Source organism: Leptodactylus fuscus, chromosome 2, assembly GCF_031893055.1.
Source record: "Leptodactylus fuscus isolate aLepFus1 chromosome 2, aLepFus1.hap2, whole genome shotgun sequence".
Lineage (NCBI taxonomy): Eukaryota > Metazoa > Chordata > Amphibia > Anura > Leptodactylidae > Leptodactylus > Leptodactylus fuscus.
This window is the reverse complement of record NC_134266.1, coordinates 237,819,830-237,954,420: the sequence shown is the minus strand read 5'-3', so window position 1 is coordinate 237,954,420 and position 134,591 is coordinate 237,819,830. Positions and strand designations below refer to the sequence as shown.

The 134,591-nt window shown below is 42.9% G+C and overlaps 5 protein-coding genes across 5 annotated transcripts in view; 1 reads left to right on the top strand and 4 right to left on the bottom strand.

The window, feature by feature from the left end:
• Positions 1 to 4,842: 4,842 nt before the first annotated feature.
• DAZAP2 (DAZ associated protein 2) lies at positions 4,843 to 23,365 on the top strand. The gene is made up of 4 exons (XM_075265869.1): positions 4,843 to 4,966; positions 11,689 to 11,813; positions 16,587 to 16,829; positions 19,467 to 23,365. The coding sequence occupies exons 1-4, from the start codon at positions 4,954 to 4,956 to the stop codon at positions 19,593 to 19,595; spliced, it is 510 nt and encodes a 169-aa protein (XP_075121970.1). The 5' UTR covers positions 4,843 to 4,953; the 3' UTR covers positions 19,596 to 23,365.
• Positions 23,366 to 31,931: 8,566 nt separating this feature from the next.
• On the bottom strand, positions 31,932 to 58,039 carry SMAGP (small cell adhesion glycoprotein). Its single transcript, XM_075262925.1, has 4 exons — positions 57,984 to 58,039; positions 37,752 to 37,841; positions 33,431 to 33,508; positions 31,932 to 32,270 (listed from the first exon to the last, which is right to left on the bottom strand). The coding sequence occupies exons 2-4, from the start codon at positions 37,783 to 37,785 to the stop codon at positions 32,086 to 32,088; spliced, it is 297 nt and encodes a 98-aa protein (XP_075119026.1). The 5' UTR covers positions 37,786 to 37,841; positions 57,984 to 58,039; the 3' UTR covers positions 31,932 to 32,085.
• Positions 58,040 to 63,525: 5,486 nt separating this feature from the next.
• On the bottom strand, positions 63,526 to 97,640 carry BIN2 (bridging integrator 2). Its single transcript, XM_075262924.1, has 11 exons — positions 97,562 to 97,640; positions 89,903 to 89,983; positions 89,567 to 89,621; positions 86,696 to 86,790; positions 85,355 to 85,450; positions 84,228 to 84,335; positions 81,945 to 82,030; positions 80,638 to 80,713; positions 77,394 to 77,476; positions 68,148 to 69,232; positions 63,526 to 63,703 (listed from the first exon to the last, which is right to left on the bottom strand). The coding sequence occupies exons 1-11, from the start codon at positions 97,637 to 97,639 to the stop codon at positions 63,672 to 63,674; spliced, it is 1,875 nt and encodes a 624-aa protein (XP_075119025.1). The 5' UTR covers position 97,640; the 3' UTR covers positions 63,526 to 63,671.
• A 7,130-nt stretch (positions 97,641 to 104,770) lies between these two features.
• LOC142193907 (chymotrypsin-like elastase family member 1) lies at positions 104,771 to 112,425 on the bottom strand. Its single transcript, XM_075262923.1, has 8 exons — positions 112,366 to 112,425; positions 110,289 to 110,371; positions 108,401 to 108,501; positions 108,189 to 108,314; positions 107,909 to 108,045; positions 107,576 to 107,721; positions 106,163 to 106,312; positions 104,771 to 104,839 (listed from the first exon to the last, which is right to left on the bottom strand). Exons 1-8 carry the CDS (start codon positions 112,403 to 112,405, stop codon positions 104,822 to 104,824), a joined length of 801 nt encoding a protein of 266 aa, XP_075119024.1. The 5' UTR covers positions 112,406 to 112,425; the 3' UTR covers positions 104,771 to 104,821.
• Positions 112,426 to 130,126: 17,701 nt separating this feature from the next.
• Positions 130,127 to 134,591, bottom strand: part of LOC142195842 (chymotrypsin-like elastase family member 1) — a 9,229-nt gene continuing 4,764 nt past the window's right edge. Inside the window, exons 5-8 of the mRNA XM_075265900.1 lie at positions 132,843 to 132,979; positions 132,025 to 132,170; positions 131,747 to 131,896; positions 130,127 to 130,224 (exon numbers count right to left, since the gene is read on the bottom strand). Of these exons, the coding sequence (XP_075122001.1) occupies positions 130,216 to 130,224; positions 131,747 to 131,896; positions 132,025 to 132,170; positions 132,843 to 132,979 (442 nt within the window). The 3' untranslated portion in view covers positions 130,127 to 130,215. The remainder of the gene's footprint in view (positions 130,225 to 131,746; positions 131,897 to 132,024; positions 132,171 to 132,842; positions 132,980 to 134,591) is intronic.

Here is a 134,591-nt window from a genome sequence, read left to right as displayed (position 1 = left end):
CTATTGCTGCACACAGATTTTTTAATGTAGCAACTACAACTCCATATCAGCGACCTTAGTAGACATTAGACATTGTGAGAGAGCAGAATGGGGCGCTCCGTGGAACTCACGGACTTCAAACGTGGTCAGGTGATTGGGTGCCACACATCACACAGGTCGATGTCTATCGACGCCTCGCTTGGTGTAAGGAGCGTAAACATTGGACAATTGAACAGTGGAAAAACGTTGTGTGGAGTGACGAATCATGGTACACAATGTGGCGATCTAATGGCAGGGTGTGGGTATGGCGAATGCCTGGTGAACGTCATCTACCAGCGTGTGTAGTGCCAACAGTAAAATTCAGAAGTGGTGGTGTTATGGTGTGGTGGTGTTTTCCATGGAGGGGGCTTGCACTCCTTGTTGTTTTGCGTGGCACTATCACAGCACAGGCCTACATTGATGTATTAAACACTTTCTTGCTTCCCACTGTTGAGGAGCAATTCGGGGATGGCGATTGCATCTTTCAGCACGATCGAGCACCTGTTCATACTGCATGGCCTGTGGTGGACTGGCCTGCACTGAGGCCTGACTTGAATCCTATAGAACACCTTTGGGATGTTTTGGAACGCCGACTTCGTGCCAGGCCTCACTGACCTACATCTATACCTCTCCTCAGTGCAGCACTCCGTGAAGAATGGGCTATGATTCCCCAAGAAACCTTCCAGCACCTGATTGAACGTCTGCCTGCGAGAGTGGAAGCTGTCATCAAGGCTAAGGGTGGGCCAACACCATATTGAATTCCAGCATTACCGATGGAGGGCGCCACCAACTTGTAAGTCATTTTCAGCCAGGTGTCCGGATACTTTTGATCACATAGTGTATATGGGCTGAGTGCATGGAGAAGTGACGAGTCAAAGATGTCTGTGTTTCAAACCTATACAGAGTCAAGTCACAGCTGGAAGAAGTGGTCATGGAGGTCCAAAGGGAAGAGACGGGAAATGTGGGAAGACCTCTCCTTTGAGTATTACTGCACAAAATATTACTGCATTGTATTTACTGTAATGTTACCGATAGCACCCCCCCCCCCTCGCTGTCTGAGGTGGTCGATCAAAAAAAGATGAACAACACCCCCCCTTCCCGGAATCAATACGGGGGGGGGGGGGGGCATCTTTTGATCGTTCGAGAGAGGCTAGGCTGCGCAGGAGAGATGAGTAACATTGTTTTTTAATTTTCATCACCTCTCCTGAGTCTCTCCTATTATACTCTAGGGTTGGCTGTGTTTGGTCTGGTGAAAAGGGCTGCTGTGCCAGGGAAATAAGACTAACAAAAACAAAGAACAGCACCAAGCTGTATATGGGTTCACACCAGTGCCTGAACTCCGTTTTCCCTCTTCTGCATGCAGAAGCTTCTTTTCTGAGAATTCCACCCACATGTTTAGCATGTTGAAAAATTGTATCCCAAACTAGATGCACCACATTTTCCCAAAGGTGCGCCAGTGTCTAGTCAAAACCACAATAGTAAATCTGGGCCAATTTACCTTGGATGCGGCTGTAACCATATCCAGTCCCCGGGTACTGGTGTTTCACTTCTGTGTAAGTGAAACACTGATTAATTTCACCTATATATCACTACAGGCCCATAAAGTTATGGGGATCTAAATCAAACAATGCTAAGATTTGCAATTCTTTTTGGAACAATTGGCTGTCTATGAACAAACAAGTCCTCATTTTCCCTACAGAATCCCCTGATATTCTAAAGTAGAATATGCACTGGAACGTGTAGCGTACATTCGTACCTGGCAAAAATATATATGTGGCCCCCAAAAAGTAAGTAGCTGCTTCTGAACTGATGCAATTGGTCAGGTTCAGCCACTTGTGCTTGATGTGTGTAAATAAAAGTTCAACAATTGTTTTGCCAAATCATTGTCATTGTGTAGCTAATAGGATGAGAAAATCTGATAAAATGTATTTATTTCTTTATTACGTATTTATCCATTTGTTCATTCCACAGCAGTGAGGTTCACACACCAGCCAGGAGTTTTCTAAGTCTATTACAGTATTACATTCAGGCTCTCATACACTTATATAAAAAGTAGCTGATGTGTGAACTGGCAGATTAGTCGGACGATCACATGACCAGACAAGAAACCCATTTGGCAGCAGTATAACGTGAAGGATGCACCAGCTGAGTGACTGCACCGTTTGGTGCACATGAGTATGCCCTACACTATAGGGTTAAAAGATAAAAAAAAATGTCTAAAGTGGAGCTTTAAGTCTTGTAAGGTGAGACCTTTTATCAGCACATCACACAGATGAGATCTGCAGAATTTGCAGGCCTACTCACTGCTTTTGCTAGCTTCTTCCCATAATACATCCTGGTGCCATCTCCTCCTCAGATAAGCCATGCATACACAACCAGCCATCAACATGATGTTACAAAAAAAAAAAAGTGCTTCCTCAGACCAGGCCACCTTATTCTATTACTTCATGATCCAGACCCGATGTTCACATGTCCATTATAGGAGCTTTTTGCAGTGGACATGAGTCAGCATCAGTATTTTGACTGATCTTTGGCTTTGCAGCTCAATATACAGAAAGCTACAGTGTAGTGTGAATTCTGACCTCTTAATATCGTAGCATTACCTCGTTCAGCAATTTGTGCTACAGCAACCTTCTGTGGAATCAGACCTAGAAGGCTAGCCTTTGCTTCCTGCAAATACTTATAAGTCTTGGGCATCCATGCCTCTATCTCTTTTTCACCATCTGTTCACCAATAGACCACTTTTGGTAAGTTACTAACCCTTGTTGACACCCTACAAGACCTGCTGTCTTGAAGATGCTCTGACCCATTCTTTTACCTATCAAAATCTGATCCTTGTCAAAGCCACTCAGATCGGGATAGGCGGGGGGCGTCTGGGTGGCCACAGCCTTACTATCCCCTGGGAAGAGGGAAAGAAGACAGAAACCTGAGAACGGAGATCGGACGCTGGTGTGAACCCAGCGTAATAAATCCCACAACTTATCATTAATGGTATTCATCTCACCAGGCTGGTGTATGAGATATGGATGCAGGGGCGTAACTAGCAAAGACTGGGCCCCATAGCAAACTTTTGACTCCCCCCCGCTCATGTCATAGTACCCCCCTTTCCTGGTTCCCAAACAGTATACTCATTTACATACACTATAATGAACCAAAGTGGCCTTCACATTGTACTGTATAATGTCCTATAGTGGCCCCTGGACACAGTGTAATGTCACAAAGTGGCACAATAGTGCTAAAGGGACATTGGTTGGAAAATCAGTCTGTCTTCTAATCACTGTCAATGTCATTAAGTAGGGGCAAGGAGGTGGTCTCCTGTGGGCCCCCTACACCTCCAGTGGGGACACTATGGGGAATTAATTTTGTGTGTGTGCAATAAGTCGCATTATACTATGTGAGTGGCACAAATGTGTTATTATAAAGTGTGTGGGGAACCAACAGGATATTTATACCATATAGAGGCTACAAAGGGAGCATGATTCTGTGTAGGGGTACTAACAGAACATTATACCATGTGGAGGCCACTAAAGGTACTTTACAATGTGAGGGGCCAGTAAGGGGCATTATACTGTATGGGGGAACTAAGGGGACAGTGGCGTAACTACCGCCATAGCAGCGGAGGCAGCTGCCACAGGGCCTGGGACATTAGGGGCCCAGTGACAGCCACTACCGCTGCTATCATTATACTCAGGGGTCTTTTCGGACTCCCAAGTATAATGATTGGTGGACAGGGAGAGGTAAGAAACATAAAAAACATGTTACTTACCTCTCCACGATCCTGCCAGGCCTCCTTCCAGACGTCTCTGACGTCACATGAACCCGGCCTGCATCCATGGTCATGTGACGTCCGACGTCATTGAACAAAGACAGCAGCGCAGAAGGCAGCGGAGAGGACCACGCAGGAGCAGGGGGACAGGTAAGTAACAGTAGTTTTTATGTTTTTATTCTAAAAAGACCCCAGAGTATAATAATTGTTTATGGGTGTCCACAGTGGGACATAATACTGTGTGCAGGGGCCACAATGGGACATAATACTGTATGCAGGGGCACTATTGGGGATAATACTGTGTGCAGGGGCCACTATGGGACATAATACTGTGTGCAGGGGCCACTATTGGGTATAATACTGTGTGCAGGGGACACTATGGGGGATAATACTGTGTTCAGGGGCCAGTAAGGGACATAATACTGTGTGCAGGGGCCACTATGGGGCATAATACTGTGTGCAGAGGCCACTAAGGGACACAATACTGTATGGAGGGGCCACTATTGGGGATAATACTGTGTGTAGGGGCCACTATAGGGCATAATTGAATGCGCAGAAATGCGTAGGAGGGGGCCGTTTGAGGTCTTCGGTGTCGATTGGGGTGGGGGGGCTCATGTCAAAAGTTTGCCACGGGGCCCCGCCATTCCTAGTTACGCCACTGGGACATTATACTGTGTGGGGGAACTGAGGGGGTTAAAGAGACTTCATGACTATGTTACATAGATTAGTGTACTATTACCGTATATAAATGGAGTTTGTGGGGACAGAGGGGCATGGCTGGGCCTGGGTGTAGTTAGAGCTATGTCTTATACTGGACACGTTCAGCTCCAGTGCAGTTTGGCCCTTCACCTGATGGCAGAGGCAGCACAGTGGCTCCTTACTAGAGATAACTGAGCACCCCCTGATACAGGCATAGGCAGATATATAAATTGCTATCAGATCTATAGCTTGATAGATGACATAGAACAGCCTGATGTAATAGAGCGCTGCACTGTGAAGCAGGAAGGCCACAAAGTGAAAGTGCCGCTAGGGGTCGCTGCTCCTCGGCGCTCCTTGTTGTCAGCTACGTGTAGAGAGCACAAAACACAATAAGGAAGTGGAGAGAAGCGGAAGTGGAATCATCCCCAACAACAACACGGAAAATACAGACTGCACACGGCGCCGGCGACATGAACAACAAGGGTGAGTAGCGGGGCCCTGCCGGGGTGGACGTGACGGCCTGAGGGGGCTCTGTACAGGACGCCCGGCCAGTGGCGCTGTCATGTGACTGGGGGCTGCGGGGGGCGCACCTTGTCCCCGTCGCTTGCGCAGAGTCTGGGGAGCGGAGTTGGTGGAGCCCATCCCAGCAGCAGGTACCATCATGCTTTGCGATTAACCCTTTGCTGATTTGCTGCGTATTAGTCTAGGTCTGGTAGTGAGGGGGACTACAAGTCACATAGTAGTCGGGCTACCTGCACAGATCAGGAGGCTCCTAAGGTCTATGGAGAGAAGATGGCGCATATAGGATGCATCTATCAGATGTGTGTATACGTATATATATATCTATATCTCTGTATATGAGCCAAGATCAAAACATTACATTCTGTCTCCAGTGCATATTTGGCATAGCATTACATATATCCAGTGATGGAACAAGCACAGCACCCCCACCTGTGCAAAATAAATATTGCATTTCTTGGCCCCAGCACTTCTGATGATTTTCCATTTGGTCGGGACCAGGTTGGATTTTGTGCTAATATTGCAATTTATTAAAGTGACCTGCCTCTTTATCTGCCAGTATACCCAGCACAGAGGCAGGACCTGCTGCAGTCGCCTTCTCCTGTATACCAGTGTGTGCTGTATTCTGCGTCATGCTGAGGAATACTCAGAGCATCATAACTTGTCATTTTCCTTCATTTAGGTGCAGGCCTCTCTGCATAGACTGTGCATAGCTTGGTTGCAGCTCCAAGTAAAGGGTTGCCTACATGTAAATGATATATTGTGTCTATATGAGCACTTTGTGTAGGTGAGATCTCAGGTGCGCTGTGTTTCAGGCCGGTACAGACGTGTCAGGTGATTCATAGTTCTACTCTGTGACCTGACTACAAGGTGATAGGCATTGCTTGTCAGTGATTTATTACCTGCTGTCCCATGACATTACTTTACAATGCCTTTATTACATAGATTGTTGTGTAATCGGATAAACATTTGTTTGCCATTCTTGTATCCTGCGGTTATTATAAAGTCCACGCCTATCATATGATTGTCATTCGTCATCAGGTCAGGGAACTATCTTCTTCTCACTAACCTACAATCTCCATAAGGAGCTGACAGCCATGTGTATGCTGAGACCTGTAGTATTCCCACAGCTGGAGAGCGACATGTTGTGTAACCAGTAATCTACCTAGACCTTATAGTGTTGGTTTATGGAAAGTAGGGACTAGGCAGGACAATGTATATATCTCTGTACGGGTTGATATTATATTCTGTGTGCTGCATTACAGGAAAAAACACCCTTCAAGTGTATTCAAGTTATGATGCCTAGTTGGTTAGGGGACAGCCCTACTATAATGGTGTTACCTAATGGTTCCTGTAGATAACATTTATCATGAGGAGTGGGGTACTGTAATGACCATGCTATGGCGAAATTATAGTTTGGAGAGCAAGTGACCGCCTGACTCAACAAATATGCCAAATGGTCAGATGACCTCTGTATTTATTACAGGTAACAGGAATAATCTTTTTATTACATATTCACTATGTCAATCTATCTGCGACATTAATGTTTCTAAGACTCTGTTCACACTAGCTGCTTTTCTTTTAGCTTTACAAAATGTATCCGTTGTCAAAAGTAATTTTAAATTCCTTTTCTTTTGACTGTCAGAATAGTCTAGCCGATCTAATCCCATATTAGTCGGCGATGATTTATTAGAATCTGCCTTGACACCAGTTTGTGTAGAGAGTAACAGCGAAACGGAGGCCATCACTGGTTCCAGGTTGCTGTATGTGAGCCTGAGTTTTAAGTTAGGGTGCATTCACACTAAGTATACGCTGAGCTGATTCTGAATGTAAAACACGATCAGAATCAGCGCGTACAAAGCAGATCCCATTCATTTCAATGGGGAACGCACGTATGCCATCTCCCATTGAAATGAGTGGGATCTGCTTTGTTTGCGCTGATTCTGAACATGTTTTACGTTCAGAATCAGTCAGCGTATACTTAGTGTGAATGCACCCTTATTTTTGACACATGACCTGTTAAAGGTGTAACGTTGTCACCTGATGTCTGTCATGTTTGTGTTTCTTTTCTAGTCAGAACTAGATAGAGCGAGTAGTATTACTACGGTATTCGAAATACTCGTACTTGGTCGAATACCACGCGGTAAACGCAGTCAAAATTCGATTCCCCTCCCACCTTCCCTGGCGCTTTTTTTTTTTTTACACCAATAACTGCGCAGGGGAGGTGGGACAGGAACTACGACAATGAAGGCTTTATAAAAACCGTATACAGTAGAGATGAGCGAGTAGTGAAATATTTGAAAATTCTAAATTCGATTCGAGTAGACCCTCAATATTCGACCAAATATCTGCTCGATCAAATATTACTCACTCATCTCTAGTCGGAACATATTTTGGGTGGAATCGGAGCCTGAAAAAAAGTTACCAACTCCAGCCTTAAGAAGGAGTCAGATCGGGAGTCGAAGTTGAGGTGTGAGGAAAAGTAGAGAAGCCGCTGTTTTAGTTACAGACTCCATAGCTTGTAATATTCTGTAAGGAGATATTGGTTTAGTAATCATGGCAGATATTTGTTCTTCATTGCAGGTGTTTGGTTTAGTTCTTCATTGCAGGCTATGTAATGGAGGAAGGTTTCTGCTGCAACAAGCTGCCTCCTAGCCTGGGAAGTAGCAACCTGAGCTCTTCCTTTCCCCAAACTAATTGCTTTCCCTGGACAAAATCTAGAGGGATGTACTACTGGATTTGGTCTCCTGAGATACTTGTAAGGGGCCCTCTATTTTGTGGGATTAGCCGGACTAGACTGGGCCTTTCTTGTTGAGAATGTTATAAATTGAAAATCCATAGGATGCCACCTGTTGTCAGGAATTGCTTTAATGTGCTCCTTTTTCAGACAGGGACCATGACAACTGTGAGATAACTAGTTTAATATAAAATGTCATGTAGTGGTTGTCAGTGATTTATTGGAGAGCTGCCATTACTGTTCATATGACTTGTTATAGGGTCCTATTCACATTACTATATGTAAATGCTCCCTATGTATAGTGCTGCAGAAATCTGAGTATTCAGTACCCCAAGATATCAGGAATGAAGGTAGCATCCTGTGAGCGTATTCAATATGGAGCCATTCCGAATACCTATTACACAGTTACACGAGTCTGCCATTGCATTAGCAGCAGCCTATATCCATGCGGGCCAATGTATAGCCAGCCAATAGTTAATACATACAGATATCTAGGCTCCTGTGGAGATCCGGATGTATCGAGTGCATTCGTTGAGGGGGAGGAAAGGGTTTTAACAGGGGACTTTATCTTTTCTGCCAAAGCTTTTGCATGTGTTTGTGACTGATAAATGGCATTTAGATTAGTTTTTTTTTTCGCACCGATGCATATATGGCATTCTTCGTGTATATGTGACATAAGTGATATTAACTGTTGTGTTGCTGTGATTTCTTTCAAGTAAAGGAATACATTTGTACAAACAAAAAGCTACGTTACATAGGCTGCCAATGTTCTTGTCCTCATTTAACACAAGCAGAGGATGGTGGCGGAGTGCCAGTGAACCATATGCCACTTTCAGCCATTTCCTGCCCTCTCACTCCTACACGTATACGGCATCCATGTCTACAGTAGTAGGTTCTTATTAGTGCTGGTATATCAGAAGACGGCCGGCTTATGTCATACTGCGGCCACATCTAACGTGCCTGTATCTTTTCCCTTACGGGGATTGTACATTGGGAAACAAAGCTGCTACATCCAGTGTGTATTTCATTCCTGTCCCCTGACAGAAGAGCTGACTGTGCTGTTCCTGACAATTATTTTTCTGCTGCGTTGCTAACGTAAGATAGGGAATCCATGCTGATTGCCGTCGTGCCAAGCAGTACGTGGCCCATAGGGATCTGCACGAAGAGAAGCCCTCAGGGGTTTCTATGCACACAGCAATCTAAGAACAACCTATTGTGTTAATATTCTGAATACTGCGGCGACCAGGGCTGACAAGATAAAGTGCTGTAAAATTCTGATTGTCGGCACAGCCCTCTGTCTGCCTGTCTATGTATCTAAGTAAATGTGTAGTTTAAAGGGAGTCTGTCAGCAGGAAAATCAGTATCGGACTAATGACAGCACCTTGTAGGGCTCCTTCTGCACTTACCAAATCTGTTTTTCTTATTCTGCATTGCAGATCTATTTTCATGAAGATCAGCGTTTTATTCTTATGCAAACTAGCTGAAAATGGATTTAGGGGCGTGTCCTCTCCCGCCAGGACTTCACTTTCCACTATTGCCCCTAAATGCCGCCAAGTTATTCCCACATTGCTTGAGTGACATCTTTCACTTTGTCACACTTAAAGGGGTTTTCCAAGCAAAAAATGTTTTTGTTTTTTTTAAGTCTATTAGAGCATGTGGAAGCTGCGCAGTAGGGGTGAATTATCAGTAGCAATGCGCAGAGCAGCGCTTGGAGAAGAGCGCGCACCCTGCAGAATCAGAAAAGAAGGAGGAGCCATCTCACAGGAAGAAGCGTGGGGATTAAAAGGATCCTATCATTAAAATCACATTTTTTGTCGCTCACACGTAGGAATAGCCATAAGGAAGGCTATTCTTCTCCTACCTTTAGATGTCTTCTCCACACCGCCGTTCGGTATAAATCCCGGCTTTCGTCTGTATGCAAACGAGTTCTCTCGCAGCACTGGGGGCGTCCCCAATGCTGCGAGAGAAATCTCCAGCGCCGCCTCCATCTTCTACAGGAACAGCCTCTCTGCGCGTCTTCTTCTGGAGCTGGGTTCAAACTTCTACACATGCTCAGTCGGCTCTGCCGTCGGGCCTTGGGCTGTGGCGAATGTGCATGCTCGCCTGGTGTAAACAGCCATTTTCATGTGGCCACTTACACAGTAAGCTGGGGTAAGCGGCCACAAAAAAAAAATGGCCGTGAAGGGGCCACACGGTGGCTCAGTGGTTAGCACTGCAGCCTTGCAGCGCTGGAGTCCTGGTGTTCAAATCCCGCCATGGGCAAAAAAACATCTGCAAGGAGTTTGTATGTTCTCCCCGTGTTTGCATGGATTTCCATCCCATATTCCAAAAAAAGACATACTGATAGGGAAAAATGTACATTGTGAGCTCTATGTGTGGCTCACAATCTACATTAAAAAAAAAAAAAAAAAAATGGCCGTGCGCATGTACAGTCCGCTTTGCCCGAGTCTCGATGGCAGAGCCAACTGCACATGGGTAGAAGTTTGAACCCAGTCCTGGAAGAAGACACGCAGAGAGTCCGTTCCTGAAGAAGATGGAGGTGGCGCTGAGATTTCTCTCGCAGCATTGGGGACGCCCCCAGTGCTGTTTGAGCTCTGGGGACCACCCCCAGTGCTGTGAGAGAACTCATTTGCATACAGACAAAAACCTGGACTTCTACCAAATGGCGGCACGAAAAAGACTTCTACAAGTAGGAGATGAATAGGCTTTCTTAAGGCTATTCCTACGTGTAATTGAGAAAAAAATGTGATTTTAATGATAGAATCCCTTTAATTCTAATGGGGTGGGAGCATAGTAGTGACGATCAGGTTTCCATAAATGAGGAAACGGATCATCACCGGATAATCAGAAAATGTTCTCTTGGTTGGTCACATGACCGACAGGGATTTGGGGAACTATAGATTTTTTCATTAATTATGTTATTTAGAAAGTAGGAGGATGTTTAGATTAGTGTAGGGATTTCCCAGATCACCCCTTTAACCTCTCCTAACTGTAGATAATCTGGAGTAGAGAACAAAGCCCTGGCAGGAGAGGACCCTTCCTTAAAGCCCTATTCAGCTAATTTGTATAAGAGTAACACTGATCTTCATGAAGATGGAGCTGCAATGCAGAGTAAGAAAGACATCTTTAGAAAGTGTAGAAGGTAATGTCATTAGTTTGATACCGATTCTTCTTCTGACAGACTCCCTTTAATAGTTTACATTTAAAGGGGTTGCCCAGTATCATTTTTTTTGTTTTATATATATATTAGGTCAAGGAAGGTGGAGGGGGGGGAGCCTAACCTCAGCTGTCCACGGACGCGGGACCTCAAGTTGTTGTTTTTATTTATACTCTTTTGCGGAACGCCCAATGTTTTGAGCACTCATATTTAATTTTTTGGGAGGCAAAATGGCAAAAAAAGGGCAATGATGATTTTAATCTTTTTTTACATTATTGGCCATATGAGCTAAATATTTTTATCACTTGGGCATTTTCATACATGGGGATGCCTAATTTGTTTTGTTTTTTTTAATTTGTGATCAAGAGGGGGGGGGATTTAATTTTTAGGTTTGTTTTCCATCTTTTTTTCTTCAGTTCCCAGTATATGGAGCAGTCTGCCTTCTGCTCCATAGACAGTGCAGAGAACAACTCATCGGTGGGGTCCTGGGAGTTGGACTGATCTCTAATAACCTGATTAATTTGGGGTCTTGGATAACCCTTTTAATGCATGTGGTCACTATAGAGGAGATTTCACTGTACGTGCCCCAGCAGAAGGGCAGTTCCCACTGATGCGGATACAACACATCAATGTACCACATAGTCATCCATTTATAAGAATGGTGTCATGTGATCTTATATTTACATTGAATTGATGAAAGTATTGGTCTGAAATGCTTAGGTCATGTAATTTTTGGATTGTATATGTACTGACACCTTAATTTGTACCCTTCCCTGTGTCCTTCCTCTACAGGACAGTACCCTACTCCTCCAGCCTACCCAACCCAGACTCCTAATCCTCAGTCTGTCTACCCACCAGCAGCCATGCATCTCCCTCAAGCGCCTCCATACACCGATGCTCCTCCTGCTTATTCTGAGGTAAAGTATAACAACCTTCCATGTTGTGTTGCCTTAATAAGCGTAGAAAACGTGATTATATTAGCGCAATTCTTTTACATTTCCAAACCACTGAACTGGTTTTTTTTTTTCCTGGCATCTGACAACCTCTTCCATTGGATTATCATTGGTGATGTGTGTAATGTGTATGAGTAATCCCTTGTTTGGCAGATGGTAGATATTGGGTAAAATAACAGACCAGCATGTTGAAAAGTGTTTGGTAGATGACTGTTTCCTTCTCCCATATCAAATAAATATGCATGTTAAGGCCTGGTTCACATCTGCGATCGGTAATCTGTTCAGGGAGTCCGCATGGGGTCCCCTCTGAACGGAATACTGAACACATTGGCAGGCATTGAGCAGTGAAAGCACATGGACCTCATAGACTATAATGGGGTCCATGTGCTTTCCGCGCGGTGTCATGTGGACAGGAAAGTAGATCACAAAGTACTTTTCTGTCCGCATGTTCCATGCGGGCACTGCGCAGAAAGCACACGGACACACGGATAGTCTATGGGGTCTGTGTGCTTTCATAAGGCCACCGCTTGCCACTGCGTTCTGTATCCTGTTCAGAGGGGTCCCCATGTGGACTCCTCCACCTGTGATGTCCTGGGGTCTCTTCCTGAGGCCGCTGATTGGCGTCAGTGGTCACAGGACCACTGAGGGAAATGAGCGGCTTTAGTGAGAGGGATCTGGGAGTTTCACTTTGAGAAAACAGACCAGCAGAAGTACTGGACCACATTGGGAGGACACCGGAGCATCGGGGAAAGGTGAGTATGATATGATATATACAGTGGGGCAAAAAAGTATTTAGTCAGTCACCAATAGTGCAAGTTCCACCACTTAAAAAGATGAGAGGCGTCTGTAAGTTACATCATAGGTAGTCCTCAACTATGAGAGACAAAATGAGAAAACAAATCCAGAAAATCACATTGTCTGATTTTGTAAGAATTTATTTGAAAATTATGGTGGAAAATAAGTATTTGGTCAGTAACAAGCAATCATTTTCTGTAAGTCTTCACAAGGTTGGCACACACTGTTGTTGGTATGTTGGCCCATTCCTCCATGCAGATCTCCTCTAGAGCAGTGATGTTTTGGGGCTGTCGCTTGGCAACACGGACTTTCAACTCCCTCCAAAGGTTTTCTATAGGGTTGAGATCTGGAGACTGGCTAGGCCACTCCAGGACCTTGAAATGCTTCTTACAAAGCCACTCCTTCGTTGCCCTGGCGGTGTGCTTTGGATCATTGTCATGTTGAAAGACCCAGCCACGTTTCATCTTCAATGCCCTTGCTGATGGAAGGAGGTTTGCACTCAAAATCTCACGATACATGGCCCCATTCATTCTTTCATGTACCCGGATCAGTCGTCCTGGCCCCTTTGCAGAGAAACAGCCCCAAAACATGATGTTTCCACCCCCATTCTTTACAGTAGGTATGGTGTTTGATGGATGCAACTCAGTATTCTTTTTCCTCCAAACACGTAAAGTGGTGTTTCTACTAAACAGTTCCAGTTTGGTTTCATCAGACCATAGGACATTCTCCCAATACTCTTCTGGATCATCCAAATGCTCTCTAGCAAACTTCAGATGGGCCCGGACATGTACTGGCTTAAAGGGGTTGTCCCATCACAAGGATCCTATCTATACTGCTTGTTAATGTGAATGTAAGACTTTTCCTAAATACATTGCTTCAGCAAAACTGCTTTGTTTGTCCACTATCTTACTTTATTCAATTCTTTGTGGCCACAGCCCTGACTTAGCTGCTCCTGAGTCAAATGATGTATCTGCTGCTCTCAGGGGGGAGGGAGGAGGGGCTAAGTGCAGGGAGCCAGCCTGTGTATCGAGCTAATCCTGTGTCTACACCATGTGACCTAGCTTCCTGCTCTCAGATAGAGGAGAGGAGCTGCTTTCATTTCTTCTGTTCTCCCAGTTATCAGGCTAGCTAATTCAGTTGTGTTCATTATGGCAGAGACAGGCAGTGTCTGTATGTAACACAGAATGGAGTTGCTGCTGCCTGTACTTCATAGTCCAATGTGGGTGGGCGGAGCTACACACGAATTTGGGGGTGGAGCTAAACGCCAGGTTGCCTGTGAAACCCCGCCCACCAAATGATGCAAGAAACCAGGAAGAAAGAAGATTTTACAAGAGTGAAGACTGCTGAGTATGTGAGGTGGGAATACCCCTTTAAGCAGTGGGACACGTCTGGCACTGCAGGATCTGAGTCCCTGGCGGCGTAGTGTGTTACTGATGGTAGGCTTTGTTACATTGGTCCCAGCTTTCTGCAGTTCATTCACTAGGTCCCCCCACGTGGGATTTTTGCTCACCGTTCTTGTGATCATTTTGACCCCACGGGGTGAGCTCTTGCGTGGAGCCCCAGATCGAGGGAGGTTATCAGTGGTCTTGTATGTCTTCCATTTTCTAATTATTGCTCCCACAGTTGATTTTTTTAAATCCAAGCTGGTTGCCTATTGCAGATTCAGTCTTCCCAGCCTGGTGCAGGGCTACAATTTTGTTTCTGGTGTCCTTTGACAGCTCTTTGGTCTTCACCATAGTGGAGTTTGGAGTCTGACTGTTTGAGGGTGTGCACAGGTGTCTTTTTATACTGATAACAAGTTTAAACAGGTGCCATTACTACAGGTAAGGAGTGGAGGAAAGAGGAGACTCTTAAAGAAGAAGTTACAGGTCTGTGAGAGCCAGAAATCTTGATTGCTTGTAGGTGACCAAATACTTATTTTCCACCATAATTTGCAAATAAATTCTTACAAAATCAGACAATGTGATTTTCTGGATTTGTTTTCTCATTTTGTCTCTCATAGTTGAGGTCTACCTATGATGTAAATTACAGACGCCTCTCATCTTTTTAAGTGGTGGAACTTGCACTATTGGTGACTGACTAAATACTTTTTTGCCCCACTGTGTATATATTTTTATTTTTTCACCTAGCCCTAGACAACCTCTTTAAGTTAATGAACAAAAGATAAATTTAAATCCTATCAATATTTGGTGTGACCGCTCTTTGCCTTCGCACAATTCTTCTAGATACACTTGCAGACAGTTTGTGAAGGAACTTGGCAGGGAGGTTGTTCCAAACATCTTGAAGGACTAAGCACAGATCTTCTGTGGATGTAGGCTTTGCTCCAATCCTTCTGTCTCTTCATGTAATCCCAGACAGACTGGATGATGTTGAGACCAGGGCTCTGTGGGGCCATATCATCATTTCCAGGACTTTTCCTTCAATAGTGGTCACACTAAATATTGATGTGATTTAGATGTCTCTTCATTCACTTAAAGAGGATGACTCACCGAGGACACTTATTCCGATATCTGTGCAATCTCCGATAGCCCCATAGCTGTGAATGGAGTGCCAGTCATTCTAGTGCACAGTCGCTCCATTCACATGGAGAAGGGGGGACTTTCCCTATTGCTGGGAGACCCAGTGGCCAGACTCACGACTATCTTCTGTTTTCTGGATAAGGGAATTTTTGTCCTTAATGAGACAACCCCCTTCATTTTATTGACAAAAATAAATACATTTTTTTTAATGACGTTTTATTTGTTCAAATACATAGAGTATGCATTCGTGGTCTGGTACAGATGGATCACAATGTCAAAGTAAAGGCGTAGGCATAGAAGTTCATAATGCAAAGTTGCAACACAAACAAAGGGAGCGTGAACGTTTTCATTCAACGAAAAACATGGACAAACAAAAACACTTCTTTCTCTCCTCTATACTTCCCCCTCCCTTTTCCCCAGATGGCTGATGGGTAGGACTCTCTGTAAGATGTGCCCATTGGTAGACATTTATGGGAGCTGTATTAATGGGTTATAAGTTTTCTCAGGGTGCCGCACAAATCTTCAAGTACGTGCCACAATGTATATCTGAAGAAGTACATCAGGGATTTAATTTCCATAGGATAAAGATGTATTTGTAAGATTTCCATCTTCTAAAGAGAGACTTATTCTAACTGTGTTTTGAACCCTTGGTCCATATTCTGTCCATGTGCATGAAGTGGTGCATTTGGGTATTTACTTCCAGCATTTGGGAATAACCACGTGACCAGTAGGCAGCGTAAAGCCACCAGTAGAGCTCCATCTATTGTTTGGAGTGTGTGTAATCCCAAGGGATTAGAGTGGAAGAGCACGGGCTTGGGTTATTTTGGACTGGTTATGTGCCAGGTAATTCATATCCAGTGCAGTATTGGACCTGTGGACAACCCCAAATACAGTGCCACAGGTCTGCTTTATGTAAGGCACTTGGAACAATGAGTTAGTCAGTTTGGCATATTTGGGGGTGGGGGGGGTATCAAATGCATAGATGGCTCTTTGTAATATTGTGAGTCTTGTGTCTCTTTTCAAGACTCGCAAGTCAGTGTCCTCTTAACCCTCACCCAGCCCTTGAGCAGTCGGTCGGTGGGGACTTCACTAGGGAGGACTCTGGCCCAGGCATGAAATACTGTAGTGTGGCCAGTGCGCCCCTTGATAGTCCTTAATGTGTTGATATGGATCAGGATCAGAACACTTTTACTCTTTCTAAAAATTCTATGTAGAGACTGCACTATAACTACCGTATGTGAACAAGCTTCATGAGAGTTAGGCTGGAGCCACACGTACGTTTTGTAGTGTTAAAAAATTCCCTTGTAAACTGGGAAGCAAATAGTTTTCTATGTAACGTGATATTACTTTCATGTTGACAGTCTTGCAAATAATTTAAAATATTATATACTAAATCCTATTTGTTTTTTCCCACTCAATACAGCTTTATCGCCAAGGGTATGTTCACCCACCTACTGCTAATATGGCTCATATGTCTGCAGCTTATCCGGGAACCTCCATGTATTTGCCAATGGCCCAAACAATGCCAGTTGCACCAATGGCTTCCTCTGTTCCCTTGGCCTACTATCCCATTGGACCTGTGTATCCACCGGGTTCCACCGTCCTAGTTGAAGGAGGATTTGATGCTGGTGCAAGGTTTGGCGCTGGAAATTCAGCAAATGTGCCAGTAAGTTTTGCATATATCGTCTGTCATAACTTATTAACTTCACCAGTGTTTTATAGTAATTCTGTGAAATATTTTTTTATTTTTAAATCTACATAAGTAATGTGTTCTTTTAACTATTTTCTGAATAATATAAATTTTAATATTGAAAATCCTAATTATATCACAGGATACTATAAGGCTGATGCTGGACGCTGTGGACACTACCACACCAGAAAGTAATGATGGCAAAACAACAAACGCTTGTATTTCTTGTCCCTCTAGTGACATATTTTTATGTCCATTGAATTAAGTGTAGGGAAGGAATTAATAAAACACAGGTTCTGTCAGAATAGGACCCATACGTGGTAACTGCTCGGCGTGGTGCCAGATCTGAGGGTGCCACAGTGAATGTAAGGAGTGGTCCATATGAAGCAAGCAAATCTAGTGTTAAATCTTAAGGGTGAGTTCACACGGAAGAAAGTGGAGCGCAATCTGGCACGTATACACGTGTCGGCAGATTGCGCTCCGCAAAAGCTCCCATTCATTTCAATGGGAGTGAGGATTTTGCGGCCGCAAAATAGCGCCGCGTATACGATCCACGCTTCCATTGAAATCAATGGGAGCGTATACGGCCCGCAAAAGCTCACACGGTGTATACGTGCCACATCACGCGGCACTTTACTTCGTGTGAACTCACCCTAAGGGTCTCTTAGGGGGGATTCACACAGTGTAAAGTGGCACGCAATCTGGCACGTATACGCGTGTCAGCAATTTGCGCGCTCAAAAAGATCCCATTGATTTCAATGGGAGTTACCATTGTATACGGCGTGTAATTTTGCGAGCGCAAAATTACGCGCTGTATATGATCGTAACTCTCATTGAAATCGATGGGATCTTTTTGAGCGTGCAAATTGCTGACACGCATATACGTGGCAGATTGCGTGCCATTTTACACCGTGTGAATTCCCCCTTAGGCTGAATTCACACAGAGTTTTTTGGTCAGGATTTTGAGGTGAAATCTGCCTCCAAAAAACACCTCACTATACAGTCCTATGTAATCCGCTTTAAAAAAAATTCCGCTAGCGGTATTTTCTGCTAGCGGGAAAAAAAGAGACATGTCCATTCTTCAGGTGGATTCTGCCTGAAAAAAAATCAATGCAAGTCAATGGGAGGCGGAAAATCCGCCTCGTGGTTTTTGGACGTGGAATTTGACACGGTTTTTGATGTGGAGTTGATAAAAACCGTGAGGCGTTTTTAACAAGATCATTTATGGCCAAATTCCAAAATCGCCTCAAAAAATGCCACACAAATTTTTACTGAGCAAATTTTTCCTGACCAAAAAATTCAGTGTGAACTTACCCTTACACAGCACAATAATCAAGGCGGTGTACTGCATTGGTCAGGCAATATGCAGTATAAAAGACACAGACTATAGACAGGGGTGTACAGCCGATAATGCAGCTGATTGGGGGAGGATTGATTTGTAGTAGTGACTGCAACTCCCCCATGCACTTTACATTAATTAGGCCAATGCATACGAATGACGATCCGTGTGTTAATCATTGATCGACGCTCATTCTATGTCTATATTAGCAGGTGTAAATACATCTTTGGTAAATGGTCAGGTCCCCCCTCCAGTATCTTATGGGTTTATATAGGCAAGTCTGTATCTGTATTGTCTCGTACTGAAGGCTTTGTTAGTGATAAACGGACAATGATGTGACCCAGGGAAACCATTCTCCACTAATAAAAGGCACTATACAGCAGAACTAACAGGGATTTTTGGGTTTATCAATTGATGACCTATCCTTAGTTGACGACTGCTGAGGATCCGATTCCAGTCACTCTCGCCAACCATTTGTTTGAAGAGACCGCCAGCTTTGGTTGCATGTTGCAACCTCTACACAGAAAAATGGTAGGTTGAGCTTGGTATCGCAACTCAGCCCTGTTTACTTGAATGGGACTAAAAATTGAATGGTTAAACGGAAATGGCATTCAGGGAGACTACTTTGGTTTCAAATAGCTGATTTTCAGAATTCCTGAGTATAGGACCCCTGCAGTACTAGATCTGGCTATTACACAGAGAACACCGCTGTCTTCTTCCTGCACCATCCTCTGGGTATCAGCTGCTGAGAACAGCTGAGCAGTGGTGGTGTTGGGTGTCAGACCCCTGCTGATCCGGATCTGATTAGTGCCAGTATACCAAAAATGATACATGTGACAATACCATAAAGCAGATAAAAGACTGAGTATTGATTAGTCACATCTAATATAGTAATATCCATTTTGTATAAAAAAAAATCTATCTTTGTACTGCATTAGCCAGTAGGGAGCATATAGCTCAGAGGGCCATCCTGTGAACTAATAATTTGTTTTTTAACTTATGTATTTGTGTGTACTGCTTTCCATCACCTGTCACTTGATTCCTGTGCCCTTTTTGTGTATAAGTATGCCTGCCTTCAGAATTTGTCACACCATGCCTGATGAAGAGACCTAGTAGTCTCGAAAGCTTGCAATCTGTCATCATTTTTGTTAGCCATTAAAAAGGTATCAACTACTGAAGACTCAATCTTTATATTTCATAGTAATACCCTTTATTCTCTAAAGTGAGACGTAGGCCTATTAACCCATCACTGTCTTTCATTTCTTCTCTTTCAGCCTCCACCTCCTGGCTGCCCTCCCAATGCAGCTCAGTTGGCCGCCATGCAAGGTGCCAACGTCATTGTCACACAGAGAAAAGGCAACTACTTTATGGGTGGCTCAGACGGAGGTTATACCATGTGGTGAGGAGGATCTACAGGCACGGATGGGGGGCATAAAGTAACAAAACGAAAATAAAAACGGGCTAATAATTTTTGTACAAGGAATGACATCTCACTGCGTGAGCACTCCCCACAATGCTCTGCTTTAGAATATTAACCCAGGATTGAAGTTTAGAAACAAGGCTGTGGGATGTCTGCTTGGTGCTTCGTACTCCTGCTGGAGATCCTATATAAAGAGGAAATAAAAAATGTAAAAAAATAATAATAAATGAAAAAAAATTATTAAAAAAAAAAAAAGCTTTACATCCCTTTATACCACTTCCTACCTCCCACTCACACCTCTCTTCACCCTTTTATTATAACTAAACATGCTGATAGGATCTTCGTATTAGGAAGGGGTACAAAAGAATTCTACCTTGAAGGTAACTTGGAGCCTCGGCAGATTGCTGGCTTTGTTGCTAATGACAATTTACGTTCTGCATAATCTATAGAAAAGGGCAGGTATGTTTTGGAGGGTCAGTAAATATTAATTCCAGTCTGCAAATTCATGAAGAGTTTATCTTGTCTATGAACTCTTCATGTCTTTTCTCCTCAAATCCTACAGTACTGTCAAGTGCCTGTACGGAACCACAAAATGGCGCCTTGTAGACACAGACTAGTTCTCTCTGCTGCAACGTCTTATAAAGCCATAACATTTGGGTCATGTACAGAGGTCGGTTTCCCCATGTTATGGACACATCACTGTCAGAAACGCACACAGTCCGCAATTCTCTCTTTTGGCCAGTAGTAGGTGGAATCGTACCACTAAATGTTTTATTGTGGTAAGACCAAACCCTTTGAGTTTTCGTGTTTTATAGCGCTACAATCTACTATTTCAGTGTCCAGTTGTGGTCCCTGGTTGTCATTGTCTCAATTTCATCTTTTTATGTAATGTTTTATACGCTGGTATCATCATTTTCAGGCAAAAAAAAAATCTGCCAAAAGTTCCATGTGTGTTTTAGCAAGTACTTGCATTTCCCATATAGAGCATCTTCTCTTGTATCTGCACTGTGTTGTTCCCCTGTTAATTCTAATGAATCATTGACAACGACTATTCTCCTTGTTGTAGGCGTGTCACTACATAGTCGGTCACTGTAAGCACTGATTGGACAATGTTGAGGTGTTTAGGGACACGCCCCCAACTGGTATTACCCCGTTGTCCATTTATTCATCGATTTCCAGGAGGAATAACAGAGGAGCGGCCCAAAAAATAACAAATGATGCTCCAGAGTTGTCGATCCCCTTTAAATACCTTTAATCCTGCACTATCTCACTGCTGTTTGGATAGTGTTGGTTTTACAAAATTTCAGATTACTGTGCAGTTCAGCATCAGATTTTATTCCATTGAATTACCCTAGGTTTCAGTAGAGATGATTGACCGCCGTCCCTATTGATTTCTATTGAAGTATGACTTTAGTTGCAGCCGACTCCATCTTTGGTGTTGTGGTCACATTACAGACTGCATTCCTGTGGGCACAAGTGTCACAAAACTTTAATAGTCTTGTCACAGCACAATTCTCCACGTGGCATCTACTCAGATCTAGACCTCATAGATGGTGGTATTGATATTTGGCGTGTGTATAGAATAGATAGGCTGCAAAGTGTTGTGACAAACGATATAGAGGTAGTATAATATTTGACGAGGAGATCTACTAGGAAATACAGAGTTCTTGTTTTAATCACTAGGGGGCTGCCACACTGTTTGCAGCATACCCCGAAGGGGTAATTTCCAAAGGGGAGAATTTCCTGACATATAGGAGACCTAAGAGATGAGCATACACTGGTATCTGTCACCAGTAGGCTTCCATGTTAAAAAGAAAAAATGTATACCAAGCAGTATATGTTTTTTACCGTGTGCCTCCATATGGAATAGTGCAGGAGAAAAAAAGAGAATATCAATGGCAGAGGCCGAAAGGACGGACAATCTTTTGACCTCACTGAAAATGGGATACATTTGGCGTACTGTTAAGAGCAAATGGACACTACTAAATGCAGTAGGCTATGGCCTGGTTCACATCTCCGTTCGGTATTCCCAGAAAGGAATACCGAACGCATTAAAAAGCGGTGAGCAATGAAAGCACACGGACCCCATAGACTATAATGGGATCCGTGTGTTTTCCGTGCAGAGTCTGCACGAGTCATGCGGAGAGAAAAGTACTTCAAGCACTACTTTTCTCTCCGCATGATTCGTGCGGAAAACAGACGGACCCCGAACGCAAATGTGAACCAGGCCTTAGCTGTCCAACATTGTTGCCTTGTGCCAACACAATAATGTATTGTCAGACAACGCAACATACTTTATGGATGGCATGTCAACTCAATTCACACTTTTCTCCTGGAGTGTCTCCAATTGCATCTCTTGTCAGGGTCCATTCACACGGAGGATAATGGTGAGGAATTTGGTGTGGAATTTCAGCGCTGGAAAAAAAAAAAGCCTCCCATTGACTTTAATGGGATTTTTTTTTTTTTTGTCAGCGCTGAAATTCCACATCCAATTCCTCACCATTTTCCTGCGTGTGAATGGACTCTCATAGGAATTGGAGATCTGACGTATAGCAGTGTCACAAGGCTCTGTGTAGGAGGAACAATCTAGAAGGTCGCACTGTAATAAACTGCCCCAATGTCCCTAAAACCATTTTCTACTGTAGCCCACTTTTTTTTTTGATCATCATCAATCGGGGTCACAAAGTATATGTGAAAAGGAATGAGCAACCACCAACAATAACGAATATCACAAAGCGTGTCTGTAATACATTTCTGTAGCCGCCCCCAATTTAATACAAATTTCTGGAAATCTCTATTCCTCCAGTATTACTACTTGTCCTTTTCTATACATACATGCTCACCTCTCTGCAGAGAGGCTTTTGTTCTTCCAAATGGAGCTGCAGAAAGAGTGATGATACCTTCTGAATGCAATAAGAGTTAAATGTTTATAATGTCAGTGAATGGCTTTTCATATATGGAGGTATTTTCGCAGTAGACTGAATACTCACTGTGTGAAAACCCATTGACCTGCTAAGCACCTCAAATGATGTTATAAATGATTATTCTTTATTTTAGAGGGACACTATCCTAAAGATGGGCAATAGCTATGTGGCAAGCCATTGAAACTGAGCAAAGGCGTCATCATTTTGGTAGTAAAAAGGAACACAAATACTTGCCCATGTTGCTTGTATTCTCATCGTAGAAGCAAGGTTGCTTGCAATTTTGGTTTGTACCCATTGATGTAACCCTGTAAATCTAGCTACACATCTTTCATGCTAGTGTCCCTTTAAATGACTATCCGATGAGAGATTTCAGGGATCCAGTTCAGTTACAGTGTTGAGTTTGTGATCAGTTTTAGCTGCTTGTTGAAGTCACTTTATTGTTCTGCAAGTCCCTGCTGTTCCAAAGATCTTACGTTTGGTTTCAAGTTTTTTGTTGCTCAAAGCAATAGACAGAGTCTCTGCTCTTCAAGGTTCACCAGACATATAAAGAACGAATGTGGCCTAAGTGTTGTACGGCAATAGGCTGCACATATCTCGAGCAAGGTCCAGTCACTCCATACTGTGCGTGTTGGCTGTTATTATGACTGATATGCTAAAGGGCATTTAACAGTCCATATGTTTAATACACTGTGGTGCACTTGTGGAATTTTTTATATATATATATATAAATATATATCTATATACTAAAAAACAAATGTAGAATAAAGAAAATTATTTTGAAGATTTGAATAAACTGATGAAGTTGAAATAAACATCGTAAATGAAAATCTCCAAATGGTCTCTTGTCGTTTTTGTATACTATGTCTGTAGCCAAAAGGCCTCAGTACACTTGAACTGTTTGAGGGGGTTATCCGGCGTCTCAAAATGAATGTTTTATCCTTAGGATAAAACATTCGGTTTGAGGGGGCATTCGCACAGAGTAACGCGGCGCTGATTTTGGCACGATAACTTGCATAAGAATCAGTGCTGCAAAACAGAATCCCAATGTTTTACGCACGTTAAACGAAACCCATTGAAGTCAATGGGATTCTGTTTTGCAGCGCTAATTCTTACACGAGTTATCTTGCCAGAATCAGCGCCGCGTTACTCCGTGTGAATGCCTCCTGAGAGTGGTGGAGGTCTGACTGCTGAGACCCCCGCACATCATTTTCCTTGTGCATACTTGCCATAGACTAATTAGTGATTGTCCCATTCAGTAGACTTGCATGGGGCATCCACAGCAGTACTCACAATGGCTGCTATTAAGAAGACGGTGAGTAAGCAGCTTGTAACAGCTGATCTGCAGCGGTCCCGATCTAAAATCAATTTTGAAAAGGTGGATAATTGCTTTAAAGGGAACCTGTCACAATGAAAGTGCTGTCCAATCTGCAGGAAGAGCTGAGATTGAAATCTACTGAATTGTTCTAGAAAACTATAAATTGTATTTTATTGGTTTAAGGCTAAGGCCTCGTTCACATCTGCATTGGTATTCTGTCCACGGGAGTCTGCATGAGCACCCCCTCACATGGAATACCAGATGCAAATGCAAGTGGTGTACCAGTAAAAGCACATGGACCCCATAGAGTATAATGGGTCCGTATGCTTGCCGCCAAATGTCCACAGGGATCATGCGGACAGGAAAGTAGTTCACAATCTACTTTCCTGCCCGCATGATTTGTGTGGGCAGTGCGCGACAAGCCTATGGACCCCATTATAATCTATTGGGTCCGTGTGCTTTTACTGCACACCACTTGCAGTTGCGTTCGGTATTCCATTCGAGGGGTTGTGGACTCCCTGAATGGAATACCGAACTCAGAAGTGAATGAAGGCTATTCACGCATATGTGGGGCTCTATCAGCATGATTTTGCTGATAGAGCCCCTTTAAGCAATAGGAGTGGTACTATCATTCCCTGGAGCCTGTCTGCTGCATAGCAGTGGATTGAGGGAATTGCAGCACCGTTCCTATTGCAGCCTGTACACACTCCCCGCCCCACTTCAAGTTCTAGCACCTGGAGGCTGCTGGAACAGCTGATCTATGGGGGATTCAGGTGTTAGACACCCTCCCCACTAATCGCATAGTGATTGTCTGTTCTGTGGACAGTTCATCAGTAATATAATCCATTTGGGGCTGGAAAACTCGCTTACACTTGTGAGTCCTATTCAATGATTGATAGCTATGTCTGCATACACACTAATGCAGAAAAAGCAGTTGGTCAGTCCTACTGAATACAAAGTCTAGAGTGAGTCCTGGGGCAATGAACAATTCTTATGGCCATGTCCCTTTTTTTTTTTTGACCAGCATATCCTTTTGTTTTATGTAATATTACGGTTGCATGGCAGATGTACGGGTATTCTTGCTTGAGGCTGGAGATGTACCTTCACTTCCAGGAAGTTATCCCTTATTGTGGGACCTCCTGGGCAAGTATGACTCAGATGAATGAAATGCAAGTTATACTGAATCTTTTCCCACAAAACTTTATATACCAACCTGCACTTTCTTCATTATAATATGTGTGGATGGTCATTACAACGTTGACTTTGTTCACTTTCTCAAGGTCCCATTCACTGCATTGTGTTTTGTCATGGCAGTTGGAGGCCTGAGGTTATGCCCTTATGGGACGATATGCAGCGCTAAAGTGCTGCGGGAAAAACCACGGTGGGAATGCATTGCGGTTCTTCCCGCAGCTCTTTGAACAGAAAGTTCACGGAGTTTTCCTCCTCAGACTTTGTTACAATTATAACAATTAGTCTGGGTTTTTCTTTAAACAAAAGAAACACATATATAGAAGCGCTTGGCAGATGCTCGCTGGCTTACATCAAGTATCGGCGTCCACCATCAGGGCGCCGAGAACTGTGGTTGTTACCGCAACTATTAGGTTTTCTATTCATCTCCTAGGCATAGGATATTCTCCTGATGAACTTGGTAGATAGGGAAATGCCAAAGGAAACGCGTAGAGAAGCTTATTGCTAATTATCGGGGTTGGGCTTCAGTGAGGGCTATAACATTAATAGCACATGCCTGACATTATACCCCGTTAAACTAATGGGAGTAGTTTTCAGACAGGGATATATTTATTAATTTCTGCCTTATCCAAATGTGAATCGATGTGGCTTATTAATGCATCCACATTTACTTTGGATAATAGGAGATCAGAATTATCAATATGCAATGAGCCTTATATAGGTGCAACTTGTAACTTGCTGTGATAGACTATAAACAGGTTATGTCTACACGGTAGCAAATTGTTTCAGTTATAACAAGGGAGAAATAGTTGTGAACATACAGCTCTTTATTGAGTGCAACTTAAACGACATCAATTTCCCTTGTTAATATCCCATAGAATCGCACGCTCCTCATATATCCCACAGAAATATATGTCCTCCACTGTTTCTGGAAATGTGAATGAGGGCTATAGGGTATACTGTGAGGGTGTGGTTGGGCTGTTACTCCTAGAAGTCCTGTTCATCATATGTGGATGCTAGGTACACATGCGTTCTTTTATCAGAAGCGTCTTTATCTTTATCCTACACTGAATGGGTGTGAGTGTAGGAGACCTTAGCGTGTAGTCCACATAGTTCTTGTTTACATTAATACAAGGACCACATCAAATATAGGACTATACGCTAATAAAAATATAACATCACTATATATGTGTAGTTTTAAAAAAAATTCTAATAAAGTTTTAGTTTTAAATCACGTATTTTTGCCATACATTTTTGTTACAATTATACCTATGGGAAAGTCACTGGCATTTCCTTAGATATAATTGACATGCTGCGATTTCCAAAACCGCACCAGTTGGAAATTGCAGCATTTCTGTAAAGTGGGCCTGGGATTCACATGAATCTCATCCACTTTGCAGTTACTGTAAAACGCCGCAATTTTTCCCGCGGTGTTGCCAAGCCGTGGGGCCCCGGCCTTACAGTGGCCTCCAATCCAGCCATGTATATAAGTCTATTGGCTTCAGCCATACTGAAGTCCAGTCCAGTTGACTGAATGCAGTGTAAAGCCTGGTTCACATGTATTCCGTCTGGAAGGAGTCCGCATGGAGACACCCCCCCCCCCCCCCCCAACGGAATACAAGTGCAATTGCAAGTGCTGTGCTGTAAAAGCACACGGACCCCATAGACTATAATGGAGGCAGTGTGCTTGACGCGCACTGCCCGCACGAATCATTCGTGCGTGGCAAGCACATGGACCCCATTATAGTCTATGGGGTCTGTGTGCTTTTACAGCACAGCGCTTGTATTCCGTTCGGGGGGGGAGGGGGTCTCCATGCGGACTCCTTCTGGACAGAATACATACACAGATGTGAACCAGAGGTAAGACTGATATGTATTTATGTACTACAAGTGATAATGGGAGTAACAAAAAACCACAGCTCAGTCAAAAGTTAGGGCTTTTATGGAGATAAAAATATTTTTTAAAAAAGTTGTGCAAAAGAAGCAAAACATAAAGAAAATTTTTTTGTGTGTATCTTTATTCTGTGGATAAGTATTATAACGTTAAAGGGGCTCTATCAGCAAAATCATGCTAATAGAGCCCCACATATGCGTGAATAGCCTTTAAAAAGGTTATTCAGGCACCGTAAATGTTATATTAACCCCCGGGCCCGTTTTTAACTAAAAGCATTAAACATATATGCTAATCGTACCTGAACGTGCACCATGGGCGGGGATAAATGATGTGATGTCAGCTTCGGGCACGCCTGCCTCTTCTGTCTTCTTGTAGTTACGCCCTCTGGTTCCGTGTCTTCTTACGGCTTCTTCTCTTCAAATCCCGCGCCTGCGTAGTAGCGCTTCCCTCCGGAGTGCTACTGCGCAGGCTCACTCGCCATTTTACTTAATGGCAGTTCGCGAGTGAGCCTGTACAGTAGCGCTTCGGAGGGAGGCGCGACTACGCAGGCGCGGGATTTGAAGAGAAGAAGACACGGAACCAGAGAGCGTCACTACAAGAAGACAGAAGAGGCGGGCGTGCCTGAAGCTGACGTCACATCGTTTATCCCCGCCCATGGTGTACGATAGGTAAGATTTACATATATGTAAATATATATGTAAATATATATGCAAGTGCTGTGCTGTAAAAGCACACGGACCCCATAGACTATAATGGAGGCAGTGTGCTTGACGCGCATAGGTAATAGGTGACGCTTTTATTTAAAAACAGGACCGGGATTTAATACAACATTTACGGTGCCTGAATGACCTTTTTAAAGGCTATTCACGCATATGTGGGGCTCTATTAGCATGATTTTGCTGATAGAGCCCCTTTAAACTGTCACAAATAGAAGTTTGGGGGGGTTGTTTTTTTTTTTTTTTTTTTTAGCTTGTGTAGGTAGGCACAATGGCTGTATCAATGGGAAAGTAAAGTAATCACAGAGATGGGAATGAAAAGGCATTAAAAAAGTATGCCTTGTCATGAAGGCCAAAACAGACTGCCACTAAGGGGTTAAAAAAAGAATGTCATTCATACCGAGGGCCATAGTAAGTTATTTATATGAGTATCTAAATGCAGTTGATTTCTGATTTGTTACGCTGAGCGGACAATGTCCCAGACTGTAGAAGATGGCAGTCAGCAGCATGGCGTGTACTACAGATATGTCAGAGCAACACACAGGTGTAATTGGTTGTCACAGGAGGGATCTGTAAACACAATTGTGTCACCAGGAAGCAGATCCATTAAGCAAAAAGGCAGGTTTGCCTTGTTCTCTATGCTAGCAGATTGATGGCTGAAACAGACGACTTCATCCTTGTAGCTTCTCGTTCTAGATTTAGGCTAAGGGTTGGTTCACATCTGCGTTGGTATTCTGTCCGGGGGAGTCCACATGGGGATCCCCCCAAATTGAATACCAAACGCAATTGCAGGCACTGTGCTGTAAAAGCACACGGATCCCCATAGACTATAATTGGGTCCATGTGCTTGCCGCCAGATCTCTGCAGGGATCATGTGGACAGGAAAGTAGTTCACAATCTACATTCCTGTTTGCATGTTTCGTGCGGGCAGCACGCGGCAAGCACACGGACTCCATTATAGTCTATGTGGATCCGTGTGCTTTTACTGCACAGCACCTGCAATTGCGTTTGGTATTCTGTTCGGTGGGGGTGTCTCCATGCGGACTCCCCTGGACGGAATACCAAATGCAGATGTGAATGAAGGGTAAGGCCCCATGTTGCAGAAATGCAACTTTTTTTTTTTTTGTTACAGATTTTGCTGCGTTTTTTTGAGCCAGAGCCAAAGCCAAGAATGGCTACAGCCTTAACAGGTTTTTATTCTCCACTTTGCACAGTAAAAACCATTAAAAAACAAGTTTGTCATTGAGAGACCTTTTTCCCCATTGGTGTAATAAGTTTTGTTTTTTTCTTTTTTGCAGGACAATCATTTCATTGCTACCATTTTAGAGTACATAAAACTATATATACACATACACGTGGACAAAATTGATAGTACCTATTGTTTAATTAAAGAAAACCCCACAATGGTCACAGAATACCTTGAATCTGTCTAAAGTAATAAATAAAATTTCTATGAATAAATGAAAGTCAGACATTGCTTTTTGCTTCAACAGAATTAAAAAAACAAAAATAAAACCCATGAAACAGGCCTGGACAGAAATGATGGTTCAGTAACTTAATATTTTGTTGCACAACCCTTTGATGCAATCGCTGCAATCACACGATTCCTGTAACTGTCAGTGAGACTTCTGCACCTCTCAGCAGGTATTTTGGCCTCCTCCTCATGAGCAAACTGTTGCAGGTGTCTCGGGTTTGATGGGGGCCTTTTCCAGACGGCATGTTTCATCTCCTTCCAAAGATGCTCAATAGGATTTAGGTCAGGGCTCATAGAAGGCCACTTCAGAATAGTCCAATGTTTTCCTCTTAGCCATTCTTGGGTGTTTTTAGCTGAGTGTTTTGGGTCATTATCCTGTTGCAAGACCCATAACCTGCGACTGAGACCAAGCTTTCTGACACTGGGCAGCACATTTCACTCTAGAATCCCTTGATAGTCTTGAGATTTCATTGTACCCTGCACAGATTCAAGACACCCTGTGCCAGATACAGCAAGGCAGCCCCAGAACATAACAGAGCCTCCGCCATGTTTCACTGTAGGGACAGTGTTCTTTTCAAGGTTTGATTTTTTTTCCCCCCCATCTGTGAACATAAAGCTGATGTTCCTTGCCAAAAAGTTAAATTTTTGTCTCCTCTGTCCATAGGACATTCCCCAGAAGCTTTGTGGCTTGTCAACATGTAGTTTTACTACTGTTACTTTTGTCAGATTCAAGTAATTTGTGACCATTGTAGGTTCCCCCTCCCCCTTTTATTAAATGAAGAGAAAAATTTTGTCCACAGGTGGATAGATACCATATATACTCAAGTGTAAGCCGACGACCCCCCCCCTAATTTTACCACAAAAAAAAAAAAACTGGAAAAACTTGACTTGTGAATAAACCTGGGGGGGGGGGGGGGGGATTTTCAAAAATTAAAATGGTTTTTGGATGCAGTAGTTGCTGGGAAAGGGGAGGGGGTGTTTTGGTTGTCTCTCTGCCCCTTCCCTGAGCTTGAGGACTGGGTCCCCCCCCCACGTGGCATTCAGCCTGGCTGAATATAGGGCATCAGCAGTGCTCCTATTAACCCCTTCCTGACGGAACAGGAGCACTGTAGATCCCCTATATTCAGTAGACCGGGCACTGTCAGACACAGGGATACCTAATGTGTATGTCTTTCACAGTCATTTTCTACTTTTATATGTATTCTAGGGAAAGGAGTGATTTAGAAATTATATTTTTTAAAGTTTTTTTTTCTTCAATATTTTATGGGAGATTCTATACATTACTATTGCAGCTGGTCATAGACCTGCAAAAAAAAAAAAAAAAAATTTATATTTTTTTTTTCTTTGCTTGACTCGAGTATAAGCTGAGGGGGGCTTTTTCAGCACAAAAACTGTGCTCAAAAATTCGGCTTATATTCTAGTATATACATATTATATAGCCATCTATATCCTGGAGCGTCCAGTATCTGATGCCCAATCCTTTGGCAGATCAGTACAATGGCTGTGCTTGAAGCCCTGTCCACAAGTCTTCATTTCATGACCTATCCTAAGGATCCCTCACCTTCTGTCAGATTGTAAGCTCTTGTGGGCAGGCTCTTCTATCTCACTGTACTAGTTGTCAGTGATGGTATTGTCCTTATGTATTGTATGTAAACCTGCAAGTGTACAGCACCATTAGTTACATGGTTCTCTAAAAATATAATCGTGCCTCTAGAACTAGCTCATCTATAGGGTCCCAGGTGTCAGCAACCTCCTCCAACAGATTTTAAACCAATAACCTATTGTGTCATCAGTTGGCGTCCTGGAAAAATCCCTTTAGGGCTAGTTCACACGTGGGCAAAGGGGAGTTTTTTTGACAGCGGATTTCGCTTCAAAATCAGCCCCTTTACAATGGAGCCCTATGTGAACAGCTAGCTTTTTTTTCTGCTAGTTATTTTTCAGCTAGCAAAAAAATGAAGCGACATGACCTTTCAGGTGTTTTCCGCCTGAAGAAATAGAAGTGAATGGGAGGCAAAAACTGCGTTTTTTCTGCGCTTTTTTTGCAAAAATAAGTGACGCTGTTTTTTTGCAAAAAAACGCATGGCAAAAAACCGCTAGCGGTTTTTTCAGCCCATTCACTTTATGGGAGGGGAGAACAGCCTGGCTTCTTTTGGAAGCGGTTTTTACAAAAAAAAAAAAAAAAAAAAAAGCTTCCCAATTAGGAAGCGGTTTTTTCCAGACCAAAATAAGCCAGGAGGTTTTTACGTGTGAACTAGCCCTTAGGTCTCATGTTGCAGAAACCGCTTTTTATGTTGCAGATTTTGTTGCGTTTTTCTGAACCAAAGTCAGGAGTGGATTGAGCAGAAGGGAGAAGTTTAAGAACTTCATAGCGTTCCCATTCCTTTTGTAGCCATTCTTGGCTTTGGCTCATAAAAAAAAAAAAAAAAAAAAAACCAACCAAAAACCCTACAACAAAATCTGCCACAAAAATAAACAAAACACTGCGTTTCTGCAACATGGGGCCTTTGCCTCAAGTAACCTAATTTTAGTGAAGCTCAGGCAAGAGGCAGTTTAATAAAAAGTGTAAGAAATTTTTATTTAGTAAAATTGGATCTGGCATAGATGCATTGTTACACTGTTCAGAAACTGCTAAGATTCTTCTATAGCAAAACGTTATACTTACAAGAAATGAGTCAAACTGCAGAACACATTGTGGTATTATACATCCATAACCTCATATGGTACAAACATGTGCAAAAAAATAAAATAAAAACCAGGCTGGTGTGAAAAAAATATAAAAAAAAATTAAGTGTAGTACACAACAAAATTCCTTGAGTTTCCATTCAGGCAGGTTGGTGTTGCAGAGCCAAGTGTCCAATCCAGAGTGCTCTCTACTCCACCATGTTTATTTTGTATGGTTCAGATACATTACACCAGATAAATAGGGAGTTTATTTAGTCCATTACTCAACACCGGGTGCAAATCACATTAAATATTCTTGCTTTTCTTCGCCAGAGTCCATGTTTGTCTGTAGTGCTTTGCGTGCCTCTTCCTCCTCTGCTTCCTCCTCAGGCTCATTGGTACGGTAGCTGCCCTTGTGTCTGTACATGTAGCATGTGATCAGTGCCAGCACAAGCAACAATGTCAAGAAGACCGCAGCTATTACACCTAGAGGGAAAATGAGGGAAGATTAGAGCAAATAGAGGTAGTAGACATTTACTTTCTGGTGCACATGACTGTGCAGCTGGCTATGAATTAAAGGCATGGGCAGCGACACACAGTAATCACCCATGTGCCACCCATGCTTCCACAGCCCCTTTCGTTACATGAATAGGGGCCACAGAAGCAAGGGCTGCAAGATAGGACCTGTTCCATATTTCACGGCCATGGCCAATTCATGGTCACATGTACAGGCCCATAGAAGTGAATGGGTCAGTGTACTATCTGAAATACATGGATAGCACACTGAGCATGGCCATGGTTGACTGTAATGGGCCCAAGTCTCACTTGGAAGGGCATAGGGCTTCAGCACATCAGACTTCAGGTCCTGGTTTTGTGCCCCACTGATTATTTTATTGAGGACCTGGAAAACTTTTTAGTTAGGAAACAAAGTGCATTATTAATAAGGGCACTATTCAAACAGGTTATACAGACATTAATTTAAAGATGCACTTGGGAGTATTATTCTAGAGGGTTATATTTTATAATTGGGGATTGGTGTAGATGAGGTCACTACGGGACAGGTGCCTGGACAAGTGGGAAGCCAAACATGTCTGAGACAAGTCACGGCTGGAAGTAGTGGTCATGGTGGGCCAAAGGGAAGCAAAGGTAAATGTGACCAATTAGTCAGAGATGTCTACTGTTAGTCACAAAGTGTTACTGCACTGTATTCACCCAAATGGTCTGCAGAGTCCTGCACAAAGCAGATATCTACCACTATACAATGTATAGTGACAATATTAGTATATCCAAGTAGGGCGCCCACTTGGGTGTGTGAGAAGCGAGTAATCTATGATGCTGCAGGAAAGTGTCTGCTATACAGGGTTGGCTCTGCAAATGTATACAAAGGCTTCAAACATGTTTTTTCAGCCTAGGAAGCCATAAATCCTCATGCTAGCTTTTTTTTTCAGGCAATTTTAACCTTAGTTGTGCGTTACAGCATTTAAGATCCAAGTCATTGCAGATTCCAGCTATTGTAAGTAGTTTACAGCCAACAACTACTAACCATTACAGCTAAGGGGGTTACATGGAGTGACTTGTGTTACCCAAGGTCCAGCATCTCTGCCATGTTATAAAAGTGGGAAACTTCTGGGGTTAGAGTCAGTTACCTGAAACAACTCCTTTGTCAAGGCTGTCCACATCAGATGAAGGGCTTGTGGTTTCTGTCACATTTGGTGGGATTTGTGCTAAAAAAAAAAAAAAAAAAAAAAAAAAAGTTAGGTTGCATACATGGAGAAACAGGAATGCAGTTAGGTTACATGAGGGAAGACATACAGCATCATGGCCATTTTCTGAACTAATAAATATTTCAGGTAGTGCAAAATCCAGTATTTAGGTTATTGTAAGTCACAGGCAGGAGTGGGACAAAACTGCAGAAGACGCATAATGAGAAGATTCACACCACATTTCTGACCGCTCAAGCAAAGATACTCCTGTGTGACAGTAACCCGACAGCCAATACGCAGTGGCTACGGCTTTCTGAAAATAAAAGCAAGAAAACAAATTCAGAATTGCCATTCTGACATTATAGAGCTTAAATAGCAAGTCAGGCATCAAAACCAACTGCAGTCTGAAGGGTGGAGAAGATTTCAACTGCGCTGGAATTAGAGTAGCAACTTAACAGATACCAAGAACTTGACTAGGTGGTGAAGAGTCCTCTAACAGTGACCCATGTCAGCCATGATTGCCGAGCAGACTTATCAATGGCAGAAGCAAGAGGAAATTGGTTTAGCCCTTTTCATGTTTTTTTCAAAGGGCTGTGAAGTAAGTAAGCCTGACCAATGACTGACTCCCGCTCTGACACCTTCATAAATGGCTTACTAGCAAGGTCACAGATACAGTAAAGATTCTCTAGTTTATTAAAAGCCTAGCAAATGTATTCTATGAGTGTAAACATGCAACAAGCTATGCATTCACCCAAAATGTGTCCAGGTCATTCCATGTTAAGTGAACCAATGATTTCCCCCCCCCCCCTCCCTATATTTTTAATTCTTTTGAGATTTTGTTATTTAGTAATAGTGTGTCAGAATGCAAAATGTGAAGAAAAAAATTCTAGAAGTTTTTTTGGATTTTTAATTGATTTTCAAAGTTCAGAAAAAGTGCGAATTTCTGTGTTGCCTGCCTTTACATTTCTCATAACTTAGGCTACAAAAAAGATAGAGAAACAAAATAAACGCCATTCTACTCAGAACTATACAGGCTTTCACCAAATATGTCACAAGAGTATCTTTGTTAATATTTTACCCATGTGAACGCAAACGCAAACTTTTAAAACGCATTTCCGAAAAAAACGTTTTATTTAAAAAAATTTCAAAAAAATGTACATGGGCCTGCTATGCCCTTAGCCACATCTGTACCAAAATTCAAGTTGGGATCGCGATGGGATAATATTTTAAAATATAACTATTTGTGTCATTCCGAAAATCTTGAATTCAGATCTGTTCAGCCTGTGGTCTAAAAGTGTGGGGTCTATATGTGAGATATGTACAGAGAATGATCCACCTCACAAAATTTTAATGTTAACTAGTGTCAGACTAGTGTCATATTACAGGACCTGTATACTGCTAGAGTGGGACCATCTCTCTCAGGTGTGTTTCTGGTAGGACACTTATAAAATATATATATATTTTATATTAGTTATTATAACACAAATTGATAAAAGGCCAGTAGTTTAAAAATGTCCTATTGTTTGATTAGTTCATATTTTATAGAATGAGGATTTATCTACTGGACTATTTTTCTTAATAAATTACATGTTTAGTGATATAATAAAAAACAATTGTTACATGTAGAAATAGGTGTTATAAATATTGGTTCTTGTACTCTTGTTAACATATAATTAGGATGAGACTATTTAGAAAATCCCACTTGAGGATATGAGCAGCTTTTTTCTTTCGGTTTGTTCAATGCATTCAGGTTGAAAATGCTGAACAAGCTGTGTTCTGATAAGATGTATTTGTTCTGGCACTTACAGTATTTGTTTTTTATGTTTTTTTATTGTTGCATATAAATTTTGAATTCAGCAAGTTGTAATTTGAAAAGAAAAAAGGAAGAAGCTCACAAACATAAAATCAGATGATTCAAGGCTTAAAAAAATAAATAAAATAGATCCCAATTTGGTCCCAAGTTGAAAACCTGTACAAATATAACCAAGAACACAAATGCATTTTTTCACAATTTTAAAACATAAGTTTTCACAATTGCGCATCAAAATTTTGAATTTGATTTCTCCAAAACAAAATATAAAGAAACATTGTCTTGTGACATATCAAATGAAAGCCGGTACCGCTCTGAGAAAAATGATGCCTCTCCCACCTATTTATCTTAATTCTAGCCCAAGATATGTTAAAAAATGTAAAGCCATACCAGGCCAAAATTCACACTTTCAAAACTTTAGAAGTCTATAAAAAAAAAATTAACTGATGAAGAAAAAGTCAAAACTTTTTATTTGTAATTAACTTAAGTTGTACTTCATAAAAAAAAAAAATCTAAAGACGTCAGGTAAAAAAAAAAATATTCCTATTTGGATCACTTGATATTGAATGACCCGTCCTGACTTCCTCTACAGCCCTCGTTTTTCACCTATCCTGAGCTACTGATCAAGTTATCCTTGTTGGACAAGGACACAAGTTTATAGCAGCATGCTAACACTACTAGCCAACTGTATTGCGTTTCAGTGATGTATTCTCAATTTAATGTGCCAACATGCACTTTTGGGTTTCTTCCACGCTTAATGGAATCCTATCATTGGATACCCTTCCCCCCCCCCCACTCAACATGTAGGAATAGCCTTAAGAAAGGCCATTCTTCACTTGTCTTTAGAGGTCTTCTCTGCACCGCTATTTGCTTGAAATCCTGGTTTTTGTCGGTATGCAAATGAGTTCTCTTGCAGCTCTGGGGGCGGTCCTCAGCACTCAAACAGTACTGGGGGTGTCCCCAATGCTGCAAGAGAACTCTCCAGCACCACCTCCATCTTCTTCTGGAACACCCTCTCCCTGTGTCTTCTTCCATCCTGGGTTTCAATCTTCTAGGCCTCAGGAAGAGCCAACTGCACATGCCCGGGCCACAAGAAAATGGCCGCTTACACCAGCTTATGTGCAAGCGACCATTTTCTTGTGGCCCGGGCATGCGCAGTCTGCTCTGCCTGAGGCCTAGAAGATTAAAATCCAGGATGGAAAAAAGACAGAGGGTGTCCCAGGCGAAGATAGAGTTCTCTGGCAGCATTGGGGACACCCCAGTGCTGCAAGAGAACTCATTTGCATATTGAAGAAAACCAGGATTATTACCAAATGGCAGTGCGGAGAAGACATCTAAAGGTAGGAGAAGGATAGCCTTTCTTAAGACTATTCCTACATGTTAGAGAGGGGGAAAAAAAAAATCCAATAGAAGACAGATGAGAGCATTTAAGATTTCCCTATACACATATGACCACATAAAAATGCCACTTTTTTAAAAAAAAGGGGTGCATTTAAGGCCTCCTGCACACAGTCTAATTGTTACTGTACAATATGACAGCTTTGTCAGTCTAATACATTAGTGATCAGGACATTCTGGAGTTTACTGCAGATCATCTCTCACTATGATGCAGAGAGTGCCGTGCACATGGCCATGTTCAGTCCGGGAAATGTGGCCCTCATACAGGTTTGCAGGATGGAATATGCTTGTGTGCAGGTAAGGTCTAAAGGGAGAGTCACCAGGGTGCAGCATAGTAAGCCAGTTAGACAGGTCAGGCTCACCTGAATTTAATGCCCATATGTGATACTGGTTTAATATGTCAACCAGGTGACATACTCCCTTTAAGTCATGCCTTACATTTCTAGCAGGTCAAAAATATTTTAGCTAGAACTAGGAGTTTGTTGTTTTTTTTTTTAGATTGTGAGCCCCATATAGGGATCACAATGTACATTTTTTTCCCCCTATTAGTATGTCTTTGTAGAATGGGAGGAAATCCACACAAACACGGGGAGAACATACAAACTCCTTGCAGATAAGAGTGACACTAGCAAATGTGGGCCACAGTGTGAAAGCCACGCTAGATGTAGAACAAGTATAACATAAGTGACTATTTAACGCCTAGGAATCTAGACTGTCAGAGGATTTCCAGACACGTGTTGAATGTGCAATCTTTGAGTAAAGTTATCCTGCAAGGAAACGGTTGTATTTTACGGTGAGATAAGATTTCCCTGACACGAGGAGGAGTGACAGTCATATTGTACAGGCTGGAGTCTGGTGGAACTGGTAATGGCATTGTACTGCTATGAATGCAAGAGGAACTGTATAGCAGTAAAATAATAAAAAGTATTCAAGTAGAAAGAGCTGCTCTATAGCAACATTGGCCTAACAGCTACCATATTTATTAGGATTTACAATCCTCTTTACATAAGGTAATAAAGTTGGATAGTAATGGTTATAATAGAAAGCTGTCCATACCTGTAGCAGAAGTCACAGTGGTTAAAAGCACCATAATTATCTTGTATTAGCTGCCTCCAGTAGTCAGCCTGAAGTATATGGCAGAGGATCCTGCAAACAGAGAGACACTTTACAAAAATGCTGTCGAAGAAACCAATATTTATAGCCCCTAGAAGCAAATAGAGGTGAAATTTAAGCTGTGACAATAGATGAAGAGCAGAAAATAGAGGGAAAATCTTTAGGGCTTGTTCACACGGGCACAGAGGGGGTGGCTTATGGTGTGGAATCCACCCCCTCACAATGGTGGTTCATTTGGGCCTAATCCGGAGCGGAAAGCCGTGACGGGATGCCGTGCACTGCACCAGCATCCCATTACGGCTGCTACGATGGAGTATGCACACGCACATTTGCGTGTGAAATAAGCCTTAAGGCTAACGCCCAAAATTGCAGAAGCACAGCTTAGGGTGCATTCACACTAAGTATACGCTGAGCTGATTCTGAACGTAAAGCAGGTTCAGAATCAGCGCATACAAAGCAGATCCAATTCATTTCAATGGGAGTCTGCATACAAGCACTCCCCATTGAAATGAATGGGCTGTTTGAAACCAATAGGGAAAAAACAGCAGATTCATTTCAATGGGGAGCGCTCGTATGCCGGCTCCCATTGAAATGAATGGGATCTGCTTTGTACGCGCAGATTCTGAATCTGCTTTACGTTCAGAATCAGCTCAGCGTATACTTAGTGTGAATGCACCCTTATGTTGAGTTTTGAGTCAAAGCCAAGAATGGCTACAAGAGAAGTGGTAAATATATAGGAAGTGCTTCTATATCTTGTTCAACCCTCAGGCTGAGGCCCCACATTGCGAAAATGCAGCTTTTTTGTTGCAGTTTTTTGAGCCAAAGTCAAGAATGGCTGCAAATGGAATTTTAAATATATAGGAAGTGTTTATGCTTCTAACTGCTGCTTAATCTAGTCCTGGTTTTGGCTCAAACACTGCAACAAAATAGCTGCGTTTCCACAAGGTGAGGCCCTGGCCTTACTTGGCTTTATCTAAAAAAAAACCCCAAAAACCTGCAAATAAAGAGGTTGTGTTTTTTCAACGTGGGGCCTCAGCCTGAAGGAGTTTTCCTGGACTTCGATATTGACAATTAGCCTATACCTGTGTGTTGGCCTCCCAAGAGGCTGCAGTGTTTGGGTGAGCGCTATGGCCTTTTCACTGAATACTAAGGACAGTGCTGTACATGGCAACTAGTGGCTGTGCTTGGTATGGCAGCTCAGCCCCAGTCACATGAATGGTACTTAGCTGCCGTACCATGTGACAGCAGCACAGGAAGAGGCCACAGTGGTCAAGAGCGCTGCAGCTTCTTCAAACTGCGAATCAGCAAGGATCCCAAGGGTCAGACCCCTCTGATTACATAGGTAGGCCATCAAGATGCAAATCCCAGAAAACTGCTTTAAGTCTCAGCTGCATGGTCACTATTGATACGGGGATCCATCACCATCTTCTGCAAACTGATCCTACTTGGACGCTTCAGGCCTGGGCATAGCCAGCTTTGTGTTGTCAAACTACTAAATGTCAAGAAAGTTACTGAAATCCAAGATTTATTGGTCAGGCGGTAGTTCTTTTATAACTAGGAATCACGATGCTAGTGTGAATAAAGCCAAAGACCACCAGCACTGAATGTCAGCGATAAAGTACAGTTTGACAGCACACAATACAGGTACTAGGATGCAGCTTCCTAAAAAACATAACTACAGCATTTCCTAGCAATGGTAACAAGCCTGGAAAAGGAGAAACCCAGATACCCCTCAGTCAATGGGGGTTCCTCAGGCTTTGTTTTCACCATTTTTGTAATCTGTTTTTCTGGTCCTCTAATGTGCCAGAAGAACGGATTACCCAGCACAGATGTGAATATTGCTTTAATGCTTCGGAACAGCCATCAGTCATTTATGAAAGGGCAAGACTGAAAAAACAAAACAAAAACCTGATCAGTGGTCTGGCTAAGGGCAGGTTCACACCAGCGCCCCATCTCCGTTTTGCAGGTTTCCATTTCCTGCCCGAGAGACTGGACAGGAGGTAGAAACCAGGAGGCAGTTGTCAAACCCATTTCATTTGCAAAGTGTCCGCCTGTGAGTGTCTTCTGCTCTACGTGGCAAAACTGTTTTGTTTTTTTAACCAGACACCAAGGTGGACATGCAGGACTTTGTTTCGTAAAAAAAAAAAAAAAAAAAAAACGTGGAGAGCAGAAGATGCTCAAAGGCGCTCAGCAGCAGAGAATGAATACCGGGTTTCTGCCGACAAAACGGAGATCGGATGCTGGTGTGAACCCGCCCTTACTGACTCCACAGCCTTGCATGTCACCCTGCGACTCCTTCACCAGTCTAAGTAAATTAAGTCAACCTAAGGGTGCAGCGCCTTACACTAAATATTACTGAACTTTTTCTGAAGCCCCCTCATGCTGCCATGTGACTCCATTCACTTACACTGGTGAAGGCAACAGCAATCATGTAATAGTTATAGAGCGCCAACATATTGCAGCAGAGTTGTGGCAAAAGTCGCTATGTACCCCTGACCTCAGTAAGGCTGGGTTCACACCAGTGCCTGATTTCTGTTCGGGGGATTTTGTTCCCCATTCCACTTGAAAAATGCAGAGAGAAGATTCTTATGAGCAGCTCTTTACTTTTTTTTTTGGTGTAAACCAAGCAGACCCCCCATTATAGTCTATGCAGTCCACAGGTAACTGATTTTTAAACATTTAAAAAAAATTTCAGATCCACAAGTGGACTCAGAGCAGAAACCCCAAACACAGGTGTGAACCCAGCATCAGCAATATGTCACTTACTGACAAGGAGGCAGCAGCAGCTTCTTGTGGTAGCCATGGCAGAGCCGTCAGATGGACAAGCTTTTGTTATACATCACACAGCCCTTGTGAGGGGAGACAGGAGTCACAGCGGTCAGAGCCAGTGAGGCATCGCTAGATAGCCAAACTAACCAATCAGAAAACAGCTCTCATCTGCACGACTAAAAGCAGTCACATGATTGGCTGCTGTGTGCAGTACTAACGCTAGTTATTGTAGACATTGGCCACGTACTTGCTGGGACTTCTAGTCCTGAAGGCAGAGCTAATTACTACTACAAACACTCAGCCCCGGACACTTCGCGCCTCTCACAATACGGACAATCCCGGACACGGAGCTGCCTGCCCCGCTATGTATTACCTCATCCCAGAGAGACCGGCGCTTCCCGCCACCACTCACCTGCTAATGTCCGCACACAAACAGGCTGCAGTCACCAGATACAAGGGGACAGGTGCGGGGCGGCCATATAATAAGCTAGTGCGGCCACACCCAGCACCGCCCGTGTAACCCTTCATTATCCCCAACCTGACACACATGCTATATACACCGGTGTATTACATCATGCTGTGTACACCAGGAGCGCACATCATACACATCAGTGTGTCTACTCTGAAAGTGAGAGGTCATACAGCTATATACAGAGGATACAGCTATAGCCAGTATATATATATATATATATATATATATACACACACGTGTATATATATATATATATATATATATATATATATATATATATATATATATACTGATACAGTAGTCCCAGCTAGGTAGATGCACTTGTATAAAGGACCATTCACACAGTCTTATATTCCTCTCCCAGTACCGGCCTCAGGTCCGCCCTCTGACTAGCCTGAGATACAGTTTGGCTCGCACATTCCAATTTCTGATGTACCAACAACGCTATCATTTTCCCAGTGACATCCCCTTTAATAACGCTCCCTTTCTGCCCCCAAAACAGTAACAACCACCCCCATCATGCCCACACACAATTCAAACAACCACCTTTGTACCGCCTAAGGGCTAGTTCACACATAGTTATTTGGTCCGGATTTTGATGCGGGAAGCCGCATCAGAATCCGGACCCAAATGCGCCTGCCGCAGCTAGCCGCGATGGTCGCGGCTTTCCGCTCCGAATTAGGCCCAAATGAATGGGCCTAGTCCGGACAGATTGTCTTGATGCGAACGCTGCAGAATCCATGTCAACATAGGGCTGGTCGCTTCTTTTTTTGGAAAAGACTGGCTCCCATTGAATTCAATGGGAGACGGTTTTTTTTACCCAGATTTTGATTCCGTGGATTCTGTGTCAAAATCCAGACCAAGTAACTACGTGTGAACTAGCCCTAAGGCCCCAAGTGACCGCAAAGTGGGTTGGGATTCGCAAGATCCCTTACCAAAAAACAATAAATTTTTTTCTCACCTTACTGCGCTCCCACGATGACTAGAGCAGCCAAAGTTTCTTCAGCAGTACCAACACAGGTGGTGCGATGCAGTGACATCATCACACCACCTGCGCCACGACGTCCCCTGCGTAGGTCTACTATGACAGAGCTGGGACGTTTCAGCTCCCTGCTCCGACACATTATTACATTGTATATAGCACACCATTACCCCTCTAGAGCTCCTGGGATTCAAGCCGTCAGGCTAAAAGACTGACGCTCCAGGGGCCCCTTTGAGGACGGGGGCCCTGGGCAATTGCCCAGTTTGCCCCCCTTAATGCCAGCCCTGTTCACAACATGAGGCTCTGGCCTAAGGGTGCATTCACACTACTTATACGGCAGCTTATTCTGAACGTAAAACACATTCAGAATAAGCGGCGTATAAAGCAGCTCCATTCATTTCTATGGGAGCCGGCATACGAGCGCTCCCCATAGAAATGAATGGGCTGCTTTTTTCACTACGACCGCTCCCATTGAAGTGAATGGGAAGTGCCCGCGTGTACAGCTCGGCATGAGCAGAGCCTATTCGTCTCCTACCATTAGATGTGGTCTGCGTTGCGCCGTTCCTTAGAAATACCGGTACTTACCGGTATGCTAATGAGGTCTCGGCAGCAATGGGGGCGTCCTTCTTCTTCATCTGCCTCCTCCCCTTGTCTGTCGTCTTTTTTCTTCGTCATGTCTGACGCCTGCGCAGTCGGCTTTGACAGCAGAGACCCTGTTAGAGCCGACTGCGCATGCTCAGTAAGGTCTGTACTTAGTGAACTCATCCAGGCGTCGGAGGGCTGTACGGACCTTGCTGAGCATGCGCAGTCGGCTCTAACAGGGTCTCTGCTAGAGATGAGCGAACACTGTTTGGATCAGCCGATCCGAACAGCACGCACCCATAGAAATGAATGGAAGCACCTGTGACGCTGACGGCCGGCCGCCAGCAAAGTCAGCGTCACAGGTGCTTCCATTCATTTCTATGGGTGCGTTCTGTTCGCTCATTTCTAGTCTCTGCTGTCAGAGCCGACTGCGCAGGCATCAGACATGACGAAGAAAGAAGATGACAGACAAGTGGAGGCAGATGAAGAAGAAGGACGCCCCCATTGCTGCCGAGACTTCATTAGCATACCGGTAAGTACCGGTATTTCTAAGGAACGGCGCGAGACCACACTGGAGACCACACCTAAAGGTAGGAGACGAATAGCCTTTCTTAAGTCTATTCCGACGTGGTAATTAGAAAAAAGTTGTTTTAATGGTAGAATCCCTTTAAGGTTAAGTCCCCACAGACCGTAATCGCAGCGCTTAAGCGCTGCGGAAAGAACTGCGTCGGGAACGCATTGCGGTTCTTTCCACAGCGCTTTTAAGAGAAAGTTTAGAGTTTTCCTCTGCGGACTTTCTCTTAACATTATATCTATGGGAAAGCCACCGGCATTTCCGCAACGGCTTTGCAAAACACAGCGTGTCCGCACTGCGATTTCTTCTGCAAAGTGGGCATGGGATTCGCATGAATCCCATCCCCTTTGTTTGCACTGTAAAATGCAGCGATCGCGGCATGTACGTCCTGTGGGGCCCCGGCCTTACTAGGTATGGCCTCTCCTAAAACCTCCTTGCAAGGTTAGGCGGCTGCACGAAATGATGCAGCTATGAAATGGAGATGATGGCTGTTACTACAACTGGACAATTTTATAATAAAAAAATTGCTAAGGGCTCGTTCACATCTGCGCCCAGGTGTCCATTCTGCAGGTTTCCGTTTCCTGCATAAAACAGAGCAGGAGACGGAAACCTGCAGGAGTCTTTCTCACCCATTCATTTGAATGGGTGAGAAAGCTGTCCGGCCGTGAGCGTTTTGTGCTCTCTGCCGCGAAACCGGGTTTTTTAATCCGGACAAGCAGTACTCTGTGTCCGGATTAAAAAATCCGGTTTCGCGGCGGAGAGCATAAAACGCTCACCGCCGCTCACGGCCGGACACGGTCTGTGCTTTCCGTCTTCTGGCATGCAGAAGACGGAAAGCACAGAACGGAGACCAGAACGCAGGTGTGAACCTAGTGTTAGACCTCATTTTAATAATTTTTTTGTATGTACTGTCATATAGAGATAGCTGTACATGCCAATACACTACAATACTATTGCAGCTTGGTATAAGGCTGGTGAACGAATAGCACGGAGCCATTGATGTAAGGCCAAAGGTCTATGATGACCTTATGGGGGCACAAGGTATAAAAAAAATGGTACTATTCCGTTATCGGGCCAGCAGCAGCGCAGTTCAGCAGCAGCTTTCGGGACAGCAGTTCAGCAGCGGGAATTACAATGACATCCGAGGACTGCTGGCCCGATGCTTGTGCCCAGTAACCAGTACATCGATGACCCCCCTCCCCCATCCTTCTCCTCCTGCCAGTGCTGCCCCCCAGCTCTCCTTACATCTTCCCCGTACCCTCTCCCCGCCACACGACTAGGCCTCACCTCAGCGCTAGTACCGAGACCGAAAGGAAAGACACCGGGGCTCAATCCAGGCCCTGACAAGAAACACGCCGACTATAGGAACGGTGAGCTACAGCGAGCCGGAGGGACAAACTTTCTGCAGCGTCCGGCGGCTATCTAGTAGCATTCATTGCTCAAGATTTACGGTGAGGCCTATTACAGGGAGAGGGTACGGGGCAGATGTAAGAAGAGCTGGGGGGCAGCACTGGAAGGAAGAGGAGGATGAGGGCATCGATCGATGTACTGCCTACTACACACAAGCACGGCCTCTATCATCGGGCCAGCATCGGCTTAGTCATGTGGCGGGGAGAGGGTACGGGGTAGATGTAAGGAGAGCTGGGGGGCAGCACTGGAAGGAGGAGGAGATGGAGGGGGGGTCATTGATGTACTGGCTACTGGGCACAAGCATCGGGCCAGCAGTCCTCGGATGTCATTGTAATTCCCGCTGCTGAACTGAACTGCTGTCCCGAAAGCTGGTGCTGAAATGCGCTGCTGCTGGCCCGATAACGGAATAGTACCAAAAAAATAATAAATAAATATAAAATAAAGTAAAAAAAAAATGCATCACAGTTTATAGTCCCACTGTCAGAAAGAGATAACTTGTGCTGTACTGCTATTATAAAAAAAAAAGTGAATCAGGCCAAAAATGGTCCGACATATCTGTTTTTCATTAAAATTAGGTTTGTGAAAAAGAATAGTTGTGTGAATAAGGCCTCTTGCAAATGACCATGACATAGTTCAGTGTGCTATCAGAGTTTTTCCTAGTTGGCATACTAACCCATTCATTTCTGTTGGCCCACGCACACAACCATGTGTTACAAGGTCCAGTGTGCAGGCCGATAGTCATGGCGCAAAACTCAAGACAAGTCCTATTACTGTCCGGTTTTACGGCCATGCTTCCACAGCTACTTTTCATTGAATATGATATTTGTGTGCCGACCATTTAGACGACCAAGGTGCAAATCAGCCATCTTGCATCCAGTGCTGCGAGAGAACTCATTTGCATACCGACAAAAAACGGGATTTGAAGCAAAGAAGACATCGAAAGGTAGGAGAATAATAGCCTTTCTTAGGGTGCATTCACACTAAGTATACGCTGAGCTGATTCTGAACTTAAAACACGTTCAGAATGAGCGCGTACAAAGCAGATCCCATTCATTTCAATAGGAGCCGGCATACGAGCGCTCCCCATTGAAATGAATGGGCTGCCTTTTTCCCTACTGGTTTACGCACGTATCACATTGAAACCAATAGGGAAAAAAGCAGCCCATTCCCAAAAGTTGTGACTCTCAAAATATGGCTACACAAAAACAAATTATGTTTTTTGCAAAAGTATTGAAAATTTTGTATTAACATATTCTTATAAATGTGCAGAATAACGTGAATGTGCCATTTGTCCCAAAATGGTGCCATTGAAAAATACAACTTTTCTAAGAAAGAAAAAGCCAGAATATGGCTACTTTGATAGAAAAATCTAAAAGCTGTTCTTAGGCCTTATGCACACCACTGTAGTTTTTATCCGCGATTGCAGATAAAATTCATTTCTATGGGCCCAGACAGATGACTGTAATTATTGTTTCCTTGTGTCTGTGCTGTATTCAAGGATCACAAGTTATGAAACTTATCCTAATTTTGGTAGCCAGTGGCAGATCCAGGGTTTGCGGGGCCCTGGGCAATTGACTTTGGCGGGGCCCTACGCGCAGCGCGCGCGCCGCAGCAGATTAGGCCCCGCCCACTTTTATGTTGACTCCGCCCATTCTCATTAATTTATCATGTGATTCCACACAGTATAATCCTCCTACAGTCACCCGTAAATTATATGTCCCCCCTCCATCTCTCCCCATTTTCATATACACCCTTCATCTACCCCTAGTTTCATGTCCCCCCCTCTATCTCTGTCCCCAGTTTCATGCCATTCTCCCCCTTTATCTGCCCACAGTTTCATGTCCCCCCCCCCCCGTCTCTGCCCCAGGGTCATGCCGTTCTCCCCCCTTCATCTGCCCCAGTGTCATGCTGTTCTCCCCCCCTCTATCTGCCCCAGTGTCATGCTGTTCTCCCCCCCTCCATCTGCCCCAGTGTCATGCTGTTCTCCCCCCCTCTATCTGCCCCAGTGTCATGCTGTTCTCCCCCCCTCCATCTGCCCCAGTGTCATGCTGTTCTCCCCGCTTCATCTGCCCCAGTGTCATGCTGTTCTCCCCCCCTCTATCTGCCCCAGTGTCATGCTGTTCTCCCCCCCTCCATCTGCCCCAGTGTCATGCTGTTCTCCCCCCTTCATCTGCCCAGTGTCATGCTGTTCTCCCCCCTTCATCTGCCCCAGTGTCATGCTGTTCTCCCCCCTTCATCTGCCCCAGTGTCATACTGTTCTCTCCCCCTCCATCTGCCCCAGCGTCATACTGTTCTCACACACACTCACCTTCCCTCGCTCCCCCGCAGCTCTCTCCCTCATACACATATTGTAGGCGCGATGTGATGTCATCACATTGGGACTACAAATGCTGGAGCTCAGCGTTAAAACAGGAGCTGAGCTGTGACAGCTCCTGCTTTAAACGCCTATGTATTCAGCTCATCGGCGTCCGTAGGGACATGCTGACCCAGGACCGGCTTCAGTTTTTTATGGGCCCTTGGGCGACAGAGCCTCAGTAAAGGAGGCGGGGGGAGTCGAGACACTGTGCGTCGCAGATGAAGCGAGTGACGTCATGCAGGAGTGTGGCGTCACCAACGCCATACCTCCCAATTTTCAAAGAGTAGAAAGAGGGGCCGCAGCAAGTCTGGCTCCACCCACTTTTATGTTGATTCCACCCATTCTCATTCATTTATCATGTGCTCCCACACAGAATAATCCTCCTACAGTCACCCGTAAATTATATGCCCCCCCTCCATCTCTCCCCCAGTTTCATATACACCCTTCCTCTGCCCCCAGTTTCATGTCCCCCCTCCATCTCTGTCCCCAGTTTCATCACGTTCTCCCCCTTCATCTGCCCACAGTTTAATGTCCCCCGTCTCTGCCCCAGTGTCATGCTGTTTCCCCCTCCCCTTCATTTGCCCCCCAGTTTCTTTGGGCCCCCTCCATCTCTGTCCCCAGTTTCATGCCGTTCTCTCCCCACCACCTTCATCTTCCCCAGTGTCATGCCGTTCCCCCCCTCCCCTTCATTTGCCCCCCAGTTTCATTGGGCCCCCTCCATCTCTGTCCCCAGTTTCATGCCATTCTCTCCCCACCCCCTTCATCTTCCCCAGTGTCATGCCGTTCCCCCCCTCCCCTTCATTTGCCCCCCAGTTTCATGGGCCCCCTTCATTATGTTCCACCTTAATATTTAATACAAAACAAACACTTACACTCACCTTCTATCACTCACCTTCCATCGCTCCCCCGACGCTCCTCTCTCTCACTCCAGTCACATACGCGATGCAGGAGCTGTGACCTCAGCTCCTGCTTAGCTGCGGCCCGGCTTGCGTGTGTAAGCGTGATGTGATGACGTCATCGCGCCTACACACGCAAGCCGGGCCGGAGCTTTAAAGCAGGAGCTGAGCTCACAGCTACTGCTTTAATCGCGATTCAGCTCATCGGCGGACGGACGCCGATGAGCTGAAATCGTGACAGGCAAGTGCCGGGGGGCCCCCAGAGGCTCTGAGGGCCCCGGCACTTGCCCGACTATGCCGAGCTGACCGGGACCATTTTGTTAGGGCCAGGCCGCGGGGCCCCGCTAAGCACTGGGCCCCGGGCGGTTGCCCGGCTCGCCCGGCCCTGGATCCGCCCCTGTTGGTAGCATTTGCAGCACAGACAAGTGTAGGGAATCATACAAGAACTGTGATTGCGGATGACATACTGATAAAATACGGACATGGTTTTTGCAGGTTGCGGATCAGTATTTGTGGACAGTAAATCAACTACGGGTGTGTGCAGGAGACTTCAGCTTGAGTTTTTACAGTGCACACATTCTTAATTGCATTAATAAGTAGCAAATATAAGGGTAAGGTCAGACGGAGTATTTTGGACCGGAACCTGAGGCGGAGGCCGCCTCAGGTTCCGTTCCAAAATTCGGGTAGCCGCAACTGGATGCCGGCATCCACTGCTTTGGCATCCAGTTGCGCACTCCGCTCCGGATTAGGCCCAATGAATGGGCTTAGTCCAGAGGAGGGAGTGTCTTTAGTCCAAATCGCGAGGCGAAATGGCCTGAGGAATGAGCATCTTGCTTCTAAGGGTAAGTTCACACGGGGTTTTATGGTCCGACACCTGAACTGGAGGCCACCTCAGGTTCCAGACTAAAATATGGGTAGCTGTGACTGAATGCCGGTGCACTGCACCAGCATCCAGTCGCGCACTCTGCTCCGGATTAGGCCCAAATGAATGGTCTTAGTCAGGAGGAGGGAGTGTCTTTAGGCAGATGTTGCGAGGCGAACCAGCCTGAAAGAATGAGCATGTCACTTCTTTTTTCCGGCACTTCAATGGGAGCCATCTTCTTGGTTAGGATTTTGAGGCGGATATGGCCTCAAAATCATGAACAAAAAACTCTGTCTGAACTTACTCTTACTCTGCATCGCACCTGTATGCAGTGGTGTAACAACCGCCATAGCAGCAGAGGCAGCTGCCACAGGGCCCGGGACATTAGTTGCCCGGTGACAGCTGCTACCGCTGCTATCATTATACTCGGGGGTCTTTTCGGAAGATGCTAGTCCATGCCCTCATAATCTCCCGCCTAGATTACTGCAACACCCTTCTCCATGTCCTCACATCGAATACTCCCACTCCCACTCCAGTCCACCTTAAACTGTGCCGCTCGCTTAATACACCTCACCCCCTGATCCTCATCGGCTGCTCCCCTCTGCCAGTCCCTCCACTGGTTACCCATAGCCCAGCGAATTGAGTTCAAGTTACTAACACTAAAATACAAAGCCATCCACAACCTGTCCCCTCCATATATCTCTGACCTAATCTCCCGCTACCTGCCCACACGTAACCTCAGATCCTCCAATGACCTCCTACTCCGCTCTGCCCTCATCCACTCCTCACACAACCGTCTCCAAGATTTCTCCTGTGTATCCCCTATACTTTGGAACTCATTACCAAGACACATAAGACTGACCCCACAATCACAGGCTTCAAGAAGGCCCCGAAGACTCACCTATTCAGGAAGCCTCCAATAGCACTATCACCGCACCGCCATCTGTACAGTCTCCCCCTCTCCTTCTGTCTCTATTCCTCTTCCCTCATAGACTGTAAGCCCTCGCAGGCAGGGCCCTCTACCCCACTGTGCCAGTCAGTCATTGTTAGTCTTATATTTGTTTGTATATTTTGTTCGTATGTAAACCCTCAAATGTAAAGCACTGTGGAATTAATATGATAATGTACCATGGGATTATTATTATTATTATTATTATTATTATTATTAATATTATTATTAATAATAATAATAATAACCTGTGCTATTCATTACTGAAAATAAAAAAACATGTGCAGTTCTTCAGCATAGTGCATACATCATAAAGGCCAACCCTGACTGCAGCAGTAAGGGGTTAATTTCTGCAGCTATTAGGATAGCATAATGTGTAGGGATCACACACAACATAAACAGGGAAGACATGTATAACATAACAAAGAAGCCAAGGACTATGCTTGCTGGGTGAGTTCCAGTATGTAGTGTGACTGCATTCTACAGTATATACTTGGTCTATGCTGTTTGGGCTGCTGTTATGCTTTACAAGCACTGAAATGCTGTTATCATGAGCCAGTTAACAACACAACTAGTAAAGACATAGGGGGTAATTTCTCATCTGCCATTTTTAGGCCATATACTTCACAGGTGTGGCTTTTTTTTTACACTAGTTTTACTTTGGTGCTTATTTATGTTGTAGGCACACCTCCGTATTAAATGTGGTACATGTGTGTGTTATTTTATATCCTTTATAAACCGTGTGCCCGCTGTCTGTTTTTTGTTTAAAGAGTCGCAATTGCCCTTATTTGGCTAAAAAGTTGCTCAATTGCCCCTTTTTAATGCTTTCTGATCTCTTTAAGGCTCTTTTACGCTGCCCATGTACTGGAGTGCATTTGCGCCTTTTTTGGCTCCTTTTTAATCCTTTCCCGCTGGAGAAATTTTTGGATTTTCATTTTTGACTCCCTGTCTTCCAAGCCTCATAACTTTTTTATTTTTCAATTCACAGAGTCATATCGGGACTTAACATTTGCGGGGCAAATTGTTCTTCATAAAGGTACCATTTATTATTAGGTACAATATACTGGGAAGCTGGAAAAAAATTAGAGAATGGGGTGGACTTGAAGAAAAAGTGCATTTGTTGACTTTCTTCCAGTGTTCGTTTTTATGGTGTTCACTCTGCAGCCAAAATGACATGTAACCTGTATTCTAGTTTAGGTACTATTCTGGGGATACCACATTTGTATAGTTTTAATTACATTTAAACCAAAAATCTAAAACTTTGCAAAAAAGATTTTTCTAAAAATCGCCAGATTCTGACACCTGCAACTTTTATATTTCCATGTACGTGGAATATAAAAAATAAAAAACTTGAGAGTCTTCAGTAGTTGATACCTTTTTTAATGTCTAAGGGCTCGTTCACATCTGCGTTGTCCTCTCCGTAATGCAGGTTTCCGTTTCCTGCATAAAACAGAGCAGGAGACGGAAACCTGCTGGAGTCTTTCTCACCCATTCATTTGAATGGGTGAGAAAGCTGTCCGGCCGTGAGCGGCAGTGAGTGTTTTATGCTCTCCACCGCGAAACTGGTTTTTTTAATCCGGACACAGAGTCGGACATGCAGTACTCTGTGTCCGGATTAAAAAATCCGGTTTCGCGGCGGAGAGCGCAAAATGCTCACGCCCGTACCCGGTCTGTGCTTTCCGTCTTCTGGCATGCAGAAGACGGAAACCACAGAACGGAGACCCTGAATGCAGGTGTGAACCTAGCATAACTAATAATGATGACAGATTACAAGCTTTCGAAGCTCTTGGCTTCTTCCTCAGGTAAATTTAAAAACAATTTCTTAAGGATGCAAATTTATGTGCAAAAGGATACTTAGGAATAGAATCCACGTCAAAATGGAGGCACCAAGGCTTGTACCCAGGCACCGGGGACCTTAATGCCGCACTGTTCATGGGCATTAACACCGGGTCTCTGCTGAATAATACAGCAGAAACCCGGCGGCTATGGCAACCGCTCAGCTCCTGAGCTGCCGCCATAATCAAATACCCAACATTCATACTATTATGACGGATATCGGGAAGGGGTCGAAATGGTGCAAGTCATAAATACAGCGTGAATAGGTGTGAATCTTCAATTAGGCCACAACCTTTTTCTCGACAATACGTAAAAGTAGCGAGGGCAGCAAAACATCTAAAAAAAAGGCACAAATGATTCATAAATTAAGCGTAGGGCAGAAAAAGACCTAAAAAAGGCGCAATTTACACCATGTGGTGGGAAATAGCATTATTGACATTATTTTGGTGTTCATGATCTACTGACAATAACAGGACTAAACAAATTTAGTGTTCAAATAATAGTATTAAGTCCACAAATAGTGCAGCATAGAGTGCAAACAACTCTGGTATCCATTGTATACAGGTCATACAGGTCACAGATAGATATGTTCATGCCCTGAAGGTATGAGCTCAGCGGCTTACAGGTCTAAGTTACTATTCATCTTATAGGGAGTCTGTCACCAGAACCCAGCCCTGCAGATGGATGGAGAAGAGTCATCTAAATAAAATGGTATTTTCCCCTAAATTGGTGCCGCTGTTGCCGAGTGAGGCCAGGGCCCCATGTGGAGTTTTACAGTCCCTTCAAAGTGGATGGGATTCTAGTCAATCCAATCCACACATTGCTCAAAAATATAAGCAGCGGAAATGTTGCAATTTCCAAAACCATTGCGGTTTTGGAAATTGAAGCATGTCAGTTATACCTATAGGAAATGCCCTATAGGTATAACTGAAGAAGAAAGTCAGCAGAGGAAACCTGTGGGAAAAACTACAATGCATTTCCGTCCTGGTTTTCCCACAGTGCTTTTCCGCTGTGGCTTTAGCCTTATACTGTTTGTTATCAATATGCAAACTAGCTCTTTGGAGCAACTAAAGTGTGAGAAACGAAGTAAACGTCAACGTCCTTTTTGCTCCAAAGAGCTAACTTGTCTATTAACAAAAGCAGTGATATCTCTGCACGGAGGCAGCGATTCTCAGACAGCGGTTCTCGCCATTCGATTCAGGTGACCATAAGGCTTAAGCTATTTATATATTTTCCTTTCTTATATGGCCACTTGTTTGCCCATATGCTGCGCTATTTGTGGACTTAATATTTGAACATTACATTTGTTTATTCCTGTTATTTACACGGTGTATAGCTCTTAGGTAAGATGAGTACTTAGTGGCACTGGTACTTGGAGCTATATGGCAGTATGGAAAAGTAAAATATTGCATCTTTATTACTCCTCCTTGCCACCATATTACATTTCGGGATGTGGCACTGAATGCTAACAGATTTTATTATGGCTGCTTGGTTGGGGTTGAGAGTCAGTAGATCATGAACACCAAAATAATGTCGTATGCCTGACCCTGCTGTTTTTGAAACTGCAGCTTTACCCACAGGTTTTTTTTTCCTTCAGTGTGTGGATAGGATTAGAAGAATCTCATTCACTATTCTGATACTGTAAAACACAGTGGGATTTTTTGAGCTGTTTTTGCAGCAGGAAAAACACTGCATTTTTGCAATGTGGGGCCTAAGGATAAGGTACCACCTTGCGGAAAAACAGCAGAAAAAAAGCTGCATTTTTTTCTGCAGTGTTTTTTAGCTGCATTACGCAACGTGGGGCCTTATCCTAAAAGGGGTTTTCCTATCTGATATTGGTAAAAAATGTCAACACTATGATCAATGGCACAACTACCTCTGAGACACTCAAAGTTCCTGAGAATTAGGGTATGCTGTTTTAGTGCTGCATCTACTTCACAGTTCTTTCTGCATGGGGTTGGCAATCTTTATTCTCAGGATTGCTCAGGGTATGTGAAGTCAGACTCCAACCATTAAAGTGATTTATTTATCCATGTGCTCTCATTCAAGAGATGGAAATACCTCTTTAAGGCCAGGGCCCCATGGGCTGGAAACACTATGGGAAAAATCGCGGCGTTTTACAGTACTTGCAAAGTGGATGGGATTCATGCGAATCCCATGCCCACTTTGCAGAAAAAAATCGCAGCATGGAAACTGTCGCAGTTTTGAAAATCGCAGCATGTCAATTATATCTATGGAAACGCCGGCGGCTTTACTGTAGATATAATTGTAACAGAAATTCTGCGGAGGAAAGTTCTGTGAACTTTCTGTTCAAAGTGCTGCGGGAAGAACCGCAATGCGTTCACACCGTGGTTGTTCCTGCAGCGCTTTAGCGTGGCGTTTCCAGTCCGTAGAGCCTTAGCCTAAGGGTCCATTCACAGCTAGGAAAATGGTGAGGAATTTGGTGTGGAATTTCAGTTCAGAGCTGAAATTCCACACCAAATTCCTCACCATTTTCCTCCCTGTGAATGGACCCTAAATAATGTGAGAAACAAACTGAAGTATGTGCCAATACGGACAATCACTATCACTTCAAGAAACCACAATTCCAAATATTATATGGGACAACAAAGGTTTGTAGGGTGTGTCTCCTATACCTGGCTATGAACTGGCTCTGTACACATGGCCGTGCCTTCAATCAACAATTTTTTATAAGGAAAATGAATTTACAGTCTTGAATCACACATTATAACACTGGGCACATTGATGGTGTTCTAGTTCTCTCAATTCAATAGCTGCAAAATTAATCATTTCTAAATTGGAAAAGACAAATGTAGCAAAGAATACTGATCTCATACTTCATATCTATGGCTACAGTCACATCCACATCGTAGTCTCTGCATGGCTTTGTTGTCCGCCACTTTCAGTATAAAAACAACAGAGACCCGAAGGATTCCCTTATAGTAAATGGCATTTGATGTGTCCTGTATGTAACCGCTATATTAGTGCTCCGCCTGTTCGTAGTTCTGGACTTCTGATAGCCTAGAACAATACAGCGCAGATGTGAACTTAGCCTAAAGCCTACATTCATACTACAGTGAAAATGGGCAACATGACAATTTATTTATTTATTTTTTTAACAGCCATCACACAAAGTTGTATTAGATTACCTGTAAGTGAACTAGGACTATTCACATTTTTATGCCCATTTTGTGCCATGTTCGTGTGAATCTAATATAAGGGCTAGTTCACACGGGGCAAAATGGTCAGGATTTTGATGCGGAATCCACGTCAAAATCCTGTCGCCTCCCATTGAAATCAATGAGAGACGGTAATTTCCTTTTCTCGTGAGCGGTTTGTTCCTGCTCGCGGAAAAAAGAAGCGAGCTGCCCTTTCTTCAGGCTGATTCAGCCGCGGCGTCCACCTTGCGACACCACCCTCCGGACTAGGCTCATTCATTTGGGCCTAATCCGGAGTGGAAAGCCGCGACGGGACGCCAGTGCATTGTACCGGCATCCCGTTGCAGCAGCCATGATGGAATGTGTTCACGCAGAGCCCCGTGTGAACTAGCCCTTACTGTATCTGGAACAGAATTCTTTAGTTGAGATCTAGACTAGACTCTGTAACAAATGTTACCAGGAGCAGTCTAGACCAGACTCCCATAGTGATGGCTCAGAGGATAATATAGACTTGACTCCCTTTCTGCTTGTATAAAAGGGTAGTCTAGACTAGACATCCATACTTTTGTTATAGAGAGCAGTCTATACTCCACTCTCACACTAATGATAGAGGGGACAGTCTAGACTAGACTTCACTGCCAGTGTTATAGGCAGCAGTCTAGTCTACACTCCCATGATGGTGTTATAGAGAGCAGTTTAGACTAAACTCTCATAGTGATGTTATAGAGAGCAGTCTAGAATAGACTCCCATAGAGTCCCATAGTAGTTGTTAGACTACAGGTGTTACGGTAATAAAATATATTATGAAAGTTATGTAAGGTGAAAGTTATATAAGTTGTCATTATACAGTTATTACACATAATTGACATGACTGGATAAGTTCTAATTAATGTGACCTAATTATGTGACCTGACAGATAAAAATAAATGCTTATTCACACAAATGAATTACTCAGCCGTATGGTTTTTATGATCTGTGAAGAACAGAATATGCGCTACCATTGGACTAGCTGGTCTCTTTTTATTGTACAGCTGAAAATCAGCTTGATCATTTTAAGGGCCCCTTCACATGGAGTTTACGCTTGGTGTATTCTGTACATTTTACACGTGTAAAAATACACGTGTAAAATGTAATTAGCCATTGAGTTCAATGGCATGCTCGTATAACACGCGTCTTTTTGCACGCGTCTATTTACGCGCGCAAAAAGACGAACGTTATATGAACATGTCATTGAACTCAATGGCTAACTACATTTTTCACGTGTATTTTTACACATGTAAAATGTACAGAATACACTGAGTGTAGACAGAATACACGGAGCGTAAACTCTGTGTGAAGAGGGCCAAATATAGCATAAGGGGGAGTGACTGCTTTCCTGACATTAGGGGCGGCGATCTTTTGCCTACACAGCTGGGGGACTATCGGGTAATGTTATGGGCAGCCTGTAACAGGACTATAGGAATTTTACAATACATTACACTTTGGGGTCAAAAAATTAAAAAAGGCAAAAAAATATAATTTTTTTTACAAAACTTAAAAAATTAAATCATTAAAAAAATGCACCAAAATCTAAAACAAAAAACTAAATAAATGCTGCAGAAAAAAATGCATCATTTCTTTTCTCATTGCTTTTTTGCTGTATCTTTCTTAGCCGTTTTTCCTCCCCTATTAAATCTATAGGGAAAACGCAAGCTTTTCTGCAGGTAAAATGGACATGTCGCGTTTTTCAATAATGCATACGTTTTTGAAAACGCAGCTTTTTTGCTGTGGATTTTTTCAACATGTCCATTTTGCAGGTACTGTAATACACAGTTAAAATGCTGCGCATTTGCAACATGGCACCCCAGCCTAAGTTTGGTGTTGACACAATTATACCGACTCACAGAATACAGGTAACTTGTTATTTTGGCTGCAGAGTGAACACCATAAGGGCCCGTGCACACGATGCTACGCGGCGTTGATTGTCACACGCAATCTCGTGTAAGAATCAGCGCTTCAAAACAGAATCCCTTTGACTTCAATGGGTTCCGTCTTATGCGCGCTACACATTGAAATCAAGGAGAGGCTTTTTAACCCTTTGATTTCAATGTGTTACGTGTGTTAAAAGGAACCCATTGAAGTCAATGGGTTTCTGTTTTGAAGTGCTGATTCTGACACAAGTTTACATTGTCAGAATCAACGCCACATAACATCGTGTGCACGGACCCTGAAAAGGACACCCATAAGAAAATTGCACAAATACAGTTTTTCTAATTCCACACCTTTCTGAATTTTTTTCCAGCTTTCCAATACTTCGTATGGAATATGATATGGTACCATGATGAAGTACAATTTGTCTTGCAAAACTAAGTAAGCCCTTATACTGATCTGTGAGTGGAAACTTTATAAAGTTATAGCTTTTGGAAGGTGAAGAGAAAAAAATCGAAAATTTTAAAGTGGCGGTGACAGAGAGGGGTTAAAGGGGTTATCCACTTTCTAATATTCCAGTAATATTTACATGCTGCTCACTTGCTTTATAACAGGGGTAGGGAACCTTTGACTCTCCAGATGCTGTGAAACTACAACTCCCAACATGCTCCATTCACTTCCATGGGAGTTCCAAGAACAGCACAGCAAGTATGCATGCTGGGAGTTGTAGTTTTGCAACAGCTGGAGAGCCGAAGGTTCCCTACCCCTACTATATAATGTGTAGCAACAACTTTGGACATCAATGGGGCAGCACCTGAAACTGCTGTTACATTGTGTACAATGAGTGAGCAGCGCAGGTCCCAATGCAAACATTACTAAGAGCCGCACTGTCCCGGGTGACAATGTTATGTGGACATGTGTGGCTGACACACTGTTTTTAAGACATTTGAGGTTATTATGCTATGGCAGCCTCTACTACTAATGACTTTCCAAGTATGGATATTATTCCAAAAGGCAGGTTAGGGTTTTCCTGTAAAGTCTTTAGCTGTATGGTGTCCTAAGTCCTACTGTGAAATTGCTGGGAAGTGCAGTGTAAGGGAAGCCCTGATTCTTGTGCAGGGACTGACAGATGCATATATTCTGGTGCATGGGTGTCTACCTTACACATATTATTCAGTAAACATTTTTAGACATTACAAAGTTTGCTTTCTGTCCTCCTTCACCACACAATGAAGCCTGCCATTGTGTAATATCAACCATGTTAAGTATGAGAATCTTGTTTGGCACATTTGTTTCAGGAAGTGACCAGTAAATATTACTTGTTTCCTTATAATTGCTCCCATTATTACAATCACTTCTTCTTTCTGTAACAAAGACCAGACTCAGGTAATCGGTGTTAAAGATTTTAGTATAGTACGTACCTTAGAAGCTGTTCAAGGGCAGAGAGTGAGTCTTGCCTGACTGTTCCGGGGTTTCTGTCAATTTTGAATAGTGAGGTTAATGCTTACATAGCTTAAGGCGTTTCCTTGCTCTTGACTTTCCAGTTTAACTACAAGTGCAATATGGAATACGCTATGACTAAGGCTTGTCATTTAATACTTTAGAATAGTAATCTGACACAAGCAGTTTAATATAGTGAAATGAAGCTAAAAGTAAAATTTGCATCAGTGTAAGACTATGGATGAATTACACTAATATAATTAAAGTATAGGCTACTTTAAAGAAGACCTTTCATGACAAACTTTGCATCTTTCAATAGGCACTACTCAGCTAATTCTGGTTCAGTTGGAATTTTTTCTATAGCCTATAGAGCAATTGGTTCTATTAGACTCAACACTCAATATGCTGATTAGGCTCTGTACTGTCATGTGGGCAGTCTCAGACAGAAGCAAATAGTCAGGGACTGCCCATCTGACAGTAGAAAGCCTAATTAGCATAGTTGGTACTGAAGCTAACAGAAGTTATTTTTCAGGGATGGTGGGGACTACATAAAACCTGTTTATGTAATAAACATGTAATAAATGTGTAATAAACATGTAATAAATAATAAATAATAACTAAAGAATAAAAAATAATAAATAATAACATGTAATAATAAACATGTAATTTATGTAATAAACATGTAATAATAAATAATGGCCAGCACAGTGGCTCAGTGGTTAGCACTGCAGCGCTGGAGTCCTGGGTTTGAATACTGCCATGAACAACATCTGCAAAGAGTTTGTATGTTCTCCCTATGATTGTGTGGATTTCCTCCCATACTCCAAAGACATACTGATAGGGGAAAATGTACATTGTGAGACCTATATGGGGCTCACAATCTAAATAATAAACATAAGTAATAAATAATATGAACAAGAAATGCAAGTGCACGTTGCAGTGGGTGTAAGGCAATTGCAAAAACAAAAAGTTGCAATAGCCCTATGCTAATACCAAGAACATTACTGCAAATTACTACTGCTTATAAGGATAGATGCAACTGAGGTCCTTGGTACTTTATATTTTGATCAAAATGCAATTGTAAGCCCATCTGCTACATCACTGCGACACATAACGCTCCAACTTCACCAGAATCAATGGAGTGGCCCCTATAGAAGGATGCAAAGAGTAGGACTTGGTGGAGGAAGTGAAGGGTTCTCTCAAAGTATAAGTATAATATCACCTTAGTCCTAAGTAGCAGTCCTCTAAAATGTGTTTTTGAGAAAGCTGCCAGCAAAGTGCCTGGAGGATCTGAGGTGGTGGTCAGCAATATTTAGCTTTTGATTGCAAGATCACAACTGGTAATGTATTCTATTTATTTAATCTGTACGTATTTGCAGGCTTTGCTCAATGTCAATGCTCTTTTGGGTGTTTATTCATCTTGATGTCACACACCTACTGGAGATGATGTGAATATGTCTGGTTGCTATTTTTTTGGCTTTGGGTCAAAGTCTGGAGCACAGTCTAAGGGGTTCCTCGGTACTCACTCTGCAGATGGCTACCCCAGTAGTCTCTGTTAGCAATGGCCGATGTGAATTAGGCAGCTGCCAAAAGGACATAGCACTGCCTCAACTTTGCCCACATCAGATGGGCCATGTTGAGGCACATGAATATGTTCCTGGAATGGAGGCTGGCAAAGTTCTGCATCATGGTAGAGACGCAAAAGGTCAGGTATGACCGAGACATTAGCTGTAGTGAATAACAAAAAGAATCACCATAAGGATTGAAGAACACCTTAGTGCACTACTAGAACCTGAAAGCACCTTATTATAAGGCACAGGAAGATGGGGAATTGTGCTTTACGGTTTCAGCAAATGTTTTTCTTTAGTGAATGACAATTCTAATTTTCCAATATATATATATATATATATATATATATTTTTTTTTTTTTATTTATATCTAGAGATGAGCGCCCTGCCCCCCTCTCCCCCCACTAGTATTATAGAGAAGGCAGGGCTTAGGAGTGTGTGGGCGGGTACTGGGTGGGGAGACGTCGGGGGAGAGGGCGGGAGGGGGGCAGGGCGCTCTGAAGACCGGACAGAGGACTGGACTGGACCAAGAAGAACAGGGACCTGCAGGTAAGCAGACACCAGTTTGAATTGAAACAATTTTTGGACTACATGCTGTGTAGTGAATAGGATCGTCTTTAAAATCCCAGCTCTGCTTCATCTCCCACATAGTAATGTCCAATACTGCACACTCAGCTCAACTACTCCGGAGTAGTTGAGCTGAGTGCACAGCCCGATGTAGGAGAGCTGGCAGATGTAGAGAGTGTGGGTGGGCAGTGTGCACACTGTCCGATACTGCACACTCAGCTCAACTACACTCTGCAGACGATACTGCACACTCAGCTCAACTACTCCGGAGTAGTTGAGCTGAGCGCACGGCCCGTTGTAGCAGAGCTGGCAGATGCAGCCAAGCAGAGTGCATGCCCAGCTCTGCTTCATCTCCGATGTACAGTACTGTCAGCACTGCTACATCTGAGATCGGACCACAATGGAAACTGCTGTGGATGGATCTTAGACTCCGCCTCCTCCAGTAGAACCAGCGTTGATTGGCTGAATGCTGTACACTGGCCAATCAACACTGGACAATGCATTCCTATGGGAAAAAGTCAGCTCTCGCATATCGCAAGCTGACCGGGATCCCGACCAGATGGAGCCCCAAAGAGCTGTGTGAGTAACATTCCCCCCTAAATAAAGGTAACCCTGCCTGTAGATCTGTCCCTGTCTCACAGTCACATTCTTCACAGTCCCAAATTAATTGAATGTTAAATCCACCATTGGTCTAAATTGGAGGTCACCTGATTTCGGCAGCCAATGGGTTTTTTCAATTTTTTTAACTGCCTCCATTGTCGTAGTTCCTGTCCCACCTCCCCTGCGCAGTTATTGGTGCAAAAAACGCGCCAGGGAAGCTGGGAGGGGATACGAATTTTTACTGCGTTTGCCTCGTGGTGTTCGATTGGAACTGAACACCTCGAACGGCCTGATATTCGATTGAATATGTATTCGATCGAACGGTGCTCGCTCATCTCTATTTATATCATATGAAACAAAAATAACAAACCATACCAAAAAGGCCTCCATCCAGGTAGGAGCTGGTTAAACAACCTGTGTCAAATACAGAAACAAGCAGTACAACAAGGTAGGAGACATCCAGGGTGATAACCTCAGTGAGAAGTATATGCATAAACAGAGAGTAGGGCAAAAAAAGGAGAGGGAGAAGGCCAGAAGGTAGAGAAAAGAGAGAAGGAAGGCAAGGAGAGAGAAGGGGAAGAGGAAAAAAAACCCAAAAACAGTGAGATGGGAAAGTTGGGACAAGGAGTTCTAACAAGCGTGCTAGCGGAGACAAAGCACACAGAATATAGTCTACATTTTCCAATATATTTCATATGTATCAATATGTTGTAGTGTTTCTGCTTGTTGTTTTTTACGGTTAAAATCTTCATTAATTACGTCCTGCGGATAAAAATCTGTTTTGGTCATGTGATGATGACACAGAAACGTTGGATCTTTTAGGTGACTGCAACCTAAAAGGGGCACAGCCTCTTAGGGTTCATTCACACATGGCAGATCTGTTGCAGAAGTTTCAGTTCCATTCATTTGAATAGGGTTGTTTTGAAGACCTGCACATGGCAAAATTCAAGTTTATACTGTATGTACTAAATAGAAAGCATGTTGGTCTTGAACAGTAATACATACCCAACTAACTGCTCTTGTATTTCTTTTGAATGCCGACATATTTGTCTGGGTCTGGTGGACTGTAAATTATTAGTGCCGCCCCTCTTTATACCAGTCACCTAGACTTAGAAGTATGCGTCTGCACCCTGTAATTGATTCTAACCGGACCCTGTATACATGGATTTATACTGAAAAGACTGCCTGTTTTGTATAATGCCGCCATCTGCTTTCCTGTTATACGCTTCCTTTGTTGTACACTCTGTAATTCTAGTTTATTCTTGTTCAACCCACAAAACAAGTAAAGAAGGGAAGTAATGAGAGAACTCCAATATGTTGGGCACACATGTTTATTCTCCATTTCTTTTGTTGTATCTGAAGACTGGATCCTTCCTACTTTATTCCTCTGCTCTTTATGTTCCCCCTTATTATAACTATTGGTCATACATTGCACATTTGAACTATGTTGAACTCAAATCTCTTTATTGCTTCATATGAAAAATATCAAATTAAAATCCATTTTTTTTAATTAAAGGGGTGTTGCTTAGGCACTACTTTATTTCTTATCCACAGTGTAGGTGATTAGTGTCTAATCGCTGGTTCCTTCATAATTAAGAGACTCCTGAGTCCATTAGAATAGAGTGATGGCCATACATGAAAACTGACTCTCTATTCAATTTCTATGGGGCTGCTCTCGGCAACCTTCATTAGTTGCATAGGCTTTGAAAACAGCAGCAGTTGCTCCATTCAAACATAATGAGGGAATATGAGACCCCCATTTTCATGATCAGTAGGGGACCAGGTGGTCCACATATCAACTACACAGTCCAGTCATATTAATGTGACCACCACCTACTTTTGATGTCAACATTAAGTAACCAATCGCAGAAGGCATGTGTCATCAGCCATCTGGGTGCACTCATCATTGTGGAAGGCACGATGGATCCACACAAGTATGCATCTATCCTTGCGGACCATGTTCCCCCCTACATGCGAATTGTTTTTCCTCAGGATGATGGCATCTACCAGCAGGACAATGCGACGTGTCATAAAGCTCGCAGTGTACGTGCGTGGTTTGAGGAGCACCAGGATGAGTTTACCATACTCCCTTGGCCAGCAAATTCCCCGGACTTGAACCCAATTGAGAATCTGCAGGACCACCTCGATCGGGTTGTTCATGCCATAGATGCTCAACCGCGTAACCTAGCGCAGCTGGCCACGGCACTGGAGTCGGCATGGCTCAACATCCCTGTGACATCATCACAACATCCCCTCTCTTCCTGCACATCTCGCAGTGGTCCGCTCTGCCAAAGGTGGTTATTCTGGATTTTGACAGGTGGTTAATGTGACTGGACTGTGTATAATAGTAAAAGCACATATCAGCTATAACAGTAAAAGCAGGGTTTCCCTATAAAACTACATACAAAACTTGCAACACACTCTAAACACTGCCATCATGGCTTCATGTGGAAGCAATAATGTGTATGACGGAGCCTATGAGCTACCATGGACTTACATTGGGTCTCCAAGTGTTCCGATTTCTTAAAGGAAATAATAGAACCGCTGACTTTGTTCTTCTGACTGCCAAACAGAATGTAGACATGTGAAAAAGGGCAACGTTTCTACAATACTTGTAGGTGTAAAGGATGGAATGAATTCAGAATTTGTCTTCATGCAGGTATACAAATTTATAATTCTCAGAGGAATTTACATATACACCTGATACCTTTTATTAAAAGTTCATATTACAAGGTGCAACATAGTTATATTACATTAGCAATAGTAGAAACTAGAGAATGGATCCATATAAAAAGCTTTTATTAATCTCCCAAAAAGCAATGTAGCAGATAGATTGTAAGCATAATATTGTCCACTGTATAATCCAAAGTGTTTGACCAATTGTCAGGTCACTGCTCCCGGTATTAGCTGCAGTTCAGTATTTGGTGTCTGAATTTACAGTTGTGTCATCATTTCATCTTTGTTACCTGCATAACACAAAACATATAGAAATGGTTTATAAATAGTATGTGATACAAAGTTTTTAGGATACAAAGCTTGAACATCCATGTCTATGTCTAAAGTTAAACTAAAGTGTTCAATATTGCCCCCCATGTCCGCCTCTCTTACAGACTTCTCCCTATGTTCCCTCAGACTGCTCTCCATACCTCCTACATCAGACTGCTTCTTATGGTTCCCCCCTTCCCACAGATTGCTTCTCATGCTTCCTCTTTAACACAGATGGCCCCCTCGGGTGACCCTCTCTCAAAGACTATTTTTCATTCCCCGTTTATAATAGAGACTGCCCCACATGCTATCCTCTCTCATAGACTGCTCCAATGGTCCCTATTAGAGATGAGCGAACAGTGTTCTATCGAACACATGTTCGATCGGATATCAGGGTGTTCGCCATGTTCGAATCGAATCGAACACCACGTGGTAAAGTGCGCCAAAATTCGATTCCCCTCCCACCTTCCCTGGCGCCTTTTTTGCACCAATAACAGCGCAGGGGAGGTGGGACAGGAACTACGACACCGGGGGCATTGAAAAAAATTGGAAAAAGTCATTGGCTGCCGAAATCAGGTGACCTCCATTTTAGACGAATAGTGGATTTCAAATCCGGGTCATATGAGAATGTGAACTTTGTGACTATGAGACAGGGATAGCTGTACAGGCAGGGATAGCTAGGGATAACCTTTATTTAGGGGGGAATGTTATTAAAAATAACTTTTTGGGGCTCTATCGGGTGTGTAATTGTGATTTTTGTGAGATAAACTTTTTCCCATAGGGATGCATTGGCCAGCGCTGATTGGCCGAATTCCGTACTCTGGCCAATCAGTGCTGGCCAATGCATTCTATTAGCTTGATGAAGCAGAGTGTGCACAAGGGTTAAAGCGCACCCTCGGCTCTGATGTAGCAGAGCCGAGGCTGCACAAGGGTTCAAGCGCACCCTCGGCTCTGATGTAGGAGAGCCGAGGGTGCACTTGAACCCTTGTGCACCCTCAGCTCTGCTACATCAGAGCCGAGGGTGCGCTTGAACCCTTGTGCACACTCTGCTTCATCAAGCTAATAGAATGCATTGGCCAGCGCTGATTGGCCAATGTATTCTATTAGCCTGATGAAGTAGAGCTGAATGTGTGTGCTAAGCACACACATTCAGCTCTACTTCATCGGGCTAATAGAATGCATTGGCCAGCGCTGATTGGCCAGAGTACGGAACTCGACCAATCAGCGCTGGCTCTGCTGGAGGAGGCGGAGTCTAAGATCGCTCCACACCAGTCTCCATTCAGGTCCGACCTTAGACTCCGCCTCCTCCGGCAGAGCCAGCGCTGATTGGCCGAAGGCTGGCCAATGCATTCCTATGCGAATGCAGAGACTTAGCAGTGCTGAGTCAGTTTTGCTCAACTACACATCTGATGCACACTCGGCACTGCTACATCAGATGTAGCAATCTGATGTAGCAGAGCCGAGGGTGCACTAGAACCCCTGTGCAAACTCAGTTCACGCTAATAGAATGCATTGGCCAGCGCTGATTGGCCAATGCATTCTATTAGCCCGATGAAGTAGAGCTGAATGTGTGTGCTAAGCACACACATTCAGCACTGCTTCATCACGCCAATACAATGCATTAGCCAGTGCTGATTGGCCAGAGTACGGAATTCGGCCAATCAGCGCTGGCTCTGCTGGAGGAGGCGGAGTCTAAGATCGCTCCACACCAGTCTCCATTCAGGTCCGACCTTAGACTCCGCCTCCTCCAGCAGAGCCAGCGCTGATTGGCCGAATTCCGTACTCTGGCCAATCAGCACTGGCTAATGCATTGTATTGGCGTGATGAAGCAGTGCTGAATGTGTGTGCTTAGCACACACATTCAGCTCTACTTCATCGGGCTAATAGAATGCATTGGCCAGCGCTGATTGGCCAGAGTACGGAATTCGGCCAATCAGCGCTGGCTCTGCTGGAGGAGGCGGAGTCTAAGGTCGGACCTGAATGGAGACTGGTGTGGAGCGATCTTAGACTCCGCCTCCTCCAGCAGAGCCAGCGCTGATTGGTCGAGTTCCGTACTCTGGCCAATCAGCACTGGCCAATGCATTTCTATGGGGAAAAGTTAGCTTGCGAAAATCGCAAACTGACAGGGATTTCCATGAAATAAAGTGACTTTTATGCCCCCAGACATGCTTCCCCTGCTGTCCCAGTGTCATTCCAGGGTGTTGGTATCATTTCCTGGGGTGTCATAGTGGACTTGGTGACCCTCCAGACACGAATTTGGGTTTCCCCCTTAACGAGTTTATGTTCCCCATAGACTATAATGGGGTTCGAAACCCATTTGAACACTCGAACAGTGAGCGGCTGTTCGAATCGAATTTCGAACCTCGAACATTTTAGTGTTCGCTCATCTCTAGTCCCTATCTCTTACAAAGACTGCTCCCCATGCCTCCATCTATTACACAGGCTGCTTCCCATGGCCTCTCTCGTCCACACAGACTGCTCTACATGACTCCTCTCATACGGAGGGATCCTTATGCTCCTTCTTATGCTTGTCACTTCACAAAGTCTACTCTGCTTTTTGATGTTATTCATGTTTGCTGTCTACACTTATCATAGAGATGACTACAGGGATGGGTTGGAGACAACTGTCTCCAACCCATGATCCTTATGATCAGGCAGAGAGGCTCAACTATTTTTTTTTTTTTTGTAGATTGTGAGCCCAATATAGGGCTCACAATGTACATTTTTTTTCCAATCAGTATGTCTTTGGAGTATGGGAGGAAATCCACGCAATCAAGATGTTGTCCTTGGCAGGATTCGGGCCCAGCACTCCAGCACTGCAAGGCTGCAATGCTAACCACTGAGCTCAACCATGTTCTATCCAATCATTAAGTGGACAGCTCAGGGTCTCTGTACAGGAGTACACTTTCTTTGAGCAGGGGGTTTCTAAGTAGCTTCTGCACTACTTAGACTATGTTCACATCTGTGATGGGTGTCCATCCGTTGAAAATCCACCAGAAATTGTCAGACAAAAAACTGCTGCAATCCAGACTTTAAAGGGATCCTATCTTTTAAACACATTTTTTTCTCCCTGACATGTTGGAATAGCCTTAAGAAAGGCTATTTGTCTCCTACCTTTCCTTTTCTTCTCCGCGCCGCCATTCTCCTGCAATCCCGGTTTTTCTCGGTATGTAAATGAACTCTCTCGCAGCACTGGGAGTGTGCCCCAGCGCTCAAACAACACTGGGGGCGTCCCCAATACTGCTAGAGAGTTCTCCAGCGCCGCCTCCATCTTTTTCTGCAACATCCTCTTCAGCGCGTGTTCTTCTGGCGGCGTCTTCTTACTTCTAGGCCTCAGACCTAGGGCAAGCTGACTGCGCATGCCCGCCGGCCACGAGAAAATGGCCGATTCCACAGTATTGTAAGGGGCCATTTTCTTGTGGCCGGTGGGCATGCGCAGGCAGCTCACCCGAGGCCTAAAAGTAAGAAGATGGAGGCGGCACTGGAGAGCTCTCTGGCAGCATCGGGGATACCCCCAGTGCTGTTTGAGTGCTGAGGCCCACCCCCAGTGCTGCAAGAGAGCTTATCTACATACCGAGAAAAACCAGGATTGCAGGCAAATGGCAGCGCGGAGAAGAAAAGGAAAGGTAGGAGACGAATAGCCTTTCTTAAGGCTATTCCGACATGTTAGGAAGAAAAATTTGTGTTTAAAAGATAGGATCCCTTTAAAAGAACAAAAACTCGATAGACCCCATTTTAGTCAAAGGGGTCACTCTGGATCCATTTATTTCCATAATTTTTTCTGGACGGACCAGAAGAACAGACATCCCGATGTAAATGTGAATGTAGTCGTGTACCTGAATGTTGAAGTCTGCTTAACAGTATGAGAAGCACTACTCTAGACTCTAGACAATGCTGCTAGAGGTGTTACTGCTTATCATTTTATACATTGCTGTAGGGGGGAGATCATCAGTAGTCCACAGCAGAGAGAATGTGCTAGTATTTTCATGTAACATATTTTAGCTAAATACAGGATAACTTGTTGTGATTGGGTGAAATACATGTTATGACAAGCTGTGGACACCTTCCAATATAATTCACATTTATTGCAGAATGTGGTAGATAACAGATCTGATATCTTTCACTAAGGCTACATTTACATCTGTGCTGGATGTCTGTCTTGCGCAGATTCTTCAGGAATCACTGGATGAAAAAGTGCTGCAAGCCAAACTTTTTCCTCCGAAGATTTCAGTTTAAAAAAAAATAGGTCACCCGTTGGACCCCATTATAGTCAATAGGACCCCCTGGCACCATTCATTTCTGCTACTTTGCTGGTCAGTTATTGTCCATTTTTCCATTCTTCTGGTCTTCTGATGAGCCAGAACAATGGACTACCCAGCACAGATGTGAATGTGGCGTAATTCACAGTGTAATAGTGCAGCATACCTGGTTCTCTTTCGGGTGTTCCAGTTATTTTGTCAGATGTTTCATTATTTGAAATTTGTTGTGTTTCATCTGTTGGGCAAACTTGGCAAGGATGTGACGCAGGATGTGCGTCACTTGGATTCTGCTTAGGTTCATCTGTTGGAAATGGTTGGCAGGAATTTTGAACTGAAGAAGGGTCATCACTTGGATTCTCCAAGTCATCAGATGGACAAGGTTGGCAGGGATTTGGCACAGAAGAAGACAGTTCATCACTTGGATTCTTTACTTCATCAGTTGGACACAATTGGCAGGAACTTGGCACAGAAGAAGGTGGATTTGTCTGCATTTCAGAATTGTTGCCTTCGGACACATTTTCACATTCTGTAGGTGTTTCTGTTCTAATGTTATCCATTGTAACCTGGTGTTGATCATTCCTTATTTTGCCTTCAGCATCCTCTTTGCTTACTTCTCTGAAAGTAATATTTTTCTTTTCATTCTCTGACTCTCCCGAGGCCTTCTTGGGGCGTTCACAACTCTCTTCTGTGCTGTGTGTACCTTTCTGATGATTGCCAGCTTTTATTTCTTCAGTGCCAAGTTGCTTGGTATCAATAGAGCTTTCATTGTCTTCTTCTCTAACTATTTTACTAGTATAACTTGAAGTGTCAAAGATAATCTTATCTTCAGTTCCACAACATGTAATGTCAGTACTTTCCTGTGTTACATTCTCTGACATTTTTTCATCTTTTGCCACTTGATGTTTTTGAGATATATCCTTAGGATCACGCTTGGGGTCACTTTCTGTTTTGGCCTCCATGTCTACAGTTTCTTTAGGTGTTGTATAATTCTGTACAGTTTCTTCTATGTTTTCCTCCAATTTGTTAATGTCTAGAATAATGTGAACTTGCTCATGAGTCTCTCCCTCGGTTGAAGTAGAAGTGTTTTCATCTGTGTTGGAGTCTGGAGTTTCATTTGAAGGATTGACCTCAGTTTTCCCATCTAAGGATTTTCTTTTATTAACTGAAATATTTGTCCCTGGGTCTATCGAAGCCATGAAGAAAGAATTGGAAGAACTTATGGGTGATGAGATCAGCAGTGAACTTCTTTTACTGGAAAAGAGAATTGTGTACATTAATATGTGATACTAGATAGAAAAAAGACAAATACAGATTTTATATGCTTAAATGTATAATAAAATATAATAAATAATCTTTATTCATCATAACTAATGTAGAATGCAAATGTAATATTGTACAAGTTTTAGGCAAGTGTGGGAAAAAAAATCCACAAAGTAAGAATACTGTCAAAAATGGAAGATTAATTTAATAGTTTATTTCTGTCAGTTAACAAATTTGCTGTGACCGCTCTTTGCCTTAAAACAGCATCAATTCTTCTAGATACACTTGTAGACAGTTTTTAAAGGAACTCAGTAGTGAGATTGTTACGAACATCTTGGAGTACTAAGTACAGGTCTTCTTCAGATCTAGGCTTGCTCAAATCCTTCTGTCTATTCATCTAATCTCATACAGACTGGATGATGTTAATATCAGGGTGGTCAGACCAAATATTGATGTAATATAGATTAATTTTGTATAGACTGTTAACACTTCTATTTTCGAAAGCATTGACTGACACTTGCCAATTCTGTAGGGTTTTCTTTGCAGCAGTGACCTCATTTACATCACAAATATGACAGATAGAATTACAATAGAAGATAACACCTGTATTGTTAACATGCCATAACACTCATCATTACAATAATTACTGACAATAGATGATGTCACAGAAAAGACCAAGAAAAAGTCTCCCATACACTCCAGTCTTTTGCTGCCTATGACCATGACTATGTTGTAAAGCATATCACTAAAATTAAGTTACAGACATTTCAACTCACTAAAGGTCCATTCACATGGAGGAAAATGGTGAGGAATTTGGTGTGGAATTTCAGCGCTGAAAAAAGCCTCCCTTTTTCTGCTAGCAATGGGCCGCTTTTTTTCAGCACTGAAATTATACACCAAATTCCTCACCATTTTCCTCCGCAGGAAAATGTACAGCCTAACCGCAGCGGGGAGGTAAGACTTCCGATAGCGCTCCTTATAGTTTTGTGGGAAAAGATTCAGTATAGCTTGTCATTTATTCATTTATTTCTCTATTCTATCTTTGCTTAAAAGGTATAATTGAGTCCAGTGGTTGGTCCTAACAATGATCACAAGCTATCAATCACTGTTAGGACCAGTCCTGGGGGCCATTTTAAGACTTTGGGGGTGGGCTGAGCCATACAATTCTTGTGATCACAGTAGACCAGGGTCTCCACTGTACTCCAGCACCAGTACCAGTACATTACAGCAGAGACCCAGTAGCTATGGCGGCCGCCATCTTTAAAGACCCACCATCTTTAAAGACTAGAGATGAGCGAACACTATTCGAAACAGCTGTTTCGAATAGCACGCTCCCATACAAATGAATGGAAGCAGCCATTCATTTCTATGGGAGCGTGCTATTCGAAACGGCTGTTTTGAATAGTGTTCGCTCATCTCTATTAAAGACCCTTTGGATGTCGGGAAGGGGTTAATGATCTATCCTGCCTGCCTCTAACCGCGGTTAAGTGATTTTAAATTATTTACTGTATACGTAAATATAGTCATCACTAAATGGCGTAAATAAGAATAGCACAATCTGGGGTCTAATATGGTTATATGGAGTCTGGGTATACGTAACGATGCCACTTTATAAAGAACACACCACTTAAAGGGCCACTCCTACTTTTGCTGCACTTAATATTTGCAAATCACCCTGTGAAGAGCCCTCCCTTCTGTTGACTGCTGTTCTAGAGGCCCGGCTCTCCGTTTTTCAGATCCCAAGGCAGACTCAAACGATGGCGAGCCAGTGCAGATGTGAACCTAACCTAAGCTAAGGGCACATGTGCTTTTTTTGTTTTGTTTTCTTTTTTTTCAATTAATTACTTATTTATAGCAAACAAAACAAGTAGACAAACAACAAAAAAATTCAAAAGTGGTCCCCAAACAGCAAGGGCCAATAAACATCTCAAACAAATGAGATCATTAGCAATGCAATGTAATACAGCATATAAGTAAAAACAATGCATGGTGACACTGGCATGGGAGATGACAACATAAGAAAGAGGAGGGGGAAGCAATGAAGAGAGAAATGGGCAGGGGGCAAAGAAGGAGAGAGGGAAAAGAAAAGGGGAGGGTTTTGGGGGGAGAGAAAAGAAAAGAGAAAGGGGAAACCAGCAGGCCCAGCAACCACTCCAGGTCTCTATAACAGGATCCATGGCGTCCAGGCATCTATGAAAGACTCATGCGTGTCTCGAAGAGACATGGTGAGCTCTGCCATGCTCTGGATATCTTCCACCTTGTGGATCCAGTGACGGAGGGAAGAAGAATTTGGCAACTTCCAGAGGGCAGGAGCAGGAATTCACAATAAGAAAAAGGATCCAGCACCGAAAAAATGACTGAATTAAAACATGGCTTTTATTCTAGATTGCTAAAAACACATAGCGTAAACACCAAAGTGCATAGAGAATATATATATGTAAAAAAATCTCTTTTTTTGTATATGTCATACCAGTCCACGAAGACAAAACATCAGACGAGACCTACATGAAACATGGCTGCCGCTGACGCGTTTCGAGGTAGTGTAACCTCTTAGTCATAGCGATAGCAAACTAAACATGGTCATTCCTTATATACTCAAAAACATCTGAACGTAATTAAACACAAATACATAACACATGAGACATATCACGTGAAGACACACAATAAACATTTGAATGCAAAAAAGAAAAATGGGACTGGAATGCTAAATCCACATAAATGTATATAAATACATCTGAACATGTATGTGTGAATTGTACCATAGAAAATTCATAGAAAAAAGAGTTAGCATATTCTGAAGATAAATAAATAAATGACTAGCTTACCCTACATTGGAGAGTTGTTAATGTGTCCGTGGAACAGGTTGTCAATGTCATGATGGCATATATAAAGATGGAAGACTTAAGGTAAGTGTATGAAAAGATCCCGCTGGATTATGTCCTAGTTCACATTATGAGAAATCTTCAGCCTAAAGGGACATACGACCGCATTGTATGGATGAAGGCTCCTAACCCGGAAATGGGAATGCAATTCCGGGGAGCCGATCATGTGACTTAACACATGATTGGAAAAACTGGTATGTATGTTGTTGCCTAGACTGCAGATGTAACAAACAGATTGAGGATGGCTCCTCAAGACACGTGATATGTCACATGATGAGGAATACTGCGTGACATGGAGCCATATTTATAAAAAGGTGTATCAGATGTCTGCGGTGTAGACAAGAAGTATAAAATGTGAAAGTCGGACATAGAATTAATTGCATATATTAAATGGAGTTGTTATCCAAAGAGAAAAAACCTGAGATTGGTGTGGAAAAAGAAACGATTATATATATCAATTCTAAACGTGAGCATATGAATTAATAAAAGTATATAAGATCGGTCTTAAAATTAAGACCATCCGGATACCTAGTAGATAGTTCAAATATCCAAAATGCCTCACGTTTGTGTAGTTTTCTGCCCCAATCACCCCCTCTAATTGGCTTAACCACTTTTTCTATGGCAAAAAATTGGAAAGATACTGTACTGCCACTGTGTACCTGAACAAAATGTCGGGACGCTCCCGACATGTTGACTGATAAATCTTTAGTACAGTCCCTCAGATGTTCTGAAATGCGTGTTCTGAGACATCTAGTGGTGCAACCCACATAATATATATCACATAGTGAACATCGAATTAAATAAATTACATATCTAGAACTACAGTTCAGGTGACATTTAATACGATATTGTTTATCCTTTTTTTTGTTGCAAAAACTGGATGTTTTGTATGCATATTTGCAAACCGAACATCTGGTGGTGCCACATTTATGAAAACCTTGGTATGTCAACCATGATTCATTGACGCTATTGTAATTGTCCCTAAGCATGCTGGGGGACAGCATATTACCGAGCGTTTTCCCTCTTCGGGAAACAAACCGGCATCCAGAGTCAAGAACTCTGGATGTTGCATCATCTTGTAATAATATAGGGATATGTTTTTTGATGATATTAATAATTTGATTATAGTCAGAACTGTAGTTCGTACAAAAATAAACATTTTTATTGGACTGAGTGTTTCTTCCTGCTTTTCTTCCGAAATAATCTTGAAAAAATTCTTAATGATTGATTAGAATTGGGTTGATTTGGGTTGGATTGATTAGAATTCTAAATACCAGAGATTTGGAATATTTGCTCGTGGATAAACCAATAACAGCCATATTCCACGGATTACCTAAATTACACAAGAATTCCGTCTCGCCTCCTTTACGTCCAATCATATCGGGCATTGGTTCCCTTAACGAGCGTACATGTGATTGGTTAGACGGAATTCTTCAACCGTTGGTTTTACGTACACCCGGACATCTCCGGGACACAAAACAGGTGCTCCAGACTTTTGAGGAATTTAATTGGCAGGACGCATTTTCTTGGGTATCTTGCGATGTTAAATCACTTTATTCATGTATTCCGCATGATAAAGCTTTGACTGCCCTCTCCCACCATCTGTACAGTTACTCCAACTATACAGAAGAATTCTGTGAATTCATCATTATGATTACGGAATATCTACTTAAACATAACTTTTTTGTTTTCAACAACACTTATTATTTGCAGATATGCGGAGCCCCAATGGGGGCCCGCTTTTCACCGTCTTTAGCAAATCTTTATATGTGCTGGTGGGAGGAGAGGTATATATATTCCATTTATAATCCATATGCAATTAGCATCCATTGGTACGGTCGATATATCGACGACCTCCTGCTTGTGTGGTCGGGCGATATATCGGCCGTGCCATCATTTTTGGAGTATCTCAACAATAATGACATGAATTTGGCATTCACTCATGTTGTTAATAAGAGCTCTATTCAATTTTTAGATCTCACACTTGAGGGGGACATACTTTTGAATAGAGTAATTTCAACACCATATCGCAAGGAAACCGCAGGAAACACCATTCTCCATGCATCTAGTTGTCATCCAGCACATACCATTAAGGCAATACCTTTGGGAGAAATCACAAGAACAAAAAGATCTTGCTCTAAAGAAGGAGATTTTAAGGCTCAAAAAACACAGGTGTTAAATAGATTAAGGGCAAGAGGATACCCACATTGGTCTCTTCATAGGGCGGACAAATTAATTGCACAAAAGGACAGAACAGTATTATTATCAGATTCTGCAAAAGCAGGAAGAAACACTCAGTCCAATAAAAATGTTTATTTTTGTACGAACTACAGTTCTGACTATAATCAAATTATTAATATCATCAAAAAACATATCCCTATATTATTACAAGATGATGCAACATCCAGAGTTCTTGACTCTGGATGCCGGTTTGTTTCCCGAAGAGGGAAAACGCTCGGTAATATGCTGTCCCCCAGCATGCTTAGGGACAATTACAATAGCGTCAATGAATCATGGTTGACATACCAAGGTTTTCATAAATGTGGCACCACCAGATGTTCGGTTTGCAAATATGCATACAAAACATCCAGTTTTTGCAACAAAAAAAAGGATAAACAATATCGTATTAAATGTCACCTGAACTGTAGTTCTAGATATGTAATTTATTTAATTCGATGTTCACTATGTGATATATATTATGTGGGTTGCACCACTAGATGTCTCAGAACACGCATTTCAGAACATCTGAGGGACTGTACTAAAGATTTATCAGTCAACATGTCGGGAGCGTCCCGACATTTTGTTCAGGTACACAGTGGCAGTACAGTATCTTTCCAATTTTTTGCCATAGAAAAAGTGGTTAAGCCAATTAGAGGGGGTGATTGGGGCAGAAAACTACACAAACGTGAGGCATTTTGGATATTTGAACTATCTACTAGGTATCCGGATGGTCTTAATTTTAAGACCGATCTTATATACTTTTATTAATTCATATGCTCACGTTTAGAATTGATATATATAATCGTTTCTTTTTCCACACCAATCTCAGGTTTTTTCTCTTTGGATAACAACTCCATTTAATATATGCAATTAATTCTATGTCCGACTTTCACATTTTATACTTCTTGTCTACACCGCAGACATCTGATACACCTTTTTATAAATATGGCTCCATGTCACGCAGTATTCCTCATCATGTGACATATCACGTGTCTTGAGGAGCCATCCTCAATCTGTTTGTTACATCTGCAGTCTAGGCAACAACATACATACCAGTTTTTCCAATCATGTGTTAAGTCACATGATCGGCTCCCCGGAATTGCATTCCCATTTCCGGGTTAGGAGCCTTCATCCATACAATGCGGTCGTATGTCCCTTTAGGCTGAAGATTTCTCATAATGTGAACTAGGACATAATCCAGCGGGATCTTTTCATACACTTACCTTAAGTCTTCCATCTTTATATATGCCATCATGACATTGACAACCTGTTCCACGGACACATTAACAACTCTCCAATGTAGGGTAAGCTAGTCATTTATTTATTTATCTTCAGAATATGCTAACTCTTTTTTCTATGAATTTTCTATGGTACAATTCACACATACATGTTCAGATGTATTTATATACATTTATGTGGATTTAGCATTCCAGTCCCATTTTTCTTTTTTGCATTCAAATGTTTATTGTGTGTCTTCACGTGATATGTCTCATGTGTTATGTATTTGTGTTTAATTACGTTCAGATGTTTTTGAGTATATAAGGAATGACCATGTTTAGTTTGCTATCGCTATGACTAAGAGGTTACACTACCTCGAAACGCGTCAGCGGCAGCCATGTTTCATGTAGGTCTCGTCTGATGTTTTGTCTTCGTGGACTGGTATGACATATACAAACAAAGAGATTTTTTTACATATATATATTCTCTATGCACTTTGGTGTTTACGCTATGTGTTTTTAGCAATCTAGAATAAAAGCCATGTTTTAATTCAGTCATTTTTTCGGTGCTGGATCCTTTTTCTTATTGTGAATACTGTCTTAATGCCCTGTCCGGAGGGCGGATTCTTGCATCGATACACACATAAATAATTGATTGCAGTGGCTGTGGACAAACTACTCTTTACAGGAGCAGGAATGCATGCTCTTGCAGCTTTAACCATATGTCATAAAGAGAATATGCGATAAGTGCGGAGGGAGTAGTCTGAGAGGTGGATCAGAAAGAAAGCGGCGTGCAAGGAGGGGTGACCTGGAATACTTTACAAATCACCCAATGACCCCCCCATCCAAAAATCTATTAGCACATCACACTCCTAGAAGATATGCAGTTGCGTCACCTTTTCCGTGACACAGCGCCAACACCTCTAAGAGGCAGATGGAAAGAATTTGTGCAATTCGTTCGGAATATGGTACCATCTGGTCAGGAGTATGTACCCCGCTTCCTGGTACTTACTTGCTATTGAACTCTTGTGGGCAAATTTAAAAATCCTAGAGCACTGTGACTCGGAGAAGGGTATGTTCAGGTCTGTGGCTTGGGAAAGGGGAGAGCAGAAGCAAATAAAATTCAGAAAGGGAGTGTCTGACCAGGCTGGACCTGGAACAGGCCCTTTCAAACTGTGAGAGTGGTCTATTGTAGCCCAGGGAGTTGGAGAACGAAGCGAGAAAGTGAGTGAGCTGGAGAACTCGCTACTGGCCCAGCGAAGGGAGATTGGGGCAATGGGTCCAAGGCAGAGTGCATGGCTCTCTGCCTACCTGCCTCACACCACTGCCTAAATAGCCCAGGAGATAGACCCGCCAGGAAGGCAGGATTATCCAATACAGGGGTTAAGGGGCTCTTGTGGAAAAGCTGTGTATTTTGTTGCAGATTTTGCTACAATTTTTTGAGCTAAAGCTTGAATGGCTTCAAAACAAATATGAAATATGAAAGAAGCATTTATACTGGCTTTGGTTAAAAAAAAAATGCAGCAAAATTGGCAACAAAACCTAAACCGCAATGGGTGTCCTCAGTCTTATTTATTTAGCTTGCTTGTATAGCGTATAGCATGATATTCCGCAGCACTTTACAGACATTGTCAGTCACTGTCCCATATAGAGCTCACAATCTACATTCCCTATTGTATGTCTTTGGAGTGTGGGAGTAAACCTATGAAAACACAGGAAGAACATATAAACTCCTTGCAGATGTTGTTTTTGGCAGGATTTGAACCCAGGACTCCAGCGCTGCAAGGCTTTATAGTCCTATTATATATATATTTTATTAAGTACAAGACATACCTTTTGACTCCTTTCACAACAAAGACTTTGTTGGAATGTTGTCTCTCGAGTTTACTCATAACTTCATATAGGTTGTGGTTCAGCTGCAGGGAGGATGAGAGAGACTCAGTAAATTAATTGCTATGACCTGATTGTTACTGGCAGGCGAAGGACCTCATGTACGAAAACTAGTACAAATAAAGTGGGGCATTGCTGACTAACTGTTATGGACACCTGCTCTACTCTTTCCTACTGATGGATTTATACATCATTATAGGGTACAATTTAGAAAGAACTAGAAATAGTTCTAGTTTATAGAAAGCAAATTGGAGTATTTCATTCTCTGCTCTAAGGGTTTTTCACATCTGCTTTTGTATTATGTCCGGGGAGAGTCCGCATGGAGACCCCCCGTATGGAATACAAACATAGACTATAATGGGGTCCGTGTGCTTGCCGCACGCTGCCTGCACGAATCATGCGGACAGGAAAGTAGATTGGGAACTAATTTCCTGTCTGCACGATTTCTGCGGAGATCTGGTGGTAAGTACACGGACCCCATTATAGTCTATGGGGCCTGTGCGCTTTTACAGCACAGCACTTTGCATTTGATATTCCGTTTGGGGGATCCCCATGCGGACTCCCCCGGACAGAATCCAAACGCTGATGTGAACGAGGGTTTAGTCCACAGTATGCTGCATTAAAATGAACCCAATATATTAGGAGGCTTAGCCTCTGTATAAATGGCGCATCTTTTTCCTGTTCATGCACCAGAAATTCACATCTATGCCAACTATGAGCTTTTGTAGATTGATGCTTTGTTTTATGCCGCTTTTGTCAAGCCCACTTCAGTTTCTCGAAATGGGGCAAGCATAGTATGAAATTAAAAAAAAAAAAAAATTATGCAAATTTTTATGTAGAAATTATCTGTGACAAAATTTAACATTTTTTTTTTTGCGCCAGTAAACTGGTATAAATTTACTAGTAAAATCCTTTCACTATTTCCCTCCCTCTAAAAAGGTGTGCATTGTTTTTAATAGGAGGCAAGGTTTTAAGGCAAGGGCCCTTTAGCACTAGCGAGTCCTATTTGTGGTACCTGGACTTACCATGACTATGTGCATAGGATTCATTGCATCATGGTCACTTATGGGGCAGTGAGCTCACAGCCAGATCACTACAGTAGTGTAGCGTAACTACCGGGGTAGCGGCGGTAGCAGCTGCCAAAGGCCCTGGGACATTAGGGGGCCCAGCGACCAACGCTACCGTTGCGTTTTATTTTAATAGGTCGTTACCGGCTTACCCTACTTACTTACCGATCCTGGCCCATGCCAGAATTGGTAAGTGACGCCGCGGACCCCACAAGCACTATTATACTTGGGGGTCTTTTCGGACCCCCGAGTATAATGATTGGAGGCCCAGGAGAGGTAACGGAACATAAAAAATAGTGTTACTTATCTCTCCGGGAAGGTTTTGGGCCTACTAGTGTGACGTCCTTCACATCACATGCTGACAATAATACAGTGGCCCCAATTTACATGGCCGGGTTCAGTCTGGAAAATACAGCCCACACATGGACTGTTTTCCATGGACGGAACTTGGTTGTGTGAAAGGGCCCTGCAGCTGCATCCGTCAGTGGGGATGAAGCTAGATTTGGTGCAATAACTCTATTGCCTGGTTTGAAGTTCTTAAGTATGTGATCAGTATTAGAGATGAGCGAACAGTGAAATATTCGATATTTGTTTCGAATAGCCCCTCAATATTCAACTATTCGAACGAATATCGAACCCTATGGGAAAAAGTCAGCTCCCGCACAGTGGCATAACTAGGAATGGCGGGGCCCCGTGGCAAACTTTTGACATGGGGCCCCCCCCATCCCAACTGACGCCGAAGACCTCGACCGACCCCCTCCTCCGCACTCTATTATGTCCCTTACTGGCCCCTGCACACAGTATTAACCCCAATAGTGGCCCCTGCACACAGTATTAACCCCAATAGTGGCCCCTGCACACAGTATTAACCACAATAGTGGCCCCTGCACACAGTATTAACCCCAATAGTGTCCCTCTGTGGACACCCATAAACAATTATTATACTCTGGGGTCTTTTCAGACCCCAGAGTATAATAATCGGAGACCCGGGGAATAAAAACATTTTTAAAAAAACCCACTGTTGCTTCTTACCTGTTCCACGGCTCCTGTGCTGTGCTGTCCTCCTGTGCTGACCACCGCTCGCATCCTTCGTTAATGACGTCGGACATCACATGACCCGGGAAGCATGCGGGTTTCATGTGACGTCAGAGACGTCAGACAACAGTAGGACGGAGGCCTGGCAGGATCGCGGAGAGGTAAGTAACAGTTTTTTATGTTTATTACCTCTCCCGATCCGCCGGTCATTATACTCGGGGGTCTGCAAAGACCCCCGAGTATAATGATAGCCCCTGTGGGGCCCGCGGTGTCACTTGCCGATCCCGGCCCAGCCAGGATCGGCAAGTGAATAGGGCCCGTAACAGCCTATTTAAAAAAAACCCGCAGCGGTAGGGGCTGTCACTGGGCCCCCTAATGGCCCAGGGCCCTGTGGCAGCTGCTACTGCTGCTACCACGGTAGTTACGCCACTGCTCCCGCATATCGCAAGCTGACAGGGAGCCCGATGAGATAGAGCCCCAAAGAGTTGTTTGAGTAACATTCCCCCCTAAATAAAGGTAATCCCTAGCTAACCCTGCCTGTACATCTGTCCCTGTCTCACAGTCACATAGTTCACAGTCTCATATGACCCGGATCTTAAATCCACCATTCGTATAAATTGGAGGTCACCTGATTTAGCCAGCCAATTACTTTTTCCGATTTTTTTTCGGTGCCTCTGTTGTCGTAGTTCCTGTCTCACCTCCCCTGCACAGTTATTGGTGCAAAAAAAGCGCCAGGGAAGGTGGGAGGGAGTAAACATTTTTAGTACGTTTTCCTTGTGGTATTCGATTGTAATCGAAAACCTCAAACGGCCTGATATTTGATTGAATATCAATTCAATCGAATGCCGTTCGCTCATCTCTAATCCGGATTTTTATCAGATTTTAATGGGAGAACTTAGTATAGTATATTAGTAAATTCAGCTCCAAAAATCCAACTAACCACAATGCAGTAAATTCCTATTTTTCCCATTGACATATCTAGCAATGGTTATGTATTTCCTGTTATACAATTCAGTATGTTTTATTATCCATATAAATAAGATCAAATTTTCTTTACGTATTTAATGTAGAGTCCATATACCAACCTTACTCATCTCCTTGTAGAAAACATCTTTAAGATTGGAAATATTCTGGAAAATGGTCACATAACATGCAATTCGGCTGTGACATAGAAAACATGAGTTATAGAATCATATAACATATAACATATAAAGCATGCACAAACATTTTACATGGGAAAACTCAGATATTGAATGACCTTGTGGTCAAGTAACGTTTAAAGTGAACACCACTAGATGGCAGCAGTGTTATTATTATGAGATTACTGATCAGAAGGCTTTTCTTAAAAGAGGAAATCAGAAATTGAATCTGAATTTAGGCTCTATTCATCTCATCCATGCACTTTGTATATGTCAAAAGAATGTCCTCAGCATTGCCATACATTTTTTTGTATAGCCATTTCTCTAGCCCCCAGTAATCCAGTAATCAGTGCTGTTAGTTCTGGTGCCTGATATGTTAATTAGGGTTTCTACTCAAATGGGTGGTCTCAAGTCGGAGCAGGCAAGGGGAGGCAGACAGTATCGGGACTCCGAATTGCATCCCTTGTCCACTGTGACCTAAGACGTGACAGAAGAGATTAAATTATTATATCAAGGAACTGCGCTGATAGCTCATGAACTGTGGGGGCTACACAAAAAATTCCAACTGTACCAGAATCAATGGAGTGGCAACTCTTAAAGGATGGAAAGAACTGTGTATGTGGCCATTTTGCTTGTGGCCGTGGGCATGTGCAGTCTGCTCTGCCTGAAGCCCAAGGCCTAGAGAGTTGAAACCCAGCTCCGGAAGAAGACGTGCAGAGAGGCGGCATCCAGTCATAGCTACCTCATGTGAATCTAAAGGAGTTTTGCTGCATTTTGATATCAATGACATGGGCATCAATATCAAATCAGCAGAGGGTGGGGATAGCTGTTGGGCAGTGACACCTGGCACCCTCACCGATCAGCTATTTGAAGAGGCTGTAATACATTATGTCATACAACGTACAGTGACCGCATGTGGTATTGCTGCTCAATCCAAATCGTGAGAAATCAGCTGCAAACAGTCAATATAACATCAAAGATAAATGTGAAATCAAAACCTATAAAGAGGAAGCAGTGATCGCCCTAGCTCTGCATTCTCTGCAAACAGCTGATCGTTGGGGGTTCTGGATGTCAGATCTCTGCCTATCCTATAATAGTCTGCTACAATAGATGTGAGCTCAGCTCTGGCGCACCAAGATCTAGAAGTATAATAGAATTAGACAGATATTAGATAGATGAATAATTAGATATAGTTCATACAAGTTATAACATATTTGCGGAGCTTTATGTAAGTTATACTCTGCCCCTTGTACCTGTTGTACAGAACTGGAAGATCTTCTCTTAATTCTTTGTTCAGTTCTTCAAATATCATCTGCGCTTTATTAAACTCTTCTTCCGCCTATGAAAAATATTGATCTATTTTCATAACAGATCGAAAAAATTGAAAGGGCCACATAAAAATCACCAGCATTTTATTATATTCTGCCATGTTCTTTATTTGGATAGTTCCATGTGCAAAATGGGACTTTGATCCTCAAACAGTATTGATTCACATCATCTTTCTTTACAGTTCTAGGTGACTACCGGATCAGTGAGATAGTCCCTTAACCCTCGCTGCCTCCTTAAAACCTTCGGAACAGTGTGAAGCAATGAGAAAAATAAAGGAAGATGTAAGCGTTGCTTAGAAACATGAATGTAAGTGTATCTGTACTGGGAATTTTAGGAGCATCTGAGGAGGCGGAAAGCTTTTAATGGGACTGTGTGTCAGTGCAATAACACTAGCTGGCCCTACACTGCGGCTAAAAGTCAGAAATCTGTACCTGTACTTTTACAAAACTGACTGTATAAAAGTGCACGTCTTCTGCTAGGTTCACACTAGTGTTTGGGCTTCCACCCTTTGGGGATTCTTGAAAACGGAAACCATATCTGCTTAAAAAGTGGTTACACGCGGTAACCCGTGGACCCCATAGATTATAATGGGTTCTGCTGGGTTTTTCCTGGTTTTCAATGAAAACGGTGGAGAGACAGTAAGTGGAATAGGGGATGGAGTCTCACACTGAGACTCAAATACTTGTATGAACTTAGTGTTATACAATGATGTCTCTAAGGGTTGGTTCACACTAGCACTTGTATTCCGTCCGCAAGGAGTCCGCATGGAGACCCCCCCGGACGGAATGCAATCGCAATTGCAAGCGATGTGCTTGCAAAGCACACGGAGCCCATAGACTATAATGGGCTCCGTGTGCTTGCCGCGCACTGCCCGCAAGAATGAATTGTGCGGGCAGTGCGCGGTAAGCACACGGAGCCCATTATAGTCTATGGGCTCCATGTGCTTAACTGCACAACGCTTGCATTAGTGTTGGTATTCCGTTCGGTGGGGTCTCCATGTGGACTCCTTGTGGACGGAATACAAGCGCTAGTGTGAACCAACCCTAAGCAGAAAAGGACCATGCACATAGCTTCAATTATGCTCTTCCAGTGCACCTCCAGCTTTGTAAGTTATAAATGTTGCTATTTATTGACATGGTGGTATATCAGCAATGCAGCAGTGTCATGTCAAGTATCTCCTATATCTTTACTGTCTGTATATGCAGAGGAAAATGTTATTTTTGTACCGTATTAGCCAGTGGATATGAAATGTAAAGATTGAGAGTCCTCAGTAGTTGATACTTTTTTTAATGACTAACAAAAAATGGAAAATGTTCGTTGTTGTACCGTGTTAGCCAGTGGGTTGGAAATATAAAAACACACGAAAACTTGGTAATCTTCAGTAGTTGATACCTTTTTAATGGCTAACTCATAATGATGACAAATGGCTAACGCTTCGGAACGCAAAAAGGCTCCTTTCTCAAAGCAAATTTAAAAACATTTTTGAAGGATGTATATATATATATATATATATATATATATATATATATATATATATATATATACAGAGCAGGCACAAAGGGTGTTAGATTTCAGGAGGAGGGGGGGGTTGGTTGTTAGTAATTGGTGAGACAATGTAAGCACTTGGTAGAGACATTTGGTAGAGACAGTGTGGTAATTGGTAGAGACAATGTAAACACTTACAGTTCACACTGTAAAAAGACATGAAACCCTGTGATGCATTAAGTCCACACTCTAGTGTCTGAAGCAGTGTCATGAATTTATACTCATGTATACGCCGTTCTCTCTTTGATCTGAAATTCCCTCTCAAAACCAGAATTTTCATGTCATTGGTGATGTTGTGATCCCCCCTGCAAAAATGTTTTGACACAGGAAGGTCCATTCTCTGTTCTTTAATTGTATGGCGATGTGAGTTCATACGCAGTCTAAGCTGCTGTCCGGTCATGATACCTGATGAAGGGACCTTAGCAGTCCTGAAAGCTTGCAATCTGTCATCATTTTTTTGTTAGCCATTAAAAAAAGGTATCAACTACTGAGGACTCTCAGTCTTTACATTATATATGCAAAGGTGGAGTTCATACACACAACATGGTTACCATCACTTGGTGCTCAGGCTTTGTGTGTGTGTGTGTGGGGGGGGGGGGGGCTTATGACCACACTGGAGGTATTACTTAGATCAAAAGGTTTCTGATCATTGTTCTTCTTACCTTTGTAATTTTCGCGTCATCTTTCTTCTTAGCACTTTGCAGTGCCTCCAAGTGGTGTCTTGCACTGTCATAGTCTACCAGTTTTCTCCCCCGCTTAGCTATTCTTTCCTGTAACGTTTACAATACATTGTGATATTGCCAAACTGCTGACATCCATATTGTCCTATATATCTGGCTAAGGGCCCTTTCACAATAACTACTTTTTTGTGTGTGTGTCTATGGAACATTATACTATGTGGACGGGCCACTATGGAACATTATATTGTGAGGAGGGACCACTGTGGGACATTATAGTGTCTGGAGGCCACATTGGAACATTATAGTGTGTAAATGAGGTGTTAGGGTCAGTGCACACAGAGCTTTTTGGCGCTGATTTTGACAATGAATCCGCCTCAAAATCAGCTTCCAGAAAAAGCCTATTGGGAGGCTTTTTTTGGAGGCTGATTTTGAGTCGGATTCAGTGTCAAAATCAACGCCAAAAAACTCGGTGTGCACTGACCCTTATACTGTGGTGGTCAGGAAAGGTGGCGCTATGCTGTGGGAGAAGGGAGGGCAAGTCAAAAGTTTGCTACAGGGCCCAATGTTTGCTAGCTACGCCCTTGTCTACAAAAATGCTAGCTTATATAAACACTTTCCCCTCCCCCTTGTTAGTAAACTCGTACACACTGCTGGAATCAGTGTAGAGGCTGCTGGAATCACAGGACTTTATTAACTAGCCAGTTCCCTCTATACAAACATCAGTATATAAGCAGGATATACAGAGGTACATGGAGTCCGTGCAATGCCAGACTCATAAACAACCCTTGTGCAGCTGTATGGTGTGTTTAGAGGACATTTTTTTATCCATTAGAAGCAAGGCCTGTAAGGCAGAATATCTCCATAATAAGGTATCACAGGGGGCAATAAAACCTCAATATGAAATCAGAAGCATAAGAACTCTTGTGGTGTATAACTTCATCCAGGTGGATTTGAGTATGTTATATACAACACTACTGCAGATTTGTATTTTGTTATACAGTTACAATATAAAGTCAACATATTATTATTTGTAAGGAAACATTTTATACATATTCAGAACAGCTCAGTGACCAACAGTAGTGTTTTTGTTAAATGTTCTTTCATATCACCTTCATTTCTGAAAACTGAGATATGTAATTCTCCATGGTATGGACGGACTGGTCAGCTAATTTTTCCTCATAGTCACTCCAGAGAAGGTCATTGTTCTAGAGACAAATCACAAAAATAGTTTAGCTTACATGAAAAGAAAACAATTCACAAACACCAAAGTGATGTATTACTGGTCCAGTCAGTACAGAATAGGAGTACAGGCCCCTTTAGATGTTACGTAATTGATGCTACCGTGTGGTGAGCATGTACTTGAGTGCATTCAGGGGTAGTCCCATCTTCATGCCTATATCCTGGTAGATGGTCCCATTCTATTTTGATAATCTCATTCTATTTTGATAATCTGTCTATGTACTGTAGTTCCCCCATGCCATGCGAATCCCATGCCCACTTTGCACTGCAATTTGTTCCGCAAAGTGGGCATGGGATTCGCATGAATTCCATCCCCTTTGCTTTGCACTTTAAAACGCCTCAATTTTTCCCGCAGCGTCTCCGCTGCAGGCAAATTGCGGCGTTTACGTACTGTGGGGCCTCGGTCTTAGGCTAAGGTCCTACAGGCCGTAATCGTAGCGCTAAAGCGCTGTGGAAAGAACCGCGGTGTGATCGCATTGCGGTTCTTTCTGCAGCGCTTTGAAGAGAAAGTTCACAGAGTTTTCCTCTGCAGACTTTCTCTTAACACTATATCTACGGGAAAGCCACTGACGTTTCCGTAGATATAATTAACATGCTGCGATTTGCAAAGACGCAACAGCTTTGCAAATCGTAGCGTGTCCGCACTGCGATTTGTTCCGCAAAGTGGGCATAGGATTCACATGAATTTCATCCCCTTTGCTTGCACTGTAAAATGCCACGATTCTTCCTGCTGCGTCTCCGCTGCAGGCAAATCGTGGCGTTTACATCTCGTGGGGCCCCGGCCTTACAGCGTTTTTTTGAGCCGAACTTAGTGTAGCTACGGAAGGAAAGGAAAATATAAAGGATGCACTTATATGTCTACCTCCAGCTTCATTCTCTCTTGGCTTCGGCTAAGGTCCCACATAACAAATCACAGCTAAAAAATGTTGCTTTTTTTTTCATAGGCTTTTTGCTGAGTTTTTCTTTGCAGATTTTCTTTGCTTATTGAGGCTCCGTTCTCACGGAGTAACGCGCCGCTTATTTGGACATGTAAACACGTGTCAGAGAGCGGCGCCTCAAAACAGATCACATTGACTTCAATGGATGCTGGCTTATGCGTGCTACACATCTAAATCAATGGGAGGCTTTATAACCTGATTTCGTCTCTTAAAAGAAAAGAAATTCTAATAGCACAGGGAATGTATCGTTATATGATTCATCTGCATATTTACCTCTACAATTGCTTTCAGGTCATTGAATCCATCCCAGTCTGGCTGGTAAATGACTTGAAGTGTTTCGGATAATCTCTTAGAACTTTCATGCATTGCTAAAAGTAAGAAGGTTATGGCATGTACAGGTTAATAATCTAAGCCAATTTATGAAATATTTTATAAATTGAATAAAGTCATGTAAATATAACCATAAATATTTACTTTAACCCCTTCCTGCCACAGGTATTTTTTGATTTTCAGTTTTTGTTTTTGACTTCCCCCTTCTATTATTCCATACGATATACTGGGAAGCTCAAAACATTCCAGAATGGGGTGGAATTGGAGAAAAAACGTGCGACTGTCTTACGTGCTTTGTTTTGACGGTGTTTACTCTACAGCTAAAATAATATGTCACCTAATTTCAGAGATTTATATAGTTTTATTGAAGTTTTAATTTTAATTTTCTTGGAGTCTCCATGCACTTTTTAGTTATACCATTTTGAAGATTGTCTATTAATTTTATTTATTACATTTTTATGAGAGGCGAAACAGGTAAAAAAACCCTGCAGTTTGGTTCTTTTGATTTTTTTCCCCAATATGACGTTCACCGCATGGGCAAAAATATTTCTAGAAGTATGTAGACAAGGCGTTTTTGGACACAGGAATACTTCATGTGTATGTGTTTCACAGTAGTTTTTTTTTATTTTTTAACTTTTATATGTGTTCTAGGGAAAGGGGGTGATTCTTATTTTTCATTTCCTATGTTTTTTTTTTTTTTTAAATATCTTTTTATTTTTTTTTTTTACTGTATCTATTAAACCCCCTAGAGCAGACCTGGGCAATGTATGGCCCGCGGGCCACATGCGGCCCTCTGACTACTTCTGTCCGGCCGCATAGCTTTTGGAAGTTTTTTAAGGACCTGTGATGACGTCATCACAGCCTATCACCAGGATAGGCTATGACTCGTTAGTGGGCGGAGCCACACAGGACTGTGTGCTTCCTGCAAGCTGCTGGCAATGGAGGCTGCTGGATAATAGAGTGAAGAGACAGCATGTGTGAGTAAGAGGGGGAACTAGGGGCAGATGTAGGGGGGCAGTTACACTGAATGTACATGGAGGGGGGACATTAAACTAGGGCGCAGATGAAGGATGACATTAAACTGGGGGTCAGATGGATGAGGATATTAAATCGTGGGGGGTAGCTGGAGGGGGACATGTCTGTCTCTTGTTGCCCCCAGTTTAATGTCTCCTTCCAACTATCCCCACTGTTTAAATTCCCCTCCAGCTGCTCCGGTTTAATGTCCTTCTAGTGTCTGCTAGTATATACTGGGGCACCAGGAGAGGGACTTAATACTGTGGGACATTTGGAGGGGAACATTATAATGTGGGGACATATAATGTATGGGTGACTTTAGGTGGATTATACTTTGTGGAGGCACATGGAAAGAAGATTGAAATGGGCTGAGTCAGCATAGAAATGGGTGGAGCTAAATTTGCCGCAGCGTGCATGGCCCTCTAGAACCGTTACAATTTCTCATGTGGTCCCATGGGAAAATTAATTGCCCACGCCTGCCCTAGAGGTATAGAACCCCAGGGAATCTGATCACCAATGCAATGCATTACAAATTACCGGCATTTGTTGTACAGGCTGCATAGAGCACAGATACACAGCACAGATATTCTCCCTCATTCCTATGTATCATTTCTATCACTAATCTGCCTATAATTGATTAAATCTGACTAAACTGTGTTCTAATTCTCCTACTCCTAGTTGTATTGCAAGCTTTGCAGCAGTTGGTGCTCTACTTCCACATCAGTGATTTGCCTCGTGTTTCAGTCCACACAGCCTATATACTGTATATGACACCAACACTGTAAGGTGTCCACCTACCACTGGCTATTGGCTGAAGGGCTGTCAGGTGGCACCAGAATGCCACAGTGGCTCACAAGACATGCGTCTATTCTATATTGTTACTGTACAGTATTTTTATTGGGCATATTAATGCTCATTCTCAATCAATTCCCAGTGTAAGGTTGGATTTATACATTCTACATGCAATATGTACATGCTGCTGAACCTTGGGATCAGATGAGTGTAGCTCAAGGCAGCTTTACTTTTAAAGGCCAAAGGGAATTTCAGTGGGGACTTCACTGTGAAAGAACAGCAGGCTACTTTTCTATGCCTGGAATACTGAAGGCATGCACTGCCCACACTATGGTGCTGCCCCCTTGCTTAGGGGAAGACTAGTTGCAGGCAAAACATTATTTCCAGGTATATGTAAAATTCTCTTGCAACCACAGGCCACTTCTAAGTGGCTTGTACTTGTTAAATTTAATTAAAGTTAATTACAATGTGTCCCCAGGACCCTCAGGACCTGGCTGGCAACCCAAAAAGGCCACTACTTCTACTCTACCAGTTCTCTATCCATAGAACTTGTACTGTTAAATGATAATCTGAATATATTTGTGCTTCTAGAAAAAGACTATCTGAGTGCTCTTTGTATAATTAATTAAAAGTAAGAGTGGCCTAATACAGATGGTAGGATGGGGGTTAGACTCTATTCACATCAGTATTGCTATTTATAATAAAAATCATATTACTGTGACAGATCTGCCACACAATGGCCAAAGGTGACATCTGAACAATCCCATTAACTTATAATGGGTTCTGCATGAAGTATTATTCCTATCGGTCACATTTGATGGAATCTGTGGCGGATGCTCTGACGCAGATATGACCATAAAAATATGTCATTCCTGAACACTACAAATTGTAACAAGCATGTCTGATGGCAGCGACATGCACGGAGTATACCAGATTGAAGTGACCTAGAGCAATCTTTGACGTTCAATATTTTTCAGTCTACGGATATTTCCAGATACATTGTCTTACCTTTCACAGCGCTGAAAGCTGCCTTTAAATCCTTATACAACCTGTTACCTTCATTCTGAAATGCAATAAGCAATGAGAAATCATATCTATTATTTCCAACTATGAAAGAAATAAAATCCATACCTTTAACTTTTCGTCAAATAAATTATTTTATTAAAATCTATATCGAAGAACCATTCTATAGTCTACTGATTTATATGTTACTCAGAAAAATACGTTTTGGGTAGATCGAGATATATCACTGCAGGGGAATGGACTTTAGGAAACATTTGGAAATATTTCCTCTTGTAGTCATGCATATTACATGTTTGGATTCTGTGGTTTTGGTAGTTTTACCTGCTGCTTGTTGAAGTCACTGGCGCACTGCTCAAACAGCTCATCCTTGGTTTCTATTGTCCGTCCCAACTTTTGTAGAACCTAAATATAAAAATAGAAAGTGATTGTAATTCCTTCATATGTAGGTCTAGAGCTAAGGAAGCATTTCATGTATTTCTTACAGAGGTAATCTGTAATATTTTCACCTCTTGGTGATTGTTAGTTTATAGTTTATGGCATATTTCGTCTGTATTATTAGTAAGTAAAAAAATCAAGGAAAAAATTGCCAGGGTTTGACTAGACAAATATTTCTAAGTTCCAAACATGAAGGTCAGTAATCTCTACTTTAACCCCTTAAGGACCAGGCCATTTTTTGGTTTCGCATTTTCGTTTTTCCCTCCTCACATTTCAAGAGCCATAACTTTTTCATTTTTCAGTTCACAGAGTCACATGATGGCTTATTGTTTGTGGGACAAATTGTACTTTGTAATGGCACCATTCAATATGCTGTGCAATGTACTGGGAAGCTGGAAAAAAATTCAGAATGAGGTGCAATTGGAGAAAAAATGCATTTGCGCCATTTTCTTATGGGTTTAATTTTTACAGCGTTCACTGTTTGGTACAAATGAAATGTTACCTGTGTTCTACGTGTCAGTACGAACGCGGTGATACCAAATTTATATAGTATTTGAAATGTTTTGATACTTTTTTAAAAATGATAAACTTTGTAAAATAGAAAAAAAAATTTGTGTCATCATATTCTAACACCTGTAACTTTTTCATATTTCCATGTATGGAGCTGGTTGTGGTGTCTTTTTATGCGGGACAAGATGACGTTTCTATTGATACCATTTGGGGAAAGATCTGATGGTTTGATCACTTTTTATTCAATTTTTTATAGGAGGCAAAGTGTTGAAAAAAACGCTATTTGGCTATTTTTATTTTTTTTGCTGCTACGTTGTTCGCAGTCCGGGATAAATGTTTTAATATTCTAATAGTTCAGGCATTTTGGAGCGCAGGGATACCTAATATGTTTATGTTTAATGTTCTTTAATTACTTTTATAGCTGATCTAGGGAAAGGGGGGTGATTTGAACGTTTATATTTTTTTTAATTTTTTCAATACTTTAAAAAACTTTTTTTTTTCTTGTTATACATTTATGATCAGACCCCTTAGGTACCTTGAAACCTAGGGGGTCTGATCGCTCATACTATTCACTGCAATACTACAGTATTGCAGTGAATAGGAAAATCGCAGCACTTCTATTAGACGATGCCTCTGGCATCGTCTAATAGATCTAGTGCAGAGACAAGCCTGGAAGCCTTCAATAGGCTTCCGGCTGTCATAGCAACCGATCACCGCCCTCATGTGACGTTCAGGAGGGCGGCGATCGGCGAAACATGGCGGCGCCCATGCCGCCGGCGCCGTTTACACACTGCGGTCACGTTTGACCGCAGTGTGTAAAGGGTTAACAGCAGCGATCGGCTCGGGCACCGACCGCTGCTGTTAGTGGCAGGTCCTGGCTGTATTATACAGCCGGCATCTGCCGTGTATGGAGCGAGCTCAGCGTGTGAGCTCGCTCCATACATCCCCATGCGACCCATGACGTACTGTTACGTCATGGGTCGCTAAGGGGTTAAAGAGGAACTTTCATGTCCTCAGGTACATGCGGTTTTATATACTGCTAGAAAGCCAACGGTGCATTGAATTCAGCGCACTGTTGGCTTTCCCGTTATGTGCCCCAGGGGAAGAGATATTGGTGCAATCACTGATAGCTCTTCACCGTCAGAAGGGTGTTCCTGACAATCTAGCTGGGGACGCCCCTCCTAACAGTACTGTGTGTAGCGCTATACTGTCAGAGGGGGTGTCCCTTATCGCCCAGCCATGACATTGAGCGGTTAGGAACACCCCTCCTCCTGACAGTACTCGCCAATAGATTAGTACTGGGGGGCATTTCCAACCGCTCAGTGTCATGGCTGGGCAATAAGGAACGCCTCCTCTGTCAGGAGGGGCATTCCTCACAGCCCAGCTAGACTGTCAGGAACTCCCTTCTGACAGTGAAGAGCTATCAGTAACGGCACCAATATCTCTTGGTCCGGGACACATAATGGGAAAGCCCACAGTGCGCTGAATTCAGCACACTGTCGGCTTTCTAGCGGTATATAAAACCACATGCCGCGTGCCCGAGGCCATGAAAGGTCCTGTTTAAAGCACATCTGGTACATAAGAAGATATCAGTTACAAATGGCACATGATCTATGGGGATCTATGGTACAAATTTTGCTTTGGAACACAGGAGCTTTAAGTTACACCTTTGACCATAATGCATATATTCCTATATTTTCCTAAAATCTTGTATCTTTGTTGGAAATGTAGCAAACTTTTTAGCAAATTTTACTATACATTTTAGCTTTCTGCAACGTTTTTCTTATTTATGTCAACAGTCGTTCTGATGGTGGTAGATAAAATGAACATAGATTGGGTAATGATTGTTTATACATGAATATTATTACATGGATATTATAGACAGCTGCAAAAATATGAACCAATACGCCATAGGGATGTCTCCTGCCACAGCTATGTGACCCTGTAGATAGAGGTTCTCCTGCTTTTACTTAGGCAATGTGACGATGCACATGGCTTGTGCTTTACTCAGACACCCTAATATTAGCAGAAGTTAGAAGGAGAACAAAGTACATGCAGCACTTCTCTTGCTTTTTTTTCTTTAGTGTCCCCTTTATTCCTGTTCAGGCGTTTTGTTAATTTTCCAGTATTACCAATCCAGTTAAGGGGTATTCATACTTGCGCCAGTGTCCGCTCGCCGGGTTCCCGTTCAAATTCCTGGAGAAACTGGATAAGGGGCAGTTTTTCGGCGATGAGTTTTAAAACCTCTCCGTTTTTTTTTTTGCATGGACACAAAGTCCTGCATGTCCGACTGTGTGCAAAAAAGGCGGTTTCCCCGCGGAGAGGCCACATACGGGCATCGGTGGTTTGCTTTAAAAAGCCATTCAAATGAATGGGTTTTAAAACTGACCGCTGGGAAGCCGTCCCCTATCCAGTATCTCTGGGGATTAGGACGGAGGCGCAAGTGTAAACGCCCTCTGACTTAACATACTGTAGTATATTGTAAAGTCTGTATCCATGTTCAGAAAGCCGATCTGCATTGTTCTGTATTTGTACAGTTCACTTCCTGTTGTATTGCTTTTGTATACTTTTTTTGTTGAACAGGAAGTTAAAACCACAGTATGACAAGTAATGCAGGCAGGGACAATTTCACAGTTCTGTTCGGCTGTGTGAAATACATGCCAGTGACGCAGTGCATTTTACAGAAAGTGTTATTTTCATAGCACAACCTGGTCCGTGTCCTCTGGTTAGGTTACGGGGTTAAATATGTGGTAGTGCATCATCACCACTCAATAAGCCACAGCACTTGGCTATAACAAAAAGAATTCTCCACATCTAGACTGACTTTACAACCGTGCTATTAAATAAAACACTGATAAAAACAAAGACTATTTAAAAGATTTTCATTAAAGTTTGTTATATACATTAGAGGAGATTACAGGTATAGCATTAGCAGTGTTTGCATACAGAGGTATGTAAAATTACACGGCAGTCCCAAATTATGGACACACTACCTTGTCAGCATAACCCTTGCCATTTAAAGCGATAGGTCCAGTCATGATAGGGTCTATGAAAACACCTGGCTCCATTTTGAAGGATCAAACTGCTTTCTTTCCATATGCCACCAATCATTAATCCTTTCTACTCTACTTACCACTCCACTGTGCCATCACACAAGTAATACTCTATTCTCACACTGCTCTACCCTCACCGTACTGCTAACAATTTCTAGTCGTAAAGGGAGTCTGTCAGCATGAAATATGACTTCAATCTGCAGATTACCTCCCCTAACTGCTGCTGAAGTGCACCCCCCACAGCAGTGGCGTAACTTAAGTCTTGTGGGCCCGGGTGCAATCTTTTGTCCGGGGCCCCCTACCTCATCCCTACAGTGAATTCTTGATAGTAATGGTCGCAGGTGCTAAGGAGTTTAATCAACATTAGTGTGGTTCGGGTAATCTGTGAGTCTCCTTGGCTTATAGGCCAGATGGAAGCTGCAATCTCAATACTGATGCCAGGGCTTCTGGGCCCCCTAAGGCTTCTGGGCCCTGGTGCGACTGCACCCTCTGCACCCCCTCAAGTTATGCCCCTGCCCCACAGCATGAAAGCCAGCCTTTCTTGCTCATTTATGTCTACTTATACTCTCTATGTCAGAGTCCACACTCCAGCTTCAGACGTGTGGCACTTCCGGATGGATGGTTACATAGGAGGGCAAGCACAGTACTCTCAGTACTACACTTTTTTTTATTGAAGGCTCCGAAATTGTGCCAACATTCACTCACTGCACACAAAAAAAGTGGGAGAGCCACTAAAAAAATATGTAAAGGATGCAAAGTCCATCTCAAAAGATAATGGACTCCCAACATCCCCAACCCTCTGGACCAAAAGGCACCAAGAAGGCTGGGGCTACAACTGCCTCTTAGTACTACACTAGCCAAAACCAAAAAGAGACTCCTGAAGCTGGAGGTCCAATGGGTGAACGCTGACTTAGCGAGACAAACCCAAAGAGAGACATGAACCAAGAAGGAAGGCCGTCTTTCATGCTGACACAAGCCCAAGCTGCAGGTTACATGCCGATAAAGCCACTCAACGTTCACTCCATTTGCATATTTATAAAATAACTATTTTCTTAGAAGCGGAGCAGCGGTCAGAAATAAGAAAAGCAGATTTGCGAACTCTGTCAGAAGCCGTACAAGGTACTGTGATTATATTAAAGTCATATTTTGTGCTGACAGACTCCCTTTATCAACCTTAGTTCATATTAGGAGTCCTCCATTGCCCTTCTTCTGGGAGCCCTGAAGTTCAATTACAGTAAATCTATTGTATCCGGAGTTTCATTAAAGGGGTTGTCTAGGATAAAGTTTAAATTTAATACCAAACTAAACACCCTTCCCCCACCTACCTTCTAACTTACTTTATAAAAAAAATGTATATTTGCCGAGATCACCAGGACGGTCACATGACCACCCCAGGCACATTTTCAGATTTTGCATTCTACGGCAGATTTGTTATGAAACTATTGAAGCATGCTGCCGAAACGCAGGCAGGCTTCAGTAGTTACAATACTATGGCAGGGTTGGGAGCATTCAGAAGTCTCCTAGTTGTCATGGTAACCGGACGCTTCCCACAACTGTGGGGGAGCCGGGGGATAGAAAGTGAAAGTAAAAAATCAGATGCCCTGGTTGCATTTGACCACTGCATTTGAGTGGTTAAATGCCCTTGATCGGCGTCATCTTTGATTACATGCAATGATGTTGGGTTCCTGGTGTATGAAACAGCAGAGACCCGGCAGCTACTGCGGCCGCCATATTTAGTCACGTGCACCAGAACGTAACTGAACATCCTGGTGTGCCTAAGGGTTAATCTTGCAGTATTTAACCCCGTAGGTGATTATTGTGGGTTCTATTCTACTCTTTAGGGGAAGATGATCTCATATCATAGATGCTGTGTTTCTCAGCGTTTTTGTTTGTAACCTCTTAATGTAACTATATTTGTATGTAATATTTATCATATATATGTATTTTACATCAATAATTTTATTATAATATTTTTGATATATGGGATGTCTCAATTTTTTTCCCGGTATTTGTATTCTTAGCTTATGGGACTCCAATCTTTGTATTGATTAGAGGATATATTTTTCTGATTCTATGGGAGTTGCCCTGGCCAGAGGTGGACACAGTATTGGTGCTCAGTAGATTAGGGGGCCAGGTCACCTTAATAGCATCTTTATACTGAATTAGCTTTTTGGTAAATGTGTAAGCTAATGGACAAGAGTCTATTACAAGAATCCCACAGCTATCTTTGCACAAGGACCCTCAAGTGTCTGTACCCTGACCCTATCCCCAAATATAGGATTCTCTGTCCCTGTATGGGAGGACATTTTTATGCCTGAGGTACAATGTGTACATACTGTAGAGTGAAATTTTATTTCATAATAATATATGTCATAATTTAGACAACATTTAGTGACTCCTATCTGAAGGACTACAGATGCCCATTACGGTGTATAGTTATTGACCTTAAAGGAGTTGTATCAAGTTTTGACGTTATACCTTATTGATAGGATATGGGAAAACGTTATGATGTTTGGGATTCTGACCACTGAGACCCCCACCAATCTGGTCTCCTGTTCTGAGCATACACCCTGTCACTCCATTCATTCTCTGTGGGAGTGCCTTGAAATAGCCAAGCACTGTGCTTGGTATTTACTGTAATAAGATAAGATAAGATAAGATAAGATAAGATAATCCTTTAATAGTCCCACAGTGGGGAAATTTCAGCATGTTACAGCAGCATAGTAATACAGATACAGGATAATACACGTAATACAGGTAATATATTACGGAAGTAGACACACATAAGCTGAAAAGAGAAGATATACTAGGAGTCCATAGAAGCTAAGGAACAGAAGAAGAAAGAAGGAAGACATCATAATCATTAGTTTTCTGTACGGAGAGATTGCTTGGTCTGATGTAGATTATACAGTCTGGTCGTGGTTGGAAGGAAAGACTTGCAATAGCTCCTTCTCACACTTGGGGTGAAGCAGACGGTCACTTACAGTGCTGCCAAGTCCCATCAAGGTCCCTTACATGGGGTGGGATTTGTTCTCCCCATGGAGGTCACCACGGACAGTATCCTTCTGTCACCCACCACCTGTTCTGGGTCCAGGGGGCTCCCCAGGACAGAGCAGGCCCTTCTGATCAGCCTGTCAAGTCTACTTCTGTCCCTGGTTGATATACTGCTCCCCCAGCAGGCCACACCGAAAAAGATGGCTGAAGTAACCACAGAATTGAAAAAGGCCCTAAGAAGTGGCCCCTGGACTCCAAAGGCCATCAGCCTCATGAGCAGGTAGAGTCTACTGTGGCCCTTTCTGTGCAGCGCCTCCAGGTGATCAGCCCAGTCTAGTTTATTATTGAGGAGCACGCCCAGGTACTTATAGGTCCTGACTATCTCAATACATGTCCCTTGGATCTCCACCGGGGTCAGAGCACCTCTCCGTTTACTAAAGTCCACCACCATCTCCTTGGTCTTCCCAGCATTAATCCAGAGCTGGTTCTGCTGGCACCATTCAATAAAGTCCTGGTTTAAGTCTCTGTATTCCCTATCGTCGCCATCAGTGATAAGGCCGACTATAGCAGAGTCATCGGAGTACTTCTGTAAGTAACAGCTGGATGAGTTGTACCTAAAGTCAGCAGTGTACAGTGTGAAGAGAAATGGGGCAAGAACTGTACCTTGTGGTGCCCCCATACTACAGATCACAGTGTCAGACACACAGTCCTGGGCTCTCACATACTGAGGACTTTAACAAGTTGAAGCATAAAGCTTAATGCGTAATGGTTTGAGATCTAGAAGCAATAATAGTTTTTAATCAATTATATTAATTTTGTTCAGTTTTTGTCTTCAGTCCAAGCCAAAAAACATAAATTACTTGAGCATTAAAATGTGTTGGTGTTACATTGTATAATGCAGTTTGTAAGATTACTAAATCCAACATTTATATAAACACATATTTGCAATCTACATATCTAGATATACAAGAGAGATAGATTATAATACCTTTTCTTGTGCACGGGACAATCTCTTCTGGACATTTTTGGCAAACACCCCTGCACCTCCTTGCTTGGCTTCTGCCATATCTCTTTGACTGCTTATGTGGTTTCCTAATTCTGTGAGGGGATGTTTGCACTTAAACAGAGAAGTGTCAGCTCCTCCCAAACTTTACATCTTCCGCTGTAAGTTTTCTATAACCACTTCACTTTTTGTATTCTGCCTCTTTTAATTCCACTTCATGCTGTGCAGTAAACAGGATTGTGCAGTGACTGAAACCAAATTCAGCTTATTAATATGCAATGCAAAAACCTGTATTGTGCAATGTAACAAAACCAGTAATACCAATAGGAAATTTGCATTAAGCTTCAAAGCAGATGTTACTATAATGTGAAATAGTTCAGTTTCCCATACTCTAGGGTAGTATTTATCTTTATATCTTTGCGTCTCTTTTCCTGTTAGACTACATTCATATCTGTGCTGGAATCTCGATTGGAAACTCCATTGCAGTGTCCGCTGAAAATTGTAGAGGAAAAAGTCCTGAATGGACGAGTTGTAGGTAAGAGGGGTGAACCTAGCCTCTCTGCTGCCTGAGGTGAACTATAGAAAGGCACCCTGCCTTTCTTCTATTCTGAAGATTGATCAGTGAAAATGAGCTGGAAAACCTTAATTAATTGCCCCCTTATATTATGCCCCTAATATAACTAATGCCCCACATATGACCCCTTTTATAAATCTTCCACCAGTTATATTCATAATGCCCTCTAATGACCCCTAATATTAATGATCCCCTTTATATTCCTAATGACCCTTATTGGCCCCTTATGTAAATGATGCCTCTTATGTAAATGTTCCTCCCCTTCTATTCATAGTGTCTTCTAAGTACCTCTTTTAAAAATAATAGCCAATATATTCATAGTAGCCCTTGATATAAATGATACATTCTATACCAAACCCCTTTGTTGCTTCCTCTAAGGCCCCAACTTCCCTAAGTTATGTTCACATCTGCACCCATATATCTGTTGTTCAGGTTTGCCGGAGGACGAGTACAATGGATACATGGATCGCTAACACTGCGGACACCACCAAAAATGACGAACAGACCCCACTGACTATGGGGTTCGTTGAGTGTCAGGTAGTGCAGCTCATCCAGGATGGCACATCAATGCGAGCTGTGGCAAGAAGGTTTGCTGTGTCTGTCAGCGTAGTGCCCAGAGTTTGGAGGTGCTACCAGGAGACAGGTCAGTACACCAGGAAACATGGAGGGGGCCGTAGGAGAGCAACAACCCAGCAGCAGGACTGCTACCTCCACCTTTGTACAAGGAGGAACTGGAGGAGCACTGCCAGAGCCCTGCAAAATGACCTCCAGCAGACCACAAATGTGCATGTGTCTGCATAAACAGAAACCGACTCTATGAAGATGGTATGAGGGCCCAACGTCCACAGATGGGGGTTGTGCACACAGCCCATCACCGTGCAGGACGCTTGGTATTTGCCACAGAATAACTGGATTGGCAACTTCGCCACTGGCACCCTGTGCTCTTCACAGATGAAAGCAGGTTCACACTGAGCACATGTGACTGACGTGACCGAGTCTGGAGACGCTGTGGAGAGCGATCTACTGCCTGCAACATCTTTCAGCATGACCGGTTTGGCAGTGGGTCAGTAATGGTGTGGGGTGACATTTCTTTGGAGGTCCGCACAGCCCTCCATGTGCTCGCCAGAGGTAGCCTGACTGCCATTAGGTACCGAGATGAGATCCTCAGATCCCTTGTGAGACCATATGCTGGTGCAGTTGGCCCTTGGTTCCTCCTAATGCAGGATAATGCCAGACTTCATATGGCTGGAGTATGTCAGCAGTTCCTGCAATATGAAGGCATTGAAGCTATGGACTGGCCCGCCCGTTCTGCAGACCTGAATCCGATTGTACAGATCTGGGACATCATGTCTCGCTCTATCCACCAACACCAACTTGCACCACAGACTGTCCAGGAGTTGGCAGATGCTTTAGTCCAAGTCTGGGAGGAGATCCCTCAGGAGACCATCCGTATCGTCATCAGAAGCATGCCCAGGCGTTGTAGGGAGGTCATACAGGCAGGTAGAGGACACACACACTAGAGCCTCATGTTGACAAGCTTTAAGGACATTACATCAAAGTTGGATCAGCCTGTAGTGTTTTTCCACTTTAATTTTGGGGGTGACTCCAAATCCAGGCCTCCATTGATTAATAAATTTGATTTCCATTGATTATTTTTGTGTGATTTTATTGTCATCACATTCAACTTTGTACAGACCAAAGTATTCAATGAGAATATTTCATTCATTTAGATCTAGGATGTGTTATTTGAGTGTACCCTTTATTTTTTGAGCAGTGTATATATCAACCATATTGGTGTGCTGTAGATACCAACGTAGTAGTTGAAATTACTGCATGTTTTTATGACTGGCCTGGGGTGGATCCCCCGGGTCAGCGCCTTGCTAGCTATGCCTCTAATCTAACCCTGTCCGCTTAAAAAGCGGTTACCCGTGGACCACCTAGACTATAATGGGGCCCACTGGGTTTTTGCCGGTTTTATACTGAAACCGGCAGAGAGAAAAGTTCTCTTTGCAGGACTTTTCTCTCGGCTGAATATGCGGTGGAATCTCCTGCATAGATGTGAATCCAGCTGCGTTAATTTTGTAATGTACATTAAAGGAACTTCTATGTAACATTTCTGGTAAATTTGCTTCAAATTCTCATTCAACTGCAGCAGGTCAATACATGCAGTCTATTTCTCAATAACTACTGGAATTACTGTCTGTATAACTAGCATTTATGCTTACAGATGAGATCACAGTAAGCTCTGTCTGATGCAATATTACTCTGGCTCAGTAATATAAAAGTCTGTATTAGGTGCTGCTTATAGAAACTTAAATAGCACAAATAATCATACTGGTTTACAGTTTATCCAAGTAAAAGAACTATAACGCAAGTGCAAACCATGGACATGGAGGCTTGGGGAAGACACTGATGTAGCAAATATATCTGAATCACAATTCTGCTGGTTATCCTTGGAATCAGCCTGTCCTCACCTGACTGACCTCTCATGGACCTGCTGCCTAGTATTAATGTAGGAGAGAAAGCTATGGTCTAACTAAATTACTTTAGGGTAAGTTCACACGGAGTAAAATGGAGTGTAATTTGGAGTGTAATTTTTGCACGTGTAAAAATTACACTCCAAATTACACTCCATTTTACTCCGTGTGAACTTACCCTTAAGGCTAAGGCCCCACGGGCCGTAAACACAGTGATAAAGCGCTGTGGGAAGAACCGCTGTGCGAACGCATTGCGGGTCTTTCCACAGCGCTTTGAAAAGAAAGTTCACAGAGTTTTCGTCTGCGGACTTTCTCTTAACATTATATCTACGGGAACGCCGCTGGTGTTTCCGTAGATATAATTGACGTGCTGCTATTTGCAAAGCCGCAACGGCTTTGCAAATCGCAGCGCGATCTTTTCCGCAAAGTGGGGATGGGATTCGCATGAATTTCATCCACTTTGCCTGCACTGTACAACGCCACAATTTTTCCCACAGTGTCTCCGCTGTGGGCAAATCGTGCTGTTTACATCCCGTGGGGCCCCATCCTAAGGCTAAGGCCCCACATTGCAGAAATGCAGGGTTTTTTTTAATTTTTTTATATTGATTGTGAGCCCCACATAGAGCTCACAATGTACATTTTTCCCTATCAGTATGTCTTTGTGGAATATGGGATGGAAATCCATGCAAACACGGGGAGAACATACAAACTCCTTGTAGATGGTATTTTTGCCCTTGGCGGGATTTAAACACCAGGACTCCAGCACTGCAAGGCTGCAGTGCTAACTACTGAGCCACCGTGTGGCCCCCAAATGCAGCTTTTTTTGTTGCAGATTTTGCTGCGTTTTTTTGAGCCAAAGCCAGGAGTGGATTGAGCAAAAAGTAGAAGTATAAGAACTTCCTATATATTTTCCATTCCTTTTGTACAATTCATGGCTTTGGCTTAAAAAAATGCAACAAAATCTACAACAAAAAAAGCTGCGTTTCCACAACGTAGGGCCTTAGCCTTAGGCTGAGGCCCCATGTCGCGGAAATGCAGCTTTTTTTGGTTGCGTTTTTTTGAGCCAAAGTCAGGAGAGGATTGAGCAGATATAAGTATAAGGGTGCATTCACACGGAGGAAAATGGTGCTAAATTTGGCGTGGAATCCGCTTCAGATTCAGTACTGAAAAAAAGCCTCCGATTGACTTCAAAGGCTTCTGCTAGCAGAAAAAGGGACCCATTGAAGTCAATGGGAGGCTTATTTTTCGGTGCTGAATCTGAAGTGGATTCCACAACAAATTCAGCGCCTTTTTCCTCAGTGTGAATGCACCCTTAGAGCTATCTATAGATTTCCCTTTCCTTTTGTTTCCACTGCTAGGTGTGGCTGAAAAAAACGCAGCAAAATCTGCAACAAAAAAAGCTGCGTTTCCGCAATGTGGGGCCTTTGCCTCAAAAGGGTTTCCCTATTCTACCCTATCCATGAGAACATGGAGCTGTGGTATGCTTGCTTGTCCAGAACTCCATTTACTACTTATGGAGTTTCAGGACTCACTATCTTCGGTAGTGCTATAGAAGTGAATAAACACACATGGGACACTTACAGCATTTATAGGTCCCCATTCTTTTGATTTCTGGTAGTCTCAGCAGTCAGCCCCCAATTGTCAGATATTTATGTCCTATGCTTCACCATATTTTACTATAGGCAATATGTCTTCCAGTAGGTAGTGTTCTGTTGGCATCTGTAAACCTCAGACTTGTCAATTAGACGGAGAAATAGGGAAATGTCAATTATCACTCTGTAGAAAACATTTTACACTGTTCTGTAGTCCAATGGGGCCAGCTGTCTACTACTTCAGCCATATGGTGATTTTAGGCTTATGTGCAGATACTCAACAATATGGACCCGTTTCAGGAGTGGGAACAGAATGCTGAGGGTCGCAGTGCAAGAAAAGTTATGGGCCCTTTGTTTTCCAATATCTCGGGGTTGAGCACCCTCTTAGGTTTCTTAAACAATCCGCCACTAAACTTTAGCTATGAAGTTTTCTAGCTTAGGTATTTACCTGCTATCTGATAGACATAAGACATCTGGTGTTGAGTGCCCCTTGCGCTACTAGCCCTCAGGGCCAGTTGGGTCCATCTACACTGCCTAGTCCTGTCAATTATAGCAAGGAAGTAGGGATGGGAACTGGAAATGACTTCTTCATTGAGAGAAGACCAACAATGAGGAGGCGCAGTTGCATGAAATGGGCAGTCGTTTAGTGTACCTGCTACATTCATTAACCACTTCAGTACCGGGCCAATTTGTGGTCCAGGACCAGACACATTTTAGGTTTATTATGAGTGTGCGGTTTTGAGGTCTGTAAAAATTTTCCCGTATGTCTCAGTCAACTAATTTTTGCGTCTTTTTTCGGGGACACATAGGGCTTTATTTTTATGTTATCTTTATTTTCGAATGTGTTTTAATTTTTTGTATATCTGGGAAAATATAAACAAAATAGGAGGGAAGTTGTGTCTGGTTTTCAATTTTTTTTTTTTTAAATTTAATAACACAAAGTGTCACTGAAAAACTTTATAATATAGTTTTTCCTCTCCGTTACGGTAATTTTTATTTTGTATGGTGTCGTCGGGGGGTGGGGCTATAACCTTTAATAATGGTGTTTTATTAGCGTATTATTATTTTTTTATTATTATTATTTTATTTACATTTTTTAAAACTTTTTTTTATTATATTTTTATTTTATTTTTTTTTCAGATTGTGTCCCCATAAGGTAATAAGAGACCTTTGAGGACATCTGATCACTTTTTTTTTTTTTGTACTGGAGGCTGATTTCTCCTATAACTGGGGCTGCTACATTTAACCTCAGATACAGGAGGAATCCAGCCTCCTGCACGCTGTATATACAGCTTACTGAGCTGATCTGAGTCCTGTAGGACCCAGCAGCTCTTGTAAGACGCTGCTCCTGGAGGATCACGTGTCCGCCGGGTCAGAGGGCTGCTGAATTATGGCTGCGCCCATAGCCGTGTATACAGCGCTCAATGAGCGCTGTATACACAGTGATCGAGAAGGCAGGGGAGGTAATAAATCTGCCCTGTCTTCTCTCTGGGAGCTCTGGCTGAAGTTACAGCCTGCTGCTAGTGAAAGCAGCTACATGATCTCCGTGTAGCTACTGTGTTCTGATGGACGTACAGGTACGTCCGGTCAGAACTAGACAACCACTTCCCGGACGTATATAGTCTATGGGCGGTCCGGAAGTGGTTAATAAAGATATTTCTAGTTGCGAGTGCTATTTGACCTCTGTATTATTATGGACTGCAATTAAGGACTGAGAAATCACTACTGAAGCTCAGACTTATTCGCCTCCTTTTCCTGTCCATGTGCTCTGGCATATTATATATGAAGATACTACATTAAGGTGAGCTATGATCCAGATGTTTCTGTTCTGACCAGCTACCCGTTGTTAAGTGATGATGTCATCTGTCATCCACGGACTATACTTTCAGCCTCACACCGGCTGTGAATGTGACTTGCCGAAAAAGAGAACCCTAGTGCAGGAACACCTTCTGGAAGTGAATCTATATAACGCTAGGTTCATACCTGCGCCTGAGTTTCTGTTCTTCAGGTACACTAGGGGACCCAAAGAATGTAAACCTAATCTGCTTAAAAAGCTGCCACCTGCAGAAACCTGTGGACCCCATACTGGCAATACAGAATATTCGCAGGTGTCATCCTAGCCTTAAGGACGGGAAGTCTGTGGAGATATTCTCGAAGGGGCAGAAGCGCCAGGTTGGACAGCAATAATGTTGTAGTATTTAAAACCCGCCATTTGGATTTATGATTAGGTGGTGAACATTATGTGAACAGAACGCAGGGTATTTATTGGAGTTTTGAATAGGGAAATTTTTCATTTCTTTTGATTTACATTGTGTAATTCACCTTTTCTCTTAAGAAGGATTTGCATGAATTATGAATGTCTTAGTAAGTTATTTCCATATGACAAAGTTTTGTGATTCTTAAAGGACTATGTATAAATTATATTATATTATATCATATTATATTATGTATATAAAAAAATTTTGTGCAGCAACTTGTGAAGCGATGAAACACTGATGGAAATGTTTAATATGGCTACAAATAAACATAACAAACACAAAGCTCTAAATGACTTTTTTTTATTTATTTTAGGCCTTATGGCTGCTGCCTTTTCTTCACTGTTTTAGTTGGCATTGATAGTCTGCAAGAAATGAAAGAATGGTGTTAGTTTTCCAGTCGTTTATTGAATATACAAATGAAACATTTCCATTTGATCATATTTTCAGTTATAATAAATAAGTGATTAAAAACAATTGGTAAATACAACTATATGTGAGATATTTCTTTGCACTTAAATTAAAGTTATTGTTGAAGAATTGGATCAACCCCTGTGGAGGCTGGGGAAGGTGTACAATAAAAGAATAATGGGAAGAATATGCAAATCTGTCTTCCATGATGTAATTAGGTTATTGTAATTGGGTTATTTCACTGAAATTCTGTCTTCCTAATTACATCAGGGAAGACAGGCTTGCACATTCCAGTGAGCGCCCTCTATTGGTTTGCAACACTGAGGCAGCAGCTGACTTCCTAATTACATCATGGAAGACAGATTTGCATATTCTTCCCATAGTCCCTTGCGAAGTGGAGTGCTAAAGGCTTAATAAGTCTCCACACATCTATATGGTGGTCTCTCCCCAAGGAGTGACAATATCCCCTTAATAAAAGAATAAAACATACTAACCCCTAGTACTCTGGTGTTGACCATCGGTGTCTGTTCAGCCTTGTGCTGGTGAATCGATGCCATAAGTCCTCAGCCTCAAGTGACCACTGACACCAATCAGTGACCTCAGAAGGACCCATGATGTCACTCACATAAGTCACCTTGCCAACAACCACTGATTGGTTTTAGTGGTCATGTGTGGCCAAGGACTTCTGGCAAGTATGTTTTATTTTCTATTGCTTTATTTTATCTTACACCTCTCGTGGCTTCTGCATGGGATGCAATACCTGGGCAACCCCTTTACTTTAAGCATGTTTATAAGCAGCCACAAGTACTATAGAAGGACACATGTTTAACCTAATCTTATCTCAGGATGGTGGCCTGTAAATCAATACACGGCTGATATGAAATTAAAAATGTAAATATATTACATAAGGACTCTGCATATGACAGATGTGTGCAAGGAGCTTGTAGGCAGCCCATGAGGCTTCCATGTGGTGACATGCAGGTGCTGTCAAGTGCTGTGTGTATAGTGATAATCCTTTCTAGAAGCAATGTTTCCATGTAAAAATACCTCCAAATATATGACATGTGATGGAGTATATAACATCAAACATAAAAAACCTCCTGTGTGACTTTGAAAGTATAATAAGGGAAAGTTCATGAGGCCTCATTTTATATGGGTAAAACCTCCACAGGCCAATGATACTAATGATACCAATGATAAAAATTCTTGGAATTATAGACAGTAAAGGTAATAACAGTGAACTAGAAGACTAATTTGATTGTAAATTTGTAACTTACATCATTGATCCATCCAATGTAGTTGGAAACCCTGGTGAAAACTGTGGGTTTGAGGTATGCATTGCATCCAAGAGATGACACGAAACTGGTCACACCATGAACTTCATAACCATTAGCTCCTGGGCAATTGAGGGGACCTCCAGAATCACCCTAAAATCACAGTATACATTGCTCAGAAGATTAAAGAATGCTTAATGTAATAATTTTTGTATCATAAATCAGTAGTGCATGTGAATATAATGAACCATCTAATACTGTAGATAGTCGCTTCTGCTAAGGTCTGCTGTAATTTATGTCAAGATTTTTAAACATTACACAAAATTTGATAAATTTGATGCATCTTTAGGTCTAGCACTTCTGTCTTGAGGTTTATTCAGATCCACTTTCCTACTCACTTTTAGTGTAGCATATGGAAGAAAATGTAAAATTTAGCAAAATGTTTGTATACAGTATATTAGCCCAAAATGTTGCATTAACTTCCTACAAAGTTTTTTTTTTATTTGCCATGCTTTTTTGTGCTTGTAAAAACACTATAGAGTCAGGGCCCCACATGGTGTAAATGCCATGGTTTGGTTGTGGCGGCAATGCCGCAGAAAAAAAACATGGCGTTTTACAGTCACTGCAAGGTGGATTGGACACCTTGCAGAAAAATAAATGCAGCGTCACGGTTTTGTAAATTTCAGAATGTCAATTATACCTAGGGAAATGTCGGTGATTCCCCAATAAGTGTAATAGAAGCAGAAAGTCCACAGAGGAAACCTTTGCGGACTTTCTCTGAAAAGCACTGCAGGAAAAACCACAATGCGTTACCGCCATGATTTTTACTGCAGCGCTCTTTTGCTGTAGCCCGCTACGTGGTGCCTTAGCCTAAGGTTGGCAAAAACCATGGCTTACAGCCACGTTTTACAGTCACTACAAAGTGAATGGGAAAAATATGTGCAGTGGAAATGCTGCAACTTCCAAAACTGTTGGGCTTATTTTGGAAATTGCAGCATGTCAACTATACCTATGGGAATGCTTGTGGTTTCCCTACAAGTATAATAGAAGCAGAAAGTCCACACAGCATAGAGGGATGATATTGTGCACCTGAACCCCTGTTTTGTACATTGTGTGAATGTGGGTGGGTGGAGTGAGGCGGGCCAGGGATGCCAGTTTTCTAGAGTAGATTTCCATTCTGGTGTATGGGTGTGCACTTGATTTATGAAGAGGCCCTGTGTCCTGTGCCTGTTAGGAGCATTATTAAGAGTGACATAAAAACACCAGTCTCAATAAATTCTATGGCTAGAGTGGAAATATGTTTTGTGGTGTAATCTCTAAAATAATAAGTGGGTTATAGATTCTTAATGTGTAATATGCACTGTTTATGATATTCCTATTATATGTATGATTAACCATATATAATAAAAATCTTACAAAGCATCCAGAGTGGATCCCATTGCCTCCAGCACACACCATGCTGGTCTTGACTGTTCTTCCCCAGTAGGAGCTGGTAGAACAGATTTCATGTGACACCACGGGCAGAGGGGCTTGCTGGAGAATAGGGGCAACAGATCCATTTGCTGTAACGTAAAGACAAATCTGTCAGCAAAGCAGTTTGTAGTTTTTGATCTTCGTCTGACGCTAGGTTCACGCTAGCATCTGGCTCTCCATCATTTGGACCCATGCGGGTTCAAAAATCCAGGAGGAGTTATCCAAGGATGTCAAATACTACTATTTGACCCTTTATTGCAAGCGCAGATTACTTACTGTCGGTATAGCCCCATCCTGACACTATACAAGGATGATCATGGGGAAGGATAACACCTGCACTGGGTAAAGTGGCAAGCTGGACAGCATTGTTAAGGACAGCGTCAGAGGCCAGGCGGAGTACTGCAATATCAAAGCTGCAATGAAAAGAGGATGATGATGTTCAGGCCAAGTGAGTTTGTGGACAAGAATGTCCTATGCAAGCAAGAATCACAGAGATATTCAATGTATTTGTATTAGAAAGAATGCATTGGTTTACTGAATGTTGTGTTGTACTTACCCATTACCCAGATTGTTGCTGTTCCATCTGGCATGGTAGATGACTTTATTCACAGAAATAATCTGCTCAGTACCATCGCTCTGGTACAGGCCATGATCTCCGAGCCCCACACGATAGGTTGCTGGACTATGACAAATATGTGGAAAAACATGGTCATCCAAAAACTGACAAAAAAGTGGCACATGAAGGTTTAGCTAAGCAGGAAGACTTACCTGTCTACACAATGAGCAGCTGTCAACACCCAGTTAGTGCGGATCAGGGAGCCCCCACAGGTGTGGTACCAATAACCACCAGACTGATATTGCAGGGTAACCTGAGATATTATATATAGAATTATTGTGAGTATCTGGGTATTTAATAAATCCCTTAATGTATAATTAAGACTAAATGAAATTTACACTCTGGGACTTCTCTTGGTGACATCAGGAGACATTTTACAAAAGTATATTAGATTTAGGAAATAACAGCTAGTCGAGATGAGACATCCTGTGCAGAGATGGTAGAGGACACAGTGGTGGCGGGCATACCATGTGGGCAACCTGAGGAGGGGCACAAGGGCCCATCAGTCAGGAGGTCCCATTGCCACTTTAAAAGGAAGAACGACACATTTCCTAATATCCATGAGATGGAACAGTAGGGACTAGCTCACTTTAGACATAATTCAGGCGATCCCACTGGTCATGGTGAAACTGGCCAACTTTTCAGTATAGAAGTCAGTAGATGTTGGGAAAAAGAGGAATTTATCTCTTTGGATGTGAACAGTCAGGTAGCAGTTTAGGCCTTATTCACACAGTGTGACAGCTGTGCAAAAAACAGCGGAGAAAACCTTAAATGGAGCAACGTGTGTTTTACATGGGCATTAGGACTGAAGAATGGCACGATCGTGTTAGTCCAGCCTTATTCTCTTCTCCCCATTAAAAACACAGACATGCTTGAGTGTACATGTGTATATACTGGATCAGGGGAATCACTGTTTTATGATCAATTAAATGACTGTATTATCTATAGTGCATGGTCACCTAATAATGGGAAAACCAAGTCTGAGGCCCAAGACTGCGACAGTAATGCATCACTTTTTTTTACATAGCGTTTGTCATTGAAATCTCACAGAGTTTTCCTCTGCGGACTTTCTGCACCTATTATACCTATATGCGGAGGCGGCTGCCACAGGACCCGGGCCATTAGGGAGCCCGGTGACAGCCGCTACCGCTGCGTTTTTTTTTTTTTTATTAGGCTGTTACGGGCCCTATTCACTTGCCAATCCTGGCTGGGCAGGGATCGGTAAGTGACACCGTGGGCCCCGAGTATAATGATCGGCGGACCGGGAGAGGTAAGGGAACGTAAAAAACACTGTTACTTATCTCTCCACGGTCCTGCCTGGCCTCCTTCCTGACGTCCTTTCTGACGTCTCTGACGTCACATGAACCCGGCCTGCGTCCCGGGTCATGTGACGTCTGACGTCATTTCAGAAGGATAGCAGCGGAGAAGACAGCGTAGGAGCCGGGGAACAGGTAATAAACAGTAATTTTTTATGTTTTTATTCCCCCGTGTCTCCGATTATTATACTCTGGAAACTGAAAAGACCCCAGAGTATAATAATTGTTTATGGGTGTCCACAGTGGGACATAATACTGTGTGCAGGGGACACTATTGGGGATGATATTGTGTGCAGGAGCCAGTAAGGGACATAATACTGTGTGCAGGAGCCACTATGGGGGATAATACTGTGTGCAGGGACCACTATGGGCTATAATACTGTGTGCAGGGGACACTATGGGGATAATACTGTGTGCAGGGGCCACTAAGGGATATAATAGAGTACAGAGGAGGGGGTCGGTCGAGGTCTTCGACGTCGATTGGGGGGGGGGGGGCACAAAAGTTCTCCATGGGGCCCCGCCATTCCTAGTTAAGCCACTGCCTATATGGAAAATTATTTTTCAATGTACTGCAATAATGTATAGATTAGATGGGTTCTTGAAAGCGGAAAACATGAGTGATTTTCTTTGTTTTGTCTTTTTTGTCTCAATACCTTTTATAGCTTAACATTTTCTAACCCACTGTCTTTATGTCACCATCTTCAATAACATAATAGTCACCTACCTGCCAAGGCCAACTGTTTTTAACAGCATCTGTTCCTCCAACCACACGTCCATTTTGGTCTGCAACCTCCTCTTGACATTGACCTAAAGAAAAATGCATTTTGTCTGTCTGACATTCAATATAGTTCAACTTCTTCACCAAATAATTGCATTTTAGTTTTATTATAAATGATGGACACAATAGTAGAGATACAAGAGAGACTGTGAAGGAAAGAAGAAACTTAAAGATGAAATAGTAGGACATGAAAACAAAGCGTCTCAACCAGAATGACCACATATCAGCGGAGGATCCAGTAAATAGATGCTGGATATGGCAGACACAACAGCCAGGCATACATTCTCCACTGAAACTACAATATTGATAGCCTGTCCTGAGTCTCACCCACTGATCAGCACATCAAAGACACCACACCGCCGGAAGAAGACGCGAAGAAGACCCGTTCCTTAAGAAGATGGAGGCAGCGCTGGAGAGTTCTCTCGCAGCATTGGGGACACCCCCAGTGCTGTTTGAGCGCTGGGACCCGCCCCCAGTGCTGCAAGAGAACTCATTTGCATACCGACAAAAAACAAATTATTTACCAAATGACAGAAAACCTCTAAAGGTAGGATAAGAATAGCCTTTCTTAAGGCTATTCCTATGTGGTAGGCAGAAAAAAATGAGTTTTAATGATAGGATCCCTTTAATAGCAGCCACAAGTAACAACAAAAACATATGTTTAGCCTATATTTTCTTAGGACAGTGGCCTGGAGGAATCATAGGTCAGTACTTGACAACTGTGAAATGACATATGAGCTCCTGCACATCTGCCTACAATGTACAATTGGTTAACCTCTTGCAGCTCAGCACATTACTATTAAGTCATTGAGAGTATAGTTAGTGCTCAGTGCTGTAATAGTACAGTGCTGCAATGTATTCGGACACAGAGGCAGTGTCTGCTATATCACTGCTTGTGGGGTTCCTGCTGTATTACACAAATGGAACCCAGCTTTGGCTTTTGGATGCAGCCATAATTTATATTCCAGCAGTTTAACCCTGTAGATGCTGTGATCAGCAGTGAGAAAATGAACCCACCCACTTGGTAAATAAGTGTACATATAGCCTACCAGATGCTATATCTTTTGTACAAGTGGATTGATTAAAAAAAAAATAAAAAAAATAAAAATAAAAAAAATTATATATATATATATATACATATATATATATATATATATATATATATATATATATATATATATATATATATATCACAAAACTCTTCAGGAGTACATTGGAAAACAAGTAAGATATGTCTTTTAGTATTTTGTACTTAGTCACAGGTTCTATATATTTTTCCCAAGATGGCACCGCTTGAGTGGCGGCCTGTTACTGCAGCTCCAAGCTAAAACACCTTGTATGTGTTCTTTTTCTTGTAATATATTGCGGTATTGTCCTTGCTGCTGTAACACACTGAGTTTCCCTATGGGGGGACTATTAAAGGATTATCTTATCTTATATGGTATCACCTTCATTGTAATGACCTGTTGAATAAAGTTATTATGTGATTTACACAGAGTATACACCATAATATCATCATAAAAGACAAAAAGTCATGATGAAATTGCAGGATTTTTTCATTTCATTTCAGGATTTTTTTGCAGCCCCCCGTAAACTTCAATAAAAGCTAAACAAAAAAGACAATTTTACAAAACTAAAAGCCTTCATATAAAATAAAAAGTTATAGCTTTTGAAATGCAGAGATGGAAAAACAGAGAAGGTGTCCGAGCCTTAAGGCACAAACTAGGCGGCATCCTTACAATTCACCACAAGTTGGATTTTCCACTGATCTGTATTGGATTTCATGGTGTGTAATGCAAAGGGTAATATCCAATGTGACTATTTGCACCCTACAGAGATTGTCTAATGTGTGGATGACACTTGTTCAAATCTCATCTACTTTGCTGCTTCTATATTCAATACAGTTATCCCACACTAAATCCATATTGAAAATCCGCTTAATTTCTGATACATGAGGATGAGCTCTTTCCATATCATGAGAATTTGATTTATTCTGTATATTTCGCAAAAAAAGTAAACTTACCTAAGAGGGCAAAGGCAGCCAGCAGCAGTATACGGAACATTTTGGGGCTGGTAACTGTAAAATGCTGTATGGCCTAGAGTGTACAAATGTATGCACACTGTATATATACCTGACAGTAGGTGCGATGAGTAATGAGAATATTTCCAGTTGTTACTAATCGTTCATGTCACCTCTCTCTGTTTTTTTTTGGTTTTTTTTTTTACATAATCTCACAAAGACAAACCAATGAAAACTGTAGTAATGGTATTAATAGAAGCCTTGACTGATATACAGTATATAAATAACAATGTTAAACAGATGATATCACATCGCTGATACTTTGTAGCTGCTGCCGTATGAGCTAGAAGAATCTACATAAACATTTGCAGTAGGGAATAATGAGAACATGTCCAGGTGTTACCGATAGTACTTTTCACTTCTCGCTTTCTTTTATTAGATAATCTAATAACAAGGGCAAACAAGTAAATCTGTAGTAATGGTAGAAACAGAGTCCTTGTCTGATATACAGTGTTGGCCAAAAGTATTGACACCCCTGCAATTCTGTCCGATAATACTCGTTTTCTTCCAGAAAATGATTGCAAGCACAAACTCTTTGGTATTAATATCTTCATTTATTTTGCTTGCAATGAAAAAACACAAAAGAGAATGAAAAAAAAGTCAAATCATCGATCATTTTACACAAAACTCCAAAAATGGGCCGGACAAAAGTATTGACCCCCTCAGCCTAATACTTGGTAGCACAACCTTTAGACACAATAACTGCGAACAACCGCTTCCAGTAACCATCAATGAGTTTCTTACAAGGCTCTGCTGGAATTTTAGACCATTCTTCTTTGGCAAACTTCTCCAGGTCCCTGAGATGTGAAGGGGGCCTTCTCCAAACTGCCATCAAGAGATCTCTCCCCCACAGGTGTTCTATGGGATTCAGGTCTGGACTCATTGCTGCCACTTTACAAGTCTCCAGTGCTTTCTCTCAAACCATTTTCTAGTGCTGACCTGAAGTGTGTTTTGGGTCATTGTCCTGCTGGAAGACCCATGACCTCTGAGGGAGACCCAGCTTTCTCACACTGGGCCCTACATTATGCTGCAAAATGTGTTGGTAGTCTTCAGACTTCATAATGCCATGCACATGGTCAAGCAGTCCAGTGCCAGAGGCAGCAAAGCAACCCCAAAACATCAGGGAACCTCCGCCATGTTTGACTGTAGGGACCGTTTTCTTTCCTCTCAAGGCCTCTTTTTTTTTTTTTTCCTGTAAACTCTATGTTGATGCCTTTTCCCAAAAAGCTCTACTTTTGTCTCATCTGACTAGAGAACATTCTTCCAAAACGTTTTTGGCTTTCTCAGGTAAGTTTTGGCAAACTCCAGCCTGGCTTTTTTATGTCTCTGGGTAAGAAGTGGGGTCTTCCTGGGTATCCTACCATACAGTCCCTTTTCATTCAGATGCCAACGGATAGTACGGGTTGACACTGTTGTACCCTCGGACTGCAGGGCAGCTTGAACTTGTTTGGATGTTAGTCGAGGTTCTTTATCCAGCATCTGCACAATCTTTCGTTGAAATCTCTCGTCAATTTTTCTTTTCCGTCCACATCTAGGGAGGTTAGCCACAGTGCCTTGGGCTTTAAACTTCTTGATGACACTGCGCACGGTAGACAAAGGAACATTCAGGTCTTTGGAGATGGACTTGTAGCCTTGAGAATGTTCATGCTTCCTCACAATTTTGCTTCTCAAGTCCTCAGACAGTTCTTTGGTCTTCTTTCCTTTCTCCATGCTCAATGTGGTCACACAAGGACACAGAACAGAGGTTGAGTCAACTTTAATCCATTTCAACTGGCTGCAAGTGTGATTTAGTTATTGCTACCACCTGTTAGGTGCCTCAGGTAAGTAACAGGTGCTGTTAATTACACAAATTAGAGAAGCATCACATGATTTTTCAAACAGTGCCAATACTTTTGTCCACCCCCTTTTTTATGTTTGGTGTGGAATTATATCCAATTTGGCTTTTTGACAATTCTTTTTGTGGTTTCCATTGAAGACAAATTAAATGAAGATAATAATACCAAAGAATTTGTGATTGCAATTATTTTCTGGAAGAAAATGAGTATTATCTGACAGAATTGCAGGGGTGCCAATACTTTTGGCCAACACTGTAGGTCGTAGCTAGTCGAGCAGAAAGAGACCGAATCTGGGACGGCAACTCAGTTTCTCTAGCTTTCCTGTCTCGTTTCTGATGAGTTGCAGTGTCCGCTCATAATGGCTTTATGAGCCTCCCACAGGGTAGAAACAGAGGAAACAGAGTCAGTATTATGGGTAAAATAGTCTTGGAGCTGGGTACGAAGGGGCGTCACGGGAGGCCACTGAGTGTAAAAGAGACTCATTCAGTCGCCAGTGACAACGTCGAGTAGAAGCAGAAGCAGGGGAAAGGGACACGGTAACAGGGGCATGGTCAGACCATGAAATGGGACCTATGTCTGCATCTGTAAGAAATCTAAGAGTCAAGGTGTTACCAAAAAAATAGTTGATTCTAGTGTGAGTTTTATGGGGATGGGAGTAAAAAGTAAAGGACTGAGCTGTGGGGTTATTCACACGCCAAAGGTCAAAGAGAGAATGGGAACGGATCAGACGGCGGAATTCTCTGGCCAAGCGAAGCTGTGGGAGGCTAGGGGCAGAACCAGATATAGTCAGCTTATCAGAGTGCTCCGAAAAAAACTGATTGAAATCACCACCTAACAGCAGGGCCGAGCCAGAGAAAGTGCGTAGGCGCCGAAGCACCCGTTTAAGGAAAGATGGCTGAGAGGAGTTGGGGGGTTGGGGGTGTACACATTGCAAAGGACAACAGGTTGTCCTTGAAGAAGGCCTTCTAAAATGACATACCGCCCATCTGGGTCTGAGTGAGAAGCGGAGATTGAAATGGGGCAGGAGCAGGAAAGCAAAATCGCAACCCCACCCTTCCTACAGTTATTAAAGGCGGAGTAAGCGTGGGGAAAATAGGGGCGGGCAAAGATGAAATTACCTGTACTATTGAAGTGAGTCTCCTGGAGGAAGACCACGTCTGCTCTTAGGGAGCGCAACTCGCGGAGCACCAGGCGCCTCTTAGAGTTGGAGACCAGGCCCTTTACATTCAAAGTGATACACTTAGCCATAGCATAACAAAAGGGGGGATACCAGCAGATGTCACAGAAAAAACTAAAAGGCAGACCTCACCCGAACCAAGAAAGAGCAGGGCAGTCATAGGGGTACTTCAAATGTGCACAGGAAAGATGGGACTCCGAACCTGGAAATGGGAGAGAGGGGAGGATAGCAGGAAAGGGAGGGAAACAAAGAAACAATCATCAAACAATACAAAAAAGTGGAACAATGTTATGGACAGGACTACATCTCCTGACCTGGGGCAAGAAGCATACCATAGAATCAATAGGAATAACAAAAGCAATAGACCTATCAAAAGGGATCCACAACTGGTAAAAGCCCCAACAGTAGTAGTAGGGGAACATGAGAGGACCGTCTGTAAACGGAACGTACTATCCATTAGATGACTATGAAGGTGGAAAGGAGGACTACCTCCGACCCTGCCTACAATGATGCATGCAAATAAGAAAACAGTATGAAAAAGACCTGCTAAGGGGAAGAAAGAACAGAAAACAAGCATACATATAATGAATATATCGGCAGAGCACTACTTTAAAAAAAAACATAGGCTGTCAAAATCAGTGAACATTCTGTGGGAAGAAAATATCAAAGTCAGCGTGGCGGAGGCAGAGGAGCAGGACGCCGATGAGGAGCTGTAGTATCCGGGGGGGGGGGACACAGCTGCCTCTTATTTGTTTTAGGCTGAGACCACACCGGAGATGGAGGTGGGGGAACTGTCAATTCCCAATCAGGAATGTCCGGGAGCGGAGAAATGTCCAGGGCATCACAAAACTTCAGAAGATCAGTGTGGGAGCGTAAGGTCGCTGAGCGCCCATTAAGCCTGGCTGTCAGAGCAAATGGAAAGCCCCATCTATACGGTATTTGGTGATCCTGCAGTAAGCGGAGAAGCCGGCGAAGGTTGTGCCGCTTTTGAAGGGTAATCCATGAAAGATCCTGATACAGCTGAATTTTCGCACCATCAAAGTCCACTTCTTTCATGGTTCTGCCTTTGGATAGAATCGCTTCTTTCAAGGCAAAGTCATACACACAGCATATAATGTCTCTCAGCAGAGGTCCGGAGCCTTTAGGACGCAAAGCCCTGTGTGCCCGATCAAGTTTAATCTTATGGGAGGGGGGCTCTTCCAGGATGGAATTGAAAATGGCCTCCAGGGTAACAGGCAGATCTTCTTCATGGGTAGCTTCCGGGAGCCCCTTTATGCAGATGTTATTTCTCCTACCCCTATTATCAAGATCCTCAACATGGCGTTGCAAGTCTAGAGAGAAACGAAAGTGAGCAACAACAGAGCCCTGAAGGTCAGAAATATAAGCACAGGTCTGATCATGATCATGTCTCCACATGAGAAGCAATGTGGTGGAGGTCCTGCCTCAGGGCCGAGATCTCAGCTCGAGTTTCAGTGTGGATTTCCTTGCGACACACGGCAGTGACCTCAGCAATCAGTGAGCGAGTAAGGAATTGCAACCACTGAGGCAGGGGAGAGGTCAAAGCCGATCCATCTTGGTCCAAATGTTGGGCAGGGTCCAGCTGCTGGGCCTGGGGGGGGGGTGGGCGGAGATTGGGGTGACAATGCTGCATACGGGGACATAAAAGGGGTAGCCCCAATATCCAGTTCCTGACCCCCAAGTGTGTGCTGGCAAAGTGGAGATCTGCCATACCTGGAGCAGCAGCTGTAGAAAATGCAGGGTCAGGTGCAGGAGAGTCCACATCCAGGGAGGAAGGAATTATAGGACTTGCTAAAGAAGGAGAAGGTCCGGGGGGGGGGGGGTTCAGAGGTTGCAGTCTCACCATAGTGTGGAGGTGCTGGGGAGGCACGAGGGGAGAGCACCATTTTGAGGCCTAAGGTCCCTGCAGTGTCCGGAGCAATGCCGGGGCTGGTTGATGCCGAGGGGGAGAGAGTGTCTGCCGGAGGTGAGCGAGCCTTGGCTGGAGGTGGAGAGGCCGCCGAGGAGCCAGGAGGGATCCATGAGGAACACTGCTGTAGAGTCGGAGGTGTGGACGCCAGCGGTGCGGCCTGCAAAGATGGCCGCCACCACATGGAGGTCCGCGCAGAGGCAGCCGATGGGGCCAGAAAGGGGGAGATTCCAGGATGCCTGGAAGAACTGTAGGGCACAGAAGAGGAAGCCGACGGTGGTGGAACAGTTCTTGACTGAGCGTAATGACTATAAACACCCCAAAAACATCTTCCCTCCCTGCACTCAAGTAACCCAGTATAAATAAGGCACATGACCAAAGGAGTGGGTTAAATTGTGGGGGTCGGCCACAGCTTTATTAACATAACAAATTAGCAGAACCCTGCTACCCCTTGACGAGTACATAAGGCGCGTCACCGGAATGCCCCGCCACCTCCTGGGTGGGCATGTGAAAGATGTTCCGCGGGTGACGCGCCTCTCCTCTTCTTGCTGATTTCGTATGGGGAAGGGTACAAGGTCCTGCCAACCTGTCAGCTGTGACACCTGAGTGAACAAAGAAAAAACGTATAAACAGCAAATCCCAAACGGAAAAAACCAGAACAGCAATAAATAACCAATAAATAACCAAGAGTAAAAAAGAAAATAAATAACAAATCCAAATATGTAAACAAATAAGGGGAGGGAGGGAGGGAGAACGGGCTCCGTCGGCGCTGGCGGGGATCCGAAAGGAAGTCCCCGCCCAGCGCCGAGGGTTAAATACCAGCCGGGGGGGGGGGGGGGGGGACCGCCCCTCTCCCCGCCCATCCAACGCAGCGTGAGCGCCGTGACGGGAGGGGAGGAGGCGGAGCTTGAGCGTAATCACGCTCAGTCAGAAGCCTGCCGGCTTAAGCAGCCGACCGGCAAACATTCCCCATAAAGAAGCTGATGGAGCCGATGGCAGGTCAGGTTAGTGCAGGCAGGGACGGAGCAGATGCACAGTGCGTCTCACTCCAACAGGTCGCAGGCCATGCCCCCCAGTGACTTTAATGTTTCTCCATGGCTGAACATTTGGCAGCAACCTTACTACTATCACATCATTTCTAGCACAGAAGCTTTAGATTTTTTGTCCAATTGGAAAACATTGAATTTATTGAGATTTAATATGATCTCACCTTAAATTGTTGACAAGCTAATGTCACATTGGAACTCAATGTACCAGTGTTGTAATATCTTCAAATGATGCTGTAATAAAATACAATATTGCAGAATACTATGTAACAATGAAATGCAATGCACTTGTACACTTTATTAACAAGATCCTTATCCATGACAGCCGGCTCAGAGAGTGGTTGTTCTAAATGCACTTTAGGCGTCTAGCAGTCGGTAGATGACATTTGTACGATAACGTTGACAGCTCATTTGATGCCATTCCATAAGATAACACAAATCACTGTGGTACCCTCCTGTCTTTATACTGAACTATCTTTATCCCAAGATCTAATAATGGCAAAAGAATGACAGGATTACAAAGAAGAAATGTGAGTCAATAGTGTTACTGTCTGTTCTGTTTAAAAAACAGAAGTTTATCTTTGGAGTAGAGCGAGGTCGGTGTGATCTGTGGTTGGCGCATCTTCAGGTAGCGGTATTAGGCTGTGTTCACAGAGGAATTTGCTGCAGTTTTGGGAGTGGATTTTGCTCCCAAATCTGGAGCAGGTTTCTCCCGGAATCTGCCTCCCATTGTAAACAATAGGAGGCAGAGATCGCAGCAGGATATGGAAAATAGAAGCATCCTGCGCCATCTTGCCGCGGATTCCCCACGGCTCGAGACTCCCTCCTGATTAGGCCCATTCATATGGAATGCTGATGCACTGCATTGACATCCTGTCGTGGCTAGACCGCAACGAAAATGCTGGCGGCGGAAAAAGAAGAGATATTAACTCTTCATTTTCCATCATGTGAACATACAGTTAGAAGCTCCTAATCAGCAAGTGTGTGTAGCATTTATATTAGTATATTAATAACTTTTGCCTTCTACTACAGTGAATACCCTGTCTGAAAATTAGGTCCCTGGATAGCCCCTTTAAAATGATTGGTGTATGAAAAAACTGCACATAACGCTTCCAATGTTAGGGTCCATTCAGATGGAGGAAAATGGCGCTGAATTTGGTGCTGAATTTCAGCGTTGAAAAAAAAAGGATCCTATTGACTTCAATGGGTTCCTTAAGGATCCTATTGACTTCAATGGGTTCCTTAAGGATCCTATTGACTTCAATGGGTTCCTTAAAAGGAACCCATTGAAGTCAATAGGATCCTTTTTTTTCAACGCTGAAATTCAGCACCAAATTCAGCGCCATTTTCCTCCATCTGAATGGACCCTATGGCTAAGGCAGGATCCATGTTGTAGAAAAGCTGTTTTCTTTGTTGCAGCTTTTGCTGCATTCTTTTGAGCCAAACCCAGGACTGGCTACTAGAGATGAGAGAGTACTGTTCGGATCAGCCGATCCGAACAGCACGCTCACATAGAAATGAATGGACGTCGCCGGCACGCGGGGCCGACGTCAAAGAGGAAGTACCAGGTGCATCCATTCATTTCTATGGAGCGTGCTGTTCGGATCGACTGATCCGAACAGTACTCGCTCATCTCTACTGGCTACAAATGAAATGAGAAATATAAATGGAGCACTTATACAATTTCCCTTCTGCTCAATACACCCCTGGGTTTTTCTCAAAATTCCACAGCAAAATCTGCAACAAAAATAAAGAGCTGTTCTGCAACCTGGGGGCTCGGCCCTAACCATAAACTTTAATTCCCCCTCCCCAACTCAATAGGAGACATGCAGACCAAACATTCACATCGGGATGCAGTGCTATGCCATCTAATTATTGTAAAGCCTTTGATAAGTTTGGGCACCCTGGGTCATCAGGTCTCACATCCTGGGCCTCCCGTTGTATCTCCTGCTCTAGTCCTGTGGTTGGATTGAGCCCTCACTGCCCTTGCCTATTGCAGCACTACTTTTCTGCCTTTTCTTCTTTGGTTCAGGTTGATTTCTATGTTTTCATTTTTCCTTTGTTTACCTTTTCCCTTGTTTCCTTTGTATTAGCAACAAGTGAGGCCAATGATACATAGTCAGATATGGGATCTAACTCAAGAACAGAACAAACATACAACCATATCGGAACTATAAGAACATCAATTTTGTTAGTATCCAAAAAATAAAATCTCAAACGGATACATATAAATACATCACATAAAGAAACATATATAATAGGGGAACCGTGAAGTTACAAGTGCCAGCAAGCCTCAATGATACACTATAGGGAACACAATAATGAGAAGGTCAGCATAGATGACAGGTTAATTAAGATAAGTATACATTACCAGGTAAAGTACTAGGGGAAAAAAGACGCCATACTAAATGCATATGAGGAATTTAGAAAAGTAAAAACTTCTCCATATAACCTATCAAAGTACTAGTGGTCTCCCAATCCTGGATTACATCAGTCAACACCCATCAAGCGTAAAAGGACGGCAAAATGTGTAACCTCACCAGTGTATCATGAAAAATGTCCGACGCGCGTTTCGCCCCTGTCACAGGGCTTCGTCCTTTGTATGCTACCACTTGATGTACACATGTGGACAAAATTGATGATACCCCTCGTTTAATGAAAGAAAAATCCACAATGGTCACAGAAATAACTTGAATCTGACAAAAGTAATAATAATCAAACTACATGTTGACAAGCCACAAAGCTTCTGGGAGAATGTCCTATGGACAGAGGAGACAAAAATTGAACTTTTTGGCACATCAGCTCTATGTTCACAGATGGAAAAATGAAGCATATCTTGAAAAGATCACTTGACTTTGGATATGGGATGTCCCTCACTCCTACCTAAAACCACCCAAACTACGGTAAATAATGACTTTGGAATAAATGCACAAAACACTTTATTTTGGTTGTAAAAATGGCCACAGCTTTATTAAACTCACAGAAGTAAAATAATGACAGAAGGAGTCAGGTGAAGTGCTAGACCATTGGGATTCACGAATACTGTGAGATCCCCAGCTGTCTGACATACAGCACCCGGCCAGACAGCAATAAATAAATAAAGGGGGGCAGCACGCTCCGGCTTGCAATTCTAGCAGAGCCAGTACACTTTAAGGGCACCAACGACCCTGTGCTTAACCACTGTGCCCGCCTCTGGATGACGTTACTATTACGACATCCTTCAGGCTGGCCATTTCTAAAGCTCAGCCTGTTCACCACCATGAGGTTTAACCTCCTCTATTAGTTAAAATAAGTCCACAATAACTTGCCTGCAACTTCCACCTGACTCCTCAACCGCAAAAGTAAAGCTGTGACAGTTTATCAATGGACCATGTGACACGTAATACTTTATTACACACGACTGACTAAATAATGGCAAACCCCCGACTCACAAAGAGTCATCCTACAGCACTCAGGAGAGGAAAAACCCCCTGTGGAGGAAACCTCTAGGGAACCATGGCTGGAGGACTGCCCTTCCCTTGGGCCTAGAAGGATAATGCCCAACAATAACTCATCAGTCATCTCATAATTGAATATATAGAGCCAAATACACAATTACAGTAACAAAGCAATGATACAATAATACATTAGATAGGAAAATGTGGAAAAAATAAAAATAAAAAATAAAATAAAATAAAAAACAAGTATAACATAGTGATGCAAAAAGGGCGGGAGGGCGGGAAATGCTTCATCCAGGTCTTGTGATGAGAAAGAGGATGAAGATGGGTGAGACAGGAAGTGACATCTATTCCTAACTCCTCCCTCCCTACAGTAACACACTAAGCACCATATACTAAAGCAGAACATACACAGATATATACTCCTACTACAGATATATACTCCTACACAGAACATACAGATATACACTCCTACAGCAGAACATACACAGATATAGACTCCTACAGCTGTATATACACTAAAGCTGAATATACACCGATATATTCTTAAAGCTGACCCAGTCTGTATAAATCTACTCAACTACTGCACAAAGAAGAAACTGCAGGAGTTATTGGTTCCCCCATCCCAAAGTCATGTCCCCCTTTGCTGATGGCTCCGGGGGTGTCTTGACTTTGGATATGGGATGTCCCTCACTCCTACCTAAAACCACCCAAACTACGGTAAATAATGACTTTGGAATAAATGCACAAAACACTTTATTTTGGTTGTAAAATGGCCACAGCTTTATTAAACTCACAGAAGTAAAATAATGACAGAAGGAGTCAGGTGAAGTGCTAGACCATTGGGATTCACGAATACTGTGAGATCCCCAGCTGTCTGACATACAGCACCCGGCCAGACAGCAATAAATAAATAAAGGGGGGCGGCACGCTCCGGCTTGCAATTCTAGCAGAGCCAGTACACTTTAAGGGCACCAACGACCCTGTGCTTAACCACTGTGCCCGCCTCTGGATGACGTTACTATTACGACATCCTTCAGGCTGGCCATTTCTAAAGCTCAGCCTGTTCACCACCATGAGGTTTAACCTCCTCTATTAGTTAAAATAAGTCTACAATAACTTGCCTGCAACTTCCACCTGACTCCTCAACCGCCACAGAAGAGGCCATTTGACACCTTAAATGGACTCGACCGCCACCAAACTGAGTAGGAATGCACTAGCCTCTAGAAACCTTACATACTACAAGTCCCCATACTACCTGCCCGACAATACCAAGCTATGAATGTGGCTGAAAATGCAACAAAAGTGATCTGGCTGTAGTCAGAAACTAGTAAAGAGAAATAGACTATAACACTGAAATTGCCATAAATCAGTATACATGGGGATACCGCCATACCACAAACATGTAATTGCCAACCATATATGCACAGAAGTACCTCCATCCCACTTATGAGGTGTGAGGTTCCACTTATGGTGGTAACTGTATACACATGATACAGATGTATATACCATGTACAAGATAACACCTCTTCAAGGAATACCTCTCCCACTAAAAACTAGAACTGTCGATTTACATACATTGGCAACCCTATACCCACTGATACTGCAAGGAAAGACATAGAGAGTATAAAGAAGGGAAGAGAGAAGTACTTGTGGTGCTGTGGCTTCTCCAGATACTACAGCAACCCCAGGGCACTTACTGGAGTGAAATAACCCTCCATTGTTGTTTGATGGGTCACAACCACATTAACAGCAAAACAAGCCATTGAATGATGCTTAGCATGATGAGAAGAAGCCCATGGTCCGCTTGAGATACCGTAGTCTCTGAAGGCAGTGAGAAGGCTGTAATGTCATCTCTCAATCATTTTCAGAGCACTTGATGACCTTTACCCTTAGCCGCATGCACCGACCCAAGGGCACCAAGACTGAAAGTAGAAGCTGAAATTTTCGTCTTTGCTGGACATGGAACAGCACCATGCTGATGCTGCCCGTTCCGCAAGGAAGGGGGGGGGGCATAGGCCTATATAACTCCTGCACACAGAGCATGGGGTTATCATGGTAAGCAGTGCTGGGCTCCATTCACTAGCTGGCTGCGATAGACACTGTACGGCACTGGCCGTATCACACTGTCAGCAACATGAAGAGAAACATGAGTTGGTCAATATAAGTGGTCATATATCTTCACTAAGAAAAGTACAAATCATCAGAAAAGGTCCTGGAAGCCATTAGATTTTTATTAAAACATGTTTTGTTTTTTTGTTTTTTTAATTTAAACATTTTAAATAAAATGTTTTTCTCTCCCTCCATCCGCAACCAGCTCCAGCTCGGAGGGTCCTTGAAGCCATTAGATTTTTATTAAAACATGTTTTTGTTTTTTTTGTTTTAATTTAAACATTTTAAATAAAATGTTTTTCTCTACCTCCAGCCGCAACCAGCTCCAGCTCGGAGGGCTCAATTTAGTGCACAGGCATGTGAAAAATGACAGCCATGACCCTAGGGACTTACCCTAACAGGGTCTTCTTAAATTTAATTAGTTTGGCGTAACCAGGGGGTCTGTTACTCTGACGGTTATCCCTCCACACCCAGGGGGCCATACCTCCGATGGTCACCCCTCTACACCAGGGGGCCATACCTCCGATGGTTACCCTTCCACACTAGGGGGCCATACCTCCGATGGTCACCCCTCCCCACCAGGGGGGTCATACCTCCGATGGTTACCCCTGCACTGGGCTACACCCAAGGTGGTTGCCAATTAAAAGTAACTTCAAGGACCCAGTAAAAAACTTATTTAATGTCAATAGTACGAATTATGATGCACAACAATAGCTATAGTTTAGGATTACATTTAGTATTAAGAAAACCCATTAGTAAATAACTATATTACATTCTGTTATACACGTTTGAAGAAGTGGCAACCTCCCCCCCCCCAAAAAAAAAAAAAAGAAAAGCAAAACAACTTGTTAGTGTATCGCAAACCACCTGTTACATAGTGGCTTGGAAGCACTTGTATGCATCCCACTCCTAAGCAATCATGTCATTTAGGGTTACATAATAAGGCAAGGCCAGTGACAGTAACAAAGTACAACACTGGCCTAAAAATTGGAGCCCCAGACACACCAGGTCCTCTCTTCTACTCGTACTAGATCACTCAGCTAGTTAGACATTTGTGTACAGTATTGTACTTATGTTGGGACTATGCATGAAAATCCCTTTATATATATATATATGTAATAGCATGAAATTAAAGGTGCTCTAAAAGAAACAATAACTTACATGGCTCACCCTAAATACTGTACAAGCAATAATACTAAGTCATACCAGCTCCAGAATAATCCAGAGTCGGTAATAAGAAAAGACCTAGCAGCTGAATTATACTGTTATAGGACCCCACTGAGAAATATCCCATCACATAGTATATACCATAGTAATGGGACCGGCTGCAGTGTATGATGTAACATAACATAATGGTGATACATATACTTATCTGGATACAGACTGTAAATGCTCTTAAGACACCGGCTACATGAAGACTAAGAAATACAATAATCCGCTGCAGTATTTGTCTGATATCCATTGTCTAAGTGTGTTGGGCCCTAATACAGAGGTCATAAATAGAGCAGTAGGAATAACAACACAAGCAAAAATCTGTCTGCCAATCTGTTCCATCACACCAAATTACCCCCAGCCGCAAGCACTGGCTCAGGGGAAACTAACCACCATGTTCCCCACTGTTTACAATTTCAACCAGCTCCAAGAACCCCCCACCAATTATAAATGACCTGTATACAGTATGGCCAGTATATACAGTATGACCTGTATACAGGCCTGAGAAAGTACATAGAAATGATCAACTTTAACTTATCCCCAGCATGGCCAGTATTAGCAGAGCTGGAGACATATACAGGGAGTATCAGTGCGGCCTCCATTACCCTCACTACACTGTACCAGGCTGTCTCTCTCTCACCACAGGACCTCCATTACATGTGTCCTCTCAGCTCCACCATAGACAGACCCTCAGTCCCCAGCACTCATGAACAGCCTGTATTATATAGTAGTATATATGAGATATCAGCCATGTCTGCAGTGTCTATGGTAAATACATGTATGGACATGTGTGACTGTATATATCCTGAGGTAATATTGCAGTATATATATATATATATATATATATATATATCAGCAGTGTCTATGGTAAATACATGTGTGGACATGTGTGACTGTATATATCCTGAGGTAATATTGCAGTACATATACATACACATATACACACATATATAAATATATACACACATATACACATACACACATCAGCAGTGTGCAGTAAATACATGAGGGGACGCTGTAGCTGTATATATGAAATTTCCCCAATGTGGGACTATTAAAGGATTATCTTATCCTGAGAAATATAGTAATATACATATGATATATCAGCCATGTCTCCAATGTGTGGTAACTACAGGAGGAGACTCAGCCATGTCTCCAGTGTGGTAAATACTGTACATGAGAGGACTCTGTGACTGCAGACATCTTGTGCTAACACTGCATCATATACAGTATAGTTGGTGATACTACACTAGTAGTGCGGTGTAATGTGGTGACACCAGCGCTGTGTGAGGTGATAAATCTCAGTCTTATACTCCCTGATACAGCAGACATGCTTCATCCAGGTCTTGTGATGAGAAAGAGGATGAAAATGGGTGAGACAGGAAGTGACATCTATTCCTAACTCCTCCCTCCCTACAGTAACACACTAAGCACCATATACTAAAGCAAAACATACACAGATATATACTCCTACTACAGATATATACTCCTACACAGAACATACAGATATACACTCCTACAGCAGAACATACACAGATATATACTCCTACAGCTGTATATACACTAAAGCTGAATATACACCGATATATTCTTAAAGCTGACCCAGTCTGTATAAATCTACTCAACTACTGCACAAAGAAGAAACTGCAGGAGTTATTGGTTCCCCCATCCCAAAGTCATGTCCCCCTTTGCTGATGGCTCCGGGGGTGTCTGTTCCTACTGTGAAACATGGAGGAGGCTCTGTTATGTTCTGGGGCTGCTTCCGTGCATCTGGCGCTGGGTGTTTTGAATCTGTGCAGGGTACAATGAAATCTGAAGACTATCAAGGGATTCTAGAGAGAAATGTGCTGCCCAGTGTCAGAAAGCTTGGTCTCAGTCGCAGGTCATGGGTCTTGCAACAGGATAATGACCCAAAACACGCAGCTAAAAACACCCAAGAATGGCTAAGAGCAGACCTGGACAAAGCCCGCCCCCGGGCCATATCCGGCCCTCTGACTGATTCAGACCGGCCCGCACAACTTGACTAGGGAGGCGTGTCTAGGGGCGTGTCTTAGTGCCGGCAGAAGATGGAGACATGTGGTGTGTGTCATAAGGTACTGAGAGATGTAAGGTGAGATGTGGAGGGTGGAGAGTGTGTGTGTGTGTGTCTATATGTGTTTGTCTGTATGTGTGTGTGTGTGTGTGTCTATATGTGTCTGTATATGTGTTTGTCTGTATGTGTGTGTGTGTGTGTGTCTATATGTGTCTGTATATGTGTTTGTCTGTATGTGTGTGTGTGTGTGTCTATATGTGTCTGTCTGTATATGTGTTTGTCTGTATGTGTGTGTGTCTATATGTGTGTGTCTATATATGTGTGTGTGTGTGTGTCTATATATGTCTGTCTGTATGTGTGTGTCTATATGTGTGTGTGTGTGTTTATATGTGTCTGTCTGTCCATATGTGTCTGTCTATATATGTCTGTCTGTGTGTGTCTCAGTAACCTAGGGGCAGAGATGGAAGGGGAATGTTATACTAGGGCAGAGATGGCAAATGGAGGGGGGGACATGAGACTGGGGGAGAGATGGAGGGAGGACATGAAATGGGGAAAATAAAGGGGGATATGAAACTGAGGGGGAAATGGAGGGGGGACATGAAACTGGGGGGACATTAAACTGGTGACAACTGGAGGGGGCATTAAACCGGGGAGGTAGCTGGAGGGGACCTGTCTGCCTCTAGTTGCCCCCAGTTTAATGTCCCCCTCCAGCTACTCCTATGGTTTAATGTCTGCTTCCAGCTTCCCGATTTTAATGTCCTCCTCTAGTTGCCCCCAGTTTCATATCCCGCTCCAGCTGTCAATTTATTGCCCCCTTCCAACTACCCCCACTGTTTAATGTCCCCCTCCAGCTGCTCCAGTTTCGTGTCCCCTCTAGTTTCCACCAGTTTATACTGGGGCACCAGGAGAGGGGCTTAATACTGTGGGGCAGTTGGAAGGGAACATTATAATGTGGGGGCATATAATGTATATGTATATAATGTATGGGTGACTGTAGGAGGATTATACTTTGTGGGGGCACATGGAAAGATGATTGGGAATGGACGGAGTCAACGTAGAAGTGGGTGGAGCTAAATTTGCCATGGCGCGGCCCTCTAGCAAAGTTTCAATTGCTTATGCGGCCCCAAGGGAAAATTAATTGCCCACCCCTGGCTAAGAGGAAAACATTGGACTATTCTGCAGTGGCCTTCTATGGATCCTGACCTAAATCCTATTGAGCATCTTTGGAAGGAGCTAAAACATACCATCTGCAAAAGGCAGCCTTCAAACCCGAGACAACTGGAGCAGTTTACTCATGAGGAGCGGCCAAAATACCTGCTGAGAGGTGCAGAAGTCTCATTGACCATTACAGGAATCGTGTGATTGCAGCGATTGCCTCAAAAGGTTGTGCAACAAAATATTAAGTTAAGGGAACCATCATTTCTGTCCAGGCCTGTTTCATGAGGTTTATTTCTTTTTTAATTCTGTTTAAGCAAAAACCAATGTCTGACTTTCATTTTTTCATTTTCATAGAATTTTTATTTATTGTTACTTTTGTCAGATTCAAGTTATTTCTGTGACCATTGTGGGTTTTTCTTTCATTAAACGAGGGGGAACAACAATTTTCTTCATGTGTGCATGATATCGTCTTTGTTATTTGATGCCTGCTTTTTGTTAATTTACCACATGGTTTGTTTGACATGCTATTTTATATGGTCTCAATTAATAGAGCATGTGATACTGAACTAAAATGTAATGCACTTTATTTAAAAATGAGTCTGTGTTCTGCCTGAAAAACCTCTCTAAATTTCTTGTCTCTAGATTTCTCCCTTCTTGCTATGGAAGTTCTGTCTTTAGAAACCACCAGGCTCAAGGGGAACACAATGAGCAGAGGTGAGAGGGGAAGGTCTCTTTTCACAAGGAGAGTCTAGCTACTCCTGTCTACTTCTGACTAGCTGTGTTAGTGCTGATGGGAAGTTAGGTATAAACAGCAAGCAGCTTTCCTTATTGTGCTCAGATCTCTTTTTCTTTTTCTGGGGCTTTTTAGCTGCATCATAACCTGGATGTGCAGTATATTGTCCCTGGATCTCCTATATTATGCAATTCCTTAGCAAATTGTTACACGTACTGTATATAATCCTGTAGCAGTAATAGTGGTTGGGGGCATACTGTTCTGTACTATATACACCCCCTGTCTCAGTAATGCAAAATATGCTGCAGCCATAATTGCAGCGCCGCACCTCCCATGAGGCGACCTGAAACAAGCTGTCCTGGACTGGCTTAACACTGAGCGGTGGTTTGGGGAGGCCACCGGAGTAGCGCTGCTCCAGCAGCCTCCCATCACACTCATGCAGAGCGCAGGTCTTCTCCGTGCCTGCTCTCTGCCTGTGAACGGTGCTAAGCCCCGCCCCTCCGCTTGGCCCCACCCATCCTCCTGGGGGGAGGGGCGGCTTTCTGTAGTTCGCCTCGGGCGGCGAAAGGGGAAGGTTTACCCCTGCATAATTGGGCTATTAGTACCCAAAAATATGACAGGGCACCACACTTATACAATCAGAGAACAGATTGTTCAGCAAGTCCCTGCAGATACTCCAACTTTGGATGAAAACTCTTTAATATTAATATTTTACCATGAATATGAAGAAAGCTTTTATATTCAGTAAGTGAGGCATGCAACCAGAGGCAAAAGTTGAAGTTCCTTGGCCCCAATGCAAAATATGTAATGGGGCCCTCCACTTAGTATGAGCCATCTATAATTCTAGTGTTGTCTCATGTTGTTGAGAGGCCTTTGGACCCCCTAGGGCTCCAGTGCCCAGTAGCAATTGCTACCACTGCACTTCCTATGGCTACGCCCCTGTGTGCAACAGGATAGGCAAAAATCTGGTTTTAGATTTGTAAAGGATGATGTATTACATATGAATGAGTAAAATACAATCATTTGCTGGTTCTTTATTTACTATGAAGCGAATACAGATAACTTAGGTTTCTTGCTGATGTTAGGTTGTTTATCAGGAGCAAAAGAGGAAAGAAGTCCAGCATTTAGATGTTCTGTAAGAAAAAAGATACATAAAGTCAAAACGTATAAAACAGCTCTATGTGAAAACAAATACATTGTTTCTATTTTTCTATTGCTTTTTCTTAGAAAATTGCCACTACAGTTAGCATCAAGTATTACTTTCATTGTCAGATTTTAAGCTATAAGTAATTTATGGTATAATAATATAGTCAATGATTCTATTTAAAGGGATCCTATCATTTAAACTCAATTTTTTCTGCCTATCATGTAGGAATAGCCTTAAGAAAGACTATTCTTCTCCTACCTTTAGATGTCTTCTTCGCGCCGCTGTTCAGTTAAAATCCCATTTTTCGCTGGTATGCAAATGCCGCCTCCATCTTCTTCAGGAACGGGGTCTTGACGCGTCTTCTTGTGGGGGTTAGCTTCAAACTTCTAAGCCTCGAGCAAAGGGCAAAGCCGACTGCGCATGCCCGCCAGCCACAAGAAAATGGCCACTTACATGGTATTGTAAGCGGCCATTTTCTTGTGGCTGGCAGGCATGCACAGTCGGCTGCCCGAGGCCTAGAAGTTTGAAGCCTGCGCCAGAAGAAGATGTGTAAAGACCCCGTTCATGAAGAAGAATGAGGCGGTGCTGGAGAGTTCTCTTGTAGCATTGGGGACACCCCCAGTGCTGTTTGAGCGCTGGGGCCAATCCCCAGTGCTGCAAGAGAACTCATTTGCATACCGGCGAAAAACGGGATTTTAACTGAACAGCAGCCCGGAGAACACATCTAAAGGTAGGAGAAGAATAGCGTTTCTTAAAGCTATTCCTACATGATAGGTAGAAAAAAATTGAGTTTAAATGATAGGATCCCTTTAAGTTTTCAACAGCCTGACTGGTATTGGCAACTTTTTGTGCTCTATAGCTAATGACTATGTTACATAACAACCTTTGGTCTCTGTAAGTCGTTGGACCCCAACAGATCGCATACTGATGATCTATTCTGTCCTCAGAATGAAAAATCTGTTTAACCCCTTCTTGCCACAGACATTTTTTGATTTTCATTTTTGGATATTTGATGTTTAGCTGTGACGTAATTTCCCATAGAAAACACTGTTGTCCGTTGGCCTACTATAACTTGCAGGTGTCTAAAAATTGCTTCATTGCCTTTGTCTTATTCTTCAATATGTTTCAGGAAGAGGATTTTTTAAATTAAGATAAGCCATTTCCATATGCCTTATTTATGAACTTCCTTGGGATCCCCTTGTATGCGCCAGAATTGAGAGCCACTATTGACAACACGAGCAGCCATTCTTTTGAATTGAAGGCATTTAATATTACATTTTGCCTGCACCAGCACGGGGGATCCATAGCCTATACCAACCATGACAGATGATTGTCAAGGGTCACAAACAAACCAATATCAATGTTTGTAGGTTCAACTTCATGTTTACGTTCCATTCTAAACAAATTGATCACATTTGTAATGTAATAATTTTAAAACCACTGTATATAGCTGTCATGTAGACAGATCCAGTATAATATTATTGTAAATGGCAATGTATTACACTTACGCTGTTTATCCAGGAGTTGTAAGAGGAGACCTTGGTAAACACGGATGGTTTCTGTTTGTAATTGCAACCAAGAGTGGACCCAAAGCTGACAATCCCATGGACTTGATAGACACCATTAACAGCACAGTTGAGGGGTCCTCCAGAATCACCCTAAGATACAGAATACAACAAATATTGCAATCCATTTGGTAATAGTAATGTCTGTGAATCTCTATTTAATTCATATACAGGGCGGAGAATTAAGGATAATGTAAAACTTGTAGGAAAATACAACTTACATTGCAAGAAGACTTGACTCCATCTCCACCAGCACAGATCATGGTGGTCTTGACACTGCTGCCCCACCAGGAGCTCAGAGAGCAGGTTGAATGGGCGACAACGGGCAGAGTGGCTTGTTGGAGAATAGTGGCAAGAGATCCACCGGCTGTAAAAAGCAGAATCATGCTATAAGTAAGGTAGGTAGACTATGAAATAGGCAGGTTCTTATTATGATCATAGACTTTAAACACTACTTACCATACATGGCAGTGGTATGTCATTAAATGGAGTCCATCAGCAGTTGTGATCTCTCAAAACTGCTGACAGAGCTAGACTGGTAATGAAGCGAGCAGTGTGAATATACTTATGTCCATGGTTATACGTCTACATGACCAAGAGATCCAAGTTTTAATGCTTCTGGCTCTGAGATTGCAAGCGCTCCCCCAAAGTTTGAGTTTCAACTAAGTTTTGGACAATTTAGATTCATAACTGACTTATTTAATTTCAGAAAGTAACTAAGCTGATGTGCACTATTTCCCTTGATACAGCGTCGCCATTACCAAAACGGTAACTTGAAATTCCTTGGCAGCAAATTATAGGCCCCCACCTTCCTGCTGTTATTATAATATTGGTTTCATGTCTTTTAGTAGAGAAGTCTTTGAATCCGGTACAAGAGCCCGGGTTTGCCCACTGCCTCTACACCCTCTATAGCTATACATTGGCCAATTACAGTGATATCCATAGTACATGATATTAGAGTACTTACGTCCATACATTGCAAACCTTAGTTTACATAGAATTATGTAGAATAGCATTGTCATTGTCTGGAAGAACTTACTGCTGAGTCTTCCCCATCCGGTTACAACACAGTTGTAGTTGTGGGCCAGGGTAGCTCCACTTGCTGGAAGGGTAGCCAGTTTTACGGCACTGTTCAGGGAAGCGCTGGAGGCCAGCCACAGGATAGCAATATCATATCTGTATGGGGAAGGGAAAGAAACTTTTTCAGTATTAAGTTTTAAAGGGATCCTATCATTAAAACTCATTTTTTTCTGCCTAACACGTAGGAATAGCCTTAAGAAAGGGTATTCTTCTCCTACCTTTATATGTCTTCTCCACGCCACTGTTCAGTATATAATCCGTTTTTTGTCGGTATGCAAATGAGTTCTCTCGCAGCACTGGGGGAAGGCCCCAGCGCTCAAACAGCAATGGGAGTGTCCCCAATGCTGCGAGAGACTCTCCAACGCTGCCTCCATCCTCTTCAGGAACGAGTCTTCGTGTCTTCTTCCGGCAGTGGCTTCAAACTTCTAGGCCTCAGGCAGCCAACTGCACATGCCTGCCAGCCACAAGAAAATGGCCGCTTACAATACTGTGTAAGCGGCCATTTTCTTGTGGCTGGCGGGCATGCGCAGTCAGCTTTGCATTAGGCCTGAGGCCTAGAAGTTTGAAGCCCCTGCTGGAAGAAAACGCAAAGAAGACCCGTTCCTGAATAAGATGGGGGCGGCACTGGAGAGTTCTCTCGCAGCATTGGGGACACCCCCAGTGCTGTTTGAGCACTGGGGTCCGCCCCCAGTGCTGCGAGAGAACTCATTTGCATACCGACGAAAACCGGATTATATACCGAACGGCGGTGCAGAGATGACAGGCTATTCCTAGGCAGAAAAAAAATGAGTTTTAATGATAGATTCCCTTTAATAACATATTGTTATAGGAAATCAAGTGTACTAAAAATGTCACATTATGTGATCATATGATAGTATTGCTATTACTTGCTATTAATAATAAATGAATCAACAAAAAAATGAAATATTACCTAAGTCTAAGACAGACCTATAAGGTGTCATTGAGTTAGGCTGACTTAGCCACATGTGGCAGAAAAGCTGCATTTTTTGTTGCTCATTTTATTGTGATTTTTTTTCAGGCAAACCTAACAGTATCTTCAAAAAGGATGGGAAGTATAAAGGAAATATTTCTACTTCTACCTTCAGCTAAACTGACTTCTGGCTTTGGCTCAAAGAAAACTGCAGGAAAACCTGCAACAAAGACATAATTTTTGCATTGTGGCCTCTCCCTTTGTTTTTTTTCTTAAAGGCCCCACAAGTTTTTCTCTGTGGACATTCAGCCTATATATTCAGCCTACTGAAATGTACCCACTGTGGGACTAATAAAGGATTATCTTATTTTATCTTATCTTATATTATACCTATAGGGAAAATGCCAGTTTTTCCGCAGGTATAATTGACATGCTGTGATTTCACAACATGAGGTTAGCCTAAAGGGGCATTCCTACTGTCAGACAAAACATTGACCCCTATAATAAGTAGGAAAATATCAGATAAATGATTAAGAAGATATATTACTGTATGTATATTGCAAAGTTTCCTATTGTCTAACATAGGATGACATTATTGTGCCCAGAATACCCCTTTAATAATAAAACCTAGACCAGGGGATTGAAAGATCTCTAAGGCTAGGTTCACACTTGGGCCAGGTTCTCTGGTAGACGCAAACAACGGAGAGCCCATCTGCTAATACAGTGGGTATAGACCATAATGGAGTCCGTTGGGTGTCCATCAGGTTTCAACCATTT

What these genes read in the sequence shown, in the direction of transcription:
- BIN2 (XM_075262924.1), bottom strand. Translation starts at nt 97,639, where the DNA reads ATGGCAGAAGCCAAGCAAGGAGGTGCAGGGGTGTTTGCCAAAAATGTC. An exon ending in AGCTTTCAGCGCTGTGAAAG is followed by an intron (nt 86,791 to 89,566) that starts GTAAGACAATGT and finishes TCTTACTTTTAG; the next exon opens with CAATGCATGAAAGTTCTAAG. An exon ending in CTTCCAGTTCTGTACAACAG is followed by an intron (nt 80,714 to 81,944) that starts GTACAAGGGGCA and finishes TCTATGTCACAG; the next exon opens with CCGAATTGCATGTTATGTGA.
- SMAGP (XM_075262925.1), bottom strand. Translation starts at nt 37,785, where the DNA reads ATGGTGCTTTTAACCACTGTGACTTCTGCTACAG. An exon ending in CACTGTGACTTCTGCTACAG is followed by an intron (nt 33,509 to 37,751) that starts GTATGGACAGCT and finishes TTTTTTTTTTAG; the next exon opens with CACAAATCCCACCAAATGTG. An exon ending in TGACAAAGGAGTTGTTTCAG is followed by an intron (nt 32,271 to 33,430) that starts GTAACTGACTCT and finishes TTTTCCCTCTAG; the next exon opens with GTGTAATAGCTGCGGTCTTC.
- DAZAP2 (XM_075265869.1), top strand. An exon ending in CTCCTCCTGCTTATTCTGAG is followed by an intron (nt 11,814 to 16,586) that starts GTAAAGTATAAC and finishes CACTCAATACAG; the next exon opens with CTTTATCGCCAAGGGTATGT. An exon ending in GAAATTCAGCAAATGTGCCA is followed by an intron (nt 16,830 to 19,466) that starts GTAAGTTTTGCA and finishes CTTCTCTTTCAG; the next exon opens with CCTCCACCTCCTGGCTGCCC.
- LOC142193907 (XM_075262923.1), bottom strand. Translation starts at nt 112,405, where the DNA reads ATGTTCCGTATACTGCTGCTGGCTGCCTTTGCCCTCTTAG. An exon ending in AAAACAGTTGGCCTTGGCAG is followed by an intron (nt 108,502 to 110,288) that starts GTAGGTGACTAT and finishes ATAATATCTCAG; the next exon opens with GTTACCCTGCAATATCAGTC. An exon ending in AGGATGGGGCTATACCGACA is followed by an intron (nt 107,722 to 107,908) that starts GTAAGTAATCTG and finishes TTTACGTTACAG; the next exon opens with CAAATGGATCTGTTGCCCCT.